The following is a 121570-nucleotide window of genomic DNA, read 5'->3' as shown; positions in this document are numbered from 1 at the left end:
TGTATGTGTTTTCCTACATATAAGCCTAAATAAATCATCAAGGCCCTGGATACCACGTCATTATCCCCGTTCACATTGAGACATTAAATCTAAATCTTCTGACCATCCCCTGGCATTCAGATCTGAACTGAAAATGCTTTATGTTAGAAATTTACTAGTAGTGTGAATTCTAATATCCCACCACTATCACATTGAGTATAAAACTAAGGAGATTACGAATTTTAGTAAAGAATAAGAAAGATTCTTAACTATTAGTAACTGTCTACTAATAGTTTGTCTGTCTGACTAACTGTCTTCTAATCGGACTAAACAGTCGGACAAATTATTTTGTAAATGATTCTCTGACCTCATTTCTGTAGACCCTCACCGAATTTTTATTCTCAAATTTTGGAGGATGTATTGAAAGTTCCTACGGGTAAGTATTACCACCCTTTGTCTGATTCTGGTGTGAGGTAATTGTTTGTTCCGGCTTGAAGCGGAAGACAGCTGCTACTACAATACAATTTAGATTCCGAGTTCGTGTCTGAAGGTGGGTAGCGGTTTTCACATTGTTATGTCTTCGTGCTCACTTGTGGGCTTCGACAATCAATGAACACGTGGCGAATCGTGACCTCGCTCCTTATGTACATCATTAAAAATTATTGTGGTATATATAAACAATCTCTTTTCAATTTGACTGATGTTCCATTGTTTATTTATCTTTTATTTTTTATTACTAATATTTCATCATGACCATATGCGACAATTAGTACTTTTAGAATTTACTGTCAATACTAGTTGTCGTTGTCGTAAACAAGAGAAGTTTCGATTTTTTTTATCTAATGATACAGGGAATACTATTGATACAGGAATTGGCTTAGAGAAGATTTATAGACCAAATACTTGTAATTAGATGTACATTTATTCTTCTTCTTATACTTCTTCTCGGCCGTTCCCTTATTGTTGAGGATCATGACTCTTCTGTACTCTCCTCACTGTTTCTCTTAACCTATTTCTATCTTTTGTCTAGTAAAGAGCTTTGTTGTCTGGCATTTCTAGCTGCTGAGTCATCTATATAGTGAGAAAACTGCTTTGAGCTTCGGCCTTTAGGGCTTTTGTCTTGTGTATTAGCGGTAACGATGTACATTTATTTATACATGACACGTTGTTATTAGGCCTGTGAGAGGATTAATATTAAATTTGCATTTACAGAACGTTTATGCAACGTATTTGATTAAATAAGGACTTACGATTTAATAAGGTCCTGCGAAGCTTGCGGCTCATTGTGTATTCTGCGAAAGTTAACGAAATGAAGGGTCGCGTCGCCTTTAAGGCTTAGAAAAAGGTTCGTGCACATCGCGAATAATTAACTTGGTTTAATCAATTAGGCTATAACGTTTTGTTTCTTATAGAAAATATATATGGTTTTTTGAATTAGCACAATTAATATTGTTTGCGGCAGTGTGATTTATAAAATCAAAAATAATAATTTTCCTTTTTGTTGATAACACAAATTAGCTTTACGGTTCATAATTGTGGAGGCGTATTGATGTTCATGCTAATGGTAAAAAATAAATATAAAAATAAATAACTAAACCCAATTTAACTAACTATTCCTATGTCATCTCTTGCATTATATTCACAAGAGAAATGCTACTTATTAATCAATCCTAATGTTAACCAAAAAACCAACCGAAATGCATATTATTTACTAAATATTTTAAAATGGAATGGAATTTGGGATTTCTCTATTGTATTATACATAGAATGACCCCATCGAGCAATAGTCAATTTATAGAGATTGGATTAATCTTACAATAAGGGTAAATTAACACGAATCAGTGGATATTAAGTTAGAAGAATTTATTGTCATAATCCGGAGTGCCAATAAGACGTGATCAGGAATAATTGGTATTTCAATGTATATTTTTGATAAAATAAACTGTTGATTGTTGATTGAAGATTTGTGTTGATGATGAGGAACCAATGAAAGTTATTAGCTTTGATACAGTTAAAACATTCCAATGTACTCAGTTACAAATCCGTGCTTAAGCAGATATGTTGAACACAAACCGTGACAACATATCCAAGTCCATTTAGGCCACCCCAAAGATGTTCCACTTTATTTTGGTTCATCTGTATTCCGACCGTGATACTGAAGATCCCTTGCTGTGTTGAATACAGTATTTTGAATCTCGACCTCCCCTCACAGTTCTCCTAAAATAACTCACCAACAACAAAGGTATAATCCGACATGTACAAAGAACTACGAACAATAAAATAGCCTTTAGAAAAGTTTGAAATTTTATTTGCTAAATCTGTAAGTGTATTTATTGTTCGATTGTCGAAAGAAATGTTAACGTCGAAAGAAGTTAATATGACGTTCACTCGTAGAGTTCACTATTTATTTATGCATTGGGAACGAAAAAATTAAAGTTACTAAGTAGAATGATAATATTATTTTTCCAGTAAACAAAATTTACTGTGATATTTCCGTAGATAGGACAAAACATATTTTGCATATAGTAGTTTGTTCAAAGTTTACTATTCAAATATCGTTATTAATATTTGTATATTTAACATAGATTTCCCTGAAGAAGTAATAATGTAACAAAAGATATTGATATTGAAGAATGAGTTCGTGACTTTAGAATGCTAGTAATAAAAATGTTAATATTCAGTTTTTTTTTGTTATTGAACATCGCTTGAACAAGAAAATGTTGTTTTTGTTAAATAATTCAAACTACAGTGTAACTGATGCATATAGTTAAATCGTTTATGTTCAAAGTAGATAATTTTGCAACCGATTTCTTTGTAGTCAATATCTTTTATCTTTAAACGAGCAATTCTTGTATATAAATATATATATAATGTGAATCTCGGAAACGGCTCCAACGATTTTCATAAAATTTAGTATACAGGGGATTTCGGGGGCGATAAATCGATCTAGCTACGATTTATTTTCAGAATGTTGTTCTATTCGTGTTTTCAATTATCAACTTTATCGATAATTTTGATTTTTTCTTTAAGTAACCAGTACATATTTGTTTAATATTCTGTCGGTAGGATCGAAAAATATTATCCATATTTCATCATTTTATCAATGTGTAATTCGTATTTAAATATAATTTCTAAGAAAAACACAATTTATCAAAAAACATCCCGTCATTAGAGAGAGAGAGAGAGTATTCTTTATTGTACACCAAAAAAGAAATAAAGATTAACATAATCATCTAGTAATATAATAATATTTGAACATCAAGACGTATACTATAGTTGAACTAGTCATGTGTGGAGCTTGAATAATACTTAACTGTTTACAATTAAAGGTCACCTGCGTATGACTTTGGTTCATTTGTACTAATTATAATAAAAGAGATACTCTCTGGTTTATACTCGGCTAGTACTAATTTCTTTTTTTTTCTTTTTTATATGCTGGTAGATTCAACAATTAAAAATAGATTACGAGTATTCAGTATATTTCAAAATTATTTAATTCAATCTCTCTCAACGTTAACAAGTACATTCGCAACAAAATAAGTTTTTTTTCTTTCGAAAACTGTGATGTATATAACAGAGCAAAAATTAATTTGTATTTTGAAGTTACCGTGGTCTTAAGGGTAAGACGCCTAGTCATTCGAATCGAGCGATGTCACTTTTCCGGTGCTTGAATCATGTGGGCAGGTACCAATTTTTCTAATGGAATACGTACAAACATTCATAAATGACTTCTACGGTGAAGGAATAGCATCGTGAAAAAAAATCGAACCCGCAATATATAATTTGTCTAGTTACTGTTGATAGGTCGATTTGTGAGCCTGCCATGAAGAAGTAATACATGCATCACTTTTTTCGATCAATTTTTTAAAATCTAAGATTGAGGAAATTTCTAGATTCAATTACATTCTAGACAAAGTGCTAAAAGTAGTAAAGCTGTTGAAAATATATTAAACTATTACTATATGTACCTGCAAAAGTATGTGAAGGTGGAATAGAATTATAGGTAAAGAATGAAGCCCGATAATAAATAGCCCCATGCGGTGGGATGATCTTTCTCTATTCGGCTCTAGCCGGGTCCAGCTGGATCGATGGATCGATGCCGGACTGCCAATCCCTAAAGGCTTAAATGATAAATCCCTGAATGAACTTCGATACAAACAATTTTCCATGAAAAAAAGTACCTATTGTTTACTTATTGAGTTACAGTATGATTACATTAAATGAAAATATAATAAATGAATAAATGAATTATATGCTATGCAAAACGCATGCAGAATAAATGAATTATAATAATATGCTATGTTTGCTTATATTTTTAAAAAGAGGTACCTCTGTGAAAATTACTCAGCTTAAAAAATGTAGGACGATTTTTTTTACATCAAGATAAAATATGACCTAATTCATGATTATTGTATGCTGTAGATCATATTATGTGATCAGTATGTACTTATATTATTATGCACGATTGTGCGTGTTTTATAATTTCCGTTAATTAATTTTTAAATTAAGCACATTGTTTTGAAATCTGGTTGGTTTTTTTAGGCCACGTAAACTGCGGAATGCGAAAGCCACCAGAAAACATGCACGAACATTTGCTTTAGATAGATTTATTGATTTGCGTAAGCCCTAATGCTCCAATAGCAAACGCTCTTATTTAAGTTGGGAAAAATATTTGCGTTCGTAAAAGTCTCAGGCGCGGACTTGGTGAGTTACATTTTTTTATTATCTCTTTATATATGTAATAATGTTTTTGTATATGCTCTGTTTGATTTATTTATTTTCAATATAAAATTTTTATTGATATTTTACTACACATACAAAAGAGCGTAAGCGCGATAATCAGTTATGAGACCGGGACCGACATGAACTTATTATTTTTTTATGATTGAAGGATTACTGGTGGCCCGGAGGCCTTTCCAGTTTCACCAGGACAGGTGGGCGAGCAAAGGCTCAGCCAGGAGGGGTGGGATTTGCTAACAGCTACCCGAGCGCCTCCGAAGGGGACCTAACAGCTCAAGAGCAGCTGCTTCGCGAATGAATCTACTACCGGATCGGAATCGCGACCCGCTGAGAAGATCCGGCGAGAAACTCAGCGAGCTGATTCATGGGTTAGGTTGCACGGCGAACTCTTTGTCAAGTTCGACGAGTACGGTTACCGGGGTCCCTAAGCCTGCTCCTAGCGTTAGAGCTGAAGGCGTCTAATGCAAAGGTTATTGGATCTGATGGATCCGTAAGGACGTGTCTAGGGCGTCGACGGTGACTGACTCCTGCATGATCAGGATTCGGGAAGTAGTCAGCGGCGGCTACGATAAGGCGATTATCATGACGTATATGTACTGTGACGGTTATATACTTATATAGATAGTATATACAGCTATATAGTCTGAAACAAGAGCTTTTCTGGATATACTCTTTATTCCTCCGGACCTGCTTTCTAATAATTCCTGAAATACTTTTCCAAGAAAGTTTCTTGCTTTCGCTTAGTAAATTCGAGACTGATTAATGTTTGAGCGTTTCAAAGCTTTACTGCTGTCGCTAATGTCTTGTGTGTTTGCGTAAATAAAATTTTACGATCTAGGTACGTGTCTGACGATCCAATTTTTGCAACCCTTTAGCTGAAATCGTAACTCAGAACATTATTTTAGGTGAAAATTAATTAAAAGTCGAGGAATGGGTTTTCCTTAATTAATTCGGAGACTTTTTACAACAGTCTGTCTACTTACGCTTTAGCGTGAAGAAAAAAAAGGCCAAAGAAAATTAAAATCTTTTTTCATGATAAAGTAATATGCTCGTGTTACGTTAAGTGATATTTCATTATCTTTGCAGGAACGCGGCAGTACCCCAAATTGTAGCCCCGATGACAATGGACACTAATCAATCATGAGCTCCCTTAATTGGTTCCCGTGTTTGGTAGACAATAGAAAATTTGGAACTTCACTTATTTAATAAGTAAGTGCTCGGATAATGAATGGATATCAGACACAATGTCTGGATTAAAAATCATTTTCATTCACTCGAAGAGTGAATTAGCCCATAGACACAGCCCACTGAAATTCCTGCCGGACCTTTTCAGTGGGTCTCGTTTCCGATCCGTTGGTAGATTCTGCGAACCACTGCTCTTTTTTTTTATTGCTTAGATGGTCGGACGGGCTCACAGCCCACCTAGTGTACCATCGCCCTGCCTATTTCTGCCGTAAAGCAGTAATGCGTTTCGGTTTGAAGGGTAGGGCAGCCATTGTAACTATAATGAGATCTTAGAACTTATATCTCAAGGTAGATGGCGCATTTACGTTGTAGATGTCCATTAACCACTTAGCAGCAGATGAGCATCTCGTTCACCTAATTAACCAATAGATAAATAAATCTTAAAATTGTTCCAGTTTTTTTTTGCTACACGTACACATATTTCAATAATAAGCTCTTGCAAAATAAATGCGTCATGCACATTCATACTATAATCAGTGGTAATATAAACCACATAATTAAGTTCTCATTACGTGAAAAACGACAATTATCAGAGGGCATATGTAATCTTTCAGTGAGGCGCTAAGCGTAGTTCGTTTCCAACAGGTCATCACAGTATAGACAGGTCAGATCTGATGGATCGCCTGAACCGCGGCCCATAGCTGACTCATTGAATGGATATTAGCATTATAGCTATATACCTATGTGTTCGACGCTGTAACAGTAGTAAAGAGACAAAATTTTATTTAAAAATAAAAAACTAAAATAAAAACAATAATAATAAGGTTAAAAAAAATTACATATTTACGAAGTATTTTCACATTTCTTTTCAATCTTATAAAAATACCAGCTGACCCGGCAGACTTCGTAGTGCTTCAATCGACAAATAAAAGACCTAAATTTTTGTATAAAATAAACTTAAAACAAATAAAAGGAATCCGTTTGACGGGGGACACATCAAAGGCAAAACAAAATTGTTATTTTTATTTAATTCCGAGCATTTTCATATTTATCTACCTTTTAAATCTTTTCTGGACTTCCACAAATAATTCAAGATCAAAATTAGCCAAATCGGTCCAGCCGTTCTCGAGTTTTAGCGAGACTAACGAACAGCAATTCATTTTATATATAATAAAAATATATAGATTAAAATGGTAAATGTAATGGCGGCATTGATGTTCGATAACGTGATTTTTCTTTTTATTTAAAAACGTTGTGAAGCCGATATTTATTATAATAAATATTTAAACGAGGATTTCGTTCAATTAATTTTATGGCAGTTTTTAACATTGAGAGCTGAATGTATTAAGAAAATCAAAAGTTCAAACGAAATAGGATTAAGTGATCTGAATAATGATCGTTTACTTTAACATTATCAGAGGTTGTAGGTTGTCGCGTTTTTTTTTATTAAGGTATTTTAAAAGCGGTGTTCAAATATAGAGTTGGTGTGATATATTTTTCTAGTTCTAGGTATTACGAACAGAAAGAGGATTACGATCGGCAAAATGGGGGAATTGGAGTCTGAGCTCCGGATTAAAGTTTTGTGTTGGCTGAAAATTTCTGTTTTTAGCCTGGTCTATTTTTGCGCAATAATCTGCTTAATATCTAAATAAAATCACACGACGACTCACCGTTAACACATAAACCGATTAAGCTTAAATGCATCAAAAAGCTCAATTTATATCACAGGTGTGCTTAAATTTGTTCGCATTGAATATTTTTATCAAGAAACGTTTTAGATCTGGACGGTTGAAATCAGTCAATACAAACATTTACGAGTAGTGATTTCATTTGTATTGTATTTTTTTATTTTATTTTATTGCTTAGTTGGGTGGACGTGCTCACAGCCCACCTGATGTTAAGTGGTTACTGGAGCCCATGGACATCTACGACGTAAATGCACCACCCACCTTGAGATATAAGTTCTAAGATCTCAGTATAGTTACAACGGCTGCCCCACCCTTCTAACCGAAACGCATTACTGCTTCACGGCAGAAATAGGCAGGGCGGTGGTACCCGCGCGGATTCACAAGAAGTCCTACCACCAGTAAACCAGTAATCTTCTTATAACTTTAAACGAGCAATTCTTGTATATTAATATATATGTACTTATATAATCTGAATCTCGGAAACGGCTCCAACGATTTTCATAACATTTAGTATACAGGGGATTTCGGGGGCGATTAATCGATCTAGCTACGATTTATTTTCAGAAAATGTTGTTTTATTCGTGTTTTCAATAATCAACTCTTCCCGACATCTATTGGCGAATAATAATACCATTTTTCTTAATTGAGGGCAACTAACCGCTTTAAAGACACAACAAGATGACGTTATCAAAAAAAAAAAATCGGCCATCGTTTAGTTAATATTATTCCAACAAGATTTGTGAAATAAATTATGTCTTTGTTCTCGAAGCCTCCAGAGAGACTACAGCAAAAAACATATTTTACTTCCAACGTCCTATTTTTCGGAGGCCACAGTTCAATTAGTCTCATTTCTGAACAGCTGAACAGACGGACACCCATCCATCAACTCCTTCCGTAAATATAAATAGGATGTTTTAGAAACGGAGAGTCTCGAAGAGAATTAGTCACGTAATGTTGTGCTTCTAAGATTCAAGAGATTAAATACAATACCGATAGGCAAATTGAATTGCCTTAGAAAATGTTGATTTTATTAAATAAGGTTTTTCACTTTCCCAATAGTAGAATGCGATGAATATTTAACTTTAAGCCCGTCTTTCAATCTGCTAGTATTTCAAAGCAATGTACTCGGAGACTGGTGGCACTCGATTGACTGAGTATTGAAATTTGGCATTATTTCTCATAAAATTTTATTATCTTCTTCTATAATATGTATTTACGTTTGGTTTATATCAATTAGTGTGATTGGCTTTCATTGAATGATGGTCTAAATTTCTTTTAAATTTTTCATCCCTGAAATGGAATCTACACATTTATATATATATTTATATACATTAAAAACATTTTTAATTGTTTTTACAATACAATACAAAAGTTGATAGCATAGGTATCCTACTTTATATCTCTACTGTCCTAATAATCAATTTAACAACATAAAATGTTGTGACGAAAAATTCTGCGGCTATATTAATTAATTAATATATTTATATAGGTATATTGGACCAACCATTGCTACTTTCATTCATTCACTTTCAGACAGTTGGTTTTCCTTTGACATACGCTAAGCTGAGATAGCGTAGACAGTCTAGATAATACCAATCAATTTAAAAAAAATCGTTTTGCTTCAATGCGGTATCAAAAATATTTTGCAACCGTCGCAAAATGGTTTTTAATTGCTTTAACAGAGTAACTAACAGTACACAACTCGCTCTCTGCAGCTTCGAAAACAATTTATTTTACTTTCCAGTCTTTCTAGTTTGTTTATCTTCTCTTTGAGTAGCAAAATTCTATGTTTGTAATTAAGCCGAGACTTAAAACTAAAAGCATTTTTGCATAATTAGTACCGTTCGCTGAACCTAGCAGGCTTTGTAGGTTGTGTAAATTCCTTGTTATGAAAAGAACTAAGTTATATTTAAAGTTTAATGATTGTCATGCATTAGCAGATTATGCTCGATGTTCTTTCTGACTAGCGTAATATTGCTTCATCTGTGAGCAATAAAAATAATATGATCATTTTTAAAGTTGAGCGGAACGTTGTAGCGGCACTAAGTAAACTCATTATGTTTGATTCAGAAGTCTAATCTAGTTAATCTCTGTCCGTCCAATGTCTATTTAGATATTTAGAAATGCTGTTGAATTATTCTGCTTAAAGAACACAAACGGAAATATTAAATAGTAAGCAAGCTGGTCGAGACGTCAGTAGCCACATTGTATATAATTAATCAAGACACCCACAGTACACAGAACGGTGATTAAATTGATCAAGTCAAAGCACAGCTGTGCTTTACACTTTGGCGCTACTAATAAGCATTGTTAAATCGAATTTAACCATTTGTAAACCCATATTTAAGAATTAAATGGTTAATTGTCTTTACGTTACAATGATTTTTTTAATACACACGTTGGTACATCGATGAATTTATATAAATAACATTCTCCTAGTTATAAAATAATTATGAATTTTGTATTGAAAGAAGCAACGCAATACAGATACATTCGATAGTTATTTATCTTTCAGGCTTCGGAAATACTTAGTCTGGCCATAAATACTGTTACAATTAAAAATAAACAAAATATTACATTTGAATTTGGAATCTGTCATTTTTATATGATTGCTCATTGAGTTTTCTCATTTTGGCGCCAATACATTGTACAATATTTTGCGATATTAAAATGGAGTGGGGTGATAAAGAGAACCGAATCGCTGTGATGGCATTACACAAAGTAGGTATGGAGTCAAATGCAATTTTTAAAACTCTCCATACGCTTGGTATTAGTAAAATGTTTGTGTACCGGGCTATTAATAGGTGCAATGAGACCTCCTCTGTTTGTGACAGAAAAAGATCTGGCCGTCCACGTAGTGTTCGTACGAAAAAGATGGTCAAAGCAGTAAGGGAAAGAATTCGAAGAAATCCTGTCCGAAAGAAAAATATTTTATCTGGTGAGATGAAGATAGCACCTAGAACTATGTCGCGTATTTTAAAAGATGACTTAGGACTTGCAGCCTATAAGAGACGTACTGGTCATTTCTTAACTGATAATTTAAAAGATTTTGACGAAGCATGTTACTGATAACTTTATTTCTGTAATCTGACGAAGCATGTTGCGGATAATAACATGTACTTTTAGGTTAGGAATATTGTGTTCTCTTTTTTATAATAGATAAATTAAAAAGAGAATAGGGTGATAAAATCGAAACAACTACTGAAGCGGTACGCAAAAGGAGGTCATAGAAAAATTTTGTTTACGGATGAGAAAATTTTTACAATTGAGGAACATTTTAACAAACAAAATGACCGTATTTATGCTCAAAGCTCTAAGGAAGCTTCCCAATTAGTCGACAGAGTGCAACGTGGGCACTATCCGACTTCAGTGATGGTTTTGTGGGGTATTAGCTATGAAGGAGTGACTGAGCCATACTTTTGTGAAAAAGGTATCAAAACATCGGCACAAGTGTATCAAGATACCATTCTTGAGAAGGTAGTGAAGCCCCTTAACAACGCCATGTTCAATAATCAAGAATGGTCCTTCCAGCAAGACTCGGCGCCAGGTCATAAAACTCGGTCTACGCAGTCTTGGTTGGAAACGAAAGTTTCGGACTTCATCAGAGCTGAAGACTGGCCGTCGTCTAGTCCCGATCTTAATCCGCTGGATTATGATTTATGGTCAGTTTTAGAGAGTACGGCTTGCTCTAAACGCCATGATAATTTGGAGTCCCTAAAACAATCCGTATGACTGGCAATGAAAACTTTTCCCATGGAAAGAGTGCGTGCTTCTATTGATAACTGGCCTCAAGAGTAACTGAGTAAGAGTAACTGGCCTGGTAAGAGTATTTATGGCCAGACTAAGTAAAGTGATTTAAAACATATTAAACACAGGAGTAGTCAATACTAAAATGTACAAACATGCCGATACCAATTACCAATACAAATTATACATACATACATATATATTTTATTGGAAATATCCACACCTGATATTCTACGCTTATGAATGTAAACGAGTAATATGGTTCGACCGTTGACTAACCATATTTTTGAGTAATTTTTAAGGCTTTAAGGATAGGGTTTTCTTTTTTTTAAACACATACGTTACAACAAACACAACTCTGATTACTAGTAGTCCCTTTGAGAACATAATTATTCATTATTTCCTTAACGTTGAAATCTGAATTCAATTAGATTTTAATAAGGGAGTTTCTACGGGGATTGTAAGCTGATCCTACCTATGAATGATATTACGTCGGCAATCGAAAGTACGGCATTGTTGAGTTAATTAATCCCTCACATCCATTAGTCTCATCATACAGGCGACATGTGATCTATGGATATCTATTGGTGATATATTAAATTCAATAACTTCAATGTGCATATTATTCACATTATATTGAGAATCTACAGAGATCTTTGATACAAGTCACTTAGATTTATACGTTTTTCTTCTTCTCACTATGATTATTTGTTAGCAAAGATGACGTGTTACCAGAGAAATTACAATGTGGGTAATACCGACGCCTTCATTGAAACACGAATATAAATAAATGAGATCGAAATCTACAAATCGGAACGCATGATTTCTCCATGCAGAAATCAGTACGCTGATATATCCCGTAAGTTTATACAACACACTGTCATTAAAAAAGTAACATTACTTAACCTTACTGTAGTTGAAAATTTATATGAGCAAACTAACATAAAAAACCGTAACATAAAAAAAATTGCGTCAACAATTGGTCAAGCGATCCGTCGTGCTGACCTAAAAACAAATTTAAGCAGGTAATCATTTCCTATTTAGAATTTTAAAGTAAAATAAATAAAAAAGAACTCGTTTTTTTACTCAACAATTCTCATAACAAAATCAAATTCTTATATATATATTAGAATAAAAAAATGGGAAATTAATGTCGAAGGAATTGCGATGATTCTAGTAAAAGTAATAACTAATATTGAATGTTAACTGGAACCTATCGTAGTTTTATTGCATTTATGGGTAAACAACAGTTCTGAACTAATTTGTGAGTCGGCAACGGCTGTGCGGTCGGAAGCAACAATAGGTGTTAAACTTTTAATTAGTTCCCCTACTTTCGAAGAAGCATTAAGGTTTCCTGCCGGCTACAATGCAAACTCTTGTTTTTTGTTCGACGATTAATAGGAATTCTTTCGCTGCTAAGCGATCCGACTTGCTAATCCATGTTTTTACGCCTTTGAAATTTAAAGTGGATGATCTGGAAAAAGAATCTTAACCTATTTATTCGGTTACCTAAATGTAATATTGTGTTAATAATATGTTATTTTTATTGTAACATTATTGTTATAGCATTTGTAACATTAATAACAAAAAAACATGAAAACATTTGTTTGTTGTAGATTCTGACGGGAGGTATAAAAACGGACAAAAGTAAAAGAGTTTCAATTTAGGCGGTAGCACATGGCTAAAGATTTTGTAAAGTGAAAATCGAAAAAACATCACGAACATTTTCCGGAAATATTCCAACAGCTGTTGCATGTGAGAATTTCCGGATTTAAATTCAGCTATCTACCGCATGGATACGAAAATTGTTTCAAGCTTTCACAAAATGCTTTTGTCACATAAACGTTTGAATATAACCTTTAAATAAGTAATAATAAAGTAATAATAAACGTTTAAATAAGTAATACATTTACCTATGAACTTACCATTTAGTATACAGAAAGTTAGTATTTTTTTTAATTCCTTTTTTTATCAATCATAACATGCACCTATGGTATCGATGCATATCTGCCAGCGCAGTGGTAATTTTTCAATGCCCCTCTTGAAGAAGGTATACAGGAGCCAAAAAACACTTCAAAGGTATTTTCTACTGCCTCTTGGGGTATTTATTTTTTTCCCTATCAAGAAGCTGTTCAAACGTGGTAGTGGCGCAAGGTCTAGTGAGTGCGGTGGATGACACAAAACTTTCAATCTTATCTCTTGTAGCTTAAACACCGTCTGTTGTACCATATGTGTTGTCGTGTAGGAGCAGCGGCGATGAGCGATTACTAAAGTTGGCCGGAGATTCGAGAGATTCCCTTGTGGGTCCGCACGGGTGGGTGCCACTACCACGCCTAGTTCTGCCGTAAAGCAGTAATGCGTTTCGGTTTGAAGAGTGGGGCAACCGTTGTAAGTATACTGAGACCTTAAAAATCCTATCTCAAGGTGGGTGGCGGCATTTACGTAGTAGATGTCTATTGGCTCCAGTAACCACTTAACACCAGGGCTGTGAGCTTGTCCACATATCGAAGCAATAAGAAAAAAATACAAGACATACTCGTAATGGCCGCTTCCGATTATCAAAAAGAGTCAATTTTTCATTTCAAGTGACAATGCGGTTCAAAATCCCTTCATTTCTTTGTCTGTTATGGAACGCAAGGCACACTTTAACGCGTTTGTCGCGCTTGGGATAGTTCAGTTCGTGCGGCACTGACTAATCAAGTTTTTTTCCCTTGTTGATTTGACGTGAATTGACTAATCTTGTTTTGATACTAACGTTGAAAGTTGTTCAGTGGTAGATTGAGTATCGTCAGCTTCCAGTATAACCTTTAATTCGTCGTTGTTGACTTTACTTTACGGGCGACTACGGGGCTCATTATTTAGATCAAAATTTTCGTGTCGAAAGCGTTCAATCTAAAAAGTCGTACGTGCGTTCGTACTGTTCACTCCGCATACGTCATTAATGTTGTGAGTCGTTTGTGCGATATTGGCGTTTGCTACCAAAACAAAACTCGTGTTTCCAAATAAATTCATATTTTAATCGTGTTCATATTGATAAAAAATATACAAATGTGGTGAAAGCAAATCAGTAATCAATAAGCAAATGACTGAATTTGAAAATAGAATTCCATATTTTTAAAATAAAATTCATTTGAGTTTAGAATTTATTGCCAGGCATAAATAAATTACGTTTCCAATAGCCAATATTGTAAAACAGGAACTTCAACCTATTATTTAAGCGTATACATAGTATATTTATTTATTTTATTTATTTATTCAAATTCAAATTCAAATTCAAAATCATTTATTTCAACTTGGATGTCATCAAAAACACACTTGTTGAATGTCAAAATGTAAAAGAAAATGTTAACTCTACCACCGGTTCCAAAAAAAGCCACAGTCCTGAAAAGAACCGGCGAAACAAACTCAGCGGGCTTTTTTTTTTTTTTTTGTATTTTCTCAACTATTTTCTTTTTTTTTCTAAAAACAAGAAAACATATTTACAGTATACAAAAAAACAAGTCAAAAAAATACAATTCAAATAAATAATAATAATAATGAAAAATGAAAAGGCCAGGAGCGAACGCCTCATTCCCACGTAGTGCCATCTAGTAAAAAATCCTTAACTTTATAATATGCCTTGTTGCACAAACGTTCCTTGACAGTTTTCTTAAATCTATGAACAGGTAGTAGTTGAACGTTTTGTGGGATCTTGTTGAAAAGCTGTACACCCAGCCCCCTGAAAGAGTTGCTTATTTTCTTAATTCGAGCCGCCGGCAACGCAAGCCTATGTTTGTTCCTAGTGTTCACATTATGCAAATCGCAGACTCTGGGGAATTCTACAATGTTTTTACGCACGTACAATAAATTTTCAAAAATGTATTGGGACGCTAAAGTTAGAATTTTGATTTCCTTAAACTTGTCCCTCAAGGATTCCCTCGGGTGCATATTATAAATAGCACGAATAGCCCTCTTCTGCAGGATGAAAATCGTTTCGACATCGGCAGCATTGCCCCATAGCAAAATGCCATAGGACATAACACTATGAAAATAACTGAAATAAACTAGACGTGCCGTATCTTCATCAGTATACGTTCGTATTTTTTTTACCGCAAACGCTGCAGAACTAAGTCTATTCGCTAACTTGCATATGTGAGGACCCCACTGCAGCCTGGAATCAACTGTTATACCAAGAAAAACTGTCGAATCAACAAGCTCCAGTGTATCTCCACTTACAATGATATTAGTGTCTACTTGTCTAACATTAGGTGTGGTAAATTTTATACATTTTGTTTTTTTGTTATTTAATAACAGATTATTAACACTAAACCAATGTACCACGCGCGAGATAGCATCATTCACATCGTCATAATCTTCCAATTGTCGTTTAATTTTAAACAATAATGATGTATCATCAGCGAATAATACGACCTCGTGACGGGTTTCAATAAACTTTGGTAAATCATTGATATACACAAGAAATAAGAAGGGACCCAATATGGAACCCTGAGGAACACCCATATTAAGTAAGACACCGGAAGATCTCTTTCCTTTAACCTCTACCTTTTGGATTCTTCCGGATAAATAAGATTTAATAAGTTCTAATGAAACGCCCCTAATACCATAATGGTGTAATTTCCTCAACAATGTATTATGCTCAACGCAATCAAAAGCTTTAGATAAGTCGCAGAATACCCCAAGGGCATTATGCGATTCCTCCCAAGCCTGAAAAATATTTTTAATAAGATCTACACCTGCATCAATAGTCGAACGGCCTCTAGTGAATCCATATTGTTTGTTATGAAGCAGGTTATTGGAATAGGCTTGAATAGGAATTAGGCTCACAATACACATTACAAGCTAAAAAGATACATAAAAAACACAAGTAAAAAGAAACAAAATCTGGCTTGCAACATAACTTATGTACGCACGACAAAACAAGACATAGTAATATACAGTCAAACCTGGATAAGCGAGAGTTCAAGGGAGCACAATCTCATTCTCGCTTATAGAGGTTTCTCACTAACCCGAGTTTCTCGATAATGCTCCCTCTGAATTTCATTTCGCGATTTTCGGGATTCAAACGCATTCACTATTTTAAGTTTATCACTTAATGACAGTACTTTAACTTTCCATTTTGACATAATGCAGAACAGAACTTTCCTTCGCAATTGATTAACGATAAACTGAGTAAGTCTGAAAAACAGGACGGTACACAGGCACACGTGTCCATTCGAAAAGAATGCGATAAAATAACGTTATTTAGTTCCACGAAATAGAAAAGGTTCAATATTGACGAAAAACAATACAAAAACAATGGAAAGAAGTTCCACAAAAGTTAAGAATGAGTCATAAAATAACAGATGTTAAATTTGTAATTTGTTTTGTCATTTGTTCCTCTGAAATAATAAAAATAAATAAAGCTCGACTGTCGCTTATAGAGGTATAGATAAGTAGCAGTCTCACTTACGGAGGTCCATGAGGGAAAAACGACTCTCTCTTACAGAGGTTTCTGTTTCTCGCTAATAGAGGTTTTGGGAGCTTAAAATGACGGGTCCTGGCTATTACTCTCACTTATAGAGTTTTTTCACTTATCCAGTTCTCACTTACCCAGGTTTGACTGTATATACATAAGTATATACAACGTATGCACGATTGTGATACTCTAGAATCTAGAATAGCGTGGATATTTCCCAAAATGTTCTGGACAAAGAAATAACGTTTTGGTCGCTCATGACCTCCAAAATTGCGACTTACGAAACTTTGTAAATCGTTAAGTGAAAATGTAAGATTAAACAATCGAAGTACATAGTTTGAATTATGAAATATCATGAACATTTTATTCTAAATATTAGTAAGGTAGATTTAAAATCAAGTTAGAGTCCCTTATCGGCAAGAATAATGGCTACCAGTAAATTATAGGATTTCAGATTTATTATCATATAATTTAGGAAGAGAGTGATAATATCTGTGCTTCCATAGAAAATAGTATAATAATTTTATACGAAAGTAATATACCAAATAATTCCAATTCTGTCGTTTCACAATTTTCCTCGTCATAGTTATTTAGGAACGTTCGAAATTAAATTTTGGCCAATTTTTTTACGTACAATATTTCATACGTGGCTATTTTGTTATTATTAAAGTAGTACAAATTAACAATAGATTTCATTCAAAACCACAAATGGCCGTGATAGATATGTAATTGAATAACAAACCCGAAATCATTTGTTTATGTAAAATGATTTTTTTGTGGTTTATTTAACGAATTATACTTTGTGTTTTGTTATACTTAAACTCATGATACCGGCTGTTCTCATTTCTCATGCAAATTGTTGTTTTATAGCAAAAAAAGTTGGATGAAACTGGCTTTTTATGTTTTCTTATTTACTGCTTTTTTAATAAGCAACCATTACATTGCCTGCCTTACCGCTGAAAATGTTTCATTCTGAAATAATTATACCGCTTTGTAGTCACGTCCCGATGGATCTACCTAATTAGCGCTTTCGAACGGTACTAGTTCTAACTCTAGCAGCAGCCAAGCATAAGTCACCGACGAAAATAAAAAACTTTTTGTTGATGGCAGGCCATATCATAAAAATCCGTGGATACAGCACTTTCTCCTTCGAGACAACATGCGTGGTCGCCGGGGCGTAACCCTGGGACTTGGAGGCGGAGGCGTTCGCTGGGGCTTACGTTGACGAAGGAGTAATTCGAGCGCGGTGGCTCCAATTTTGGCAGTCCGCCCAGTCTTTGCGTACCGGGTCGGCACTAAACATCATACCTCGCGCGCCTCCTAGGCATGATGGGGGCCTTATAGGAGGATCAGCCCCCGGCCCAGAAAAAAAATGACAAATCCACACCTACGTACCATTCATTCTTTCTTGATTGAAGGGAAAGCAGTAAAGATACAGTATTTTTTTTAGTAAAATTTCAACATTAAATTTTCTTATTCATATATTAAGGCGGGTGGCAGCATTCACGTTTGCATTCAAATATCAGGTGATGAAAATATGTCGTAATCAAATAAAATTGAAACGATATAGAGCAATGCTTAATATATTGTTTGACTTTCATGAGTTGTAGACACGATATATCGTGTTACGAACAATATCAATGGCTATAGTATAGTCATCAGCAGTGGTTGCGTCATCTCCTTTATCATCTTAGTTTAGTAAAACAAACACCACACTTTTTCACTTCCTGTTCTTCACTTACGGCGGCATCGCAAATGTTCATGAAATTGAATACGAACCAAACTAATTTTTGTCGTATATAAATATTTCCAAATTATTGTTATTTGCTTTGCATGCTTCACAGCGTTATTTTTGGTATATTATAGTTAGGATTTAAAATAATAATTTATGTCAAACTTTGACATCAATGGTAGGTATTGTGTTACTCTTTCAGACGTGATAATACAGATGTGGACAACGGCGGCAATTGTAGAATTTGTCCAGGTGTTTAGTGTTCGTATAGTACAAGTCAAGTTCTTTTGATATTATAAAATCTTTTTGATATTAAATCAAGGAATGACACTATGTTGTATGGAGAAATATTTTATAATTCTTTATTATTTGAAACTACTACTTATACGCCGACAGTCAGATAACTTGGACAAAGTGATTGTGATGGGAAAAGTAGAAGGAAAGAGACCCAGCGGCCGATCACCTAGCCGCTGCTGTAACCAAATAACCCCCCTAACTGGGTTGCCAGTCGCAACCTCTCTATGAGAAGCTGAGGACAGGACGAGGTGGAAACAGCTCACGAGACAGGCCGCGGTCATGTTTCAGGGACACAACCTTCTGTAATGAAGAAAGCGACGAAGAAAAAGAATTATTTGATAAAATATAAACATATATATATATATATACAAGAAATGGCAAGTATATTTTTAAAATCTAAACCCACGTGCTTGTAGTGCCTGTATCGTTTAAAGATAGTTGATAAAAATCGTATATTTAATGAATCATTTTAAGTTTCTGACTTATACCACTCGTATAAATCTTCCTCAATTTTAATAATCATTCCTCACATTTAGTACGAACCCAATGATCTCCTGAACTACAAACGAATATGTTTTTTACATTTTTATTGTGAGTGATTTTCTTATTAAAATATTAACGGCATAAAAGTAGAAATAATATGTTCATTTACTTTGTTACAGTATTATTGGTACATTAATTTTAAACACGCTATCAGAAGACATAGTGAAACCTAATATAGTTTTCATTGTTGCAGATGATTTGGTAAGTGAGCATGTCTCAACGATTTTAATAATAATTAACTAACGTTCAATAATTCGTAGAGTAGACCAGCAAACTCACTGCCGATCTAGTTTTAAACGGTAACCGAAGCGAGTGCCACCACTCACGTTGGACAAAAAATCGGATTCTCGATTACAATAAAGATAACCAGAATCGGAACATATAAATGTTTCGCCGAAGAATCCAATAGGTTGACAGTATGTATCTAACCATGCGGTCTCACAAAACGCCACACCGCAAATAAACGTTTATAATATTATATTTCGTGGAATAAAAGAATAAATAACCTTTTATTACGTGTGCGTTCATCTTGTTTTAGCGGTGAAATCTATAATTAAATACTTTGTAAATTTCGTAGGCCACGAAGGCAAGTAGGTAGCCGGTCGTGTTAAATGTTGTGGAAAGATAAGTTGTTTTACAATTTTGTAGGGATGGGACGATGTTAGCATTCACGGATCTGATCAAATCATGACACCAAATATCGACATAATGGGATATGAAGGTACAATATTGCATCAATATTACACGGATTCACTAGGGACCGCGTCGAGGAGTGCTCTTTTCACTGGAAAATACGCTATTCGTCTAGGTAAGTTCATGACTCTGATTTATTTTCAAAAATATCCTGAAGGAATATCCCATCTAACAGTGTTCGAATAACAGTTCGAATAAATTATTTAAAGTACGGACTTAATACCTAGTCAGGTCATAAATTCTGTCACATGTTTAATGTAAAATAATTGAAACATTAGACTTAGAAGTCGTCGTGGCCTAAAGGATAAGACGTCCGGTGCATTCGTATGTGGCGATGCACCTATGTTCGAATCCCGCAGGCGGGGTACCAATTTTTCTAATGAAATACGTACTCAACAAATGTTCACGATTGACTTCCACGGTGAAGGAATAACATCGTGTAATAAAAACCTAACCCGCAAAATTATAATTTGTGTAATCACTGGTGGTAGGACCTCTCGGGAGTCCGCACGGGTAGGTATCACCACCCCGCCTATTTCCGCCGTGAAGCAGTAATGCGTTTCGGTTCGAAGGGTGGGGTAGCCGTTGTAACTATACTGAGACCTTAGAACTTATATCTCGAGGTGGGTGGCGCATTTACGTTGTAGATGTCTATGGGCTCAGGTAACCACATAACCACCAGGTGGGCTGTGAGCTCGTCCATCCATCTAAACAATAAAAAATAAAAAAAAACAAGTTTATTCATTATGTAACCATTCATATACCAAAATGAACTTAACAAAACATAGATTCTTATGACACTAAAGTTTATTTAAAATGACCTCCGTGATTTTGAATACAGGCCTTCAATCTGCGCGGCCAGTCGTCTATCGCAGCACGAACGAGGTCCATGTCAATATCGGCGGCTGCCTTAATCAAGGATGTCTTGAGTGACTCCAAATTGGGATGAGGCTTTGAGCACGCCTTTTCCTCCAAGTGTTGCCATATCTTGTAATCTAACGGATTCAAATCTGGACTGGAGGAGGGCCAGTCTTCGTGCCGGATGAAGTCGATTTCACGCGCCGCCAGCCAGTCTTGTGTGCTCTTCGCTTTATGAGCTGGCGCCGAATTTTGTTGGAATACCCAGTGCCTGTTATTGAACATCGTATGAGAAACAGGTTCCACAAGGTTCGTCAGGACTGTATTTTGATACACAACTGCATTCGTTTTTACACCTTTCTCACAAAAATGTACCTCTGTTAAGCCCCAATAAGAAACTCCCAACCATACCATGAGCGAGGATGGAAAATGACCTCGTTGGACACGCGGAATACGGTTGCTCGCTTCTTCACTACTGTGTGCGTACACCTTACCATTTTGTTTGTTGTAGCTCTCTTCTACGGTAAAAAATTTTTCATCCGAAAAAAGAATTTCCCGATATTTTTTCCCGCGTACCGCTTCAACAAAGCGCGGCATCTCTTCAGTCTCAGGTCCATTAGACGAGCATTCAAACGATGTCCTGTTTTTCTTTGATATGCCCGAAGCCCTAAGTCTTCATTTAACACCCTTTTCACCGTGGTTCTGCTTAACCCCATCTGAAGGGCCAACAATTTCTGCTTACGTTTGGGATTTCTTTGAATTCGCGCCTTCACAGCTTTTATCATTTTATTTATTATTTTATTAGCTGGAGTCCTAACAGACCGAGGGCGACCACTTCTTGACCTGTCATCTACACTAGAGTCTTCATTGTATCGTTTGATGGTACGATAAACGAATCTTTTGGTTATATTAAAAATTTTCAGTATGTTAAAAATTTGAATTGGCGCGTAACCGCAACGATGCAACGCAATAACTGCAACACGGTCTTCTTTAAGCGTCCACTCCATACCTATTTAAAAATTAGTGAAAATTCTAAAAGTATACATTTTTATTTTCATGAACAATTCGAAATTCGAATTCAATAAACTTTTTTGTAGCCAGCATTCTAAAAGAAAAGTTTTTACTGTGTGACAATACTTATGACCTGACTAGTTAGTTTACTTAAAAATTTAAAAGTCTTCGTATATACGAAGTCGTCGTGGCCTAAAGGATAACTTCCGGTGCGTTCGTATCTAAGGAAACAACAGTGTTCGAACCTCACAGGCAAGTACCAACTTTTCTAATGAAATACGTACTTAACAAATGTTTCACAATTGACTTCCACGGCAAAGGAATGACATCGTGTAATAAGAATCAAACCCGCAAAATTATATTTGCATAATTACTGGTGGTAGGACGTCTTGAGTCCGCAGGGGTAGACCCTGCTTATTGCTACCGTCAAGGAGTAATGTGTTTCGGTTTGAAGGGTGGGTCGGCCATTGTACTGGAAAAAAAAGGAAACCTTATATAGAACTCATAGATTATTTTCTATTAAGCATAGTACGTTACGGTTTAAAGTAAAAATCTACCCCCCCCCAATCTTTAGGGACTCACGGTTCATCGATAGCGGCAACAGAAGATGGTGGGGTACCGTTGTCTGAACGTCTCCTACCTTCTTATTTGCAAGATGCAGGATACACTACACATTTGCTCGGCAAATGGCAACTGGGGCATTCGAGGAAATCTTATTTGCCAACAAGCAGAGGGTTTGACACTTTCTATGGCTTCGTAACCGGATCAGTTGACTACTATACATATAGCCATGTGGAGGTTTGTGATCCTTAGTTATAATGACGGTTATTTTTATTGTTTCCTGTTTTAAATAAATTATGTTACATGCTATTAAATCACATAAAAAAAATGAAATTTCCACTTTAAATTGACGTAACTTACTGCTGTATTAACTTTGTTTAAACCTTGATTAGATATAATATTAGGTTTGAACATTGCAGCGTATATAATAATCTAAATATTTTTACATAATGCACGCAAGAAAGACAATTTCATTATCTGTCCTAGTTTGCACAGAAAATTGGGTTAGCTCAATCGTTGTTTTCAAAATTTGCAGAGTTTTAATGGATCTGCGTTTTTCGGGCTTGATTTGTTCGAAAACACGCACCCAGTTGATAATCAAACAGGTCATCTCGCTGATATTATTACAGATCAAGCTATTCAAAGTAAGTAAATGTTGAACCGCATTCAGAATATAATTTTTATTTTATTTTATAAACATTATCATGTTCTTAGTGTTTGAATCATAGAATGTATTGGCAGTGATTTGTTGACCAACTCTCGGTAACAAACGCTAATTTCTTTCAGTTATTAGAAACCATGATATAAATAAGCCGCTTTATCTCCATGTATCTCACGCTGCTCCACACGCAGGCGGTGGTTTGGTTCATTTACAAACTCCCGAAGACACAATAAACGCAAATGATCATATTGCTCACTCTGCTCGAAGATTATATGCAGGTAAGTGGCATTTTTCGACCGTTTTTACTGGTTATCATGTTTGAAAACAATTATTTTGTATGTTTTTGAAAAATAAAATGATAATGTTATGTATTTCAGGTATGGTTACAGGTCTAGATAAAAGTATTGGAAATATTATAGCAGCACTAGCAGAAAGGGAAATTCTTGATAATACATTGATTATATTTGTTTCGGACAACGGTGCTGCGCCCGTTGGGGCGACACAAAATTTCGGATCCAATTTACCCTTGAGAGGAACAAAGGGAAGACCTTGGGAGGGCGCTATTAGATCAATCGCTATAGTATGGCATGCGTCAATCACACCTCAAATCTGGAATGGATTATTCCATGTTACAGATTGGTTGCCTACTTTAGTTGCTGCAGCCGGAGGTAAAGCTCCAACTGGAATCGATGGTGTGAACCAATGGAATGCTCTTACAAAAGACGAGGACTCGAGTAGAAAGCGTTTACTATTGACAGTTGACGATTTGAACGGTTGGGCTGCGTACAGAGATGGAGATTTCAAAATAATAATCGGAGATGTTGATAAGGAAACCAGTGTTTATTTAGGAAATGAATTCAAAGAATTGCGGCTGCCAGTACATTTATACGAGAGCACGCTACTTAGTTCAGAAGCTGCTCATGTTTTTAAAGAGATTTTAGATTTATATTTGGACTTAGATGAAATATTTCATAAAAGAGATAAGCTGAGTTTACGTTCGAAACATAATATTTCACAAGAATTTAATTTTTGCGTACCATCAAGAGGTAAGTGCTATGAAGTTTTGAGGAATATTGAATTAAGAAACATCTTATTTACTAGTACCGTTATTGTTTGATTTGTTTCAGAATCAGGGTGTTTGTTTAACATCACAGCAGATCCTTTAGAAACCACGAATTTATGGCCTTCATTGCCTGATGTTGTGAGACGTATGGTTTTGCGACTACGTTATTACTGGGCACAAATAAACCCTAGATGTTTAGTGAAAATCGATAAAAAATCTGATCCCTCCCTTCGTGATTTTGTATGGTCACCTTGGCTAAAAGATAATGAACAAGTAGCAAAACCAATCAGAGATAGGCCACGATTTCCTCTCAAAGTTTTAGTTGGGGAATTGCAATATTTAATTGATTCAAAATTCAACAATTTTAGTGAAACAATGAGTGCCTATGTTAAATCCATGGCTGATTCGTTTTTAGAGAATGTTAGTGAATTGTTTTCGTTTTAATTAAAATGTAATTTAAAAATTAATTGATTTTTATTTTTATTCCGTAGTTATATTTTAATCGACATTAATTAGAAGTTCGTATTCTCAAAAATACACTGAACGGCTAAATCAAAATAAATTGTAATTATTTTATTTGTGTGGAGTCATATGATTTCGTAGAATCAAAACTAGAAGAAAAAACTAAAATAGGTAGATTGGTAGACTTGACAAGACATTAAAAGTGACGCTCTTGTCGATAAATTGACCAAAAAATTTTATGAGGCAGTGAAATATTTTGTTATCGGTTCACCGATCCATCGTCCTTTGATCAGCTCGTCCACTAAAAAGGAAAATTGGTCAGCTTTTTAGGTCCACGAGGGTGACTGAATATTCATTGTGCTCTTAAAATAATTTAATTTACTGTAAAATATAATATTATATTAGGCGATGTTAAAATTTTTGATTATAAAAAATATATTGTTTTTGTGTAGTGCTAATTAATTACCAATGTGAACCATAGTACAAAACATTAAAAATTACATAATTTACTCTGAATAAAACATTCACTGAGAATCAACAGAAGCAATTGGATAGAATTACCGACGACCCAAAACATTTTTCTTGAAATCATTAGCCCTTTAAAAAGTTTTATTTATTTGTAACGGCGGAGTAACTTAATTCCTCTGTAGCTGTCACTTCGTATTGCCTCTTATTTATCTTTTTTTTTTTTTTTTTTTTTTTTTTTTTTTTTTTTTTTTTTTTTTTTTTTTTTTTTTATGATTGAAAGTTTACTGGTGGCCCGAAGGCCTTTCCAGTTTCACCAGGACAGGTGGGCGAGCAAAGGCTCAGCCAAGAGGGGTGGGATTTGCTAACAACTGCCCGAGCGCCTCCGAAGGAGACCTAACAACTCAAGAGCAATTGTTTCGCGAATGAATCTACTACCGGATCGGAATCGCGACCCGCTGAGAAGATCCGGCGAGAAACTCAGCGGGCTGATGCATGGGTTAGGTTGCACGTCGACCTCTTTGTCGAGTTCGACGAGTACGGTTACCGGGGTCCCTAAGCCTGCCCCTAGTATTAGAGCTGAAGGCATCTAATGCAAAGGTTATTGGATCTGATGGATCCGTAAGGACGTGTCTAGGCCGTCGACGGTGACTGGCTCCTGCATGATCAGGATTCGGGGAGTAGTCAGCGGCGGCAACGATAAGGCGATTATCATGACGCATAGCCTTATCGAAGTATCGTTCCGACGCTGACTTCATGTATTTCCGAATTGATTCGAGGCCCAGGTCGTCGTGTAGGTCAACGTTCCTCACGAACCACGGAGCCCCGACAGCTAACCTGCAAAAGCGGGATTGTAGGGATTGGAGGGTGTCTATGTGTGTGCGGGCCGCGTGAGCGAACACCACACTCGCGTAAGTCATGACGGGCCTTATGCAAGTTTTGTAAAGTGTCACCTTGTTCCGAAGGGACATTTTACTCCGCTTACAGATCATGGGGTAGAGTCTACCGAGAATAAACGCGGCACGGTCACGGACTGATTTTATATGCGGGCGGAATGTCATCGATGCATCCAGGGTAACGCCCAGGTACTTGACCTTCCTGGCCCAGGGTATGGGTTGTCTAAAGAGAGTAATCGGGGGTGTGAGATTCCTCCTCCTAATCCGGGAGGAAATCCGTGTGGAGCTTCCCCTCTGAAATAGCACCGCAGTACTTTTCGCTGGGTTGATGTCTATGCGCCATTTTCGGAACCACTGTCCTAGGGCTAGGGCTGCGCTCTGAAGCTTCTTCGCGATTAGGGACTTATTTCTACTAGAATAGTAAACAGTCGTGTCGTCGGCGAATAAAGCTAAATGGGTCGGCGGCGATCGGGGAATATCGTTGACGAATAAGCTAAATAGGAGGGGTGAGAGGACAGAGCCTTGCGGGACTCCAGCTGTGAGAGGTCGTGGGGAGGAGCGGGTTCCCTCGACTCGATATCGAAAAGAGCGGTTCGACAAGAAGTCCCGTATGATGAGCACGAGACTATCCGGCACGCCCATGTTGAATAGTTTGAAAATCAAACCATTGTGCCAGACTTTGTCGAACGCTTTTGCGACGTCGAAGAAGAGAGCTCCCGTGTATAACGGTTTTGGTCGATTAAGCCCCACAAGAATGTGCTCCGTGAGGCGGTGCACCTGTTGAACGCATGAGTGATTTGTACGGAATCCGAATTGTTCATCGATAAGAATGCCCTTGGATGAGACGAAGTCTCTGAGGCGTTTGTAGAGCAGACGCTCATACAGTTTGCCTAGAGACATGAGGAGGCTAATCGGGCGGTAGCTCGTCGGATGATTTTTTGGTTTACCGGGTTTATGTATGCCGATAACGTCCGCTTCTTTCCACACCGCGGGAAAGATACAGTTCGCCATAGCGGCATTGAAAATAGATGCCAACATCACGATGAGTTGGACGGGTAGAAGTTTAATAACGCGGTTGGATATACCGTCGGAACCGGGAGCCTTGCGAGGACGTAGGTCTTTGATCAAGTCTTTAACTTCCATCGGGGTGACGGGTGGTAACGCATCAGAGGGTGGCAAGGAGGCTCTGCGTTCTACCTCACTGTCTACTAATTCTACATGAACAGGGTCCACGGATTGAGTGCTGGGCGTGCACTGGGTTTGCAATGTATCGGCCAGCAGCTCTGCTTTTTCGTCATCATCGAACGCCGCGAGTCGGCCTGAGGGGCCTACGAGGGGGGGCATAGTTACTACCGTATCCGATTTGAGAGTACGAGCTAAGCGGTAGTAAGACCTTTGAGAGGGCGCGAGTCCTTCTAAGAAATCAGACCATCTGGCATCTCGGACTTCGGTGATGCGAGACTTTACGTCGCGTTGTAGGGCACGCATTCGAATACGATTTTCCGCGGTAGGATACCTATCGTACGCACGGATCGAGGCGTTCTTAGCTCTAAGGAGTTCCCTAATATCGTCGGGCAATTTGAAGCGGTGAAGGAAGTCCTCCGCTACAACTTGCTTCGATGACCTATCTAATGTCGAGGTGATGTATGACGTTACGATGTCTATGGCTTCAGCGGTATCCTGAGGAGACGGGATAGAGTCCGGACTAAACGGAAGCGATGGTGGATCAGATTCAGCCAGGCTGATGCCCAGCGTGTGCCAATCCACCACAGTCCTCGTGACGGGAACGGAATCGGGAGCGCGACCGAGCTTCATAACGACGGGACGGTGGTCTGAATCTAACTCTGAAACTACTTCGATCGAGTGTAAGCGCAGAGTTACGTTTTTTAATAACGCTATGTCGAGTATATCCGGGCGATGCGCGATATTTAGCGGGTAGTGAGTCGGGGTTAGCGGAGCGACGATATCGAAGGCGAGATCATCGACTAACGCGTCAAGCCGCCTGCCATTCGGGGTTGTGGTGTGTGAGTTCCACCTGATGTGTTTACAATTTAGGTCGCCCGCCAGAATGACAGAGCTCCCCATAACGAGCAGCGCCTCGATATCACTGCTTAGAACGATCTTATCCGGTGGAAGATAAACGGACGCGATAACGATCGGCGCGTGTCCCGTCAGTGAGATTCGGCACACTGATGCTTCGATATTAGCGAGCGCGGGAGGATCGAGCGGGACGCAATGCAGGGCTCTTCTATAGTAAATGACGGTACCACCACCACGGGCAGAGAGCCTGTCGTTCCTGACCATGTTATAGTTCGCGATTTTAGGGTCACGGCGCGCGGGCTTAAGTAGGGTCTCCTGCACTAAAAAGATATCAATTTGGTGGTCACGCAAAAAGTCAGAAACCTGACCACGTTGATTTGCGAGACCGTAAGCGTTAAAAAATCCTATCGTTACGGATAGGGGCTTTATTCTACTTATATACGCCATTGATTACCGGCGGAGTGAGGGGAGGACGTACGTATTTAATGACGCGTATACGTCGGCGTATTCCTGCACAACGGCGATAAAGTGTTGTGCAGTGGAGGCAGCGCGAATGGCGTCGCCCAAAGCGTTAACGCGCTCAAAGTTGATCGACTGAAAGAAGTCGATCGCTAAAGCGAGATTGTCGGACGCGGTCGGAGGGCAAGTCGCGGGAGAGGGACGAGTCGCGGGGGCGGGACGAATCGCGGAGGAGGGAGTTGTAGCCGTGTTCGTGTACGGCAGCGGTTTTGCCCAGGCCGAGACACTGGGCACCGCCGCCGGAACGAACGCTGGCTTAGCCTGCGACGCAGAGGGTGCCGAGGCTTTGATGTCTGGGCCGGAAGCTCGGAGGCGGTTTTGGCGGGCGACGCGGCGATTTATTTTAGGGGCTCGGGGGCAACCACGGTAATTCGCGGGGTGACCCTGTGTTCGACACAGGACGCAGCTAGGCGGTTCCGTCGCGGTTTTTTGGTCGCGAGCGCAGAGGGCCGTGGCGTGATCGCCCAAACACTTAACACATCGGGGGCGCGCGTGACAGTTACGGGAAGAGTGCCCGTACAATTGACAGTTATGGCACTGGCTAGGAGTGCCTTTTTTATGGGGGGCTTCGACAGCGATACCAGAGAGCCTACAGACGGTCTGTGTGTTAAAGATTTTCTTACCCTCGGGGTTAGGCTGGAGAGCGACTAGAACCATATTATATGGCTCCCTACCGCGACCGGTGTGCATACGGTGCACAGAATTCACTGGTAGGCTTTGTTCTAACAGGTCGGCTTTTACGAGCTCTACATCTAACTCTTTAGGGATTCCGCGTATTACAACGCGGAGTTCGCGCTCCTCCTGGAGCGTATACGTATGGAAACTTATACGCTCCTTACGGAGGTAAGAAGAGAGGGCCCTATGGTCGTCGGGTGTTTGAACCTTAATTTGAATGCCGTTCGCGAGGTTACGGGCATTCGTGAAATTTATATTTTTGGCCTTAAGGGCCAGGCAAACTCGATCCCAAGCTGCCTTCTCCTGAAGGATAACCGGGGGAGGGGTCTGGGTTTTATTTTGTGCCACCGGACGCGGCGACGGAGTGGCACGGGCTGGGGGCGCAACGGGAGTCTGAGGGCGGGGGCGCGACGCGTTCACGGCTTTGCTAATTTTAGCGGCCGCGGGAGCTCGAGACTCCGCGGCACGCTTCTTACCCTTCTGTACCAGGGTGAATCCATCCGTCGATGAGGCGGGGGCGAGGTCGACCTCCATGTCCGAGTCAGAGTCGGAGCACGAGGAGGCGGGTGCAGGCGACCTACGAGCAAGTGTAGGTGTTTTAGAGGGCGCGACGGAGGCCGCGGATGATCGCTCAGCTGAAACGATGGTCACGGCGGACGACGCAGCAGCTTTTCTCGCCAGTATAGGCGACACGGGAGCGGCAGGCACGACAGAGGCTGCGGTGCTCAATGCAGAAGCTCTGCACGCAGGTACAGGCGACGCAGGAGCAGCGAGCGCGGCGGAGTCCTCGAGAGGGCTCGCAGTGTGATTGGCCTTGAAGGCCAAAAACTCCGAGGCGAGCTGTGGGTGGCGAAGTCGGAGGAATTCCGCGAATACAGCGTCCATGATCGCTGAGTACCCAGGTGGGGCGGCCCCGGGTCTTGAAAACACTCGCCTTGCGGCGAGGCCCCAACTTCTCGGACCTGAGCGGTTCTATTGAACACAGGTGGCAATGCGGCGCGATTACTACAGGACAAAGAAAAAGCACAACAAAACAGAAATTACGAAAAGAAACAAAACAAATAAATACTTGCAGGAAACCACTTTGTCGGCAGATGTACCACGAACACAGAAACAACAAAAGGAAACAAAACAAATAAAAACTTCCAGAAAGAGCACTTAGTCGGCAGATGTACCACAAACACAGGCCGCGCGAACAATGGCCGGGCTAACAAAAGCCGGGCGAACAAAGACCGGGCGATCGAGTGGACGATGAGCACGTCCGCACGTGACGGGTGCCTCTATCGGAATGGCCCTTATTTATCTAATGAACACGGTAAAGCTGGTAATGAGTACCCTTTTATTGCTTATGAATAAAATGAACCAAGATTTCAAACACTCAAAAGTATATAAATACTGGCAACCCGTCCTCGCTTCGTTTCGGGAACGGTAATTTTTTAATATTGATCTTATTGAATTTTCTGTCTTCATCTTTCATATCGTCGCGCACTCAGTCACAACTATTCAAATATTTGTACTAATGACGTAGTGTAAAATACAAAGTTTTTCTAATTTAAATACCAGATGCGATAAATGTTTTTATTTTCATATAACAATCAATTTGTGACTACTAAATATGAGTTAGAAATAAATTATCAATTTTTATTGCATTTAAGGTTCATTATTTTAGCGATAATGGCTTACACATAAAAGAGAGATAAGTAGATATATGCTGTTAGGGGCTTTTTTGTAAAGCCATTTAAGATAAACATTTCCATAATACAGGGTGGCCCATAAGTCCTTTGATATGAAAAAAAATTTATTAAAATAAAACTAATTACATTATGAATTAAATTTTTATTTACATAAAAAGCTTAAAAAACGGGAATTATTTTTTGAAAATAACATCTCCTAAATGTAATCCGTTGCGATCACGGCACTCTTGCAAACGACGCCTAAAATTGTCGATGACTGCGCGGCACGTCACTGCTGAAATGCTTGTCATTTCTCTGCGGATGTTTTCTTTTAGGGCCTCAATTGACCGCGGGTTTGTGTCGTATACTTTAGCCTTAAGGTAGCCCCACAAAAAAAAATCCATCGGGGTCAGATCTGGACTACGTGGAGGCCAGGAAATGTCTCCTCTCTTAGAGATAACTTTGCCAGGAAAAAGTTGACGGATAACGGGCATAGCAGTGTTAGAGGTGTGAGAAGTGGCCCCATCCTGTTGAAACCACGTCCTGGCATTAAAGACTGAAAAGTTTTGCAATTCTGGTATGAAAAACTCTTCGATCATAGCCACATATCGCTCCGACGTAACAGTAACTGCGCGCCCTCTGCCATCCTCAAAGAAGTAAGGCCCTAGGATACCATGGGCTGACATAGCGGCCCAAACAGTCACTTTCGGACTATGTAAGGGCTTCTGATGCTTAAGTTTTGGATTGATGGGGCTCCAATAGCGGCAATTTTGTTTACTAACATGCCCGTTAAGATGGAAATGAGCCTCGTCAGAGAACATTATGTTATTGAAGGAAGTAAACCGATTCAACATTTCATTCGCATAATTTTGTCTTTGAATACCGTCAGTTTCCTTTAATTCTTGAACCAACTGAATTTTGTAAGGGTGCATATGTAAATCTTTCTTCAAAATCCGTTGTAACGATGTCCTGGATACGTTTAATGCTCTGGCGCGCTTACGAGTTGACTGTGTCGGATTTTCGCGAATAGACTGTGTCACTGTGTCTATGTTTTGTTCCGTACGTGACGTCCTTGGGCGACCCAACCGCGGTTTATCTAACGTCGAACCGGTCTCCTCGAACTTAGCAACCCAATTCTTAATCGTTTGAAGAGTTGGAGTGTCGTCAAAGTTGTGTAAACCTTTGTGTTCTCGAAATTTACGCCGCGCAACGGTTGCCGAATTGTCGTTTTTATAAAACTCGCGCACACAAAACGCACGGTCCGCTCCGGTAAAACGCTCCATCGCGACTAAATTCCCAGAAACCGAAGTTACTCCCCCCGCTTCCCCTGCACCGCTCACGCGCGCCCTGTTCGTTTTATTCAAATTTTACTTTTCAAAGGACTTATGGGCCACCCTGTACTATACTAATATTACATACGTCTAACTCCAACGGTTTTTGCAGCACACGCCAGAATAGCTCGCACATGGCAGATTGTTTTTCCTACTTACTTGGCACTTATCGTTATATTTTAGGTTCTTCACACTATGTATATCTTTATAAATTATAGGCTATATGTTATTCAGATGTGTAAGTTATATTATCGTAAAGTTTCATCAGCAGTTTTTGCGTGAAAGAGTAACAAACATACCTACATCCAGACATTCTTACAAACTTTTACATTTATAATATTAATAGAATATATTTTATGTGTGTGTTAAATATTTTTAAAACAGCAGTTAATATTTCCTGCTACTGAAGTTACTAAGACATTTTTTTTCACACATAAAGTTTTAGAGGAACAAGAAATTGCTTAAAAAAATTATTGTATATAATGTTGTTGTTATATATTATAAGTATATTATGCTAATATAGCTGTTATAAGCTGTTAAGTAATCTTTGAGCGTTGATTTCAATAAATAATACAAAAGGGTCGATTGCAATGAAAACTCTCTAAGCGCCTCGAATTGAGTCAGTATTGCCGTCATAAATCTTTTGAACCGGAGAGCCCTCTAATCTAACGCCTCAAGTCGACAGAAATATACGAGCCTTCGGGCGATTTGTATTGCATTCATACAAAGAATTCTACTTGGACTTTCTTTTCGCAAAAACATACTCAAAGTTATAACGATCACTCTTTTACACTTCTTCTGGAGCGGCGTAGTGATAGTATTATTATAAATACGAGTATATATGTATTGAGTTTTTCATTTCATTATGTGCAAAAAAAAATATTAATTAAATATTTGGAATGCGGTTATTGGTAACAAATGCATTGTGCCGCTTTCATCGAATTGTTTAATATTTTTAGAGTAGTCTGAGAAATGGTATGACGGTTTTGTGCAATAAAAGTATTTCGTCATCTTACATGATAACCGAAATCTCCGCGGCATAATGAGTAAAACGTCCGCCTTACTCATCAACCAAAGCAACTGTATTTTTTTTTTATTCCTACCTATGCTGATAGCCTTGAGAGGCTATTTCAGATTTGCCCTAACATGTAGGTGAGCTCACGGGGCTCAAACCGGAGTGTTGCTAACACTGGCCCTAGCAAGAGCAGTGCTTCGCAAAATCTACCACCGGATCGGAATCGCGACCTACAGAGAAGATCCGGTGAGAAACTCAGTGGGCTATGTCTGTGGGTTAATTCACTAGTCGAGCCCTTCGTCGCAAGCGACGGGTTCGACGAGCACGGTGACCGGTACTTGTGGTACCTAAAAGCACTGTTAATGGATTGGGATGATCCGCAATGATGTGTTTTGGGCGACGTCGACTATTTACCATTCGGTCTACAGGATCGGGTATGGAGTATTATTGGCGGTTATTGGTAACAAATGCATTGTGCCGGTTTCATCGAATTGTTTAATCTTTTTAGAGGAGTCTGAGAAATGGTATGACGGTATTGTGCAATACAAGTATTTCGTCATCTTACATGATAACCGAAGTCTCCGCGGCATAATGAGTAAAACGTCCGGCTTACTCATCAACCAAAGCAACTGTATTGAGGTTCAAACCCAGCTATCGGGGTTAGATTTTTTTAAACGGCACCCCCGACCTAATTCACGAAAGGCTTCTAAATGGAGGAAATTAGGTCGTTTAACAAAAAAAAACTCCGTTTTTTTTTTAATTTTTTTTTTATTGCTTAGATGCGTGGACGAGCTCACAGCCCACCTGGTGTTAAGTGGTTACTGGAGCCCATAGACATCTACAACGTAAATGCGCCACCCACCTTGAGATATAAGTTCTAAGGTCTCAGTATAGTTACAACGGCTACCCCGCCCTTCAAACCGAAACGCATGACTGCTTCACGGCAGAAAATAGGCAGGGCGGTGGTACCTACCCGTGCGGACTCACAAGTGGTCCTACCACCAGTGAAAAAATTCAATTTCTTTTCTCAAACCTATTCTTATTAGTTAATTTCCTACAGTTTGAGCTGTGGTAGCAGTGCGTATTGTAAGTCTAGGTTGGTTGGTAATATCGTACCAGTTGGTGTTGCGGTTAGCAAACTATTGTACAATGTCAGTTCTTAAGGTGGCCTATACGTTCTTGTAAGAAAGGATGCTAGATAACATTAGGTGAATTTGGCTGCCCAGCTGTAATAAGTAGTGCTATGGTAAAGGTATATTAGGTTAAATATTGCGCTTTATCGTATTACTAGCGTTGGCTTACTTGTGGACATTTTCCTACAAATCTAGAATTCAGTTCATGACTTAACTCAATTTTTTGTCATTTTTAAGTAATTTTTTTAAATATTTTGATTTTGAAAATGTTTTTTGTAAACGTAGTATGTAAAAATATTTTTATTTTTTACTCATAATTGTATCTTGTCAAAAGTTTGTTAATGAGAAAAAAAGAAAATCGGTCCATAAACAGAAGAGGAATAATAGGTACTGAACTATTTTGTGTTTTGGCCTAAATGAGCAAGTTTTTAATAATTTTTGGCATATTTCAAATTTAAATTGGTTCTGTGGATTTTTTTATGACAGTTCGCTTGTCATTTTTCATTATTTTTGTGTTTTTTTGTTAATTTGTATTGTCTATCTGACACAAGAAACACAGACTCTGATATGAATCAAAGCTCCTAAAAGAAGACTTTATCACCAGCAAGCGATCGCCGGTTGAACAAACTGTTCTGGCTTGAAGCCAGAATAGGGCTGGAGCATTCAAAACTTTAGTATGCATCACTCGTTGTCGTGTGAAACTAAATAAGCAACAGTCACTTGCCAAGTTTTGCTTTTACATTTTCATTAGATAGTCTGTCATCGCGGTATGATAATTAGCGGGCCAACCATTTTAATTAATTAACAATTTTAAGTTAACATGATTACCTAAATTTAACTAAAAATAACAATCTTACTATAGGTACAGTGCGTGTACACTGTGTACTTTACAGATTGTCTTTGTTTTTGAATTTTCCGTAGGAGTTTTCCGTAGGTTTGTCACTGAACTCCCCTTAAACATCTGGACCAGTTTTTTGGGTGTAGCTGAGGTCTCTTAGATTATTATTTTCCCATCGCTCATGTACATCAGCAACGCCAGGGGCCAAGCCAAGGGAATGCCTACTATAGCATCTGATAAGTTAAAACTAAAAACCAAATAGACTTGGTAGTTGGTGGACAATCTTGCTTAAGTTTTTTTTCAGGGTGAATATTCCAGAACCGCTAGTGCAGTTATACAAATTGAAATATTACAACCTCTAAAAGATTTCATTGTGCACTAAATATTGTCATAAAGTATTATAACTAAAACAATTGAAATATGTTTTATGGTTGTAAATAGACCGGTTAAAGATTTTTTGATTTAGTTATTCTGTCGATTAGTTACTTGTTTATTATAGGAGTTTCGCGGGATTCATTACAAGATTAAAGTTAAACCGCTCATTCTTAATTAAGTTAACATGGTTGATGAATGTCCCAATTTGTTTTCCTGGTAACGAAGCGTGGATGCTTGAATGAATTTGTATTGTGAAATCAAGATTTACTGAGAAATGTAGTTTCAATGTGAAATACCATCACCGCTTTGTTTTGATTGATTGTGATTTTTTATTGTTCAATATGATTAGTAAGCTGTTTCTGGTTATTTGATGGTAATGTAAAGAAGGATACCCATGTTCAATATATATTTAAGCCTTTACTTTAGATTATTATATATGAGATATTTAGAAATGTTATACGATTAGATAATATCTTAGATTTATAATTTAAATCAAACGAATATTTATGGGGTACTTACTATGTTTATTTGTCGTTCGCTATGTTTGTGTTCACGCATCGTTTTCTCTTTTTAATTGCAATGAATTAAATGATTCTCCAGTTGCACCTTGTACTATGGTTACATACCCGATCCTGTAGACCGAATGGTAAACAGTCGACGTCGCATAAAGCACGACATTACGGATCCTCCCGATCCATTAACGGTGCTTTTAGGCACCTCAAGCATCGGTCACCGTCCACGCCGAATCCGTCACTTGCGGCGAAAGGCTCAACGAGTTAATTAGCCCATAGACACAGCCCACTGAGTTTCTCGGCGGATCTTCTCAGTGGGTTGCGTTTCCGATCCGGTGGTAGATTCTGTGAAGCAATACTTTTGCTAGGGTCAGTGTTGGCAACACTCCGGTTTGAGCCCCGTGAGCTCATCTACACACGTTAGGGTGAAGTTGAAATAGCCTCTCAAGGCTATCAGCATAGGTAGGAGAAAAAGTACCACTAGTTGCGGAAGGGACAGACAACTCAATCTCATAAAGTCCAATACTCTCATAATCTATAGACTAACCGAAAGCTTTGCTAACACATGAAATAGAAAAAAGCAGATGATAACTTGAAGTAAAGATTCATAGTAGATTATAAAAAGTATGAAATCATTTCAATAAAATCAGGGTCAAAATCGGGTGTCTGATTGAAAAAACACTGTCGCTTTGTACGAATAAATAATTAAAACCACCTGTGACTCGCTATCGTTTCAAGGAATTTTGACAATATATTGTTTCTTCAATGCCATTCATTTATGTGATCGATAAATAACAATTTTAGCGTTCGTACGTCATTGTACATTTTAATATTTACACGAAAACATGTATTGTTTTCAAGGCTCTATTTTTATAATTACATCAGACTGTGTTAATATGTAAATGTTTTATTTTATTACTCAGCTCAATAAATGAAAGTGAAAATTGGGTCAGTTTCAAGAAAACTGTACAAACTAAATGTTTTCTACACTTAGTTATCGCAAAACGAGTTACTTTTCAACTTGTCAAAGTTAAGGAAGCAGGCTAGTTATGTAAAAGTTAAATGTACAAATTGCAAGTGTACAAGGCGTACATAACTTGAAATGACCCGTCACTATGTTCTACCTTAGCGTTCAAGCTAACTTTATTTAATAAGTATTTTGTTTAATTAATCACATTTTTGTGTTCATTTCTTATTTAGATAATTAATTGAATAAACATAATTGAATTAAACAGAATTAAAAAATGTATATAGTAATTAACCCACTTACTTCGAGCTACTATTTTTTTCTTTATTAGTCGTCTGTCATAGTATTGTATTTATTTATTAAAATTTTCCTCTATATTTTTTTCTCTACTACCCTACTATGCTTTACTTTGAAATTTTGAATTCACCAGATATTTAGAATATTTCCGGGACGCACTGGAATTGATAATTGAAACACATAAAAATTAAATTTTGTATTAAATAATCGAGAAAAAAAATTAATTTAATTTAACTTTCAATTTTATTATTAATTTTCCTAACTGTTCATTTATCTCTCTACAATAATAAAAAAGCTTTCTCTTTTTATTAAGTAATAATAATTCTATCTAACTCCTTAATCCTCTACCTTGATACACGATTGTTTTGATGTGGTGGAGAATGTTTTGAGCCTATATGCTTTTCAATTAATTAAGGCCAATGGTTTAAAAATGTTTTTTTTTATTATATTAGGCAAATCCCTCTAGATAATCGTCAGATTATGAGACAGCACGTCTAGGAGATGAACCATATATGTATATCTTAATCTGACGCGCTCGAGTATTTCAAAAATTTTTGCCCATTATAATAATGGCCACGAATTTGCGTCACATCGAAATCGTCAGATTATTGAATGAGAGCTTTTTCTTAGGTTCACTTAACACCCCCCTAGAAAATCTGACGCGCTCGATTAAAATTATTTTTTTCATTTTCATCCCTTACGTGCGACCACCCCCGCCATGCAAACGATCAGATTAACATACATATATTATTAAAAATATGTAGGACATTGATGCTATCAATATCTGACGCGCTCGATTATGTCCATGCAACAGTATTTTTTTACATTTTTGAAAATCTATTACCGTTCCCCCCCCCCACCAATGAAAACGTATACATTACATAGCATTTTTTTTTCTTAGCATCTAAGCTTTGCGTCCCAATAGGTCTCTATGACGCTCGAGTATATCCCCATTTAGCATCGTGGGCTCCCCTACTATAAAATACTCATGAAGCTAGAACTATAAAATAAATTTAAACCAAATTATGTTAAATTGTGATAGGCGGCATTACTTATATTATGATTTTCTATAAAGTACAATAATCGCTTAATACTCGCTAGACTAGCTTCTCCACTAATCAACAACAGCTTAATAATTTGTATTAAGCACGACTTAATCCTACAGGAATAACTTACCTATTCAAACGTCTAGAGCATTTTAACTAACTGAAATAAACTTAATATTTCCACCTCTTTCAAAGTACGACTAGCTAAAAGTTTTAACTTCAGTGAAAAGTTTGTGCTTTAAGGAGTTAGTGTGAGCCAACCGACTTACGGTAAGAAGCTTGACTAAAATATTAATAGGTTTCGGTAATATTCGACACAAGTATTGCTCAAAAAACATTTATTTATCAATGTAATAATAAAATTCAATTATTTATGTTATAAACTTGAAAAAAAAAAGCTTTTTTTGAGTTATAAATTAATATTGGATTATTATTGAAACTGAGAATTTGTAAATGTTTAGCGAATCTTTTCCATTTTTAGCTTTATCTCGTTAGCGCGGGTACCCAAAAAATTTCAGAAGATGTACTATTATTTTTTGTTGTCGTACTCAAACGAGCATACGACCCACCTAATCACCTAAAGGATGATCAATGGTCACTGAAACAGTCCGCAGATAACCAACGATTAGGTAGGAAAAAAATGCCACTTCAACTTACTCGCATTTCGCTCCACTCGGGAAAACATCTCAAATTGTTATGATCCAAAAGCCTGGTAAACTGCCTAATGAGGTCTCTTCTTATTATTATTATTAGCCTGATGGCGGTTTTAGGTCAAAGTTGTGGGAAAGGATCACCTCGGCACGATTATCCCCTTGTCTAGATATGAGCCATTTAATACCTGGTCACCGATTTGGCTTCCAGAAACACCACTCAACCATAGAGCAGGTACACAGTGTGTATTGTACAATAAGATATTGTCTGGAGAGGAAGGAGTACAACAAGCTTTTGACCGGGTTTAGCATCAAGGTCTGCTCTACAAAATTGAAAAGTACCTTCCACATTCTTACTTTTTGCTGGTAGAGTCTTATCTCATTGCAAGAAAGTTTCACGTCAAGCTCTGTGATACCAGATTTTCTCTTTTTGCCTACAGAGTCGGAGTGCCCCAAGGCTCCGTACTTGGTCCGGTCATGTAAATTTTGTTTACTAGTGGTCTACCCCATTCACAGATATAGCTATAGCTATATATAATATACTAGATATAGCTGTAGCAACCTTTGCCGATGATGCAGCCTTCCTCAGTTGTAGCAGTGATCCTAATGAAGCGACTTACTTAGAAACTTACTTACTTAGAAATCCAAACATACTGGATAAAGTTAAACGATACTCAGCCAACTTACGTTTGACAGTTCACCCAAACCCATTGTCCAGTATGCCCTCGCAGCCATAGCCGATTAGAAGACTCAAGAGAGCTGACGTGCTTTCCTACTAAGGCGAGAGAGAGCATTGGCTCTACCCCTCCAAATCATGATCTCTCGCAACTCACCTGATTATAATCTTGGCGACTGATCAAAAGTGCTAAAGAAAGGAAAAAAAAAACTTCAACTTACTGTTTTATGAGTTATATCATTGCAGTTATCTGCTTAATTTCTGAATCCTGTTTTGCTTATATATTTAAGACAAGCTTCAACCGAGCATAGCTCGTTCTGTACGAGTAGCTGGCTTAGCAACCGTATGTTCATGAAATAGGTGAACTGTCCACGTCTCTGCTTAGATTATAAGTAAGGGTGTGTCAAATAGAATAGGAAGGAGAGTATCGATTATAATAGAATAAAGTACGCATAAAGTTTTTGAATAGCATTTCTTAAATGATTTATTTAATATTGTAGTCTAAAAGTCAATCCCAAAAGAAAAGATAAGTGATTGTAAATCGGCATACCATTAATTTTTGTTATTATCAGTTATGACGTTATGCTTCAGAATTTTTAACTGTTTTTAATCACAAATGCATTTCAGTTAGTGTTTTACTTGATGAATTTTGTTAGACGATACAATCAATAATAGGAAAACAATGTACAGAACTAAAATCAGTCCAATTAAAATTCGCATCGGTAAAATAAATTTACCGAATAGGTAGTACGAACTACGATACGAACCTAATTTCAAAAGGTCACATCGAAATACCAGATCCAAAGCAGAATTTGCTTTTACTTGCACAAAGGGACTCGTATCCGCCCCTATTAACGCAATGATAAGGTCTTGTATCCTGTGCAATCACACATAGACTTTAAAATCGACATAACTGTCTCTATTATTTAAATATACTTATCATTAATTTGTAACTCTGCTTCTATAATAATGCAAGTGCAATAATTATTCTGACGGGAACTATTAGGAGTGTATTTAAATGAAAATACACGAGAGTGTATTTTATTGAAAATGTATCTTACTTTATTGGAATAAGACATTGGGAAGTTAATTCAGTAGTAAGCCTGTGTTGACGTCATGCAGTAGGTTTAGTTTCTTTGCAATTTCACTAATGGGATAGCCGACATCAAAGAGCTTCATTTGAAATGCACGGTAAAACGCTTTGTGTGCCTGATTGATAGGTCTACAATATGAACATTGTCATGTTATTTTAACGACCGATTTGAATGCATTTTATGTCGCTTTTATATCTAACTCGTCAAACATGTTTTGCGATGAAATCTGTCTTAATTTGTAAACGAGTGTTATAAATTTCATAAGTTTTTGTGTTTAAAATCACAGAAAATATAAATTTCTCAGAATTTCCTTAGCCTTTCAAATATTATACCTATAGCTATAGTTCGTAAGAACCCGTGGCCAAATGGATAAGACGCCTGATCTATATTATACAGATGTTCGATACAATTTTTATCGAGTACACCACCATGTCCCAAATTTCAGGAATTTACTAATTTTTCTAAATAACACGTAGCTAACATGTGCTCAGTAAGCACGTACGATGAAAAAATAACGTCTTGTGTGATTAAAACAGACAGATCGAATTTTTTATAAATTTGCATAATTACCAGTGGCAAGGTGCATTTCGAATCCGGACAGTTAGCCTCGTTTATTTCTATCGATAGGCGGGGCGGCAGTCATGTGTTCTGGCGCTGTCGTGCGTTCTGGTTTAATAGGTGGGACAATTTTATTAATACTCAATAAAAATTGAGGCTTCTATATCATGTCTCCAGGTCGAAAGTGGCACTCACTTTGTGATGTCTACTATCTATGTAAAGTTAAATCTAAAAAAAAATATGTACATTTTTATCACTCTTGCATAAAAATATATAATTAAATTAGTCAATTTTTATGTTACCCTGATTACAACATTGCAGCCTATTAATTTAGAACTACTTTTACGATTTGTTGTCACGTTTTTTATTGTTATTCTATTGTTTCCGAAGTTTCTAATACTTTATTACATTTCAGTCGCGAAGCAGCTGCCTTTGAGTTGTTAAGTACGTCTCCTCACGGAGGCGCTCGGGCAGCTGTTACCAAATCTCATCCCTCATGGCTGAGCCCGTACTCGCCCACCTATCCTGGTGAAACTGGGAAAATCCCGGGCCACCAGTAATCCTTCCTTCCTAAACAAAAAACTTACCTTTCTGTAGATACGGATGTATAAATTACAAACATCTTATACATCATCTAATTACAATAAATTTGCAAACAAATCTGAATACTAATCAGACATTTTTCCCTACCCATGCTGATAGCCTTGAGAGGCTATTTCAGCTTCGCCTTGACGTGTAGGTGAGCTCACGAGGCTCAAACCGGGAGTGTTGCTAACACTGGCCCTAGCAAGGGCAGTGGTTCGCAGAATCTACCCCCGGATCGGAAACGCGACCCACTGAGAAGATCCGGCACGAAACTCAGTGGGCTGTGTCTATGGGTTAATTAGCTCGTCGAGCCCTTCGTCGAAAGCGACGGGCTCGGCGAGGACGGCGACCGGTGCTTGTGGTACCTAAAAGCACCGTTAATGGATCGGGAGGATCCGTACTGACGTGCTTAGGGTGACGTCGACTGCTTACCATTCGGTCTACAGGATCGGGTAGAAACCACACAGAGCTTGACAGTCGCAAAGAGCTCTTAATCGTTTTAACTGGCAACCAACAATTGGGAGATAAATAGAAGTGTTACTTTCACGGTGATTTTAGTACAATAAGAAAATAGCGATACGACAATAATGATAAAAAATAAAATGCGTAGAAAGTAAGAATCACCACGACGGCGGGGAAACAATGGGCAATAATCGGTTTCCGTCACGTCGTATAGAAACGATGGAGCCGGCTTTTGACGAGCAGGTATAAACACGAAACGACGAAAAAAACCAATCCTGTTTCTATAAGATGAGATAACAATCGGATTACTCTTATTTAAAAAAAAACTCAATGGCGTTCTACAGTAGATAAAATATTAAGACACTTTTTTTTGTGTTATACAATAATATTATAATCAGAGATTCTCATTGTCATTTCATTCATAGCTTTAAGTTAATCAAAGTTATATTTGAAGTTAGAGTGTGTGTTGGCGAACCACTGCGAGACAAGCAATTGATAAAGTTTCTTTCGGTTCGACATAATTGCGTACGCTTTCGTGTTTAACTATTGTAGTAATTAAACCATCTAATAGAAATTTCGTGGGTATCGTTAAGATTCGTGTACTGAACTAAATCATTTGTAAGGCTATGCGTCATGATAATCGCCTTATCGTTGCCGCCGCTGACTACTCACCGAATCCTGATCGTGCAGGAGCCAGTCACCGTTGACGCCCTAGACACGTCCTTACGGATCCATCAGATCCAATAACCTTTGCATTAGATGCCTTCAGCTCTAACACTAGGAGCAGGCTTAGGGACCCAAGTAACCGTACTCGTCGAACTCGACAAAGAGGTCGACGTGCAACCTAGCCCATGCATCAGCCCGCTGAGTTTCTCGCCGGATCTTCTCAGCGGGTCGCGATTCCGATCCTGTAGTAGATTCATTCGCGAAGCAATTGCTCTTGAGTTGTTAGGTCTCCTTCGGAGGCGCTGGGGCAGCTGTTAGCAAATCCCACCCCTCCTGGCTGAGCCTTTGCTCGCCCACCTGTCCTGGTGAAACAGGAAAGGCCTTCGGGCCACTAGTAATCTCTCAATCATAAAAAAAAACATTTGTAGCATAGTTATTAAATTATAAACTGAACATCTCTATTTCGTGTTTTTTGTTTAATCTCCGAATTACATTTTAACGAGTGGCCTTATTAATCTTACTAATAATAGAAACGAAATATTTTAAAGCCATCAATAATTCGTGATCATTATTCGAAATCCAACGGTCACGATGATGACCAGTAATAACAACGGTCGCACCGTGAGGGAGCGGGAAAGAAACACGATCTGAGTGCGTCAACGCGTTGCCTCGACTCTCCACCCGGCATTTACCGCCGCGCATTCCCTACCTTCGCCCGTCCGAACTCCGAATACCGCACATGTACTCCGCGAGTGTGCTGTGAAAATTTGGATGTTTTCTTGCAATTATGGGGCCGTGTATTTTGTTACTAGTGATGTGCGTCGGACTCGTTGTGGCTGACAGGAAGATGACTGTCGCTGAAAAGTTGAAGGAAGACGCAGATCTCTCTCAGGTATACTTAAACTTTATGTTACATAAAAACGGAACAAGACAAGTTTTTGAAGTTGGCACTCAAAAGTTTTCTGCATACAGTAATTTAGTATATTACCTCATAATTAAAACTTATAGTGCTGAGTAGCCGTTGTTATGAATTAGTTCGTTTTAAGTTGTTTAGTCGTTGCGGTGGTTGTAAGTTTGTTGACATTTACGAAAACCGGTTGCGTATTTATCTCGTATTTGTTCCGTAGATACACAATCTACGAAAACGTCCTGTTAATTGGGAATATAATAATACGAACGAAGACATAAATTCTTCTTACAAACACTACTAGAGAATTACTATATAGTAGGTCCTCATTTATGTTGTACAGAAAATTATTGCTGTCTATACAAAATTTACATTCAAGATATATTTATTTTAAAGCTTTGAGCTTATTAGGGTAATTTACTCTCGCTGTGCAACTGTGATACGGCTAAGTGCATAATTCTTACATATTGTTTCGATTTGCATAACACAGTTAACAGATGCGATAAATGATCGTGAATCAGAATTGTAATCCTGACCATCTGGTTGTTAACTGTGACTCACTTGGTTGGCCATTCATAACTGGATAGTATTTAAATTGCTCACTTTCTATTATGGGTAAAATTGTTTTGAAACTAAATTGTTTTACATAGATGTAGATCGGTTGTTACGGATTTCTCCTAAGTGATAGGCATGCATTATAGTTGATTTAGTTGACAAAGATTCTAGCTCTTGAATGGATTCGAACCCGGTCAACGTGGTACAATGATCCAGTACACTAGCCCTTAAAACAGCGAGATAAACAAGTCATTCGTTTTCATTGATTATTATTATTCTTTTTTTTTCATAACGTCTAATAATAAAATACAAGGATTGGACTTCAGATCAGCGGTATTTAAATCTATGTATTTACAAACCACGCACTTAATTGCCCTGAATAATAAACTAGAAATCTACGCAGCACTTTCAGACCGCCCCTCTAGTTTTATCAATCCATACATATATAATGAATAGTCCCGACTGACTGACTGACTGACTGATTCATCAACGCAGAACCTAAGCCGCTGGGCCTACAAACTTGAATAAGGGATGAACAACGGTTGTATGGAAGTCTGTCATTTTCACAAAATTACATGTAACCGCTTCTGGTTAGAAATGAATGTAGACATATATGAGGGTTTTTCAAATTTTCAATTAGGAACTAGAGAGTGTAGGTTTAAATGGGAAGCTCGCTAAATTTGAAGGAATAATCATTTAGTTTTAAATTAAATCTAGATAGATATGCAACATATAAATACTGTAAAATTTAAGCACTGTATTCATGCGAAATCGGGCAGCTATGAGTAAGACATACTGAACACGGTTATTTTATTCGTTGTTTATATGTATTTATTATTGAAGAGTTTTATTATTATTATATGTTTATATTTTGTTCGGTTATGCTCCACCTACTATATGGGTCCATAGTATCCCATGCCCATCCCATACCGTACAGCCAGATACCAAAAACCAGTATAATTCTATCGTATTTTCTATCAAGTTTTTTGCCATTGTTGCGTGGACATGCAAAGCTCACTGCGCGTTCAACAAGAATGATGCGTTACATCCACGACCTGAAGTCTAGAAATAGCAAATCAATTTGTATTGGAATATTTTATGTTTTAAACATTATTGCTTTTAAGTCAGAGTTTCGAGAATAGACTTATAACGTTCCGAAACATATAAATAACGTTTATAAGCTGATGTTACAAATGCCCACATGAAATAAAAACAGATAGATTAGTTTCTATGTTCTAACTGCACTATCGTCATTCGCAACGTTTTTCGTAATTAAGATAATATATGTGTAAATTAAACCTCTTATCTAATAACAAATTCATTTCTCTGGAAAATAGTAAAAAATCTACAAAGTAAAGGGAAAAAAATTGCGTAAAAATGAACTCACACAAAGTTCCGATAGGCGTAAACCGTTAACAAGATAATCAAATCACGAGTTGTGAATAAGGGTAGTCAAGATATGGGGGGAGTAGAAACTTGTTATGAATCAAAATTTTCATGAAAGGCTTAAGTATTAATTCGGGAAGAGTTCGTTAATTACAGTATAAGAAGGCACCTAATTGGAAGGCCAAACTTTAAATACTTAATTACTTGAAAATCGTTAAGTTTTTATTAAATTTTTAGTAAGCTCATATCACAGCTTTATATTACAGGTAGGAAAGATCAATGCGAATCTCTTCCTGCATTAGACGTAGGAATCTTACAACCATGATCACTCTCTTTGGCCCGAGCCAGGAAGGTCAAGTATCTGCGATTCATCCTGGATGCATCCATGATATTCCGCCCACACTAAGTCTGTTTACGACCATACCGCGTATATCCTCGGCAGACTATCTCATGATTTGTAAGGAATAAAATGTGTCTTCGTAACAAAGTGACCCTTTAAAAAACTTGCATATAATCATACGTAATGTATTACGCGAGTGTGGTGTTCGCTAAGGCGGCGGGCCCACATAGACACCCTCCAATCCCTCCAATCACGTTTTTGAGGTTAGCCGTCGGAGCACCGTGCTTCTTAAGGAAGGTTGACCTACATAACCATCTGGGCCTTGAATCCATCAGGAAACACCTGAAGTCAGAGCGTCGGAACGGCACTTCGGTAAGGCCATGCGTCTAGAAAGTCTAGATAATCGCCCCATTGTTGCCGCCGCTGATAAATCCGCGACTCTGGCTTACACAGAAGCCGGTCATCGGATTAACGGATCCATCTGATCCACTAAGACTATTAATAAACACCTGCAGCTCTAGCACTAGGAGCAGGCTTAAAGACCTTGGTAGCCGTACTCGTCGAACTTGCCAAAGAGTTCGACGTACAGCCTAATCTACACATCAGCCCGCCGAGTTTCTCGCCGGTTCTTCTCAGCAGGTCGCGATTCCGATCCGGTATTAGTTTTTTTTTTATTGCTTAGATGGGTGGACGAGCTCACAGCCCACCTGGAGTTAAGTGGTTGCTGGAGCCCATAGACATCTAGAACGTAAATGCGCCACCCACCTTAAGATATAAGTTCTAAGGTCTCAAGTATAGCTACAACGGCTGCCCCACCCTTCAAACCGAAACGCATTACTGCTTCACGGCAGAAATAGGCAGGGTGGTGGTATCCACCCGCGCGGACTCACAAGAGGTTCTACCACCAGTAACTACGCTTATTATAATTTTTGCGGGTTTGATTTTTATTACACGATGTTATTCCTTCATCGTGGAAGTTAATCGTGAACATATTTTGTTGAGTACGTATTTCATTATAAAAATTGGTACCCGCCAGCGGGATTCGAACGCCGATGCATCGCTTCAACACGAATGCACCGGACGTCTTATCCTTTAGGCCACGACGACTTCGAATATATTTGCGAAGCAGCTGCTATTGAGCTGTTAGGTCTCCTTCGGAGGAGCTCGGGCAGTTGTTAGCAAATTTGACCCCTGCTGGCTGATACTGTGCTCGACCACCTGCCCTGATGAAATTAGAAAAAACTTAGTTAAAAACCTTCCTTAAAAAAGGCAGGTAAGGTTTACATTATATATAAAAAGATACTATTCATAGATGCCCTAAGATGAGGGTAACGCTAAGTTACCTAATTGAAGTCAACAAGTCAAATGGCTGCATCCGTTTGTCTTACGACAGTGCCATTGTATTCTTCGTCAATGGGTGCTCGGAATTAGTAGCTTTTCAATTGTTGTATACTTGTTTGTACTTAATGAAAGCCTGGTAGAATAGTCAGGGACAATACCAATATACAAATTTGAAAGAAGAACATAGAACACTGTAACATCTCCGTATAAAGAATCATAGAACAGGACTTATCAGCTGTAATTATTTCCAACCAGCTGACCCGGCAGACTTCGTAGTGCCTCAATCTATAAATAAAAGTCCTAAACGTTTGTATAAAATATACTTAAAACAAACAAAAGGAATCCGTCCGACGGGGGACACATCAAAGGAAAAACAAAATTGTTATTTTTATTTAATTCCGAGCATTTTCATATTTATTTACCTTTTAAACCTTCTCTGGACAAATAATTCAAGACCAAAATTAGCCAAATCGGTCCAGCCGTTCTCGAGTTTTAGCGAGACTAGCGAACAGCAATTCATTTTCATATATATAGATTATGGATATGAAATTATTACTTTAAAAAAAACAAATAATGATGGTAATTTTCTCTATAGTCGTAATTTCATATCGTATAATGTAGCATCGTAGAAGAAATAAATTGTTAGAATACACGAGGAGCTCTCATCTTACACGTTTCCTCTGAAACATAATTATTGTGGACAACGGTTCCCTTCGTCAATCAACGGACAGTTTAATTTCATTTGAGCTTCCTTTGTGAAGGTTACGAGTCACTGTATATTGAGTTACAACATACGACTTGTATTACGCGAGCAAACATTTAAATACATAGTTTTTAATGACCAGTAACAAAACATAAATTTTGTAGTCTAGAATTGGAAATTTATTTTTTAAGTTAAATGTAATGCCGATTAAATAACATATTTCCTTCAGAAAAAAACAATATAAAAATCTGTCATAATTGGTATCGGTTCAAACTCGGGTTGGATCCAAATTGAAATATTTTAATAACTCTTGTCGTGTACTAAACCAGGCGTGCTCACGCTTCATCAAAATTAAATTCCTAAGAACGCATTTCGCTTTATATGAAATATTTTGCGTGTGTTATAAAATGCTTCACTGGAAAAGTGTTACAGAATGAAATACAAATGCAAGGGTAACAATGGAAAAGATTGAATGTTTCGATTTCAAAATGGCGTTATTTTTTCAGCTGTCGTTTCTTAGGGCATGCTTAATTGGAATCGGATGAGCTGTAGAGACTCAAGCTTAGGTTTCATTCTCTGAGGTCCGTTTCAGATAATATCAATTGCCATTGATATTATCTGAATCGTTACAAGTACGCTATGTAAACTTTAAACAGTGTGCTTGATACATAATTCATCTGATTTTTTCAATGAAATTAATATCAATAAACTGTTATGTTTCCACTTCATTTTTTTCGAACTGAATGTACGTACGTACCATTAGCATTTTCTGCCATAGGGTGCTATCGATTATTGTGTGTCGATCTAAAAATAGACTATACGTAGTAACGAGTAACACTGCTATTTGATCTCGCTTTTCCATTTTTACTTTTAATTGGACGGCAAATCGGCTTGTTTTTTTTTATATATCTCTTTTAAATGAAGCTGCTTACACGTAATAGGAAATGAGCATACAAATGAGCACCCTTTAAACAATACAATGTCTTTTTAGCGATGATGTAATATGACAAGATATCCTGTCGCACTTCCTGCGTTCCTGAAGGTGACAAAGTATCAATTGGTAGAGAATTCAATATAGGCGCGTGATGCGGGTTACTCCCCACCAACATTTAGTATTCAATCCTCGTTGTTTCGACACCTGAGATGTATGTGTAGGATCTACTTATGTAAATGTGTTTTAACGTCTTCGCTGACGTGACCGTTAAAATAATGTACCAAACTTGTATGTACACGAAGGATATAGATGTAATCTGCTTCAAAGGTATATTTTTCATCTATGTCGTTCTTAAAACTATGTTTTAGCCTTAATATCTGTGTATGCTAGTTCTTAATCACAAATACGATAGTCATATACATAATTATCATATTATATAATTATCATTTTAATGAGTTTGTATTTTTGAATAAGATATTGCTAGGATTACAAATATTTTAGAAAATTTATTAGCATTAAAAACTGTATAGGGTTATGGGTATACCCTACCCGATGTGAAAAGCGACTCTTTAAGGTATTCGTAATCATAAATTAAAGAAAACGACTGATCGCTTTTAATTGTGAAAATTTTAAAGAATCCAACCTATAGTTAATTTTTAAAACATCAGGAAAATATATCTACGAAGTAAATTACAATTAGACCGAATAAAACTTAGTTTAGCTTACTTAGTGCTTTTTATTTATTTACATACAAACTATTATTGTGGGAGAATTTTTTATTGATAATCGAAATTGATGCAATATAATAAATTCTCAGGTATCTTTGCGTGTGGCTAAAAAACGACCCTCAATATAAAATATGTATACTACCTCCGACTATAATTCAAACCCTTCGACGAGAAAGGAAAAAGAAGCATATTCGTTTAATTCGAAACATTTTAATAAAATATCGTGGGTCGCAGCAGATAAGTTGTAACTCAATGCAAATAATGTTGGGGTCCGACATATGACAGTGATGCGGGTGACATCCACGAGATACGAACCTCCTGTTAAGATTTACGTTTTATTTCTTATCTTGAATATTTTCACAGACCATCAATTTTATCTGACAACCGCGACTTCTGATATATTAGGTTCCAAGGTATTCTTAGAAGCATCACCTTATACATCTATTTTGAAACAGTTATCTATATACATATATAAAAATGAACTGCTGTTCGTTAGTTTCGCTGAAACTCGAGAACGGCTGGACGGACCGATTTGGCTAATTTTGGTCTTGAATTATTTGTGGAGGTCCAGAGAAGGTTTAAAAGGTTGATAAATATGAAAATGATCGGAATTAAATAAACAAAACAATTTTGTTTTTCCTTTGATGTGTCCCCCGTCGGACGGATTCCTTTTGTTTGTATTAAATTTATTTTATACCAAAGTTTAGGTCTTTTATTTATCGATTGTGGCAATACGAAGCCTGTCGGGTCAGCTAGTTTCAAATAAAAGTTGGAAATATTCTTAAAATAGCTTACAAAACATATTTCGAAAACAAATTCGACCAAAACTTCGAAACTTTTTTTAAAAGAATAAAAAATAAATTACAAAATTTAGACACAAAATTGAATACGCTTTGGAAAAATTTTGCAAGCGTATTTAATATTCAACTGAGCTCGTCTTGTAACTACAAACATTAAATGCTGGTTATAATGTGACTTGTGAGCCCTATAGAAACATGTTTAAAGTTTAAGTGCAAAGAATCAGATTACTTATTCATTGCATCACGGATTTTATTATTAAATAACTTGTTATGCGGGCTGGCATGGCGTTCAGTTAGTCGGCATCATTGTTCTGTACTAAGAGATTTGTTTCATTTTTTTACTTTTTTTTTATTTATTTTTATTGCCTTTGTAGGCAGACGGGCTTACGGCCCACCTGATGGTGAGTGGTTACCGTCGCCCATGGACTTCAGCAATGCCAGGGGCAGAGCCAAGCCGCTGCCTACCGCTTAATACTCTCCATAAGCCTCGTTTGAAGAAGGACATGTCATAGCGCTCGGGAAACACCGTGGAGGGGAGCTCATTCCATAGCCGGATGGTACGTGGCAAAAAAGATCTCTGGAAACGCACTGTGGATGACCGCAGTGGCTCCAGGTAGTATGGGTGAACTCTACTCCGGTGGCGAGCGGTGCGATGGTAAAAACGAGATGCTGGTATCATCTCGAACAATTCCTCAGAGCACTCCCCATGGAACATACGGTACAAAATACAGAGGGAACCGAAGTCCCTCCGCAGACCCAGAGGCTCCAAACGATCCGAGAGAATGGGATTATCGACAATCCGAACGGCCCTCCTCTGTATGGAGTCAAATGGAAGAAGCTGGTATTTGGGAGCCCCGGCCCAGAGATGGGAGCAGTACTCCACGCGAGGCTGGACTTGTGCTTTATAAAGCAAAAGTCTTTGTCCAGGCGTGAAGTACCGCTTCGCTCTGTTGAGGACTCCCAGCATTTTGGACGCCAACTTGGCTTTGCCTTCCAAATGACTCCGAAACTGGACATCGCTCGAAATGTCGACCCCAAGTATCCCGATACTCTCGGAAGGTTGCAGGGATACTCCTTGGAATTGCGGCGCCATGACAAAGGGGTCCTTCTTCGCAGTGAACGCGCAAACTTGTGTCTTTATCGGGTTGAATTGAACCAAGTTCAATTCACCCCATTCGGAGACTCGCCCCAGAGAGTTCTCCACTTCAGACACAAGTTTTGATCGTCTCTCTTGCACCACGCTCCGAGAGAGACTCTGATGGCCGATATATCTATCGCGCATCCCCCGTGCTATCATCTGCATAGCAATGCATGTCATCAATAGACAGCATGTCATTGATATACAGGATGAAAAGCGTGGGGGAGAGCACCGAACCTTGTGGAACGCCAGCGTTAATGGTCATGGTATCAGAACAGTCACCGTCTACAACGACCGTGATGCTCCGCCCATCCAAAAAGCTAGCGATCCACTTGCAGAGACCCTCGGGGATTCCGTAAGATGGTAACTTCCATAGAAGTGCCCTATGCCAGACCCTGTCGAAGGCCTTCGCGATATCAAGGCTTACAGCAAGAGCCTCGCCCTTGCTCTCCAAGGTTTCAGCCCACCTGTGAGTAAGGTATACAAGAAGATCGCCAGCTGAGCGACCGTGACGGAAACCGTACTGTCGGTTACTGATCAGCTGGCGATCTTCAAGATACTTCAGGAGTTGTGTATTTATAATTCGCTCCATCACCTTGGAAAGCAAGGAAGTTATCGCGATAGGCCTGTAGCTCGATGGGTCCGACCGGTCACCCTTCTTGGGGATAGGGTGGACGTGGGCGGTCTTCCATGAAGACGGAACCCTGTTAGTGCAATAAGAGAGGCGATACAAACGCGTTAGCGCAGGTGTCAGCTCAGGGGCGCACGTTTTCAAAACCGCTGCGGGGATGCCGTCTGGCCCACTCGACTTATGGACGTCCAGGAGTCGGAGCTCCCGCCTGACTGCACACTGTGTGAAGCAGATATCCGGCAGGGAGCTATCACACCGGGGGATGTTCGGTAGTGTGGCACCCCCGTCGTCCACAGTCGAGTTCGAGGCGAAGAGTTTGACCAGAAGGTCAGCCTTCTCTTTCGCGCTGTGGGCCAGATTGTCATCGGACTTGCGCAGTGGTGGGAGACTAGACCTGCAGAAGTTTCCTTCTGCAGCTTTGGCGAGCGACCAAAAAGCACGGCTCCCGGAGGGATAGCTCTTCAATCGCTCGCCAACTCTAGCGACGTGCTCCGACTTCGCCTTGGCAATTACCTTCTTGTAGGACCTGGAAGCGGCGTTATATTTCCACCTTTCCCCTGAGATGTTAGGATCCCGACGTCTCCTGGCATTATCCCATGCCACGTATGCGGACCGCTTGAGGTGTGCAGCATCCCTGCTGGCATTGTTATACCAGGGTCTGCTGCGACCCCCAACGGGCACTTCAGAGGAGGGAATAAACAATTCCATCCCCTGGAGCACCACGTCTTTAAGACGGTCCGCACAGACGTCAGGATCAGCAGAGGAAAAGCAGAACCGCCCCCATGGGTAGGATGCGTAAAATTCACGCAATCCATCCCAATCTGCTGACATATACCGCCAAACTCTTCGATACCTGGTCGTCGTTCGACGATCAGGACGAGAGAGTGGTACGGCAGCACGAATAAGGCAGTGATCAGACGATCCAAGTGGAGCGTCGACCACCACACTGTATCCGGCCGGATCTGTGGTCAGCAGAAGGTCCAACAAAGAAGGCTCGTGCCCCTCGATATCTGGGACACGGGTGGGCTGTGTCACCAGCTGGGAGAAGCCGTAGGCCAAGGCGAAATCGTAGGCAGTCCGACCCGGGAGGTTAGTGGTTCTGGATCCCAACCACTCTTGGTGGTGAGCGTTAAAGTCTCCAAGAACCACCACCTTCGCAGATGGGTACTGCTCAAGCACGCGGTTAGTCCCCTCTTGCACATGCTCAAACAGAGCTGAACCTGCATCACTGCTGTGGGACCTGTACAGGCACGCGTAGATTCGGCTACGGCCCCCGTGATCTACGCGCAGCCACAAGAGGGACAGATCCCGTTGTTCGAGGCCCCGAAGACGGCGACAACAGACATCAGCCCGGACGAATACGCACACCCCGGCTTTACGCAGGAAGTTGTGCTCCAATACGTAGCCGGGGTATTCAAGGTATGAGGTATCATCCGGAGCAGATATCTGCCTCTCCGTTAAAAAAAGCAGGGCAGGCTCCGCCGTCTCAAGGTGGTGGTGTACGGCGTCAAGGTTGCTATGTAGGCCCCTGACATTGCTGAAATCCACATTAAATGTGGAATGGGGGACCGCCTGTGAAACCGTTTTCTTCTTTTTTGTCGTCTTCATGATTCTTAAGTACTTTTCATGTAGTTACTTTACAGTTTACTTTTCATGTAGGGTTTTTAAGTCGTCACCGCTTAAAAGATAAGACTAAACTAGATAAGAATATACCGACCCTGCAGACAAGTATCAGATTTATCAAACGTACTTAAAAAACATAAAATTTATAATAATGCGTAAATACTGCTATTGTAATTACGAATGGGTAGATTTTTTTTTTTATTGCTTAAATGGGTTGTCGAGCTCACAGCCCACCTGGTGTTAAGTGGTTACTGGAGCCCATAGACATCCACAACGTAAATGCGCCACCCACCTTGAGATACAAGTTCTAAGGTCTCAAGTATAGTTACAACGGCTGCCCCACCCTTCAAACCGAAACGCATTACTGCGTTACGCATTACGCATTACTGCAACATTTTCTTATTGCTTAGTTGGACGAGCTCACTGCCTACCTGTTATTAAGTTATTACCGGAGCTCATAGACATCACCAACGTAAATGCCGTAAACGTAAAACGTAGAACCGTAGAACGTGACACAAAAATTGTAAATCTCAGTTTTGTAAAATAACAAATTACTTCTTCACGGCAGAAATAGGCACCGCCTACGTACAATACGGCATGCACCTGCGGCAATACTTACGTACGTGTGGGCTTACAAGACGCCCTACGAAAAGTAAAATACGAGCATCCTGCCAATGTGCGCTTCGACTTGAAGGGTGGGACGGCCATTATCTAATTGATACTTGAAACTCGTCGACCCAAGAAAATCACCAAAAATTAAACTCATGCCCTGCCTATTTCTGCCGTGAAGCAGTAATGCGTTTCGGTTTGAAGGGTGGGGCAGCCGTTGTAACTATACTGAGACCTTGGAACTTATATCTCAAGGTGTGTGGCGCATTTACGTTATAGATGTCTATGGGCTCCAGTAACCACTTAACACCAGGTGGGCTGTGAGCTCGTCTAACCATATAAGTAAAAAAATCATATATTATGATTAAAAAAGGTATTAGTTAGTAATATTTTTGTTGTCTCGTTGATTGAATGGCCTTTTCTAAATCTTAATTCAAAACTTTGCGTGTGTTTTATATTGTTTTGAAGAAGTAACGACATTGGTCGAGCGACTTTGCTTATTTTCAACTGAACGATACAGTTTTGTTTTTTACAGTAATATTTCGTGATGTTACCTAGTTCGCTGTTTTCACTACTGTCTTTTCTATAGGATTGCCTCCTGCTATCGATATTTAATTACGTATTGAATATTACGTATACATATGAATATGTAATAAAAATTCACTATATGAGTCACCAATTAAATACTGACGACCCCACTCAACTCAATGATCGCTAGTGAGTCGAGAGTGTAAAACTCCAATAGCATTCGTCATCACTTCATAAAATTTAAATTTTACTCCCCCGCACACTGAAAGGTTTCTGAATTAAGTAGAACTCAATTTTTTTGATACGTTTTTAAATGAGTTGTGAAAATGTTCCCTTGCTAAGTCATTTTTCATTTGTAGATTAAAGCACCGAACGTAAAGTTACATTAGACATTATTATTTGTCTACAACATATATCACAGCGTAAATTCTGTCACCCTTGAGACATTAGACCGAAGAAGCATTAATAACTGTTCCACCCTTAAAACTGGAACACATTACTACTTCGTGGCATAAATAAGCAGAATGGTGACTTGCACCCGTGCGGACTTACTCCGTGCCTACACTAATTACCTATATGAATCGAATCTTAATTTGGCAGTTAACAATTTCACTAATGGTTCTATTTAGACTTCATTGCCTTCCATTATTCACCGATGCAATAAGAGATTTTCATATTCTTTTAAATCGAATTAAACTTCGAGCAATTCGAGATTTTATCAGATCGCGTATTAATAACCATTGAAATGATTAATAGTCCAATTTCCTTTGAGCTTTCAAGGTGTGATACATTAAAGATTCAATTTAACACAGAATGGAGTTTAAGGGCCATTAGTTCTTTCTTAAGAATCAAATTAAATACTGTGAATAAAATTTATGCATGCGTGTGTAATCAATTATTAAAACTTGATGTTTTAACATCTAGAATTATGCTATGAGTTATTAGTTGTGCACACCATCGTCATACTTGCTACTTCTGACAATCAATCTTGCCTTTCGATTTGCAGATTACGAATTTTATATTTTTCTATTCGAGAAAAAATAAATTTTGTTCTCATGACACAAGTTTGACGTCAGTATTTATTTTATACGCGTGTAACATACATACAGTAACTGTTGATTTCTGAGTGGACCGATAACCTGTTTTTTTTACTAGAAAGCGCCTGCCAAAAGTAATTAGCAAGAAATCTGACAGTAGACTTTACAGGTCGATTTATGGTTTCAATATATGAACATTTTCAGACAAAATCAGCGTATACAATACTCATGTTACTGTACAAGTAAATAATCATCAAGAAAACTATGTTTTTTTTTTTATTGCCCTTGCAGGCAGACGAGCATATGGCCCACCTGATGGTGAGTGGTTACCGTCGCCCATGGACTTCAGCAATGCCAGGGGCAGAGCCGAGCCGCTGCCTACCGCTTAATACTCTCCACAAGCCTCGTTTGAAGAAGGACATGTCACAGCGCTCGGGAAACCGTTATCTCGTTTCAATCAATGAACTGACTGGTTTAGCAAACGAAAATCTGATCCAATAACGTTTGTAAGATCAGCGTACCGTGTTCTCTCGTCAAGCGTCCGCTGCAGCCATGATCACACAGCCTGTTTTATATTCAGAACCGTCACACGTAGAATCGCTTACAATTTTTATAGAACGAATTCGTACGTTTATATTCGACAATATTGTACCGTATGACGAATGCTACCTTGATCGGCGCTATCTATATATTAATACGGGAAACAGAACCTTTGTACCCCCTTTTTACGAAAAAAAATTTGAATTATAGAGAATATAGAGAAGGAGTGCAGAATGTTAATATCTTTTTTTAAATTATGCAATAAAAGGACCTTAAATAAATTAAAAAAACATTACAGACACTATCACGTATTTGACACACACACGCATGCATACTATTTGTTTATTGTCAAACTTTTCTTATTGCGTATAGTCTGTGATCAAATTGAGTATAGATTAAATATTGTTTGTCTTTAGTCTATAGTCTATAGTGTAGTCTTCGCGAACTTCGTCTTGGGGGTCGCAGCAGACCCTGGTATAACAATGCCAGCAAGGATGCTGCACACCTCAAGCGGTCCGCATACGTGGCATGGGATGATGCTAGGAGACGTCGGGATCCTAACATCTCAGAGGAAAGGCGGAAATATAACGCCGCTTCCAGGTCCTACAAGAAGGTTATTGCCAGGGCGAAATCGGAGCACGTTGCTAGAATTGGCGAGCGACTGAAGAGCTATCCCTCTGGGAGCCGTGCTTTTTGGTCGCTCGCCAAAGCTGCAGAAGGTAACTTTTGCAGGTCTAGTCTACCACCACTACGCAAGTCCGATGACAGTCTGGCCCATAGTGCGAAAGAGAAGGCTGACCTTCTGGTCAAACTCTTCGCCTCGAACTCGACTGTGGACGACGGGGGTGCCACACCACCGAACATCCTCCGGTGTGATTGATAGTTCCCTGCCGGAGATCTGCTTTACACAGTGTGCAGTCAGGCGGGAACTCCGACTCCTGGACGTCCATAAGTCGAGCGGGCCAGACGGCATCCCTGCAGTGGTTCTGAAAACGTGCGCCCCTGAGCTGACGCCTGCGCTAACGCGTTTGTATCGCATCTCTTATTGCGCTAACAGGGTTCCGTCTTCATGGAAGACTGCCCACGTCCACCCTATCCCCAAGAAGGGTGACCGGTCGGACCCATCGAGCTATAGGCCTATCGCGATAACTTCCTTGCTTTCCAAGGTGATGGAGCGAATAATTAATATACAACTCCTGAAGTATCTGGAGGATCACCAGCTGATCAGTGACCGACAGTACGGTTTCCGTCACGGTCGCTCAGCTGGCGATCTTCTTGTATACCTTACTCACAGGTGGGCTGAAGCCTTGGAGAGCAAGGGCGAGGCTCTTGCTGTGAGCCTTGATATCGCGAAGGCCTTCGACAGGGTCTGGCATAGGGCACTTCTGTCGAAGCTACCATCTTACGGAATCCCCGAGGGTCTCTGCAAGTGGATCGCTAGCTTTTTGGATGGGCGGAGCATCACGGTCGTTGTAGACGGTGACTGTTCTGATACCATGACCATTAACGCTGGCGTTCCACAAGGTTCGGTGCTCTCCCCCACGCTTTTCATCCTGTATATCAATGACATGCTGTCTATTGATGGCATGCATTGCTATGCGGATGACAGCACGGGGGATGCGCGATATATCGGCCATCAGAGTCTCTCTCGGAGCGTGGTGCAAGAGAGACGATCAAAACTTGTGTCTGAAGTGGAGAACTCTCTGGGGCGAGTCTCCAAATGGGGTGAATTGAACTTGGTTCAATTCAACCCGTTAAAGACACAAGTTTGCGCGTTCACTGCGAAGAAGGACCCCTTTGTCATGGCGCCGCAATTCCAAGGAGTATCCCTGCAACCTTCCGAGAGTATTGGGATACTTGGGGTCGACATTTCGAGCGATGTCCAGTTTCGGAGTCATTTGGAAGGCAAAGCCAAGTTGGCGTCCAAAATGCTGGGAGTCCTCAACAGAGCGAAGCGGTACTTCACGCCTGGACAAAGGCTTTTGCTTTATAAAGCACAAGTCCGGCCTCGCGTGGAGTACTGCTCCCATCTCTGGGCCGGGGCTCCCAAATACCAGCTTCTTCCATTTGACTCCATACAGAGGAGGGCCGTTCGGATTGTCGATAATCCCGGTCTCACGGATCGTTTGGAACCTCTGGGTCTGCGGAGGGACTTCGGTTCCCTCTGTATTTTGTACCGTATGTTCCATGGGGAGTGCTCTGAGGAATTGTTCGAGATGATACCGGCATCTCGTTTTTACCATCGCACCGCCCGCCACCGGAGTAGAGTTCATCCATACTACCTGGAGCCACTGCGGTCATCCACAGTGCGTTTCCAGAGGTCTTTTTTGCCACGTACCATCCGGCTATGGAATGAGCTCCCCTCCACGGTGTTTCCCGAGCGCTATGACATGTCCTTCTTCAAACGAGGCTTGTGGAGAGTATTAAGCGGTAGGCAGCGGCTTGGCTCTGCCCCTGGCATTGCTGAAGTCCATGGGCGACGGTAACCACTCACCATCAGGTGGGCCGTATGCTCGTCTGCCTACAAGGGCAATAAAAAAAAAAAAAAAAAAAATAAAAAAAAAATCTGTAATTATAGAAGTATAATAAATAATCATTGACAATAGAACCCATCATAATGTTCCAACTTATAATTTCAATTAATTATAGTCGAATTTCGACTACAGCGGGACTACTAGTAGTTGTTAAATGTGACCTATCAAATTGAAATCTTCAATCACAAGCAAATACTTGATTGCGTTTTTAATAGGTATTACGTCTACCTAGTATTAAAGCTTACTGGAGCTCGCAGATACAAAAAATGTTGACGCCGCTAGCCTTCGAATTTTGTGATCAAAATCTGAATATCAATAGTTTAATATGACAGGTAAATATTTTGCGACGTGAGCGATGAGTTCAAAACAAAACGTATTCACAAACATCCAGAACAAGCAATTGAAATATTCATCCGGCGTTTCTACGTACAAAAATCTGATACACACAAAACTGCTCGCGCGGAGGTCTCTCTCTGTGCTTGAAACTGTTATGAATACATTTGGAAAAACAAGTGAAATTTTCTCGTGAACTTGTTAAAACGTTTTTAGATTCAAACTGAAATGTAATATCTACCGATGTATTCTTGTGTTCCATTTTAAAATTAAAGAGGCGAATCATTTTAGAGATTGCTTCATTAGTCAAATGGAGAGCTTTTTTTTTTTGCTTAGATGGGTGGATGAGCTCACAGCCCACCTGGTGTTAAGTGGTTACTGGAGCCCATAGACATCCACAACATAAATGCGTCACCCACTTTTCTATTCCAGTAACCATTTCTATTACCATTTTATCATTAATCACGTGTCATGTAAGATTTTCGGGGTTTGATGGTACTTGTTTATGAATTGTGTGTTTTCGGCATTCCTTACACAAAGGAAACTGGAACTTCTATATTAGATGTAAAAAGTTCAAATGTATGTATCTTTTTTATAGCTTAAATTGTATTAAGTGGTCACCGGAGCCCATGATCATCAGTAAGGTAAATACCGTCGCCTACCTTGACACGAGTTCTAATTGTCTGTTTTACAGTACAACATTTGCGCCATATTTCAAACCGAAATAGGTAGTGTGATGGTACCTTCCCGTGCGGGCTGACAATAATTCATACCACCAGCAAACGCGTGTAATTATTTAGTTAAATTTACCAACTACAATATGAATAATTTGCAGCATGTGTATATTTTTTAAACATAACACATATGAGACTACTAACGCGTGAAATCTGAATGGAGCCTAATGAGTTCCGGCTTTAAAAGGATACATGCGGTTGTGGAGAAATGTTAATATGCAAATGGTATGGAACAACAGTTCCGAATTAAACACATTGCACGGGCTTACTTGTAAATTTGTAATACCAACATTGAAATAAAATTGCCATTAATAATTTGAAACGCTTAATGAATATTTACGTCAGTGGACAAATGAGGCCCTCAGCGCAAAAGTGGCCTAAGCTTACCATAGTTAGTATGGAGATAATGAAGTTTGAATTTACTTTTACTCTGCTTAGTGGGTAAAAAGAAAACGCGCAAAAATAATGTTCACGAAGCCGTGATAAATGGATGAAATTAGGGATTAGGATAGGGTTTTGCATCGACATTTTAAATAAATATAAAAATGAATTGTTGTTCGTTAGTCTCGCTAAAACTCGAGAACGGCTGGACCGATTTGGCTAATTTTGGTCTTGAATTATTTGTGGAGGTCCAGAGAAGGTTTAAAAGGTAGATAAATATGAAAATACTCGGAATTAAATGAAAATAACAATTTTGTTTTTCCTTTGATGTGTCCCCCGTGGGACGGATTCCTTATTAAGTTTTAAGTTTATTTTATACAAAAGTTTAGGTCTTTTATATTATATCGATTGAGGTACTACGATGTCTGCCGGGTCGACTAGTTTTAAATAAATTGCAATACTTGAGTACGAATATGGAAAATTGTGAGTTAAGCCACTTTTGCGCTCGCGGCCTCAAATATATTTTATAAGTATACAGCAAAAAAACAGTTTGAACAGATCGAATAAGAGTGGGGGAAGTGAGGAAGTCTCAACACTTTCATCTCTATTGTTTCGAAGCATCCGTCGTGTTATCGCATTACCTCTTCACCCCTTCACACGGCTGCACCCTGTGAAAAAAGTACTAAAAAACGAACTTACTTGCACGCTAGCGTGCCGCAGTCTTTTGTTAGCGACATGCAGTACTTTTTCATGTTACTTGTGATGTGATGTTAGTAAAATTTAATGAGTGACGTCTACCGTCGTTTTTTCTGTTTAGGTATTTTCGTTCTGATGTTTCTGGCATAACACCATCATATGTGATTAATAAATAATTAAATAATGAATACTTTTATTTTGATATTATCATGAATAAAAAGGAAAAACGAATAAAATGTAATACTTTGGTATTTGAAAATCAAATTTTTTGTGTAAATGCTTATAATAATAAAACGAAAATAGAAAAAAAAAACGGATGTGAAATAAAGCAAACACTAAAAGAAGAAATAGAAGTCCTTCCATAAGGTACGTTGCAATGGATATTATATGGAGTTATAACCCAGGGCTCGTCGTAAAACTTATTCCAATTAGTATGTTAGGTGGCGTGCGAGTCGTGTCAACAAATATACATAATGTCGGAGAAGCCACAATTATTAACACCATCGTCAGACATCATAGGGGCGAATAGGGTCATCAAGCTAAGAGAAATATTGAGTACACCAATCACGTTTGTTGTCTTAGAACAATTTAGAAATGTTCTCTTGGCGATAGCCAACGAAAACGAATGACAGTTCTTAGGACAGAGGCACCGCTCTTCAAGAAGGCTGGTTGGTAAGTGTGATGGCGTCTACGCCATCTATGCGTCTCCATCGGCTAAGCTCTGTCGTAGCACGAAGTTAGCCGAGTTCCGACGATACCGCAATCGTGCTGCCATCTCTCGGGAATCGTGCTGCGTTTCGTTTAACTATCAAACTAATGACCGTCTCCGCCGTCAAAGCCGGTGGGTCATTAACGATTCTCAAAGCAAAGCTTGCCGTGGATTCACTACTGTAATTGAATTATTTTAGTTGTATGAAACTGCCGGTGCTTTGGTTAGACGTTCAACAACAGAGCGCAGAACAATAATTTGAACACCTTTTTTGTCAATGTTAACATAATGTTAAGCAAAATATCCTACCTAACAACTCAGCAATTCAACAACTCTACAAGAATGGATGGGACAACATAGGGTGGAAATCGTTCTTTGTTATCTCATCGGCATTTTAAAATACGTGAACGGGCCATTAAATGTGTCATCGTGGTTAATTTATAGCTTGGTCCTTTTGCCCCTCACTAATAAAAGTCGATGAGCCGTGATCTGTATGCCAAAACTTCCACAAAGCAGCTATAAGTCTTCGTTATTGCAGATATACTTCCTGATGCGGCAGAGGGTCCAACGAACTACTTAGCAATATCACTTTTCAATAAAACACAACTTAAAAATATAGATAAATACATATAGTACCAAAAAGCGCTACACTGGACGGACGCGCATGAAGAAAAAAGGCTACTTGTATAATTGGATGGAATAATAGTATTTTTGGAAATAAATATTTATAGTTACAGAAGTGTTTAAAAAAGTTTTAAACACACACATTTCGGTAATATAAAACACGATTGCGACATTATTAGAAACATTAGTCATATTTTAGGTATTTATTACCCACTAGCTGACCCAGTAGACTTCGTAGTGCATCAATCGATAAATAAAAGACAAAACTTTTGAACAAAATAAACTTAAAACAAACAGAAGGAATCCGTCCGACAGGGGGACACATCAAAGGAAAAACAAAATTGTTATTTTTATTTAACTCCGAGCATTTTCGTATTAATTTACCTTTTAAACCTTCTCTGGACTTCTACAAATAATTCAAGACCAAAATTAGCCAAATCGGTCCGGCCGTTCTCGAGTTTTAGCGAGACTAACGAACAGCAATTCATTTTTATATATATAGATAGATAGATATTGAATTTGACTTATTAATATTTCATTAAATACATATATTATGAATATACATTTGTGTTTGTACTAATCAATTAAGATAAAATTAATCAATGCCATCTAGATCAAAAGCTAAATATAAAGGCCTCAATAAAAAAAATCGTTTGAAAATGTATTAGATCCTGTGTAGAACATTAATATAAAATTAGATCATCGTTTTTGCTTTTCTTTGTTTTAGTAAAAATGTATTTAAAAAGAAACTTTTTTGTCCAACAAACGTTTAATCGAGATAAAACGGAAACTGTTCTCGCAAAATAGGAACACTTGAAAAAGGTCGGCTTAACTTAATTAAGTGAGCGAATATTATGTTTAATTAATTTCTGTTTTTTAATTTATTTTCTGCTCTCGTAGTTTGAGAATTTCTTTAATTGCAATCACTCAATCGTTATTTATGCAAGTAGCACATTCTTTTGCATTTTATATCGGCTTGTATTTACTTTTACAAATGCGGATTTTGTGTATATTGATAGTTGATAAATGCTATCAAGACGTAATGGTATAATTTTTGTTTACGCTAAGAATAGAGTTAGTAGTAACAAATATAATTAACGTCTATTCTTGTAAATTTATTTTGTTAAATAAATTACAAGACCGACCTCTGATAAATTCCGCATAATTCTACCGTAGCACATTCGTTCTTCTATCGGTTCTAGTGTAATGGTCGTGTCGATGGTAAAATTTGCAATTTAAATTAAATTACCTGCAACTATTGTACGCACGCTAGCCTAGAGCTTTCATTAGGTATTCGATAAAATAATGAACAATTCGTGAGTGAACCTTTGACAACGGCCGACGTAATGCTTTCTCTAACATTTACTGCCAACAGTTGAAAATGATTTACGTTTGTATTTGCTAGGTAATAAATCAAAATCGATTTAATAAGCAGTTTGTTGTGAGAGTGTAGTCTATATATTAATACGTGAAGCAAAAACTTTGTATCCCTTTTTACGAAAATTGCGCGGACGGAGGAGTATGAAATTTTTTACACTTATTGAGAATATAGAGCAGAAGTGCACAATGCTAATATTTTTTTTAAATATTGCATAAAAGATACATTAAATCAATAAAGAAAACATTACACACACTACATACCATGTATTTGACGCACACACGCATGCATACTATTTATTGTCAAACTTTTGTTCTTGACGTCTGTGGTCAAATTGAGAATAGATTAAATATTGTTTGTCTTTATTAATATTTTTTATAGTGTAGTCAAGACTAAAGGCAAGGCGAAAACTGTGATTATAGAATTATAAAATACAATTATAATAGTGTACAAACTGACAATTCCTATTAGTTATAGTCGAATTTCAACTACTGCGGGACCTCTAGTTTTCATAAATATTCGATACTTAGTACAATTTAATTGCATTTTAAGATTTTATTCCAAAGCGATTTTTTTCATTATATATGTTTAATAAATGTTACGCCAAGAGTCACATGTACCTTGTCTTTCAGATAGTTCATATGTCGGGGTTTGCCACCGATTGCTATAAGTGAGATATGATATAGTGTTGATTGCTGGACGCTCCCAGCAGTTTTCATTGTCGCACATATGCGTAAGATACAACGATCAAACAAAATCGTAAGCGGTTTGTGAAACACATAGACATGAGCACAGCAAATATTGATACATGATAACCCATAGACACAGCCCACTGAGTTACTCGCCGGATCTTCTCATTGGGTCGCGTTTCCGGTCCGGTGGTAGACTCTGCAAAGCACTGCTCTTGCTAGGGCCAATGTTAGCACCACTCCGGTTTGAGCCCCGTGAGCTCACCTACACTTTAGGGTGAAGCTGAAATAGCATCTCAAGGCTAACAGCATAGGTAGGGGAAAAAAAGGAAGGAGAAGTTCTTAACGAGCTTAAAATACGACTATTACTTATAACGTAAAATTCTTACCTGCTTGTCAATCTACTCTATCTACCCGTCTCAGATTGGGACGCATGATTGTTGCTCGAAGAAATAGACACGTTACATAACCCGGCCTACCACCAGTAAAACTTTTTGATACATACAAAAAAAATGAGCGAAGCGCGTACAAAAAATAAGTTTGTTCTTTACAAGATTCGAACTTTGCCCCTTAGCAGTCCATTTTACGTCAATTTCTAGAAAACGCTAAGTTCGCAAACAAAATTATTGAATTCCATGACCTCTTGCAATTTCTCGGTAACTAACTTTGTCCAAGTAATATTACTTTTACTTTTTTCTTAGACACACCTCTGGTAGTCAATGAAAATTTGATAAATTTATGAACCGAATTGGTAAGTCTGGAGAATAGTTTGACCAGTTTCTGACACACACCTAGTATTCTACTAACAAAGCAAAGGGCATTTGTAATACTGTTAATATAACTAACATACACAGCTGAAAGATTTATAATTAGTCATGAATCATCCCATTCCTTGTATACCTACACCCGTAGGCAAATTGAGCCAATTAACATGTGATTAGAATCGAATAATCACTGTACTCTGAAATGGATTATCGAGCTTAACCGTACACAAAGCGTGCACATTCAATTATATAAAAGTTTATTGCTTTAATAGATGACAATACTAATAATATATAAATAATGTGGTGTCGTGGGATACCAGGTAGGAACGAAGTTCCTTCGGCTAATGTAGAATCGACACAATTTGCAAAAAAAAAATCGTGCTCAATTTTATGTTGCTTTTCTTGATTTTTCTCTTAAATTTTGCTGATTAGTTTTTATTTAAGTACAGGAAAGTATTTAGGAAATTCAGTATTTTAGGAAATAATAAATTACGTAAAATAAAAATAAAATCGTAATTCAAATTATCAATTAAAATAACAAAATATGTCTCTTTATTTTTGTTTGACAACATAAAATTACTTAGAAATAGAAATAATTACAAAATAGAGAGAGAAGGGATGAAAGAACGAAAAGAAAGAGGGAGAAAGAGAAAGGAATTATACACTACTCGCTTGTGTATACGACTGTCGTGCCTGCGCACGTCTCATTTAACGGTTTTATTTCACGCACTCTTTTCCACGGATTTTTTCTTACGGTTTTACTATCACATTTTTTTCAGTTCGGTCGCGCAGCAAAATCCCTATCCCCTCCAAGCCTGCCGTAAGGAACTTCGTTCCAAAAATTTAAAGCAACCGAAGTTCGGAATTTACTTCGGTTTATTTCATTTTCCTCTTCCATCCATAGTATTATTTATTATTTATTATGCTTCATTTATATGAAAATTATTTAAATAATAAGCGCGAGATAAAACCATTTTATTTTGATGTATGATCGACCAGGATACTATTTAGCAAATCTTATTTTCAAATTCCCATTCAAATTAGAGACCGGCAACATGTTCTCAAACGTTTATAAAAAGATACAAAACAATATTAAAATTTTGTAATGTAGAACTTTATCACTGTATTAAAGGCCCTTACTTTGGAAGGGAAACCTAAAAAAAATTCAAGCATAAATCACAAATATGTACCCAGATTAGTCCCGGCAAATCACTATCATTGAATGTCATTAAAAGTCGACTAGCGTAACAAAAAGCAAGCCAAAGAACGGTATTTCGCGTGTAATCCGCCAACCCATTTGTCATAGTTACTGGTTTTTGTGGCACACGTCATAATCTCGGCGTTTTTTTATTTATGTTTCGGATATAAAATATTATGGTTGTTGTATAACATCGCATTGTTAACGTGTTAGCACAGGAGCACGTCTGAATAGTCGTTACGCCATTGTTGTGAGTGATTGAAGAAAATACGGATAAAATCACTACTTTTTTTAAAAATACATATTAGATGCACAATCTAGGAATTGATCATAACAATGCTTAGTCGATTTTGTATATTCAAATAGAATTAAACTTTTGCGAAGACTGTACAGTGAAACGTGCTGTTTGATTCAATAAAAAAAAAAAACTAGGTAAAACGAAGGATACCCTTCATGTGCTTGTTCCGGTTTCGAGCGAAATAGCCAGCGTCGGTATGGCTTCCGGTGAGCGTTGACCGCAGCGGTGCTACCGCCCTGCGTATATCGACAACCTGAATAAGTAATAAGATTTTCTGACTAAGCTTTCTCTTTTCCGCAATATTTGAAAAAAAGGGCTTCCTAAAAGACATGTCCTCCTACCAAAACATGTCGATCTTATTTTCAATTAAAATTTCTTTTTTCCTTCAAAACCGAAACACTTATATCGTTTCATTGATAAAATCTCATCAAATTTTCTATTCATTATTTCTATTAAAGGAATCATTTGAAATGAATACTTTTTGTTTTGAAATGAAAAAACGTATTGATTTAGTCATTCGAGCAATAACCATTTAATGTGTAAAATGTACGTAAATGAAACGACATTATTTCATTAGAATTTAAGGCTATATGAGTGTTAGATGCTCTCACGTTAGTCCTGGGAAAACCTAGTCAATTAGACCAACATGTAGTAAACCATTCAAGGGTTCCAATTTATATTTTTAAATTTGCTGATGATATGAAGTGCATTGGCCCTACCCTTTAGCAAAAGTATCTACCTCTTTATTTTTTTGTTTCAAGATCGTAACCATACCTTATAATTAAGGTATTATACAAACAGTAAAACAACGCTTTAAAAATATATATTAAATCAAATTTCCCGATAATACTCGGCATCCTACAAATACAAAGCAAAATGAATGATCGGAGTTTTCGTAACTCTAGAGAGACAGGCTGATTTATTCGGGTCCGGCTTTAAACAAATGGTCGGCCTGCCATCTAGCCATCAATAAAACGTTTACAAACACATCACTCAGTTTTCCGTAAGACAAACTCCGCGGGGACAGTTTGTCGAATGTTCGGTGTCAAGTTTCCATTAATAGCACATCATTTAAATCTAAATATTTAGTCAACCTACGCAACAGGAAAAATACAACTAAATAATATCTTATTAATAAAAAAGTACAAGTAAGATAATAGGAAATTTAATTATCAGGATTTTTTAGCTGCGTTTGTAATGAGCCCGCGACGGGAAAGTGACATAACTCAGTCTACTTCTTTCATAAAGCATGAAAAAATAACAGATATTCCCAACGCATGTCTGAAACTGGGCAGTTTTACACAAAATGATGCCAAACATATCAGTACCGGTATACGAGCTAAGTAAAGGTTGTCTATGTGCTTATTTCGGTAATTCTTGTAGTATTTAGATCAGTTACTGGCATTGCTAAAGGCTTTTGTCATTGAAAGTAGTCACCGGTGCTCCTGGACATCAGCGATGTCAGGAGCACAGCAAAGCCGCTGTCCACTGCTAATGGTGACTCTACACATGCTCTATCCTGGGCCAAAACATTGACAAAAAAAAACAGCTACCTAGAACCTTTCAAGCTTATCATCATTAACAAAAGCTTCCGTTGTCTTCGATCGACTCATATTGAATGCAACGAAGCGTGCCTTTCGGTGCAGCGGCAAATCAAAAGATCTTAAGGGTCGAGTACACTGCGAGTCATCGTTGAACGACGTAAAAATGCATTACCCATTCTTTCCACGAAGATTTTATTTCACAAAATTTTACTCGTCAGCAAAACGTTTTGTATTTGTCGTAGAATATTACTGGAAAATAGTATTTTGTTCGGTTTTCGTGACTCGTTGACATTGAATGAATAATATGTAGTTAAGTCGCATGTGATCACAAAAGTTGTAAAGTCTTCGAAGCGTCGATGTTATCTACTCGTATCTATATATGTTTAAAAAAATGAATTGCTGTTCGTTAGTCTCGCTAAAACTTGAGAACGGCTGGACCGATTTGGCTAATTTTGGTCTTGAACGATTTGTGGAAGTCCAGAGAAGGTTTAAAAGGTAGATAAATATGAAAATTCTCGGAATTAAATAAAAATAACAATTTTGATTTTCCTTTGATGTGTCCCCCTGTCGGACGGATTCCTTTTGTTTGTTTTAAGTTTATTTTATACAAAAGTTTAGGTCTTTTATTTATCGATTGAGGCACTACGAAATCTGCCGGGTCAGCTAGTTGACAATAAAAAATGCGATACTAAACCGTAAAAGCAGTTTTAATTACTTTTTGGAATATCTATATATACGTGAATATACGTGAAGCGAAAACTTTGTACCCCTTTTTACGAAAACTACGCGGACGGAGGAATATGAAATTTCCCACACTTATAGGGAATTTAATTTAATTTAAATAGTGTACAGCGCGCTGCATGACGCCGTGGACAGGGGAAAGTGGAAAAAGATCCTAAGATTGAAGCTCATGGGTGATGGTGGTCACGACCCTCAGACATGAGGAACACGACTCGAGGAGGAGGATAGGGAATATAGAGAACGAGTGCAGAATGTTAATATTTTTTTAAATGATCCATAAAAATACAATAAAATAAACATTACACACACTACCATGTATTTGACACACACACGCATGCATACTATTTATTTATTGTCAAACTTTTCTTTTGCATATAGACTGTCGTCAAATTGAGAATAGATTAATTATGGTTTGCCTTAATTAATATTTGTCTAAAGTGTAGTCTTGGCGAAATCTGTAATTATAGAAATAACTAGTCAGGTCATAAGTATTGTCACACAGTAAAAACTTTTCTTTTAGAATGCTGGCCACAAAAAAGTTTATTGAATTCGAATTTCGAATTGTTCATGAAAATAAAAATGTATACTTTTAGAATTTTACTCATTTTTAAATATGGAGTGGACGCTTAAAGAAGTCCGTGTTGCAGTTATTGCGTTGCATCGTTGCGGTTACGCGCCAATTCAAATTTTTAACATACTGAAAAATTTCAATATAACCAAAATATTTGTATATCGTACCATCAAACGATACAATGAAGACTCTAGTGTAGATGACAGGTCAAGAAGTGGTCGCCCTCGGTCTGTTAGGACTCCAGCAGTGATAAAAGCTGTGAAGGCGCGAATTCAAAGAAATCCCAAACGTAAGCAGAAACTGTTGGCCCTTCAGATGGGGTTAAGCAGAACCACGGTGAAAAGGGTGTTAAATGAAGACTTAGGGCTCCGGGCATATCGAAGAAAAACAGGACATCGTTTGAATGCTCGTCTAATGGACCTGAGACTGAAGAGATGCCGCGCTTTGTTGAAGCGGTACGCGGGAAAAAAATATCGGGAAATTCTTTTTTCGGATGAAAAAATTTTTACCGTAGAAGAGAGCTACAACAAACAAAATGATAAGGTGTACGCACACAGTAGTGAAGAAGCGAGCAACCGTATTCCGCGTGTCCAACGAGGTCATTTTCCATCCTCGCTCATGGTATGGTTGGGAGTTTCTTATTGGGGCTTAACAGAGGTACATTTTTGTGAGAAAGGTGTAAAAACGAATGCAGTTGTGTATCAAAATACAGTCCTGACGAACCTTGTGGAACCTGTTTCTCATACCATGTTCAATAACAGGCACTGGGTATTCCAACAAGATTCGGCGCCAGCTCATAGAGCGAAGAGCACACAAGACTGGCTGGCGGCGCGTGAAATCGACTTCATCCGGCACGAAGACTGGCCCTCCTCTAGTCCAGATTTGAATCCGTTAGATTACAAGATATGGCAACACTTGGAGGAAAAGGCGTGCTCAAAGCCTCATCCCAATTTGGAGTCACTCAAGACATCCTTGATTAAGGCAGCCACCGATATTGACGTGGACCTCGTTCGTGCTGCGATAGACGACTGGCCGCGCAGATTGAAGGCCTGTATTCAAAATCACGGAGGTCATTTTGAATAAACTTTAGTGTCATAAGAATCTATGTTTTGTTTAGTTCATTTTGGTATATAAATGGTTACATAATGAATAAACTTGTTTCAATTATTTTACATTAAACATGTGACAGAATTTATGACCTGACTAGGTATAATAGTCTTTTACAATAAAATCATAACAGTGTACAAACTTATAATTTAAAGTAATTATAGTCGAATTCGACTACCGGGGGACTACTAGTTTGTGTTAAACTGAGATTTGAAGTTCCAATCAATATTGTTGAATTCGAAATAGTTTCGTATCGATAATGGTGAATGTCTACCATCGCTTCACGCAACCGCTTGCACTAGACTAATGACTTAACACATTCTCGTTCGGTGGTCCGCACATCCACTGCGGCTTCTTTCTTCATTTAATTATCATATACCGGTATTCGGTTTTCCGTTTTAGTTTTTGTTTGATTTTAATTGATACGATCTTGTGATACTTATAAGGGTACAGTTCCGGAATTAGGTATCGATTTTTTTTTGTCGGATTTCAATTAAGTGTAAGTGCTTTTAACAGTAGCACGAAGCTTAAATAACGATAATGATAATACTATCGTTTCCGTGTTTACCCATATATTGTTGACTAAGGAATTTGTGGTTCACGAATAATGTTTGTTCATGTACTTGATTGCAACCATTTAAAACCATACAATTGTTCCAAACAACCTATAAAAATATTTGGAAAGAATCTTGTCACATTATGTAAGAAGTGGATTCCCAACCCGAGACGAAATCTTTTCTAGTTGCCATTACAATAAATACTTATTATTCACGAATTTGATTTGAAACTAGTTATTAAATTAACATTGTTTAATTTTTCAGTTGAAATCTAATAGATATTTATTTAAACACACATAATAGTATATTAACAATATTATGTAAAATAATTGTTTAAATTATATTTTGTTTGGCTCATTTATATTATAAATTTATTTATTTTTAACTACAGATACATTTTACTAAGCACGGACCCGTAGCTCCTTCTCCTGAAGTGAAATGTCTGCTTGAATGCGGGTCCCATTGTTCATAAATTCACCCACAGACTACAGCTTAACTGCGTGACATCCTAGCAGCCTTTGTCTACTTTCTATACCGAATTTATAAGCTCAGGGAAAATGTAGGCATTGCCAATGATCTCACTAATTCCAGTATTTAATAATAACAATAAAATTTTACAGTAAAAGCAAAAAAATTAAACCATGATCAACTAATCCAGATATTAATATATTTCGTCGTGCATTAATAACCGAATGCTTAAGCCCTAAGCCATACAAGGGACATTAATACTTTTAACTGTCTGCGCGGCGGGTAAAAATTTATCCTGTACGTAATTATTATTGGTATACGCAGTGCGTACACGAGCTTGATCGTACGAATGATTCGCATTGTTACCGAGACAAAGGGTGTATCGATAACTGCAAAAGTTAGCCAAGTTATTTATTCAATGCGCACGCAGAGTATCGAATAATCAGTAAAACAAAGCTTCACAATTGTTAGAACAAATTTAAGCTTTATCCAATATTCTCTGCGAGCACGTCCGAGCGCGGAGGTTTTGCCCGTGCAAATAGGCTGACAACGCATCGATTATTTAGGGGTTTGCATCATGCAATATATTTTATTTATGAAGCAACATGTGGCATATTCAATTCTTAACAATGATTCTTCGGGTGAGGTAATGTTTACCCTCGACCCCTCGAACTCTCTTTGCGTGGGGTATTTTTTAATAATAAGATTAATTCTGCTTTATATACCTAATATGGCTGTAAGCCAAAACAGAAGAGGAATAACGGCTGATCAGTTTCCGAACTCATCTGAACTTTCATTGCTTACTTATAACCATTTGGCCTTGATCGTTAAACTGTCAGGGAACAGAGATATTCGTTGTTGGGCTCATTTCTAAGGCAACTTTAATAGAAATTCTGTATAAAGTTGATTTGTTTGTTTACCATCACATTATGGTCGGTTAATTAAAACATAATTATATTTTTTAAATTAAGACTGCGGTAGACGACATCACATTTTTAAGCATTGTTTTAATTTTAAATCGAAATTGTATCATATATTTCAAATTCAATTTTATTAAAGGACTCTGCATATGTAATTGAATGTTTATAATGTCATTCTATTAAAAAGCCACACTCATCCTCCTCACCTGCAAAACAATCTCAGCGGACTAATAATTTAATCTTTTATTATATTTACTATAATTTTTTTTGATTCTTTTCTTTTTAAAACAAATTAACAATTTTATATTTAATTATACAAAAAAAAATATACAAAAGCAATAATAGAATCGGACGGTCAAGAGTGAACATTTCATTTCCACATCGTGCTGTATGTTAGGTAATCTATTCACATTATAATATAACTAGCGACCCGCCCTCGCTTCGCTTCGGAAACATTAAAACACACATGAAACCAAAAAAAAAAAAATTAAAAGAAATAAAAAAAGTAGCCTATGTTCATCAGGGACAATGTCGGCTTCTAATGGAAAAAGAATTTTTCAAATCGGTCCAGTAGTTTCGGAGCCTATTCGAAACAAACAAACAAACAAATCTTTCCTCTTTATAATATTAGTATAGATTCACAGCACTACGCTTCTTGATAGTGTTTTTATACCAATATTATGTAAGTAATAATGTACAATTTTATGGCATCCTATTGTAAAGGCGTACACAAAGCGCCTCAAATAATTGCTTATTTAACATTTTCAATACATCGACAAAGCCCTGTTCCTATAATTTTTATTGTAGAAATCAGAAACCATTTAATTCCAGCATTACACCAACCACTCACCATTAAATTCTCAAATACACATTTGAACAAAAATCATGGCTGTTCGGTAATTTATGTAACTCGAAATTGGTTCTAGAACTATATAACTAGATTTGTTATCTTAGCACGAACTCTAGAACACAGAATTTAGACATAAAATTAGGACTATTTCTGCCGCGAAACATGCATTTATGTTCGACGAATATAATTTTTAGTTGTTACAAAAATAGGCCATGCATAGCCGTTTCGCTAATGCTATTGAAAATTTTACCCTTTATCTTGAGGTCGCAGCGGCGTTTGCGCTCTGATACTTCTTCATAAGACAAGATGTCGATAAGGTGAGATTCTCATCATTTATCTTTTTAAGATGCGATGTCAATGTCTTCTTATACACTTATACAAAAGAATACAACACTTTCGGCTCTGAAAGCGGGTCTTGAAAAATTAGGTTTACTTACAAGATTAAGATTCCAACTGTCAGTCTTCGAATGCAAATTAAATTTTCGTTCATTGGACTTGTACGTGATAAATTTTCGACCTGTTTTTCGGAAGATTTTAAATTTGACTTCCTTTTTTTATTATTGTAAACTTAACAACAAACATAATAAAATAAAATAAATTTATTAAAAGCCTCTGGGTCATCTTTTACGCGATGTACCGAAATAAAAAAAATCATAAATTACAAATTGGTTTCCAACCGATTTTAAGTGATTATTGGAATGCGTCTGAAAGTAAACACCATCTCATTTTGACACACTAAAACAAACTATACTATAAAAATACTTTTCAGACTACAAATGGATTATTTGCGGAAATATTAGGCTGGATAGTGGTATCTTACTTAAGGCCTGACAATACGATGAACATAGCGTGGCTATTGTTCAGTCAATGCGACAATTAATATTATTTCTGACCAAAAACAAGGTCTCTTAATTAACACTTGTTAAACAAGCTAGTTAATTTTTATTATAATAAGATATTATGATTATACGAAAGAGCGAATCCATTATAAAATGTTCACAAAGCTCAACTAAAAACATGCGATCCAAGGAACGTTCATTATTGGAACCTACTTCTTTTGTGACTTTGTTCATGTTGAGTTTACGAGGTTCCTCACTGGCTGACGTTCGATAAACGAATATAAATTTTCTTTGTAGACAATTTATAAGGAAAGCTCCTTTTAACATTTATTGAGTAGAAAAAAAAATCAATTTAAAGCGATCAGTGAGCTTCTCATCTTATTTAATTATTTAATATTTGGATCGCAAAATAATTATCGCTGTTCAAGAAATGTCGGAAGCTTCGCAACTTCTCTCGAATATATTAAGTGTATAATCTATGGCAACTTCTGTAGAACTGCTACGTTAGTTTGATTAATATATGACTTATGTCTCAAATATATGCTGAATTGAAATGACGTTCTTGGTCAAAGCGTCGTCAACATCTTGATTGCCACATATTGATTACTTGATTATTATATAGTTGGTTACTATATACTATATAACCATGAAAAAGGTTCGAATCTCAGCCTGTATCTTTATGAAAAATATTAGCTATCCGGGGTATACTTTTTTTGTTATATATATATATACAGCACGCGAATCCGTAATGCAGTATAAAATCTTTTATTTTTATTTTTTTTTATTGCTTTCATGAGTGGACGAGCTCACAGCCCACCTGATGTTAAGTGGTTACTGGAGCCCATAGACAACTACAACGTAAATGCGCCACCCACCTTGAGATATAAGTTGTAAGGTCTTAAGTATAGTTACAACGGCTGCCCCACCCTTAAAACCGAAACGCATTACTGCTTCACGGCAGAAATAGGCAGGGTGGTGGTACCTACCCGTGCGGACTCACAAGAGGTCCTACCACCAGTAATTACGCAAATTATAATTTTGCGGGTTTGATTTTTATTACACGATGTTTTTCCTTCACCGTGGTAGTCAATCGTGAACAATTGTTGAGTACGTATTTCATTAGAAAAATTGGTACCCGCTTGAGATTCGAACATCGGTGCATCGCCTCAACACTTATGCACCAGACGTCTTATCCATTAGGCCACGACAACTAAACGTACTATAAATCGTACTATAAATCGTCAAACAACACTGACAGAATAGATAATATCCGACTAGCATCATCAAGTTCCACTATATCGTATCTTATATACAACGACTCACCGACTTATTCTTTAAATATGATCACGACCCGAAATATTCTCAGAACGCCCATTAAACAAAGGATAGTCTCTTTATGTCACATTATTTTCGCCGGAGATAGTGCAATAAAATTTTTATGGCAATAACAAGTTTCCGTACAGCCACACGACTAGGTGGTGTCCTAGTTACTGGTATGTACATTTTGGCAATGTCGCGAATCGATGGCAAACTGAGGTTATTGGCCTAGAAGACAGTAACTCACATCTGTTTATTGTTGTCTTCTGGCGCCGTGTAGACTACAGCCACAGCGTCCGGCGCGACATCGTGGCGCCAGGAATTACATCAAAGTGAACGAAATTTGATACGTAAATTGCGACTCTTGTTGATGTAATTCATTAAGAGTAGGTACTTAATAGCAATTTTTTTTAATTTCCTTTCCTGAATTTCCTTATTATCTTTTTTTGTTATTGTATAGACAGACGAACACATGACTTACCTGTATTGTAAATCGTCACCGTAGCTCATGGACATCAGCAAAACCAGAGACACAGCCAACTGCTGATGACTCTCCGGAAATCTTGTTTGAAGAAGCTCATGTCGTAGCGCTAGTGAAAATCCTTGCAAGTAATCTCATTCCAGAGTCCGATGGTAGGTCAGAAAAAAGGTATCTGTAGACTTGAGATGATTCAGTTTACTTGTGAATATTTATTTAAATTAAATCATCAGAAATCGTTCTTAAATATATTACGTTAATATTTTATAGACTGTTACTATTGATGAAACACTAACCATAAAACACATGCACGTTTTATGCTCGATCTGAAACTATTTTATATCGCAATTGACACCTATTCGTAGGCCTGCTTGAATCATAAAACCACATCTAAAGTAACCACTTCCTCGCATTAGATGAGATCGTCTGAGGAAGTACTTACCGTATTTGAAATGGAACACCTAAAATTGAGTTGGAAAACTTGAATCCCGTAAAATAACTAAGAATTTGAGGGTTATTCAGTTAATAATATGTTTTAAGAGTCTACGCTTAAATCTATTTTTGTTTTGACTAAATACTATCAAGTCTTTTGACAAGAATCACTTTTACTTTATATGGGTAAAGACTCGTAATCCAGAAAAAAACCACGTGAACAGTTAAATTAGCCGTTTTTTCTACCTCGATACAATCCGTTTTTCCCGCAATTTATTGATACTAAACGTAATAAAATAAAACTGTAAGCTCGCGGAGGTTGTTTGAGTGATTCCGGGAGATTTTTTTCATGACACGTTGAGCTTATTTTATGGGCTGATTCGGCGAAACGTGAACGATTGGCACGTACGTCTAATAGCTCCATCGATATTTTTATCCGACAAACCCTGGTTTCTGTCTTTTGGAAATTCGAACAACATGTACGAGTATACGCAAATATAAATTTCCAGATCTATTGTTTTTAAAATTCACAAATAATCCTGAGGCAAAGATAATTTAAATTAAATATTGTATGAAAAACATGTCTATTTTTTATATTTATTTGAATCGTGATTTAGTTTATGTTCTTCCAGAAAATAAGGTTTCGAATTGGCTAAATTAGAGAAATTTCGAGCTTCGAATTGAATTACAACGGCCGCCTTCAAAACAAAACGCATTACTGCTTCACGGTAGAAATAGGCAGGGCGGTGGTACCTACTCGCGCGGACGTCCTACCACCAGTAATGATAAGATATTTTCGATGTTGGCCGTGAAATCCGTTATTAATTTAAATCACATTCTTAGACAAGAACTCATTAAGAAAGAAGAACATTTCTTATTTAAAAAAATACACGAATATAAAAAAAAACAATGATTTTGTTACTGTTGTGAAGTCAAAACGTTTTAATAAATCTCAGTAAAGAATTTTATAGCAAATTAGCTTAACAAGCTGGAAAATCTTTGGCCGTTTTCTCTCTTTTTAATTGAGCACACAATTTATAACATTTAATGAGAAGTTAGTAAGGAGAACAATGAGTTTCTTTGATATACCTACAAATTGGGAATTCAATATTAAAAACAGATTTTCTATTTAATTTTTTTCTAAATGCAATACTAAAGCTTAGGAATACTTAGCAAATTATATTTTCATTAGCATATTTGTGCATAACTTCGTAATCGTAATGGAATAAACCTTTGTATAAAATATAATATTAGATTAATTAAAATTGAAAAAAATAATCAAATTTTAATCCCTAAAACGTGATATATTACCTTAATGAAAGATTTTCTAGAAGTTAATGTTTACGGAGAAGGTTAACTTTCATTTATGTATTTGCTGTTATTGAACACGTAAGAAAGTTTTCCGACTCGCATGTCTAAATAAATATCCTACTGAAACGGAGTTGTTTGTCGTTCTTCAAACAAATATTTTCCACTGAAAGATTCTTTCAGGATTTTACAAAAGCAATATTTGAACAAGAAAATTTTGTCGGCGAGTTATCCCTTTAATGTAGCTCTCTCACAGAATTCGTTACAACTTTCCATTTGAGCCGTCGTTCATTCTGTCTTCAGAATCTCCGTGAGAAAAGATTTGTCAATTGAAATTACAATTTAATGCTCTCAATTACTTTTCAATACTCAGCGTCTTACTTTTGTAGTTCGTAAATTAATTTTCAAATGTTACTTGTCGATGCTTTGAGAGCGAAGGCTTTATGAAAAGAAATGAAGAAAAGGAAAAATAATTAGTAGGCACTTCCTGAAAATGAGTCAATTGTACGCTGACTGTTGCAACCCTTCTCTTCTCAACGTTCCTACCCCTAATTTCTAGATGGTAGTACGTTATAAGCCTCAAGGGGTTAGGGGGCGGTAACCGTACTCGTCGAACTCGACAAAGAGGTCGACGTGCAACCTAACTCATGCATCAGCCCGCTGAGTTTCTCGCCGGATCTTATCAGTGGGTCGCCATTCCGATCCGGTAGTAGATTCATTCGCGAAGCAATTGCTCTTGAGTTGTTAGGTCTCCTTCGGAGGCGCTCGGGCAGTTGTTAGCAAATCCCGCCCCTCTTGGCTGAGCCCTTGCTCGCCCACCTGTCCTGGTGAAACTGGAAAGGCCTTCGGGCCACCAGTAAACTTTCAATCATAAAAAAAAGGGTTAGGGGTATGTATGTACACATTTTGCATATTTATTTTATTTAATGCACTTTATGTTTTTCAATAAATCGGAATTAGAATTATGCGTGATACAGAAAATTATTCGTTTTTAAGGAATTAAGAGCCCGCTTATGAAGGTACTGAAGGTAAAGCGTTAAATAGAAAGAAGGGTCGGGATTCAGAGTCAAGAAGTCTATCTAACATATTGCATATGTTTCTTTCTGGTCGTTCCCTCAATGCTGAGGATCGTGACTGTATGTCAATCTTCTCCACTCGGTCCGGTTCTGCGCCATATGTACCGCTCCCTGTATCTGGCCTCCAGTCATATGCAAATAACCATAAACTCCACCATTGAACATAAACTCCACGTCGGCGCATAAAGCTGCAAGTCATCTGCCTTCCTGCTCTTGCCAATACGGACAGACAATATTTCACTGCAACTAAGACTTGGAACTCAGTGCTCATTGTGGATTATTTATTTATTTATTTATAGCTTCATATACTAGAAAGTATAAAGATTATTGACGTCGTGCTGTCTATGGACTCTCACACACAATTAGCACAAACCTTTCAACACAGTTCTTCAATGTTATAAACGCAGACATTTTGAAATTTTGATAGCTAAAATTTCTAGCATCACTAAATCTGTTACAGAACTCAAACCCAATCTGCTTTAATGCATCAATTTAAACTCGAACAAAATCGACATGAAGCTTCATTTTGAACAACGCTCACTAACCGTAGACTACATTTTTGCGTTGCGGGTCTTCATAAATATTTTAATGAAAACTCTCGCTACAAAGCTAATCCCTAGTCATTTGGACGGACATCCATTCATAATAATTTGCCTTTCAGATTACCGTGACTGGTTTTATGACGTTTGTTGTTTCATTGTTAGAGTTGTACGGTTTGTTTCCTGTCATCTCGTTAAAACTTCTATCGAGAGCTCACGTGAAAAAGTTTACGATGAATTTTATTTCTATTCTTCTTTTCGTTTTTTTAGCACAATTAAAGGTCAAGAGGTCATCGTGGCCTAAATGATAAGGCGACGGAGTACTTGTATCAAGTGCTGCAACTATATTGATGTTCAAATCCCGCCGGCAGGTACCAGTTTTTTTAAACGATATAATGCCTTAATGATGTACTAAATTATTAAGAAACAATAAAAATCAATACTGCAAAATTTATAAGAATGCGTAATTACTTGTGGTTGGGACTGTGGAAGCCAGCACGGGTAGGTACCATCATACTGCTTATTTCTATCAAGGGGCAGTCATGCGTATCGGCTGAAGAATGGGATAACCATGTTACAATTAATTTGATCGACTTTATGTCTCAAAGTGGGTAGGATAACACCGTGTGGATTATAAGCCGTCTACCGACCCAGTACATCAAACAAACGTGTTACTAAAAGCCATTACCCAAAGTGCTTCCCCATGGTTATCGGCGACCCTAGGACGCTTAAATAAAATTATCGAATTAAATTAAAGTAACGATAAAAAATTCAGTTTCAATGTTGAATGTGCGGAACTCTAAAACATCCCAAGCTCCTGCTGCGTAAATACAATAAACGAAATCAGATTAACACTTATTCGTACATGGAATGCTTTGTAAACGCATTTGAATCAAGATTAGGGGTGTCACAATGCTGTACACATCAGAGTTTCGTGAATACAAGGGGACGTAAATCCTTTGAAATATATAATTTCACACGTTGTTATTAGGGAGGAGATCTTTGATTTTATCGGCTACTGTTTAATGTTTATTGTACCGTGAATTTAAACAGGTTTTTTTTTAAATCTTTTTATCCCACGTAATTTACAGAAGCGGAACATGTTGAAAATGATAGTTATGTATAGTGTACCTACATCTTGTCCTTTTAATTCTCCATCCATTTAAATAGTTATTTTATTTTTATTGATTCAATAAATGATTGGAAGTAACTATGAATATTTAACCAATGAATATTTAAAAATAGATTTTCGTCATGAGAGTTACGCCTCTACTATCAAATTGTAACAAACGTGGGTATGTTACAAAACAATATTTGCACTTAACCTAATCTGGTCTGTGAAGTACATTCAGTTATTCAAAGCGTCCAAACAAAATTCTGTGCATCACACGAATCATCATGGCAAAAATCATCAGAACTAAAAGGATGCTACGGAAGTAATGATTTCAAAGTTTAAAATTGAAAATCAAAATACGTACTCAACAAATGTTCACGATTGAATTCCACGATGAAGGAATAACATCGTGTAATAAAAATGAAACCCGCAAAATTATAATTTGCGTAATTACTGGTGGTAGGACCTCTTGTGAGTCCGCACGGGTGGGTACTACCGCCCTGCTATTTCTGCCGTGAAGCAGTAATGCGTTTCGGTTTGAAGGGTGGGGCAGCCGCTGTAACTATACTGAGACCTTAGAACTTATATCTCAAGGTGGGTGGCGCATTTACGTTGTGGATGTATATGGGCTCCAGTAACCACTTAGCACCAGGTGGGCTGTGAGCTCGTCCACCCATCTAAGCAATAAATAAAAAACAGGTTTAATACAATAAAACCACGATTCTCACCACTAAATGTAATCAACTTAAGGTATGTTTATTCAAAATTTAGCACAGGTGGAACCACAGGCTCTTCGTGTATGAATAATGAACACAAGATTCATCAAAGAATTTCGTGGTTATGGAGCTTTGAAACTAATTCTTTGAACACAATACCGAATAATTCCGGGTTAAGCCTAAAGAATAACACCGAACTTAAGAATTAATATTTTATATTAGTATCGATCTTTTCTAATTTCGAATAAATACAATGTTCTGACCTTGTTCAAAACTTGTACGTGTGATTATAAGTTCCAGAGAATACATAATTTAGTAAGCATCTGTTAGTTTTTCATGAAAATTGTGTAATAGAAAAACAAGCAATCTGGCTCAACATTTGACTATATAACTTCATTAGATAATAAGGTTGCATTGAAAACGCTGCACCCATCTGGAATGCTGCACCTAAGCTCATCCATTAGCGACTAGCAATAACGAAGCTAAAGGAAATCGTCTCACCTACCTTTTAATCATGAAAGTTTTCTGAATAACCAGAACTAAAAGAATAACTTTAAACTTTTTTTTTAAATAAAAAAAGTTTAAAGTTATCCCTTTAATGTATTTTCATAATGTCCAGAGACATTATGAAAAAATAACCACTTATGAAATTTGAGAGAGATTTTTTCATTACACAATATTAGAAATTACGTAATTTTTTATGTTTAGTTATAACAAAACAATTAAATAAAAAGATGCTTTATTAATAAAATCTTATTATAATAGGCCTGCCCCTGCCAGTAAGTAGTCAGAGACACATATATGTATATAACATATTTAATGACTCATAATATAACATATTCGTTTAAAGAACTTAGTAACACGGTAAAACTAACTGATTTGATAGCTTACAAATATACAATTAGATAGATCAAAGATTCCAGTGCTCACATCTACTTAAATGCCATAAATCTCAACTTACATATTTTTAACATTTCTAAAATTTTTACCAATTTTTCTAATGAAATACGTATTTAATAATTGTTCAGTATTGACCTCCACGGTGAAGGAATAACATCGTGTAAACAAAATCATACCCGCAAAATTATTAATTGCGTAATTACTGGTGATAGGACGGTTTGAAGGGTGGGGCAGCCGTTGTACTGTTAAAACTGAGACCTTACAACTCAGGTCACGAGGTGAGTGGCGATTTACGTTGTACTTAAATATCTGTGGGCTCCGGTTTCCACTTAACACCAGGTGAGCCGTGAGCTCGTCCACCCATATAAGCTATAAAAAAAATAAAACACAGTGAATGTCCGTGTGTTTGTTTGTCGGTACCATAAAATGGGGATTTTCAGTTTATTCATGCTCGATTGGTTTGCGTGTTATGTATCCGATCGAATTGAAGTTTAATTTTTTTTCTATCTGTCAATGGCGTCAAAGGGCTATTCTGGTTTCACCCTGACCGGTGACGAGCTTACTGGGCTCATCCTGGAAGTATCTGCTACCATCTGCGCTCTTAAGAGCAATGCTTCGCTGATTGTACCGCTACATCGTATTCGCGACCAATGAGTAAATCCGGTGAGAAATTCAGTGGATTAAACTTTGTACAATCTTGCGGGGAAGGTTTCTGGTGTAGTTGCATGCATGCACGCGTTCCATTATATTTACTGTTAAGTTTCATTTATAATCTATACAAAAACCTTTTGGTCTTTAAACTAGAAATTATTTTAGGACTACAATTCAAGCTTTATAAGCTTTACGGCACAAATACTAGCGCCGTATTACCGACAACAATACGGCTACGAACGTCAATGAAGCATAATATTTGCTCCATTTGTAAGCAACAAATACACCGACTGCGTTTGTGAATTTAATTTGAATATCGTAATTGCTCTTCATCTCGAGAGATTTCGGAATTCGAGGTAACAAAATAACAGCAGCGTTGTAACTGTGAATTATTAACGAGGCTTCGCTTTATAGTTGAAATGAAGTGAATGCAAAACAAAGGCTCACGATTGACTTCCACGGTGAAGGAATAACATCGTGCAATAAAAATGAAACCCGCAAAATTTTAATTTGCGTAATTACTGGTGGTAGGTAATACCTCTTGTGAGTCCGCACGGGTAGGTACCACCGCCCCGCCTATTGCTGCCGTGAAGCAGTTATGCGTTTCGGTTTGAAGGGTGGGGCAGCCGTTGTGACTATACTGAGACCTTAGAACTATATCTCAAGGTGTGTGGCGCATTTACGTTGTAGATGTCTATGGGCTCCAGTAACCACTTACACTCCAGTAACCAAAAACAAAAAAAAAAAAAAGTTGAAATGAAGTGAATGCAAAACAAAGATTCGTTTGTCGAATAATATTATTTTTGCGCATAACTGTTAAAACTGTTGTACACGCGACTTCTACTTCAGAAGATTACATTATTTTGATATTCATATTCGTTTTGGTCGAGTGGTTAGCGATCCTGACTCCAAAGTCGGACTTTAATTTCCGCTTGTATTCACCATCTTTGTAAAAGATATTAGATACCTGAAGTCTGGCTTGTTCTTGTTTCGGATGGGCTTATAGCGCCCATAATACAGGTAATAAATAGTTTTAGTTTGGGACGATTTAGTGTGGTATATTATTTTTAAACAATTTCATATTAATTTGCTTTCGTATTACCAAAAGACTTTTTTATTCTTAAACTAGCTGACCCGGCAGACTTCGTAGTGCCTCAATCGATGAATAAAAGACAAAAGGAATCAGTCCGATGGGGGACACATCAAAGGACAAACAAAATTGTTATTTTTATTTAATTCCGAGAATTTTCATAAATAATTACTTTTTAAACCTTCTCTGGACTTCCACAAATAATTAAAGACCAAAATTAGCCAAATCGGTCCAACCGTTCTCGAGTTTTAGCGAGACTAACCAACGGCAATTCATTTATATATATATATATGTATATAGGTAGATAAAAATATAATCATTAAAAAAAATTACGGATAATTTGGCATTTATAATTTTATTGCTTGCGACGTTTCCAAGTGATCAGTTTTTGTGATCAAGAGTGACTGGAATATTATTCATCGATGTTTGAATATTAAGCTAACTACCGTTAGAATTTGCCACGACAACCGAAGAAAACAAAAAACAAGGTAGTTATGAAACAAGAGTTTCAATACCCTTAAAGAGAGTTAATAGAAATTACTCGTATGTATGAATGAAAATCTACCTTCCTTAATAATCAACACTACATAAATAAATACATTCTACTAATCTAAATACATACTAAAACACTTATAGTATATATGTGAGGAAGGTTAATATCATGTAATCCAGCGGAAAACTAGCTTTCTAGAGAGTATTTATTATATAGCTATATTTGTATACATAAATACATGTGTTAACGTATAGTTTGTGGTTTTCCTTTTGGAATCACAGCCTGTGGAACCATTACCGCTTGGCTTAATTAGAAGGTAGCCGAGGTTCGGTTTTGTACGAAGTACAATTTATCAGCGGTGCAATCGCAATCTTCTATTTGCCATGTGTAGTTCTAGATGTGCAAGTACTTTGAGTGTATGTACCGTGTGTATATCGCAAAGATAGCAGTTACTTAAATTCATTGTGCATTTCTAATTTGATATTTTTAATTATCTTCAATTATATTTAAAACAGAAGAGGTGGAGGAGGAAGAGGACGACTTAAGAATAAATGGATGGATTGCGTGAAAGACAATATATTATTATGTAATAGGGGATTGAGCGAAGAAATGGTATATGATAAAGGAGTATGGAAGGAGAAATCGTGTTGCAGGAGAATGAATGAATTAGGTATATTTAAAATAGAACATAAAATCAATAATAATTTAATTTATTGAATATAATTTGCCAGCGTTAATAATAATCGAATCAATAAAATCCAGAATGATAAGATGGACTATCTAATGCATGTTACAAGCATCAGTACATAACAACCACACAGTAAATAAGCAAGTTGTTGAGTTTGAAGTTCGGAATAGGCCAGGTAACGGCCAATAAAGAAGTAAGAGAACAAAGGCTTTGTCTTAAAAGGTGAAAGTATACGCAATGATTACTTATAAGTGAAATGCTAAATAAAATCCGTATAAGTGCATTCTTTGTTCCAAATCAAGTTAATTGTAGGTACATGGCATATTATAATCTGATCATTAGTAGTACAATGTTTATTTTTCGTAACTAACAATAAATTTTTTTCTGTCTAAAGTAAATTAACAACGAGGAAGGAATATTTCCTTAAAATGTTCTTCTGACAAATGTCTATAAGTGTTTATCTAACAGATAAACAAAGAATACAAATTAATTGAGTAATCCAATTTCACTGTGTAATTTTCATAATTCACAGTCAAAATTACAAACGCTCTCTTAATTCCTTTAAAGTGTATCATTCACATTATGTATTCGTCAAGAAAAGTGAAACCGAACAAAATAATATCTCCGACCGCCACCGTGATCTTAATGACATTTTGATTTACATATTGTGATGAGTAAGAGTGAACCAGTAATTTGAAAATGGGGAACAAATATTATCAAGGGTATTCCGTTTTCTATTCGATGAAGCAAACTGTGTAAGTATAAATCTCGATACAAACTGAGATTATAAAGAAAAACATTATAGATTTAAATTATAATATTTAGGTTATTTTTTTAAGATTAACTCAAACTAACTCAAACTCAGATGTGCGATGCCATGTTCATAGTGTAATTTAGATCACAGTGCTAATGTATAACCACGAATATTAACAGTTTTAATAACTGATATCGTTTGGCATGAATGGGGGGGGGGCGCGAAGCCCCAAATAGTACATTTCATAGATTCTTGGTTAGAAAATTATTTATATCTTCAACAATACAGTTTCATGAGCGACTTGATAACTAAAAAAGGTCAATATGTTTTTTAATTGATCGAAACAGAATACGATATTTTATAAAAACAACTAAACCTTTTAGAATATTCACATAGTACTAAAAACTCAAACTCAATGAACAAAAATTATGTTCTGTACATTTATAAAGTAAATAAACCCGGAACGTTTTTAAACGTGCCTCGGGAACCCATTTCCTCGATTAATAATGCCCTTTGAGAAACAGCTCGGAGCCGTCGCTGTGGACATTACGGATAAGTGTCATACTAAGCCGTGTTGTGTCAACATTAAAAGCCCTCGAACTCTGTGAAATAATTTCACGGAAAACAAGCACGGCCTCTCTTAAAGGTGAAGGCACTTTGTAAGAACGATATTCCATGTTATTTTCATGGGCTTCGCTGGCCATATGAGCTCTCTGTGGTTCCAATAGATTACCAGAGCCCATAGATACCGCAACGCAATTCCGCTGCCCACTTTAATTATGAAAGTAATAGTCTAACTTTCATTGGAACACCGGCTGCTCTTTGGCCGGATACCCTTGTAGTCGATAATTAAGAATGCTCGCCTGATTCGTGGGAGAAACAGGTAAAGAGTGTCAAAGACATGGAACTAATAAAAAAATTAGACAAAAAAAAGGTGTACATACTTAATGTAAGACGACTGAATGACGTAATAGCAGCAGTAATAGCAGCTGGAAATTGTCGGGATCGCCACGACGCGTCCGTTAATTAGGCTATAGCACAAATAGCCGATCAGACTGCACATCAGAATTTCAGAACGTTGAATATGATTTCTTAGGGATGGACAAAATTAAATATTCTTTGTGTACGATATTTTAGGACTTGTTATCATTAATTACCGTTATTGATAAATCAAAAGCATTTGATGTAATAAAATTGACCCTTTGAAGTGAAATATCCAATTCTCTGGCTCAAGTAAAATTATCTTTCTACAAACAATACAACACGATTAATTTAAGCAATTTCAATTTACCTCTGCAATTTTAACTTAATAGATTAACCAAATTCAACAGGACCGCTTCGTGAACAGCTTCAAAGTTTACGTAGTTAACGCTGAAAACAGATTCCCGACTTAATTCGATTTAGTAATAGGTCAGTTTGTAGGTTAACCTGGGGTCATTTCACGAACCGCAAATAGGGCATCGGTTCACCCCATACGGTGCGGTGAAATCTCGTCGCGACGCACATTCGTCTCGCCGGCGCCACTTTTATGGAAACAAACAGCTCAGTACTCGAAGTGACTTTTCCCCCAAACTATTTTTCATTGCCATAGTACTTTTATACTACAATAAAATTACTAGCAATTATCTAATTATACGAAAAATATTAATTACCTATTTCTAAATCTCCTTCGTGCTTCAGGATGTCGTTGATACTAAATTTATAATTCAGAAAGAATATAACGTATTTTCTCCGGATAAAGTGTTGCTTGTACCTCTCTCTCGGGTCGATCTGTAGATCCATTGGTACATTGAAATGTGAATTAGCGAACACACTGTCGTGTTCATTTTAACAAATACAACCAGCGACGCCCGGGTTATGTCATTTGCTATAATAATAAAAGAGTTTTGGGTTAATCTAGGTTATAAAATATATTATAATAATATATTTGTACGAAATTTCATCTTAATGCATACAGCCATATTTGCGTGATTGACTAACAGACATCCTAAGAAGAAATTAGTATTTAATTTAGAGATTGTCAAAATTTGATTAGTGTCTTGTGCTTATTAATTTTTTTATGTAATGAATGCTGATATTCTCATAAAAATTAATATAATTCTTTGTTGAAATTGAATAGGTAAAAATCATTAACCAACAATTTTTTTGTTTTTACAAAGCTATAAATTCTAAGTAACACCAAGTGCTTAGTGGTTCAGCCAGAATCAGAGTAAACAACATGACGGCTGACAGTGGATTGCCTGTGCCCCTCGTATCGCTGACGAACGATAGTGACCACTTAAAACCAGGTAGGCCGTAAAATCAACTATTTACGACGGCAATACCAAATTCCGCATCAATGACACATGAAATTAGTAATTGTACTCATAAAACAAAACGCCGAATCATAGATATTCGTTTGTCAGAGCTTATTGAGAAGTCTACGTCTATATTTATAAAACCAATTTATTTGAATGTGAATAGCAAAATTCTTGGAATCTCGAACCCGCCGGCTATAGCCTACTTATAAACACTCCACACTGACCCTGCGTAAATGAAAAAAATATATCGGGACAAGACAAATTCGCTTAGTATTCATTGGACGACATTAATGGCTTTTGAACCCTTCGTAACGTAAATAAAATATAGAATTGACCTAAGCCTAGCGTCTCTAAGATTACTACCTAAATATTGTCAGTTGTTTTGGATTTATTTCATTGATGAAGATGTCGAACATTTCTGGAAATTCAAGAGGCTTGTAAGAAAATCCCTTTCATTGTAAAAATAAAAACAAAAGGAACCGTTGAGCCTTCATTGAAATTCTGAGGAGTTCTTAATATTACTTTTCTTTATTATTTTTCCGGGGATATTAACGAAATTTAACAAAGCAACCACAAAAATTGGTGACCTTATTTTTTTTGCTGGAAGCATCGCTTTTTCCAAATTAACAATTCGTTGACAGGTTACAAATGAATCAATTTCGTTCGACAAACCTTAAGCAAGTACTTTCATTTAAATTCTTTGTTTAAGATTTCACTTTGCTTTGCCATAATAAATGTAGTCTACAATAAAATTAAGTGCTATGAAAGAAGATCATCAGAAGTATCCTACTTTTTTTTATTTAAAAACAGTTCATTGTCCATATAATTCATTGACGCGAAAAAAAAAAAAACGAAATGTATGTTTCTTTTATTGTTGAATGAGCTTTTTTTAACGCTGGGGAATCCGTTTACAATACATTTACGATCCACTTGGTGTTAAGTGGTTACTGGAGCCTATAGATATCACAGCCTAAATGCCCCTACCAAACTTTAGAGTTGAGGTCTACGTAAGTTCTATGAGGTATGTTGGCGTATTATCGGTTTTTGAAGTATTAAAAAGTCTTAGGAAATATTTGAAAATGGTCACAGTCAGCATCGAACACTCAATAAATATATACAATTCCAAATGTTTATTTCGAATACGTTTATACGCAGCTGTAGACCAGACACTTTATTTCAGGCAAGAATAAAAAAAATATATACTGTTGGTGAATTGATGTTTTTTTTAAGTGTACCTTTTATTCTTCCGAAAAAAAAAAAATTTTCTAAAATTAATCAAAAGATAACAATTACACTTAAACATAATACACAATTCTTATTGTTCTAGATATTGTAAAAAAAATGTTTATTTAAATTTATATACACGATAACTTATATGCCGGCTCGTTATATTATAATAATATAATGTCTCATTTGACTGTCTTATATAACAACAGTCTCACCCTTTTAACCCGAAAGCATCACTACCGCCGCAGAAGTACATAATATGTAGGATGGTAGAACATGGGCATGTGGCGTTAGAATACCTCTTACTACTGGTAAATCGGTTACCAATCGCAGCACGTTGATAGAATATTCAGAGAGATAGAGATAAGGTCAAGACATCACACAGTCAATATGTAATACAATTTGAAATCTCATTCCGATAGAGGCACCCGTCACGTGCGGACGTGCTCATCGTCCACTCGATCGCCCGGTCTTTGTTCGCCCGGCTTTTGTTAGCCCGGCCATTGTTCGCGCGGCCTGTGTTTGTGGTACATCTGCCGACTAAGTGCTCTTTCTGGAAGTTTTTATTTGTTTTGTTTCCTTTTGTTGTTTCTGTGTTCGTGGTACATCTGCCGACAAAGTGGTTTCCTGCAAGTATTTATTTGTTTTGTTTCTTTTCGTAATTTCTGTTTTGTTGTGCTTTTTCTTTGTCCTGTAGTAATCGCGCCGCATTGCCACCTGTGTTCAATAGAACCGCTCAGGTCCGAGAAGTTGGGGCCTCGCCGCAAGGCGAGTGTTTTCAAGACCCGGGGCCGCCCCACCTGGGTACTTAGCGATCATGGACGCTGTATTCGCGGAATTCCTCCGACTTCGCCACCCACAGCTCGCCTCGGAGTTTTTGGCCTTCAAGGCCAATCACACTGCGAGCCCTCTCGAGGACTCCGCCGCGCTCGCTGCTCCTGCGTCGCCTGTACCTGCGTGCAGAGCTTCTGCATTGAGCACCGCAGCCTCTGTCGTGCCTGCCGCTCCCGTGTCGCCTATACTGGCGAGAAAAGCTGCTACGTCGTCCGCCGTGACCATCGTTTCAGCTGAGCGATCATCCGCGGCCTCCGTCGCGCCCTCTAAAACACCTACACTTGCTCGTAGGTCGCCTGCACCCGCCTCCTCGTGCTCCGACTCTGACTCGGACATGGAGGTCGACCTCGCCCCCGCCTCATCGACGGATGGATTCACCCTGGTACAGAAGGGTAAGAAGCGTGCCGCGGAGTCTCGAGCTCCCGCGGCCGCTAAAATTAGCAAAGCCGTGAACGCGTCGCGCCCCCGCCCTCAGACTCCCGTTGCGCCCCCAGCCCGTGCCACTCCGTCGCCGCGTCCGGTGGCACAAAATAAAACCCAGACCCCTCCCCCGGTTATCCTTCAGGAGAAGGCAGCTTGGGATCGAGTTTGCCTGGCCCTTAAGGCCAAAAATATAAATTTCACGAATGCCCGTAACCTCGCGAACGGCATTCAAATTAAGGTTCAAACACCCGACGACCATAGGGCCCTCTCTTCTTACCTCCGTAAGGAGCGTATAAGTTTCCATACATTTACGCTCCAGGAGGAGCGCGAACTCCGCGTTGTAATACGCGGAATCCCTAAAGAGTTAGATGTAGAGCTCGTAAAAGCCGACCTGTTAGAACAAGGCCTACCAGTGAATTCTGTGCACCGTATGCACACCGGTCGCGGTAGGGAGCCATATAATATGGTTCTAGTCGCTCTCCAGCCTACCCCCGAGGGTAAGAAAATCTTTAACACACAGACCGTCTGTAGGCTCTCTGGTATCGCTGTCGAAGCCCCCCATAAAAAAGGCACTCCTAGCCAGTGCCATAACTGTCAATTGTACGGGCACTCTTCCCGTAACTGTCACGCGCGCCCCCGATGTGTTAAGTGTTTGGGCGATCACGCCACGGCCCTCTGCGCTCGCGACCAAAAAACCGCGACGGAACCGCCTAGCTGCGTCCTGTGTCGAACACAGGGTCACCCCGCGAATTACCGTGGTTGCCCCCGAGCCCCTAAAATAAATCGCCGCGTCGCCCGCCAAAACCGCCTCCGAGCTTCCGGCCCAGACATCAAAGCCTCGGCACCCTCTGCGTCGCAGGCTAAGCCAGCGTTCGTTCCGGCGGCGGTGCCCAGTGTCTCGGCCTGGGCAAAACCGCTGCCGTACACGAACACGGCTACAACTCCCTCCTCCGCGATTCGTCCCGCCCCCGCGACTCGTCCCTCTCCCGCGACTTGCCCTCCGACCGCGTCCGACAATCTCGCTTTAGCGATCGACTTCTTTCAGTCGATCAACTTTGAGCGCGTTAACGCTTTGGGCGACGCCATTCGCGCTGCCTCCACTGCACAACACTTTATCGCCGTTGTGCAGGAATACGCCGACGTATACGCGTCATTAAATACGTACGTCCTCCCCTCACTCCGCCGGTAATCAATGGCGTATATAAGTAGAATAAAGCCCCTATCCGTAACGATAGGATTTTTTAACGCTTACGGTCTCGCAAATCAACGTGATCAGGTTTCTGACTTTTTGCGTGACCACCAAATTGATATCTTTTTAGTGCAGGAGACCCTACTTAAGCCCGCGCGCCGTGACCCTAAAATCGCGAACTATAACATGGTCAGGAACGACAGGCTCTCTGCCCGTGGTGGTGGTACCGTCATTTACTATAGAAGAGCCCTGCATTGCGTCCCGCTCGATCCTCCCGCGCTCGCTAATATCGAAGCATCAGTGTGCCGAATCTCACTGACGGGACACGCGCCGATCGTTATCGCGTCCGTTTATCTTCCACCGGATAAGATCGTTCTAAGCAGTGATATCGAGGCGCTGCTCGGTATGGGAAGCTCTGTCATTCTGGCGGGCGACCTAAATTGTAAACACATCAGGTGGAACTCACACACCACAACCCCGAATGGCAGGCGGCTTGACGCGTTAGTCGATGATCTCGCCTTCGATATCGTCGCTCCGCTAACCCCGACTCACTACCCGCTAAATATCGCGCATCGCCCGGATATACTCGACATAGCGTTATTAAAAAACGTAACTCTGCGCTTACACTCGATCGAAGTAGTTTCAGAGTTAGATTCAGACCACCGTCCCGTCGTTATGAAGCTCGGTCGCGCTCCCGATTCCGTTCCCGTCACGAGGACTGTGGTGGATTGGCACACGCTGGGCATCAGCCTGGCTGAATCTGATCCACCATCGCTCCCGTTTAACCCGGACTCTATCCCGTCTCCTCAGGATACCGCTGAAGCCATAGACATCTTAACGTCACACATCACCTCGACATTAGATAGGTCATCGAAACAAGTTGTAGCGGAGGACTTCCTTCACCGCTTCAAATTGTCCGACGATATTAGGGAACTTCTTAGAGCTAAGAACGCCTCGATACGCGCCTATGACAGGTATCCTACCGCGGAAAATCGTATTCGAATGCGTGCCCTACAACGCGACGTAAAGTCTCGCATCGCCGAAGTCCGAGATGCCAGATGGTCTGATTTCTTAGAAGGACTCGCGCCCTCCCAAAGGTCTTACTACCGCTTAGCTCGTACTCTCAAATCGGATACGGTAGTAACTATGCCCCCCCTCGTAGGCCCCTCAGGCCGACTCGCGGCGTTCGATGATGACGAAAAAGCAGAGCTGCTGGCCGATACATTGCAAACCCAGTGCACGCCCAGCACTCAATCCGTGGACCCTGTTCATGTAGAATTAGTAGACAGTGAGGTAGAACGCAGAGCCTCCTTGCCACCCTCTGATGCGTTACCACCCGTCACCCCGATGGAAGTTAAAGACTTGATCAAAGACCTACGTCCTCGCAAGGCTCCCGGTTCCGACGGTATATCCAACCGCGTTATTAAACTTCTACCCGTCCAACTCATCGTGATGTTGGCATCTATTTTCAATGCCGCTATGGCGAACTGTATCTTTCCCGCGGTGTGGAAAGAAGCGGACGTTATCGGCATACATAAACCCGGTAAACCAAAAAATGATCCGACGAGCTACCGCCCGATTAGCCTCCTCATGTCTCTAGGCAAACTGTATGAGCGTCTGCTCTACAAACGCCTCAGAGACTTCGTCTCATCCAAGGGCATTCTTATCGATGAACAATTCGGATTCCGTACAAATCACTCATGCGTTCAACAGGTGCACCGCCTCACGGAGCACATTCTTGTGGGGCTTAATCGACCAAAACCGTTATACACGGGAGCTCTCTTCTTCGACGTCGCAAAAGCGTTCGACAAAGTCTGGCACAATGGTTTGATTTTCAAACTATTCAACATGGGCGTGCCGGATAGTCTCGTGCTCATCATACGGGACTTCTTGTCGAACCGCTCTTTTCGATATCGAGTCGAGGGAACCCGCTCCTCCCCACGACCTCTCACAGCTGGAGTCCCGCAAGGCTCTGTCCTCTCACCCCTCCTATTTAGCTTATTCGTCAACGATATTCCCCGGTCGCCGCCGACCCATTTAGCTTTATTCGCCGACGACACGACTGTTTACTATTCTAGTAGAAATAAGTCCCTAATCGCGAAGAAGCTTCAGAGCGCAGCCCTAGCCCTAGGACAGTGGTTCCGAAAATGGCGCATAGACATCAACCCAGCGAAAAGTACTGCGGTGCTATTTCAGAGGGGAAGCTCCACACGGATTTCCTCCCGGATTAGGAGGAGGAATCTCACACCCCCGATTACTCTCTTTAGACAACCCATACCCTGGGCCAGGAAGGTCAAGTACCTGGGCGTTACCCTGGATGCATCGATGACATTCCGCCTGCATATAAAATCAGTCCGTGACCGTGCCGCGTTTATTCTCGGTAGAATCTACCCCATGATCTGTAAGCGGAGTAAAATGTCCCTTCGGAACAAGGTGACACTTTACAAAACTTGCATAAGGCCCGTCATGACTTACGCGAGTGTGGTGTTCGCTCACGCGGCCCGCACACACATAGACACCCTCCAATCCCTACAATCTCGCTTTTGCAGGTTAGCTGTCGGGGCTCCGTGGTTCGTGAGGAACGTTGACCTACACGACGACCTGGGCCTCGAATCAATTCGGAAATACATGAAGTCAGCGTCGGAACGATACTTCGATAAGGCTATGCGTCATGATAATCGCCTTATCGTTGCCGCCGCTGACTACTCCCCGAATCCTGATCATGCAGGAGCCAGTCACCGTCGACGCCCTAGACACGTCCTTACGGATCCATCAGATCCAATAACCTTTGCATTAGATGCCTTCAGCTCTAATACTAGGGGCAGGCTTAGGGACCCCGGTAACCGTACTCGTCGAACTCGACAAAGAGGTCGACGTGCAACCTAACCCATGCATCAGCCCGCTGAGTTTCTCGCCGGATCTTCTCAGCGGGTCGCGATTCCGATCCGGTAGTAGATTCATTCGCGAAAAAATTGCTCTTGAGTTGTTAGGTCTCCTTCGGAGGCGCTCGGGCAGTTGTTAGCAAATCCCACCCCTCTTGGCTGAGCCTTTGCTCGCCCACCTGTCCTGGTGAAACTGGAAAGGCCTTCGGGCCACCAGTAAACTTTCAATCATAAAAAAAAAAAAAAAACAATTTGAAATTTTCAGGCTCCCTGCATTTTGTTTCGTTAATGAGAGCTCCGGGAACAATATTTTCTTCTTTCACCTCGAGAATAATTTGAAATAACTTAAAGTGAATCGCAGTCATTATATTTATGTAATAGGTCCGTAGAGTCGCGTAGGTTCTTTGTAAAAGCGACATGAAAGGATGTTTTTCTGTACAAAAATAACATAAATTTCAGAAAAATTTTAAAATGAGATAAACATATTTGTTATCGAAGTTATTTGTATGACAGTAGACGAGTGTAGGAGCTCACGGCCCACTTGATGTTATGTGTTCACCGGAGCCTGTTGAGAACGTGACGTGAATGGGAACCTACCTAGATTGAATGTCTTGCGGAATAATAGTCTTAAAATATTGCAAGCAATGATTTTGTTAAAATCAGGACGGGGTAATCAATTCTTTAAATAAAATGCATATTTATAAGTTTTAATTTTAAAATATAATAAAATTAGTTACAAAATATAGTGAATAAAAAAATGACGATTTAAATTCTAAATTAAGCTTACTTTTTTATTTACATACATACGTAGTTTTCAAACTGCACTATGAGTACATTCACACTGAGTTATAGGATAGGTCGAACTCATCCACTAAATTAAATGTACCGGCATTCGATAGCCCGGCAATTAAAATCCCTTCCACTGTATACATTTAAACAAATAATTGGAAAACGAACATAAATTAATTCAAACAATAAATTTTAGTTAAGACAATTAAAACTAATGCTATGTAGCATATTTGAGTAGTCATGGAATAATAACAAGCCTGAAGTAGTGTACACATTTTAGTTTCGTATCAAGAACGCTGTTCCACAAACGGTGCCCGTTCTGAAATCTCTCTTAAATGTTTCATGCGTGAATCACTGTTTGAACAAAGGCTTCCCAGTTTTACCTTCGCAGACGACAATGTAAGGGCCACGGAGGCCCGGTTTCACATATACTATGTAAACAACGGCGGTACCCGCGGGAATCCATTGTTGTGCCACATCAACGCTGCGAACGTGATTTCTATTAACGTTTCCGAGTTTTCTTTGTGTTTGAAGTGTTTCACTTTCGTGTCAATACGCGTGATCTGAATCTGTTATTGTTTATCGCCTATCAGAAATCGAATAATATTTTTTTGCGACTTAAATACAGATAAGTTTGTTTATGGACTATTTTTATTGTTACCTTCATAAAATGCTAACCACAAGCAGAGCCGATCAACAAAAACGAATATAGAAACTGCTCAGAGTTCTGTTTTCATGACATAAAAAAACACACTTTAAACAATAAGACTAATGGCGTTAATATTATGCGTGTGATTATAAGTTGTATACTATATTTTACAAGAAAAGCAATCAATATGTAGAAATTGGAACCACTAAACTCCCTTGAAACTTTTAAATCACTGATTACTCAGAATATTTTTTTATTTAGGTATATATTTAATTAAATTTCCATGTGCTTTAAAGTATGCTTGAATAAATCACACGACACCAATCTACTACCGCACATCTACAAATATTATGTAAGGTGATTGAAATAAGTCACAAAATTTAGTGGGACTTGATTTATCTCAACCCTTTATTGTTTTTGGGGTAATAATACTTCATATTGTAAATTGTAATTTGTCTAACTTACTTTTTCTTTCTTTTTAAATGCGTTAAATTTTTATTTATTTTTCTATTGCATCGTTGTTTCTGCGTAGTGAGGAGAGTTTTTTTTTTTGTTTTTTTATTGCTTGGATGGATGGACGAGCTCACAGCCTACCTGATGTGAAGTGGTTACCGGAGCCCATAGACATCTACAACGTAAATGCCGCCACCCACCTTGAGATATGAGTTCTACGGTCTCAGTATAGTTACAACGGCTGCCCCACATTTCAAACCGAAACGCGTTACTGCTTCACGTCAGAAGTAGGCAGGGTAGTGATACCTACTCGCGTGGACTCACAAGAGGTCCTACCACCAGTAATTACGCAAATTATAATTTTGCAGGTTTGATTTTTATTACACGATGCTATTCCTTCACCGTGGAAATCAATCGTGAACATTTGTCGAGTACGTATTTCATTAGAAAAATTGGTACCCGCCTGCGGGATTCGAACACCCGTGCATCGGTCAACACGAATGCACCGGACGTCTTATCACTTAGGCCACGACGATTTCAATGTGGTGGTACCTACCCGTGCGGACTCACAAGAGGTCCTACCATCAGTAAGTTGCATGTTTTGTTGCAGTTCTTGGCGCTGTTGGAGCGGAACGTAGTGGCCAATACCAGTCTTCACTACAGACAGATGACCCTGTTCGCGCCAACAAACGAAGCTTTCCAAAGATACATGGGTGAAATGGACGATAACCTCGTCCTGTACCATATATGTAAGTAAAGCTAGTCCGGAAAAAAAGAACGCATTTTTATGTCAAAGCTGCAGCAAAAGTAATACGAGGCTCCTCTATTTTCACTTCAAACGAGTTGACTCCTAAGCTGCCGTTGCTTTTTTTTTTAAAGCTTAGAAGGGTGGACGAGCTCACAGCCCACCTGGTGTTAAGTGGTTACTGGAGCCCATAGACATCTACAGCATAAATGCGCCACCCATCTTGAGATATAAGTTCTAAGGTCTCAGTATAGTTACAACGGCTGCCCCACCCTTCAAACCGAAACGCATAACTGCTTCACGGCAGAAATAGGCGGGGTGGTGGTACCTACCCGTCCGGACTAACAAGAGGTCATACCACCAGTAAAACTAACTCAGAATAAAATGTACATATACAATTATAACCACTCGCGTACTATATGTCATTCGCTGAAGTATGATGCCAAAGTCCTTTCCTTCTGTACAAAGCAAATTATATAGGGATTTAGCGGATAAAATAATATCAAACTCCTTGTTTAATCGTTATATTTTTCTCTATCGTCACAAAAAAAAAACAATCTACATTTTTATGTTATTTATTGTCTCGTTAAACTTAGGTTATGAAAACGTTTTTATCAAAAGACTATTACGTCCAAATAAGAATGCGAGCCCTTCAACTTTTGCTGCTTTTGTATCCGAACTAAGTTAAGAAACTTAAGCGTGACACATGGAACCTCGGGTCTAAGATGGAAGCAAACTTTTTGTCTAACCCCAGTCAGAGTTGGCGATGGGAGAGTCTTTGTTAATTTTGGTATAGTTCGAGTTACGATTTGTACGTTCAAATTCATCTCGTAAAACCCTTCAAGTTTTACAATTAAATTTATTTTGTAATTGTTTATCTGTTTTCTAGCCAGAACAGGAATTATAAATATAAAATAAAAAAAGTAATAACGTATAACGGTTTTCAAAAACTATTAAAGTACAAGGCGATTAGAAGTAGTGCGAATCGTCCAACCATCGAATACTATCACAATCTAAAACTTAAAAAAAAAAATTTTTTTTTATCTATTGCATAGATTTTATCGCGGGCCTTGAGCGCGGCTTCAGAGCGGAATCATGAAATTCCGTAACGAAAAAAACCTTACACCCCTCACTCCGCCTACCATGTAGCTCGCGTTCAACACATTCACACGTTGCGCTTGTGTAGTGTTTGTGAATAAGATCGTGGCGTGACGTCACACTGCATACGCATCATGAAAAGTCTGCCCATCTCTCTCTGGCGCGGTCTACCTTATGAGTGTGAAGGGGACAGTTAAGGTTTTGCTTTTATTAATGTTTAATATAGCGTGGTCTTGTTTTATTATTGTTTTAATATTAAATTATCATTGTCTAATTATAATTGCATAAGTTGATAAAAAATGCTATGCAATAATAGCTTTACCGCGGCAGTTCCCGAGTGCCACATGTTTTTTTAGTTTCATTTTCTCTTTAGTTTTACTATTAAGATTAAAGAAGACGATAACCATTTTTATCGACAACACTGAAGCGCGTCAATAGCGGTTAAGCAAAACAATGAAAATAGTAACGGTTGATAAACAAGAAACTGGTACATAGATATTTTGGTTTTGCCAATTATTTATAGGTTATTGTTAATATTTGTTGTTTTAAAAGTGCAAAAACTATATTTTTCTTGCAGCAAACCTGGCAACCACGCTGACAAACTTGGATTATGCTATTTCTTCGGAATTAGATGGTAATCCTCCATTATGGGTGACTAGGCGTCACGATGCCATGCACGACGACATCTATGTAAACAACGCTAAAGTGTTTATTTCAAGATCATATCAATCGGTTAATCGAAACAATAAAAGACAAGTAAGCTGATTTCTTACTAATAATTGTATCTTTCAAATTTCGAATATCCACAAAATATAATTTAACGTGCGCTTAGTTACATTTCAGTCATTACATATTTTGTAGGTACTCCATGTGATAGATCAAGTTCTGCAGCCACTTCAGCCTCATGGTCCTGGCTCCGTCAGCTCTCCAGTCTATAGCCCTAATGCATATCAGTTTTTAGAACACTCTGATGTCTTCAATATTGGACAGCATCGCCTAAGGTAAGTAATAATAGAATAAATAATATGCATTTATTTACAAGTTGAATAGGCATATAATGTAAAATTTAAATTTAAGGCTACCAAGATAAAGTTTTTATTTTTTTTTTCGAACAAAAAAGGTAGAAATAAGGAGGAAATAACAAAAACTTAAAAAGAAAAACTTTTAAGATCATCACAAAATTCAATCACTTGGAAACAATATGGCCAAAAAGCGAGCGAGTTTCCTGAAGGCACAAGACATTACCCCAGCGATTTTATTTTCCGCATCAACTTGCCAGGAATTTTTTCTATCATGAAATTTTCGAAACGATACGAAAATCCTTAAAATTTATATTTCCATGTTTTTCAACTTTTCAAATATTACACTTTACATTATTTTTTTACTAGAGATTTCACAGTGGCTTATGGTGAACATTTATCCATTAGTCTGATAACCACAACCATTCTGTTCCTACGCCAATACATTCACGTTAATAATCTTGATTGTGCAAACTATGTTTATATACATACATTACATATGATTTTACTGGCTTAATTGTGTATCTATTAAAGATAAATAATACGGCATTTGTTTATCCTAGTCTATTCGCTCTGTAACCATTAATTATTATCGTATGTATTATCTTGATTGGCTACTTGGCTACGAGCCTATCTTTGTCAATAAATTCAAAGGAAAACAGTTGCGTTGGCATACTTAGAAACTCACTTACATAAATAAATAGACGTGAATATCAAGGATACCGTTAGTTTTTATTGCTCTAGATGAACAGAAGAAATCATAGATTCAGTACTTACCTCGCACTAAAGTTCGACTACTTCGCGGCAGAAATAAGCATTTTGATGGCACCTACCCATATGGCCTCACAATAAGCTATACCTGCCATTAGTTCAATAAAAACGTGATTCCGAATTTTACGCTAATCATAAGCAGTTTTTGATTAGTCACCATTGGAATGTTCACATTCTCTCATTAAAGTAAAGTACTATAGGACACTAGGGCGACCCGGTTCGATCAGCTGTTACTATTGGTATTTATTACAAAAACGATTTTTGGAAACTACTCCGGCGCTACCTAAAGTTTGTTAAATATACTATACTATGACCTATATTCTATTCTGATTTATAAACGATCACATGAACGTGAATTTTTATCAATATTTAACAATTTTTGCGTCAAAAAAAGTACTCCCATTAAAGTTATATGTATGTACAGCTGTCCAAACGCAACTTCGTCCTACACTACGTGGACTACACTTTCTCGATTTCAAAGCAAATCATTTGTTCCAAAATTGTAAAAAGACGGTGGAGAGTTACCGTATCAAAGTTTAGAAGAGAGGGATATAAGGGGCGCTTATAGGATTTGTTTGGGATGATGTCATCATTTCCTTTTCACTTCTCAACAACTACAACCTGAGCAGTGTACACCCCTACTCCTTGCAACCAATACTTTAATCATGTTGCGTTTACGTATTGATAATAATTATAATAACAAATGCATTTTTTGTTTAATTATTTTTTTACTTCTTATAATCTATAGATAATAATATACATTTTTTATCATTTCATTGGAAATTTCAAATTTCCTGATAATGTTCGAAAAAGTTTTTTGACAATCTCTATTTTTTTTTTTAATCATTTACAATCCCTATTCGTCCATATTGGAAAAGTATTCTAATTAAACGCCTATTCTGTACAAATAGCATGTACAAAGAATGTTTTGTAATAGGCCTATGAGCTGCAAAACAAAATCGCAATTCGGTTTCAAGTATATTTGGAACTTCCAATTAATGAATACAGCATCGCGTGTTTCAATTAAAATCAACTCGAGTTAAACTTACTTAGATATTCATCACGCGATGTTTATCATTTAGCTCATAGGACAACTACTAGTAAATTATAAAATCAATTTAATATTTAATAAAGAAATCAATGGACTACTATTGCATCCCGGCACACACTTTACTGTCATTGTAGCTAAAGGTGTAATTTATTAGAGGCCTACAATTCTTAATCAAATTATTAATGTTAATTATAAAACAATTTATTATTAATATTTATGATTTATTAATATTTGATTATTTTTACAGTAATTTGTGTTTTTAAAGAATAATATAAACATTAAACATATTCTGAATATTTTCACATCAAAACAGTGTCTACTAAATATTACGTATAGTAGAATTTTCATCTTGCTAATAATAAATAAATAATAATATAGAATAAACTAAACTATATATCATGTTAATTATTTGCAATAGTAGCATTTGCGCCCATATGTACTAGTATGAGATTTATTCGTCCATTTATGCAATTCAAAATACAAACAAATAGGAAAACTGATTTGAATAGTAAAAAGAAATAACTTTAAATCATTTGTGTTCTTCTTCTGCAGAATATAGTTCGAAATAAAAACGCTGTAAAAATTTATTTTTTAGGTCTTTCCGTCAAAAAGTGAACCAGCTACAAAAAAGCAAAGTATTTAACGCGGAGGGCCGGCATACATTCTTCATTCCAGTTGACGAAGGATTCGAGGTTCGAAAGCTAAATATTAACCTAAAAATTTCTTAACACGGAAACAACTAATACACTAGGGAAATTCAAATTTTCCTCCAAAAATGTGTGAGTGACGAGTGATAGCAGTGCTGATGTGTTGAAGTTTGTAGCAAAAAAATAATAATACATACAATTTTTTTTCATATTTTTCGCACAGCATAACATATAACATAATTAAAAGGGAATGGAATGGAAAATAAATTAAATGACCCGCTGAGTCAGCTGTCTCGTGAAATGGGGACGGAGTCCGTCAGTTGTCTTCAGTTTCGATTGTTCCTTCACGGAATACTCGTATAAACTTCCTTAATCAACACGTATGCTTTGCACATCAATGTAACTATACTGAAGTTTGAAGGGTGGAGTAGCCGTTGTTACTATACTGAGACCTTAGAACTCATATCTCAAGGTGGGTGGCGGCATTTACGTTATAGATGTCTATCGGCTCCGGTAACCATTTGAAACCAGGTGGGCTATGAGCTCTTCCACCCATAAATGCAATAAAACACGTGTCGTGTTTTCCGTTTACGTCATAAGAAAAAGCATGAAGATATTATCGATATTGTAACCATTTCAATTTTGAATCCCTTATGTGTTTTTACATAAAAAAATATATTGTATTGCATCTTCGTATTTGCCCTAAAAAATTTTATTTAATGTCTTAAAACTATTTTAAAATTTATTCCTCAGCCTGCAGCTAGGTCTGACCTGATAGATGAGAAAGTAATAGACGGTCACGTTATTCCTCACCATGTTCTATTCACGCACGCAACCCCCGACGCCAAAGAGTTTGAAACCTTGGCATTTGGAGACAATGTTAAGGTCATTGTGTCGTTCAGTACAACCATGAACGGTAAAGAGGAAATCAGTAAGTTTATTGATATTTTCAATTTCTTTTAATAAGTCGCGTACGATCTTCCTTCTCCAAATTAGGGTTCCTCATACTGTGGGGAACCAGAACTGATATACCTACATACTTATGTACTTTTATTTAAACAAGAGGTCCCGCAGTAGTCGAAATTCGACCATAATTAATTGGAATTGTAAGTTTGTACACATACTATAATCACAAATTTCGCCAAGGCTACACTAAAAAATAATAATAATAAAGACAAACAATATTTAATCTATTCTCAATTTGACCACAGACGTCAAGAAATAAAGTTTGACAATAAATAAATAGCATGCGTGTGTGCGTCAAATACATGGTATGTAGTGTGTGTAATGTTTTCTTTATTGATTTAATGTATCTTTTATGCATTATTTTAAAAAAATATTAGCATTGTGCACTTCTTCTCTATATTCTCTATAAGTTTAGAAAATTTCATACTCCTCCGTCTGCGCAATTATCGTAAAAAGGGATACAAAGTTTTTGCTTCACGTATTAATATATAGATATATACAAATATACATAGTAATCAAAACTCAGACAAGGAATTTATCAGTGTATCAACTGTAATCCGCAAAATTATAATTTGCGTAATTACTGATGGTAGGACCTCTTGAGAGTCCGCGCGGGTAGGTACCACCAGCCTGCCTATTTCTGCCGTGAAGCAGTAATGCGTTTCGGTTTGAAGGGTGGGGCAGCCGCTGTAACTATACTTGAGACCTTAGAACTGATATCTCAAGGTGGGTGGCGTATTTACGTCGTAGATGTCTATGGGCTCCAGTAACCACTCAACACCAGGTGGGCTGTGAGCTCGTCCACCCATCTAACCAATAAATAAATAAAACTTTGTAGCTATGTATTTTATTGCATATATGTAGTTATAAGTTAATCCTTAAAAGCCATATCTTGGCATCGAATCTCACAGCTGGTTTCTTTTAAAATATGTGACAAAAGGGCTTTTTTTGGATAATGTACTTTCTCATAATTAATATCTATCTTCTGTTTAGCTTACGTTAAATCGAATACTGTGGCTGGCGACGCGAAGCATAGCCGCGGTGTTGTATTAGCCGACATTGTCCGAGCGAATATTCCGGTGAAAAATGGTGTAGTGCATCTAATCCAAAGGCCGCTGATGGTCGTAGACACGACTATCATCAACTTCTTGAAGGTAAAATTATCATTTTTTAATATTATATCCAATATACTTAACTTGAAACAAATTTGTATGAAAATAGTAAAACATTAGTGTCTGCATACCGAGAGACATTCTTAGAGTCTTACAAATATTTAATCTTACAAAAAGTGGCAACGTACGTCAACTAGTTAATATTGGATTCTGTTTGAGATAGTATAGTTTATGAGACACAGTGTTTACATGGCACAGTTTTCTCCATCGAAGATTCGGTATAAAAACAGATAACATGGAATTTATTCAGTAAAAAATTCATCATGTCTTCAGCATAAACAACTCTTATTTGTACTGCCCTATGAGTCTTAAATAATATCTATGTAAATGGACCGTTACTGAATTAAAACCAACATAAAGGAAGGCCGCAAAATGTTCGATTATGATTATTTTTTTTAAATAACCGTAAACCTGATTTGAAAGTACCTTCCTTGATAAGTTTATTAGTCACGTAACCGTTTTCCAATATTAATAAATGTTTCGCTAAAATTCACTAAGATGTTTTCAACCGTGTCATTGATTTTCGCTTCATTTTTACGGGAACCAGGCAATGAAGGTAAAATGGAGCTGTTTATTTTTTCCATTTTATTATCCATCTTTGTGAGTGTCCTCTTTACTTCACGATCTCTATTTCAATTAATTTGCGTATTTTTTTTTAAATTACTAAGTCAATTAAGCACGTTTCTGAGTACATTTTCATTAAAACATATGTTGAGAGTAACTTTGACAATGTATTTTAGCTTCATCGCAAACATATATTATTAAAACAAACATAGTTTGCAACATTCCCATTTTATATTATAAATTTATTTTAGGTTATGTGTTATTGTAATACTAGGTGTGAATTTTTAGAACCATTAAACAACATTAATCATCCTAATGGTATCTAATAATTTTTTATTGTCCATTTAACAAAATCTGCCCTTTCTCTTTCACGTTATGTATTGCTACTCGCCCGCCCTGATGTTGAATCCTGCATGTACTTGAAACCTTAGATATATAATAATATACATATTATGTTTATTTATTGGGAAATTAACAGTATATAACAAACATGTAATATATATATTTAAATAGCTAAATAAAAACAGATGGTTCCACCATCAACACCATAATGAATAAAAAGTCAACAAAAAAAAGAAATTAAAACATTAAAGTTTAAAAAAAAGCAACACAATACAAAAACACACACAAATACAACATTTATATATATCTGCATGTATATACACATACACGTATACATTCAGCTCTATTGTAGGTTGTGCATATATTTTAAAACTTAATAATACACGCCGGACCTAACTCAACATAAAAATATTCCAAAATTGCATTTGTATATGCTACAAGTGATAAACAAAAGATGTCAACATTGGAGATCTTAGCATCGTGGACCCTACACGGTCTACGGCAAATCTGTCGGAAGCAAATTTCGTTCGAGCCATAGACAGTTAGAAGGTCTGTTTAGAACGGGCGAAAACATATTAATGAAGGCTTGGAAAAAAGATAGCTGATATCAATATTTTTATTTAATATCTTATTTAAAAACTTTTGATTCCTCAAAAAAGCATACGATGGCCAGGGAGATAAATGCTGTCGGTTCCAGACAGCTGAAGCGATGACAGCGATGTAGATGTTTCAAAACATTTTTTATTCTCTTTTCAGTCGCTCAATATAAATATTATATTAGGGATTCCAAGCGACAGAACTATATTCCAAGATAGACCTTACAAAGCTATTGTACAAGAGATTTAGGGAATTTTACATTAATAATAATACTATAGTGTAATACTTATGCATGTACACTTAGTCGAAAAGTTCTATTGTGTCTGATTTACGGACAAATTTAATAAGCGTTTATAATCTTATCTTAAATTATATGTATCCTGTTACCGTTTTTTTCTATGTGAAAGAAGTAAATTAAAATATGATGTGCATAAATACCCGTGCAGGGCAAATACCACCATGCTATATATTTCTGCTGTGAAGCAGTAAAGCGTTTCAGTTTCAAGGGTGGGTGGGGCAGTTGTTGTACTGTAGAAACTGAGACCATAGACTCATGTCTCAAGATGTGTTGCGGCATTTATGTTGTATAGGTATGTCTATGGGCTTCGCTAACCACTTAACACAAGGTGTGCCGTGAGTTCATCCAACCATCTAAGCAATAAAGAAAAAATAGATAAAAAACGTTTCTGTCCGCGAACTTACTTATGCGATTATGATTTTTATTCTCATTGTAGTGAGTCACTGCAGTGCATATTTATATTTTTTTAATGCTTATACGAGTCAACAAATTAACGGCCTCTCTGATATTAAAGGTTACCGGAAAACATAGGCATCACCAACTGAATACCGCCACTTACTTTGAGACATAAGGTCATAAATCTTAGTTGTATAGTGTAATGGCCGCACTGCCCTTCAAAAGGGAAGGCAATGTTGCTTCACGGCAGAAATAGGCAGGCTATCGGTAGCCATCCGTGCAGGTTCACAAGTGGTTCGACCAGAAATAAATCTGGTTTTTTTTTTTCAATTTGTTTTTTGGTTGTTTTTCTATATATTGAAAATATGTTTAACATAAAACAAGAAAAGTAGTTGCATGCACAAAAACTAACCTAACTCATTTACGAGTTTTCTCTCTCGATAAACGATTTACATGTATGTACGTATTCCCCTAATACTATTGCACATTTGTATTCAAATTTAACAGCAATACATTAATGTGTAGTAATATAATTATCTAATTATTAACAAGACGTTTACAGGGCTAACTTGAATATAATAGGCGATGAAGTTGAAGAGAATATGTTTGTTGAATAATTTTATTAAACATTTCGTGATTAAATTGAACATAAATGATTTCTGACAGGAAAAAGAGGATGGTCCACTATGTAAATTCTACGAAGTGCTTATGGATTTGGGACCCAACAATCAATTTTACACCGAACTCACTTTGGCTAAAGATATTACTCTGTTCGCTCCTTCAAACGAAGCATGGGCTGAACTTAGTGTTCAAAATATTATTAGGTAATTTCCTTTTACATAATAAATCACATAAAACTTAAGTAGGCTTGAAAATACAAATAAAAAAACAACATTTTCCAGAAACCATCAGAAGCTAAAAGAAATATTAAATTTGCATCTAGTACGCGAGCGACTTCCTATGGACGCCATAATCCACAACAACATGAATCAGGTAAATTAACACATAAATATATTTACAATCTGTTGTTGTTATTTAAAAATAACTTTGAGCGCCAATAGTGAATTATAAAACGCAATTTATATTAAAATTAATGCCCTGCACTGGAATTAATTCTCTGGTTTCGCCGCTGCTTATTGGAAATCAGCTCCCCGGAACTGTATGTTAAAACAATTTTATCTGTGGTGTATTTATCTTTGTTGATATATTTATGTATTTCCTTTTTATACCATTTGTTTATTTCAGTCGGTTATTTGCATGACTGCAATGTGCCATCTGTAGGTTTTTCATTTGTACTTGAATTGTAAAGTTATTGTTTTATTTTGATTAAATATGTTTATTTCCGTAATCTATGGTAGCATGTCAGTGATAGTGTAGTAGACAGAAGTTTTTTACACTAACAGTTAGTAAAACATGTTGATATTAATTTCAATCTAGATCTACCAAGCTCCAACGGCGCTTCCACGCAAATACTTATACTTCAATATTTTGACGCGTGGACAAAATCAAACGCTGACAGTGGAAGGTGGTGGTGTTAATGCGACAGTGATCCAACCAAATATCGCAGCAACCAATGGATTCGTACACATTATTGACCGAGTTCTCGGAGTACCTTATACTACTGTGTTTGAAAAACTAAAGGCCGACCCCATGCTTAAGTAAGCTCGGATAAATTAAGGTAACATTGCGATATAATTAACGTGAATGTTCCACTAACATCGTGTTTTACACCTTTTAGTATCACCTACAACCTCGGCAAGAGACAAATGTTCAATCATCAGTTAAATGATATGGAACATCGCTATACATATTTCGTGCCGCGGGACCACGCCTGGTTGAAATTCCAAATTCGGCACCCTTCTGCGTACAAAGCCCTTTTCAGAGAAGACTTCGGTTATTTCGTGAGTACTGCTTACTAAACTTCCAAAGGACTCATTTATATATTGTAATTTTTATCAATATAAATATTACCTAATTTTTTATACGTTAAATAAAAATAACTAACAGCACCAATTTACGTAATAATAATGATTAGATATTATACTATATTGCTCATTTTAAAGCGGACTATTAATATTATCTGAAGAAATGAAGTTATTTTTAAGAAAAGAAGGCTGCCATTTACCTTGAATATTGGGTTGGTTTCTGTAGGATTATACTTAATATGGTTGTCTTATCCTATAGACCAGAACATACTAATGCTTCGTGTTAGAATTAGACAGGATGGTGATAGTATTTTACGCATCGGTGGGGGTCCATAATCTTTAACAACCTATTTTAGTCCACTGTAAGACATATGCCTCTCCGAAGACACGTCACGCGACCCGATCATGGTACCTTTTTACCCTTCCATAATAATAAACCCTACAATTTGTAAGTGTAATATAAAGGAACTATGTAAGCTATGAGTAGCCAGATAGATTATTGTCATTGAATGACACTATGACGTCCTGTTATCAATCGCTAAGCAGTTAAAATTATATAATGTTCCATGTAATTGAATTTGTTGTTCTTTGTTTTTTGTATGAATTGTATCACGATGTGTTTTTTTTTCAGACCAAGCAAATATTAGAGCGTCATGTGATTAGGGCGGGACGTGCTTACACTGTATCCGATTTAAAACTGCTCGCGAATGAAACGCATCCGTTTGTTCTACCGACCTCCCGCGATCCGCTCAGGTTGCGTGTGAAGGAATCTGATAAAAGTAAGCTTTTGATTATTCTTTCGCATTATAAACTTTTATCTTTGAATTTAATGGTGTCTAATTTAGCTAGATAGGTAGCATTTTCACTTTTTTTTTTTTCTTTTTTACTGTTGATAGGACCTCTTGTGAGTCCGCACGTGTAGGTACCATCACCCTGTCTATTTCTGCCGTAAACAGTAATGCGCTAACAAGTAAAACAGATTGTTTTGAAATTATATTAATTATATAATGAGATTGTTTTTCTTCCTCGACTTGTGTCGGCTTTCATAAATATCCCGTCCCGTTTCCCACAGAAAAAAAAGATATCTATACCCCAAAATTTTAATGAGATTTTATGTGAAAAAAAAAAAAGAATAGAAAATGAATAAATGATGGAGAGAACCCCAGCGTGTTTTACTGTAGTGCCTCCTCTTCCTCGTTATATATTATTTATCATATATTATATTTATATATTATTGTTTTCTTTCAATCAGATTATTACGTCGAATGGAACGGCCACTGGATCCATGTCTTCAGACCAGATGTCGAATGCACTAATGGTATTATTCATGTCATCGACGAGCCATTCGTTTTGGAGAGCGACATCCGAGCCACAGGCGCATCTGAACGTTTAAATCTACCATTTCTCGTTCCAGTTTTGTCAGCTTCGTATTTTTTGGCTAAGCTTTTCGAGAACTAAACGATTATTTTTTTCACAGTCAATTACGTTTCGCGATTGTTATTACTGATTTTTAATAAAATGAGTTTTTTGTAATTTCATGCACTAACATAATTTACGATAGCCGATTGTGTTTGCGTGAATCATCAGATAGACTTCGTTTAAATTTAAATCACAAAAGTGACTTGCATTTTAACTAATATAATATTGTACTGTTTTTACGTAGTGATCCAAATAGATTGGATTGAATGAAAACACTGCCAAAGAATTTTGAGGCGAAACGGCTACAAAATTTTAAAACTTCATGTATTGAATCAAATATAGAATACTTAAATTATATTCGAATTCTTATCCAAAAACAAAATTATACGTTTTATTAAATTTCTCATCTTTCGTGCCTTCTTTAAATTGAATACTAAGGATTCATATTTTAAAACCACCAACATATTTTAAACTATTTATTTCACTATTTAACTGTTTGAAAAAAAAAAAAACTGTTCTCATCACATTCCAGGTTCGGGAATACTTTTATACTTAACCTTATATTAGTTAATAAAGTAAAATACGTTTGGTTGCTTCAAGTACCATTTTAAAAACGTTAAATACTAAACTCCTATACCATAATCGTCAAATATAAGAGTTGTTTAATAAAAAAAAGATTAGCGTCTCGAGCTTATGAAACAATTACAGCAATACAGCGTTAGCCGTGAACGGAGTCGTTCTAAGAAGGTTTTATGATTTTAATCGCTGCATGCTAATATACCGCGTTTTCAATTTGGGTAGATATTATAAATTTACATATAAACACTATTATTAAATGTATTGTAAATAGGAGTGAATGTGCTTATTAGAGGTGCATTTGTGATTAATTATTTAAAAAAAAAACAATAAGCCGATGTAAATAATTTTTGTAAGTTATATTTTATTATTTTTAATTTTATAACGTAGCATTTTATTTGAATGCGACTGAAGATACTATCGAACATTTTGAGAAAAAAAAAATTACATACAAATTCACAAAACCTGATATGGATAATACCGAGTTTTCGTTGACTTTACAAAAGCATGGAAATTGAAGATAGGGCATTAAATTTAGCAAATAGTACGGACCTATTTATTTTGGTTCCTTATTCGGACACTCACCAGACCGTCAGACGGTGGGCAGAGACGTTTTTATGATAACTGTAGATCACTCATGTCTCATAATATACGTCATTGGCATACCTGCCTACCTAGACAATAAACTTGAGTTTATAACTTAAAAAAATAAATAAGTGGACTATTTAACTACCTAATAAGTCGATCGGAATGCTGCTACTTGCTGCGACCAATTTATTAATTTTAAATGATAAAATAAATAATTATACGATCAATTTTAGTAATGTTAAACCATTAACCGCTTGCAGTATTTATTTGTAATAACTAATCATAGCTTCATTTTGTAATTAATTATGAAAAATGAATTAATGAAAACTCTGGGTCAATGGGAAGATGTTGGCCCTCTCTGTGCTTTGTACAGTATGTTCCATGGAGAGTGCTCACAGTAATTGTTTGATATGATTCTGTCATCTCCTTCCACCATCAAACCGCCTGTCACCGAAGCAGGCCGGTCACCGTTCTCGCCGAACCCGTCACTTGGGACGAAGGGCTCGATGAGTAAATTACCCATAGACACAGCCCACTGAGCTGCTCGCCGGATCTTCTCAGTGGATCGCCTTTCCGATCCGGTGGTAGATTCTGCGAAGCATTGCTCTTGCTAGGGCCAGTCTTAGCAACACTCCGGTTTGAGCCCCGTGAACTCACCTACATGTCAAGGAGAAGCTGAAATAGCATTTCAAGGCTATCAGCATAGGTAGGAAAAAGAAAAAAATCCGCAAACTTGGAACAGCTGCACCCATCGAAAGTGCGTTCTAAGAAATCCATTTGACCACGGACTAATTAACTCTGGCATGAGCTCCCGAGCCCTATAACGTGTTCTTCTTTAACGAGGTTTGAAAAGAGTTGGCAATTTTTAATAATTTATTCCAAATTTTTATACTTATGGCAGCATTTCAAAATTAGTTTCATTCTACGCAATCACGTGTAACGACCCCAAACTACTGCAAAACTCAAAGAAGTTATGAATATTTTGTTGATTAAACTAACCCTGGCGATCGTAAATGATAATAAGTACTACGAAAACTCGGAATACTGTGTATTTTAGAATACTAATAGGTTAAATACAATTTACCATTTTTGAAATTCTGAGAAATAACTTTACGAGTATTAAAATTATTTGCTTCATACAGTTGGTTTATAAAAGTCGGAAACTGTTCAAACTTTAGCACAATTTGAATGAAAATTATCATGACGATATCAAATATAAGAACTTCTATTGTCTATTTCTGTAGTTGTGTGAAATTCGATAAGGTAATAAAAAATCAATTAACATTTATATTCCTTATAAAATGCGTTGCCAATATCAGAGCATGATCACATCGATTTGTAACGATTTTTGAAATTTGTATAGTTATAAGCTACTTTCAGTATATATGTATCTTATAGAACACGATAACCTTTGTCGACGGATTACCATTTAATTAGTTTAATTTAAGCCAAAGCTAAATGTTAAATCAATTGAAAAATGTAATGAATAGATGTTATGGGGAGACATTATTGGAAATTTATCATAGCAATATCTATAATTTATAGTGTTGTTAAACTATGTATAGTGAAGGGTTCAAATAATCAATTATATTTGAAAGCCCGAGACAATATGGATTCGACCATTTATTTAACAATGTTTGGCTATTTACTAGTTTCGAATTCAATTAAATAGTAAGTGTTTGATGTATTCAAAATACTATGTCAAATTAGTCTAAAAAGTTTATGGCGAAATGTTTAATGAAAATGAATTTACGTGTAAAATAAATGTAATAAACCTATGAATGTCGTTTTAATTTATTTTTAATTTAAAGGTTTTTGTTCTGTTTATAAATTACCAACATTTATTTATCACTTATTGTGACCGTGCACCTCTGTGATGAGATTATAACAATAGAGTAATCTGTTTTGGAAGGTGAATTCAACGGAAACTTTGAGTTGCCACATATAAACTCAATGATAATGATCGATCGATACGTGAGTTTCATCTCGACGAGTACTTATTAAAAAACCTTTTTTTTTCTATTTTATTATATAAATTTAATTATTTTATAAAATCTACCTTCATATTTACAGATATTTTACGTTACCATACTTACCAGAATTAATAATTGTAATAATTATAATTAACGTGATAACTCATAGACGGAGAAGTTTTTTTTTATTCTATTAGGTAGGTACATGAGCAGGTTATGAATGATATCTGTACATTTCTCTTATAATTAATTTAATCTCTAATCCATAAGACTAATTAATCCATAAGACTTTAGTCTTGTGGGTTAATTAAAGAGAAAATATATACGATAAATGTAGGAGGAAATGGGATACAGCTCTTTTGAAACTTTACCTCTACCGCGTTTTCTTATAGCTGAATTTGTTTAACACACCCTAGAAGGGCTCAAGCTCTGTCTGCGATGGTTGGAACATAATTATGTCAGTCGCTGAAGTCTGGTGAAAACAATCGTATCTCAATTAAAACGTTACGTCAGCCTCAGGTAAGAATTTTTTGATGAAGGTAAACCTTGTTTGTAATGCTGGAATGAAATTATTATTACTAAAAAATTTAAGTGCCACAAAAACATACAAACCTTTCTATTAAATCAAAGACAAAATAAATCAAAACAACTTTAAGATGCGGTATACACGACTAAGGGTTTTATCAAAACCGACGGATTATGCAAACGGAAATATTTTGATTCAGTTGCGTGAGCATCGCGTGTCGGCACTCCGTTTTACCGGAATAATTGAACGAAGCACAAAGGTCGTTGTCAGTCTCCTAATCCCATAAGGTTGGAGCAACGAGCCGAGCCTTCCCCGGCTAATACTCTTGATGGATGCCGAGCATACCCCGCTCATGTAAGCTTGCATCATCGACGCACGACCATTATTGTGTGAGTATTCGACGGTAGCACGGTTATCGTGAACGATAAAGATGAAACGTAAATTCAGATTACAAAATTATATACTACTTACTAGCTGTCCCGGCAGACTTCGTAGTGCCTCAATCGATAAATAAAAGACACATCAAGGGGATACATCAAAGGAAAAATAAAATTGTTTGTTTTTATATAATTTCGAGCTTTTTTATATTTTCACACCTTTTAAACCTTCCCTGGATTTCCACGAATAATTCAAGACCAAAATTAGCCAAATCGGTCCAGCCGTTCTCGAGTTTTAGCGAGACTAACGAACAGCAATTCATTTTAATATAAAATATAGAGATTAGGACAAATATATTTTCAATTATAAAAAAGCCTTAATATTAAAGATTTCTGAGAAATGATAAATGATCAACGAAATGCTTAATATAGACGAGAAGATTTGCCGCTTATACCATTTCTCTGTAACACATTTAATGAACAATGGAAACTCAACAATACCGCCTGTACAATATAGCTGCGCCGTTTCTTAAATCTTTCACAAAATAAATGTAAGCTGTTACTGTGGTGTCTTTTCGGGGAGAAAATAAAACTTTTTTCAGAAACGATTTATCTTTCTGCAAAAGTACCGGTATGGATGCGCGGATACAACACAATGTTATACGCTTTATTTTACGGAGTTATGAATTTGAGCATGGAATATTTTCTGCTCGTTTTAGTTGCAGTCTCGTGGGTAAATACAAATTGTCGAAGTTCATACGACCCCAACATAACCTTTCTCTCGGCGCGAAAACAACTTAACTTGTTTTTGTTACTTAGAATAAGCATGAGTCTCTTACTTATAGTATACAACAGAACTCTCAATTGGAATTTATTTGTTGACTTTACGCCTTCTAGACCAGGGGTGGGCAAATATTTTGATAGTCGGGCCACATTGCAGATGAAAATTTGACCTCGGGCCAAACAGTTTTGTTTCTTATTTTATATTGTGCGACTATTTTTTTTTTAATTGCCTTGATGTGTGGACGAGCTCACAGCCCACCTGGTGTTAAGTGGTTACTGGAACCCATTGACATCTACAACGTAAATGCGCCACACACCTTGAGATATAAGTTATAAGATCTCAGTATAGTTACAACGGCTGCTCCACCCTTCAAACCGAAACGCATTACTGCTTCACGGCAGAAATAGGCGGGGCGGTGGTACCTACCCGTGCGGACTCACAAGAGTAAAATACCACCAGTAAAATATACATACTGATTGAGGACGAGCGATTGAACAATTATGTTCAATTATCACAATTATATTTTGGAATAGGAGGCGCTGAAAAGAGCGATTATCCGGGTGACAATTTTGGCTTCCACCGGCCCTGATAATGTGTAAGCCTGATAAGTATTGCTTAATATTTTATCTAAAAAAATGTATGCACCAATTTATGTTAGACAAAAACTAATATTTGTGTTTTTAATAATAATATCAATGCTTCACGGGCCAGACAAAATTCTACCGCGGGCCGGATTCGACCCGCGGGCCGCCATTTGCCCAGGCCTGTTCTAGACTTTTTATGTCCATGCAGTTTCTATCATCAATTATAAAGACGGTTATTGCCTAAAATACGATCATACGATAAATACACCAAAATATATACATATGAAGCTTTCTGCGATGGTTAAATTTTTGGTTATTTGTTCGTATTAACGCTGTTCCAATTTTATCAATACAATCAAAGAAACAAAGGTATCGTGCGAGGAATCTCAATAAATATTTATTTTTACTACTTATGGCATACAATGGTAATCTTAGCATTGTAGTTTATCTTTCGCCTTTTATAACTCGCGCAACGTTCACCCAATTCAGCTGAAAATTGGTATAGTCGTTGCCGACACTTTCTGAAGTTGAAGTGAAGTCCAACAACTTTTGCATTTCTATCTGTTCCATTATAAAACTTAAAAACTAATTCCTTAGTTTTTCTTTACGTAAATATTTGCTGCTTAGCCGTTGTTCGCGACTTAAATACGGTAACAAACTTCTCTTGAATTTCTTAACAGGGCAGTTAAGGTTTTTACCGAATTAATTTTATTCTATGACTGCTATGGTTACAACATTCTTAATATTGATTAGAAATTGAATGTAGATGGAAGAGCCATTGCAGACATCATTGCTCATAAATAAAATCTTTAATAACTAAACGTTCTCTCCGTAAGAGGGCATTAAAATTTAACGCCTACGGGGCTTTTGAGCTCCACCTTAAGGAGCTTAGGATTGACTTGCCAAGTAATTACCTAAGGCGTTTTTTATCGGCTGTCTGCAAATAAAATTTGTAATAGAAAAAGAAGCATTATACTTTTTCAATTGACTAATTTATTATCTTATTAATTTATTAGGTCCCAACATATTAATACTCGAGATGTATTGTGGCATTAGTACTTATTTAATTGTTGGTACTAACAACTTGTTATTAAACTAGCAGTTATTATGTGTTTCTTCAAACTTTTATTTAATAAAAACCAACTTGGGAGAAATTACATATATAATAATGACTGCGTATATAATACTACATATATATACTACTACTATATATAATACTACATATATACTACATATATAATAATGAGCGTGTTATAAGCTAAGCGGGTAGGTACCACTACCCTGTCTACTTAATGTAGTAATACTACACAACTGAGACTTAAATATTATAATATTATATAATGTTACAAGATGGGTGGGTGACGGTGTTCTTTTTTTTAATAATTTAATAATGATTATTTAAAAAAAAATTAAAAAATTAAAACTAAATAAACTTATTTTGTACTGTAATCCTTAAAAATTTGTTTGTACAACTAAATTAACGGTCAATTTAAAAGATAATAGTAATATATATGAGCTCTTGTTCTTCTTGACTGTTGTTCCCTCACTAATTAGGATCGTGACCATTTACGATTTGTCTCCATTTATTTCTGTCCCGTGCCAGTTCAATAGATTGTTGAAGAATTTCTTGTGTCTCTGAAGCGCTTTCTCTGCATCTGTTCATGACCAACTGTTTCTCTACTCGTGCATTCGGCCCAATTATATTTAAGAAAAAGCTTAGTTAACATACTCGAAATAGAGATAATCTATGGGCTCACCACTTAACACCAAGTGGTCCGTAAGATAATTCACCCGTTTATGCAATAGTAAATTGTCGATGCAAATTTTTTGAGAAATATTAGTAACTCACCACGAGTAATTACACCAGAAAATCCATGAAATATATACATATGTCATTAAAATCAACTTTGTAGATAGATCGCAAAAAAACTGCGAAGAAACTTCAAAGTTCGAGTGAGTACCTCATTTTGCCTTTATCTGAATGCAGTCGATACAGCATTGCAATTGAAACTTCGATCCTTTGTCTCCGATAGATAACGGTATTGAAATTATCTTTGAATCTCGGTATCCTGAAGGATCAAAGTGTCAGGCATATTAGACATAATAAATATAAACAAATATATATTTACTAATGACCACGCCGCGTTAACTGGTCCCGTGCTGAGTTCGTAAAGAACTAGTGTTACAGGTACCAGATAACGGAAATAAATGTCAGTATTTTATTATACACTTACATATATATAATATACAACCCTGGAAAAGACATTTTATATTTAACATACAAATATCTTCCCTTTGCGGGATTCGAACCCGCGACCGCCTTGTGTAGTGACCATGTCACTTACCACTACACCAGACGGCCGTAATAATTTATGATATGCCGAGCAATATTACTTATATATGATATAGCACGCCAACCTTAGTAAAAAACAACGTAAATATTATATACGGTTTTAACGGTAGGTAGCGGCTTGGCTCTGCCCCTGGCATTGCTGAAGTCCATGGGCGACGGTAACCACTCACCATCAGGTGGGCCGTATGCTCGTCTGCCTACAAGGGCAATAAAAAAAGTAAAAAAAATTATTATATACTAAAAGAACCACCATTCAAGACCCTAAAAATCTTTAGTATCTTGAAATTTTCCATCTTGCCACGGGCTTAATTAATATTTTGATCTCAAATTGGAATAGATTTCTTTGAATCAAAGATTTAAATGTACAGAAATTTAAAAGATAGACTTCGAAGAAATCAACGATTGAGTATTAGCAATTCTAACAACTTTCAATAGAATTCAATCGTATTTTTAAAGGGGACTTATACTTTTAAAATACTAAATTTAAATGAAAAAACATTGTAAATGTAAATATGAAGTAGGGACGCTTGTGATATAGACCAGCGTTTAACATGGAATAAACAAGTTTGATATCAATAGGAATGAAGCAATTTTGCGATTTGAATGACGGGATAGTCATTATAGCCTTTATTTCAGCGCAACTAGGACTTGTATCTAATGTTCCGATGTGGACAAGCATTTATGTTACGGTTGCTGTGTCTACAGGCTTTGGTAACCGCTTGGAATGAAGCAGGGAGAAAAACATTGACGCATGAAAAATTATATTTTGGTATTTTCTTCGGTTTTCCCGAGTCCTAGAAATGATGAAGACTATTGTTATAGCATTTTGAATGTACGAATAAATAGAGAATGACTCTGTGCCTAAAAAGGCACAATATTCACAATATTATTAAATCTCCGAAATTTTACTATGGTAATTTTATAACACCCTAATTATCCGTGACCACGAAAACTGTAGTAGTAAAAAAAGTATTCCATAGTATGGAGTAATATGTCGGAAATCTTATAATGATAGTAAAAAAACGCGAGATTAAAACGTTAAGAAGATTCAATGTTGTCTAAGAAAAATTTACTTTTGTTTTCGGCTTTCAACTTTGTCCCGATAAAAAAATAGAACCGGTTTTTAAACTTTACTTTGCTTTACTTTTACTGGTGGTAGGATCTCTTGTGAGTCCGCGCGGGTAGATACCACCACCTTGCCTATTTCTGCCGTGAAGCAGTAATGTGTTTCGGTTTGAAGGGTGGGGTAGCCGTTGTAACGGTACCTAAGACCTCAGAACTTATATCTCAAGGTGAGTGGCGCATTTACGTTATAGATGTCTATGGCTCCAGTTAGAACTTAACACCAGGCGGGCTGTAAGTTCGTCCACCCATCTAAGCAATAAAAAAAAAACTTAATCTTTTGAATACAGAGAGTTTCATCAAAAAACATCTTTATCGGACACTAATTCAGGCAATAATATTGTTAATACTTTCATGTGAAAACATAATTATTACTAGGAATTCATAACTTATAATTGCCGACATTTTCCCGGTTTAAGCTCAACCCAAACTATGTTGCTTCATAGTATTTTTTCTTAGATTTTACTAGTGTAAGACATAATTACTAACTAACTAAAAGTCTGAATGGAAAAGTCCGGTATATTATTTTCCGGTATATATTTGTGGAATATTTTACACTTTTCGTGGTCACCGAAGTCCGACTAACATTTAATATAACATTTCTGATCATGCAGGAGCCAGTCACCGTCGACGCCCTAGACACGTCCTTACGGATCCATCAGATCCAATAACCTTTGCATTAGATGCCTTCAGCTCTAATACTAGGGGCAGGCTTAGGGACCCCGGTAACCGTACTCGTCGAACTCGACAAAGAGGTCGACGTGCAACCTAACCCATGCATCAGCCCGCTGAGTTTCTCGCCGGATCTTCTCAGCGGGTCGCGATTCCGATCCGGTAGTAGATTCATTCGCGAAACAATTGCTCTTGAGTTGTTAGGTCTCCTTCGGAGGCGCTCGGGCAGTTGTTAGCAAATCCCACCCCTCTTGGCTGAGCCTTTGCTCGCCCACCTGTCCTGGTGAAACTGGAAAGGCCTTCGGGCCACCAGTAAACTTTCAATCATAAAAAAAAAAAAAAAAAAAAAAAATAAAAAAAAATATAACATTTATTATTATTAATGACAGAAGACAGTATCTCTATTTTATCGATTACTAGCTGACCCGGTAGACTTCGTAGTGCCTCAATCGATAAGTAAAAGAACTAAACTTTTGTATAAAATAAACTTAAAACAAACAAAAGGAATCCGTCCGACGGGGGACACATCAAAGGAAAAACAAAATTGTTATTTTTATTTTATTCCGAGCATTTTCATATAAGTTAGATAACCTTTTAAACCTTCTCTGGACTTCCACAAATATTTCAAGACCAAAATTAGCCAAATCGGTCCAGCGGTTCTCGAGTTTTAGCGAGACTAACGAACAGCAATTCATTTTTATATATATAGATGATCGATCATTCTATGATACTAGGCACCTTTATTACAACGTACAAATATGTGTTTTCACATGTTACATGAGGTTTATTCTTATTTATTATATAATATCGTTCTGTTTGTATATGTTATGTTTATACGAAACTTTAATCAATGAAATAAAAACCCAATCATACCATAACGTGAGTGGTTTACTTACACGGTAACGGGCTAAACACACCTCGGCTAATTAAAGTATTTACGACATAAACACGTTTCGGTTCTTCTACAAAAAAATTCACGCTAATTCAATAAGTTACCTATCGCGCGATCCAAGGTACAACACATAAAGCCTATGGCAAAACAGTTATAAAAAACATCGTAAAGCCAGAAAGTCACTTTTTATGTCGCGGCTAAAAAGATTACGTACATGTATATGTGTGCATTTGCATGATCGATGGCGTACACAAGCGAAGGTAACGAGCGGGCAGATCAATCGGGAATTCCATTTAATTGACTATTGTCACTACTTTCACGCTGAAAATCTGGAATATGAAAATCGTCAGGTAATAGTTACTGGAGTTACTGGATCATAATGAGAAAGTCGCCACCCACTTTGAGACACGAAGCTGAAGTCTCAGTTAAATTGATCATATCGGTCATCTCGCCTATTTTTATTATTGCCCTATTAGTCAAACCGTTGTCTAGGGTTAAGTACTCTCCACAAGCCACGTTTGAAGAAGGACATGTCATAGCGCTCAGGAAACACCGTGGAGGGGAGCTCATTCCAAAGTCGGATGGTACATGGCCAAAAAGATCTCTGGAAACATGGTTTGACGACCAGGCTGAGAAAGTGGTATCGCAGCACGGATAAAGCAGTGATCAGACGATTCAAGTGGAGCGTCGACCACAACACTATATCCAGCTGGGTGAGTTGTGAACAGAAGGTCCAACAAAGAAGGCTCGTGCCCCTCAATCTCTGGGACATGGGTGGGCTGTGTCGTCAGTTGAGAGAGGCCGTAGGATATGGCGAAATCGTAGGCAGCCCGACTCGGAAGGTCAATGATTCTGGACCCCAACCACTCCTGGTGATGAGCGTTAAATTCACCAAGGACCATCACCTCCGCAGATGCTCAAGCATGTG

At 37.4% G+C, this 121570-nt stretch overlaps 2 protein-coding genes across 3 annotated transcripts; both read left to right on the top strand.

Annotated features, from left to right (window-relative positions):
• Positions 1–19335: 19335 nt before the first annotated feature.
• Positions 19336–24680, top strand: LOC101737902 (arylsulfatase B). The gene is made up of 8 exons (XM_012688556.4): positions 19336–19414; positions 19486–19567; positions 20015–20174; positions 22503–22726; positions 23025–23133; positions 23276–23428; positions 23528–24196; positions 24278–24680. Exons 1-8 carry the CDS (start codon positions 19395–19397, stop codon positions 24655–24657), a joined length of 1797 nt encoding a protein of 598 aa, XP_012544010.1. The 5' UTR covers positions 19336–19394; the 3' UTR covers positions 24658–24680.
• A 19119-nt stretch (positions 24681–43799) lies between these two features.
• LOC101745995 (fasciclin-1) lies at positions 43800–113137 on the top strand. 2 transcript variants are annotated; one of them, XM_012688586.4, is made up of 14 exons: positions 43800–44040; positions 97796–97934; positions 99606–99784; positions 99890–100029; positions 102465–102561; positions 103270–103447; positions 104476–104636; positions 107518–107675; positions 107754–107844; positions 107999–108010; positions 108289–108509; positions 108590–108752; positions 109408–109555; positions 110029–113137. In XM_012688586.4, the coding sequence occupies exons 1-14, from the start codon at positions 43936–43938 to the stop codon at positions 110232–110234; spliced, it is 1998 nt and encodes a 665-aa protein (XP_012544040.2). In that variant the 5' UTR covers positions 43800–43935; the 3' UTR covers positions 110235–113137. The 2 variants fall into 2 exon arrangements, with proteins under 2 accessions (XP_012544040.2, XP_004924047.2); XM_004923990.4 differs by lacking the exon at positions 107999–108010.
• The last annotated feature ends 8433 nt before the right edge of the window (positions 113138–121570 follow it).

Source organism: Bombyx mori, chromosome 9 (assembly GCF_030269925.1).
Source record: "Bombyx mori chromosome 9, ASM3026992v2".
NCBI lineage: Eukaryota > Metazoa > Arthropoda > Insecta > Lepidoptera > Bombycidae > Bombyx > Bombyx mori.
This window is presented reverse-complemented; position numbering and strand designations above follow the sequence as displayed.

Excerpts from the sequence above, each read along its gene's own strand:
- LOC101737902 (XM_012688556.4), top strand. The coding sequence starts at position 19,395 with ATGTTTTTTACATTTTTATT. Across the intron at positions 22,727-23,024 it reads ATACATATAGCCATGTGGAG|AGTTTTAATGGATCTGCGTT; the intron begins GTTTGTGATCCT and ends CAAAATTTGCAG. Across the intron at positions 23,429-23,527 it reads TGCTCGAAGATTATATGCAG|GTATGGTTACAGGTCTAGAT; the intron begins GTAAGTGGCATT and ends TATGTATTTCAG.
- LOC101745995 (XM_012688586.4), top strand. The coding sequence starts at position 43,936 with ATGGGGCCGTGTATTTTGTTACTAGTGATGTGCGTCGGACTCGTTGTG. Across the intron at positions 102,562-103,269 it reads CAGTTGACGAAGGATTCGAG|CCTGCAGCTAGGTCTGACCT; the intron begins GTTCGAAAGCTA and ends TTTATTCCTCAG. Across the intron at positions 108,510-108,589 it reads AAGGCCGACCCCATGCTTAA|TATCACCTACAACCTCGGCA; the intron begins GTAAGCTCGGAT and ends TACACCTTTTAG.